Source organism: Neolamprologus multifasciatus, chromosome 22 (assembly GCF_963576455.1).
Source record: "Neolamprologus multifasciatus chromosome 22, fNeoMul1.2, whole genome shotgun sequence".
Taxonomy (NCBI): Eukaryota; Metazoa; Chordata; class Actinopteri; order Cichliformes; family Cichlidae; genus Neolamprologus; species Neolamprologus multifasciatus.
In genome coordinates this window covers 19,842,998-19,981,982 of record NC_140459.1, presented here as the reverse complement: position 1 = coordinate 19,981,982, position 138,985 = coordinate 19,842,998, and the positions used below count along the sequence as shown (strand labels likewise).

General features: G+C 39.5%; 9 protein-coding genes across 10 annotated transcripts; 3 read left to right on the top strand and 6 right to left on the bottom strand.

The window, feature by feature from the left end:
- Positions 1–5,449: 5,449 nt before the first annotated feature.
- On the bottom strand, positions 5,450–9,664 carry LOC146493402 (galactose-specific lectin nattectin-like). 2 transcript variants are annotated; one of them, XM_085148706.1, is made up of 2 exons: positions 9,494–9,664; positions 5,450–6,402 (listed from the first exon to the last, which is right to left on the bottom strand). In XM_085148706.1, exons 1-2 carry the CDS (start codon positions 9,579–9,581, stop codon positions 5,972–5,974), a joined length of 519 nt encoding a protein of 172 aa, XP_085004832.1. In that variant the 5' UTR covers positions 9,582–9,664; the 3' UTR covers positions 5,450–5,971. The 2 variants fall into 2 exon arrangements, with proteins under 2 accessions (XP_085004832.1, XP_085004831.1); XM_085148705.1 differs by lacking the exon at positions 9,494–9,664 and adding an exon at positions 6,786–6,945.
- Positions 9,665–16,155: 6,491 nt separating this feature from the next.
- LOC146493401 (galactose-specific lectin nattectin-like) lies at positions 16,156–17,644 on the bottom strand. Its single transcript, XM_085148704.1, has 2 exons — positions 17,469–17,644; positions 16,156–17,109 (listed from the first exon to the last, which is right to left on the bottom strand). The coding sequence occupies exons 1-2, from the start codon at positions 17,554–17,556 to the stop codon at positions 16,679–16,681; spliced, it is 519 nt and encodes a 172-aa protein (XP_085004830.1). The 5' UTR covers positions 17,557–17,644; the 3' UTR covers positions 16,156–16,678.
- A 7,375-nt stretch (positions 17,645–25,019) lies between these two features.
- Positions 25,020–25,901, bottom strand: LOC146493400 (lactose-binding lectin l-2-like). Its single transcript, XM_085149480.1, is given in 2 exon segments — positions 25,020–25,425; positions 25,427–25,901. Coding segments are annotated over 2 exon segments (459 nt in total). The 5' UTR covers positions 25,480–25,901.
- A 19,049-nt stretch (positions 25,902–44,950) lies between these two features.
- Positions 44,951–45,968, bottom strand: LOC146493399 (lactose-binding lectin l-2-like). Its single transcript, XM_085149123.1, has 2 exons — positions 45,881–45,968; positions 44,951–45,542 (listed from the first exon to the last, which is right to left on the bottom strand). The coding sequence occupies exons 1-2, from the start codon at positions 45,966–45,968 to the stop codon at positions 45,109–45,111; spliced, it is 522 nt and encodes a 173-aa protein (XP_085005249.1). The 3' UTR covers positions 44,951–45,108.
- Positions 45,969–49,347: 3,379 nt separating this feature from the next.
- Positions 49,348–50,192, top strand: LOC146493398 (lactose-binding lectin l-2-like). Its single transcript, XM_085149466.1, has 2 exons — positions 49,348–49,393; positions 49,759–50,192. The coding sequence occupies exons 1-2, from the start codon at positions 49,348–49,350 to the stop codon at positions 50,190–50,192; spliced, it is 480 nt and encodes a 159-aa protein (XP_085005592.1).
- A 2,726-nt stretch (positions 50,193–52,918) lies between these two features.
- Positions 52,919–54,505, top strand: LOC146493397 (C-type lectin mannose-binding isoform-like). Its single transcript, XM_085148435.1, has 2 exons — positions 52,919–53,269; positions 53,608–54,505. Exons 1-2 carry the CDS (start codon positions 53,182–53,184, stop codon positions 54,048–54,050), a joined length of 531 nt encoding a protein of 176 aa, XP_085004561.1. The 5' UTR covers positions 52,919–53,181; the 3' UTR covers positions 54,051–54,505.
- A 2,068-nt stretch (positions 54,506–56,573) lies between these two features.
- On the bottom strand, positions 56,574–104,679 carry rapgef5a (Rap guanine nucleotide exchange factor (GEF) 5a). Its single transcript, XM_085148434.1, has 26 exons — positions 104,380–104,679; positions 93,751–93,801; positions 91,480–91,586; positions 90,773–90,894; positions 88,170–88,347; positions 82,850–82,931; positions 82,665–82,713; positions 82,456–82,529; positions 78,890–79,069; positions 73,175–73,320; positions 72,120–72,220; positions 69,003–69,081; positions 68,756–68,900; positions 65,802–65,893; positions 65,636–65,666; positions 65,306–65,384; positions 64,934–65,083; positions 64,639–64,736; positions 63,888–64,010; positions 63,234–63,412; positions 63,026–63,116; positions 62,895–62,945; positions 62,691–62,778; positions 62,543–62,607; positions 60,636–60,690; positions 56,574–60,095 (listed from the first exon to the last, which is right to left on the bottom strand). The coding sequence occupies exons 1-26, from the start codon at positions 104,521–104,523 to the stop codon at positions 59,977–59,979; spliced, it is 2,679 nt and encodes an 892-aa protein (XP_085004560.1). The 5' UTR covers positions 104,524–104,679; the 3' UTR covers positions 56,574–59,976.
- A 22,878-nt stretch (positions 104,680–127,557) lies between these two features.
- Positions 127,558–129,272, top strand: LOC146493395 (interleukin-6-like). The gene is made up of 3 exons (XM_085149465.1): positions 127,558–127,948; positions 128,090–128,408; positions 128,710–129,272. Exons 1-3 carry the CDS (start codon positions 127,695–127,697, stop codon positions 128,935–128,937), a joined length of 801 nt encoding a protein of 266 aa, XP_085005591.1. The 5' UTR covers positions 127,558–127,694; the 3' UTR covers positions 128,938–129,272.
- Positions 129,273–129,622: 350 nt separating this feature from the next.
- tomm7 (translocase of outer mitochondrial membrane 7 homolog (yeast)) lies at positions 129,623–137,989 on the bottom strand. Its single transcript, XM_085148163.1, has 3 exons — positions 137,816–137,989; positions 131,696–131,744; positions 129,623–129,998 (listed from the first exon to the last, which is right to left on the bottom strand). The coding sequence occupies exons 1-3, from the start codon at positions 137,916–137,918 to the stop codon at positions 129,983–129,985; spliced, it is 168 nt and encodes a 55-aa protein (XP_085004289.1). The 5' UTR covers positions 137,919–137,989; the 3' UTR covers positions 129,623–129,982.
- Between the last annotated feature and the right edge of the window lie 996 nt (positions 137,990–138,985).

Here is a 138,985-nt window from a genome sequence, read left to right as displayed (position 1 = left end):
TTCAAGGTCCTGTACCCATCCGTCGGTAAACTGTACCCGGGCTTGTGTATGTGTATGTACTCACTCCAAGAACCGTATAATTATAAATATGAGCGTGGTGAAAGTTGGGCAGCACGCTAATGTCTTTTGTCCACTCTGTGTGCTCGTACGGGTCTAACCCTTTAACTCCTTTGATTTTTTCCTCGTATCTTTTCTTTGACTTTTCATCAAGTCTGTCTTTGTACGGTCCGGCATTATTCTCCTTCGTTTTGTACATTCCTGTTTTGGGGGGCAAAGAAATAGCAAGAAGGTATTGAAACCGGCGAATGAACGTTTTGCGGTGTTGCAAATGCTTGCATTTGATGCGGTACTTTGATTGTTTTGCCACGGGTTCCCGGCATGCAATGCGCGAAAGTCACGTGGTCTATCAATCTCTATCCGGTTGTTAAGTGATGACGTGACGAATCCTACTTCCGGGCCTAAAGTAGTCTGCGTTTAATATGGCTTTTGTGTTGTTGACGTGTTTAATGTTTTGTATTTTCTTCTATTTAATCTCAAAAAGCTCCTAAAACAGTCAGCGATCACTGTTGACCTCCCTCGGCTTTTATTACCGCTAATCATTTATTTAAGCTCAGTTTTTAAAACCTTAGGATGTAACTACAGCCCAGCCCATGCAGCAGTATATGAATGACTAACCTCGTATTGTGGATGGATTATCTCAGTTGTTCTCCTGGCTGAAGTTTGGTACTTTTACAGCATGCTGCCATGCGATTACATTTGTTCCTGACCACCGAGAACACTCACGTTAACTTTTATTGAGTGGAAAAAAAGTTCGCTTGTTTATATTATGCTAACATAGCTGTGTCGCTAGCGGTCACGTAGCACATCATTATATACCAGCTAGCCAAACTTCAGTAACCCTACAAACGTCACTGCTGTTTAGTTTTCTGTCTTCATTTATGTTGGAAGTGATAACAGAGCTGTACGTTTTCATTTGTTTCCAAAACCCCGCAGTCAGGACATGCTATATTGTATTTAGATAGAAGCTAGTGAGCTAACTTCCTGCTAACTTCTAACTCCGTTAAATGTTATAAATTCCGTTTTCATGGATGCCTGGATGTTAAACTCAATTGTTACACCTGGTAGAGCAGAACACTGATCATTTTATTAAAGATGAAAGACTTTAGACAGTTTTTCAACTCTCAGTAATGCCATAGTGATCGTTTGATATATGGACCTGCAGCAGAGTTTAGGCCCAGACACAGCTAGTGACATCAGACTTAATGACCGGATAGAAAAGCATCAACACACCATCAACAACCTTTTTTTTCCTGATAAAAACAAGATGATAACTTCAATAAAACCTAATGCACGAGGAAGAAATCTATGACGAAATGTACTGACACTTTAAATAAAAACCAGTAATCTCCTTGTGCAGTAAGGTTTGTAATATTTGGTATGGACTTCAGTCTTCAGGAAAGGTTCTCCAGATTTCCTGAAGAGCATTCAAAGCTTCTTTTTTTTTTTCATTAACTTTTTAACTTTGCAGATGGCTGTAGACACTCACTGTTGTACCTCTTTCTTGGCCTCCTCATGGGTATACTCCCGTCTTGTTTTATTTTTAGAATGAATAAATTAATGAATGAATTAAATAAATCTTAATAAATAAATCTTAATAAGATTTGAGTTAATTTTGGTAATGATAAAGGTAGAAGTGGCTTTTCTCCATTTGCCTCCTTTTGATATACTCAGCTTCAATAATTGTGTACTGATGAAATTGGGGTAACTGATGTTGCGGGCATGTGCTTGCATTTTGTCACATGCCTTGTAACCCCAGAAATACACAGTGGGGGCACTGGTCATGAATTTTCATTATAACTTTTCATTCCTTTTAAATCAGAGCCGTTTTAATAATTTATTTATGTGCCAACAACAGTCTTTGCGATGAGTAAATAACCCCTTGCCAGATGCCAATTGTTGATTCCAGATTCATGAAAATCAAGGCTGGTGACATTTTGTGACTTTTGCACAAACACATAAAGACAGATAACATAAACAGTGCAGGTTAAATGTACATTTCAGTTTCTAAGGGCAGCTTATCCGTGTTGCACAAACAGAAGGTAAATTGACAGAACATTGCTGATCATTCCACTTCTTTAAGTCTGACAAGTTAGTGTGAACACAGTGTTCATTTGTTCCACTATTGTTTGGCTCACTTCATTGCCATCAGACGGAGCCTCAGAAGGAACACCCAGAGCCAGACTGAACACATGTCAATAACTAATGTTATTGACACTATTATTAGAAAATATAAGCGGACACTTTAGAAGTCACTGCAACGTCCTCAAATTTCAGAACATATTTATATATATATATTTCGGTTAAAGTTTGTTTTAAATCTGCACCAAGGATTTGTGTCATGAAATTACCTCTTCGTCTTCTTTCTGCCGCAGCAACAAACGTCTGATTAGGCTATTAATGACATCCACGCTGGCAACACCACTGTGTGAGTGCACTGCAGCATCATGACATCAACAACACTAGACATGAAACCTCTTTTCATTCTATCCTGTACTGTAGTCAATGAGGAGACTCAGAAGGAGCACCCAGAGTCAGACCAAACAAGAAGAAGAGCAAGATCATGTTTGAGCTTTAAGTCTCAAAGTGTGATGAGGAGCTGCTGAAGCTTCTTTGTACAGGATGTTCAGATTTCTGCAGAGAGTGAATGTTTGTTGGTCCATCCATGCCAAGGACAGGATTTTCAGCTGAATTCAAGAAGATATAAGCAGACGTATCACAAACTCATTTCACCGACACCATAAAGCATCATCACTCTAAATATAAAATCATATCTTTTACCCTTGATGCACATCCTAACATTGACCATGAACACCACACCCTGCAGTGGAGCAGCCCAGCACAGTTCATTAGTATAAACTAGTTTAGCCTGAACAAAACTGCCTGTTATAGTATTTTCATGCAACCTCTGAATAACAAAAAATTTCATATGTTTCTTCAGTTTGTTTTTCAAGGCATTTCAGAAGAACATAGTTCAGCAGCACAGATAAGCGAGCCGTCAGATGTCTTTATTTTCTTGTTACTCTATTAGTGGACTCAACACTCAGCTGCAGTACATGATACTGATTCCCAGTAACACACATTCATCTGCCTATCAGATTTAACTGCTTATTAATCGAAGGAACCAGAATACAGTTCAGGATCCTTCCAGCCCACTTTAACTCCTGGTTATGGTTAAAGACTCTCTTTCCACCTCCAGAGTCTCTGATATTGGGCGTAAATACCTCTCAGCCCCACATACCGCAAAGAATGACGGCCCTTTGGTGGCCCACACATGGGCCAGTTGCAGACACACTGGTGGTACTTTGCTGGTCCATGTGTGGATTACCAATGGCAAACCTGGTTTGGGCCACCAAAGGGCCGTCATTCTTTGCGGTATGTGGGCCATGTGTAAGTTGTCTGCAGCCACGGGCCAGTTGCAGACACACTGCTGGTCCTGTACTGGCCCAGAAAAGTTTCAGCTCTGGCCCCAGATGTCAGCCTAATGTGTACCTTAATCAAGCCATGTAATAACAACATGTGCATAATAGTGCAAAAGTAACATGACGAAACTCTGTTCAGACGGTGAATGGACTGATTCTTATATAGCATTTTTCAACTCTCCGAGATTACTAAAAGTGCTCTACATGCCGCATTCACCCAATCAGACACTTTCTCTTAACTTAGTGCTTGCTAACTACATTCATACACATTAACACTCACACTCTTGACATGCAGACTGGAGAAGCCAGGGATCGAACCACTAACCTTCCGATCAACAGGTGATCTGCTCTACCACCTGAGCTACAGCCACCCACTGGCAAAGATAAGTAAACCCTCACTAGATTTGGGATAAAGTGTACACTCACAAACCTGTCAAACCTGAATTTGAAACATTGGCTACCATAGCAATATAGTATTGCAACATGGCATTTGGATCTTCTAACTAAAATTGAAAAATAGGAACATAAATAGTGCATCATCAAACTAAACCACAATCGAGCCAGATGTGGCATACCATGACATAGACAGTGCCATCTATGCCAGGCCTGGCCCATATCTGGATGACATATGTCTTGTCATGCCAGAAGTCAGTCAGCAGTGCCGGCTTGATACCAGATCCGGGCCATACCTGCTTGCTATGTGGGAAGAGAAAAGGAGAAACTACTGAGCTGTTCCAGTAAACAAAGACTGAATAAACCCCCCTCCTCCTCTCCTCTCCAAAAAGATTCCTTCCTTCCTTTCAGTGAACCCACTTCTACACTTCTCAAAATAAACAAATTAAACAAAATAAAATTTATGGTAGCACTGAAGAATCCCATGTATAAGTAATTTCACTGTCACAATCATCAGTTCCTAAAGATTTTCTGCTAATCTGTCAATTTAGGAAGCATGAATCTTGTGAATCCATTTCACATGACTTTGGCGCAAATGAAATTGACAACTGGAAAAAGATCATCGAGGAGTGATTTTACAAATCGTTGCTCTCTTCTTGTCCCTTCTTACTGATGTTCTCTAGTTTTGCTTTTATTTTTGGAGTCTTTATCACTACTGGCAGCTACAGTGGCTAACAGTGGCTAAAAGCCCATTTAGGTTGCAAAAGAAGACCAGTTGCTGTACACATACCGTAAGTTTGCATACCGTAGGTAAGTGGTCCTCTTTGTATGTTTCCTGAAGAACAGTCAAACCTCTTCTTTGGATGTTAGCTTTACAGGCTGTGGCTGTAGACACTCACTGCTGTACCTCTCTCCTCACCTCCTCAGTGATATACTTCTCTGTGTGTGTGTGTTTTGGGATAAAGCCAAACAACAGATCCTAACTAGACTTGATTTTTTCCATTTGTTTCTTTTTGTAATACTTAGTGTTTGTCAACTACTACAGATGAAATGTGGTAACTGATGTCGCAGACGTGTCTCGTAACCCCAGAGATACACAGTGGAGGCACTGATCATGAATTTTCATTTATAGCTTTTCATTCCTTTTACTTTAGAGCAGTTTTAACCATTTATTTGTGCACCAAGAACAGTCTTTGCTTTCATAAATTTTCACATTGAAACGATGAGTAAATATTGCCTTTGAGTGCAGCTGCCAGTGGTTCTTTCCACATTTATGAAAATCAACGTCCGTGGAATTTTGTGACTTTTGCAAAAACACACTAAAGACAAATAGCATCAACAGTGCAGGGAAAATGTAAATTTTAGTTTCTGAGTGCAGTTTATCCATACTGCACGAACAGAAGGTAAAATGACAGAACACGGGCAGTCATTCCACTCCTTTGCATCAGTTATTTGGTTGTCCTGCATCCCAGCTGACAAAATCTACTGCACAACCATCAGACCACATCCATCTGCCTTCTTTATGGAGGTCAGTAAGGTTTTGAGGAAAAAATAAAAAAAATTTTATAACACAATCCTTAAAGGGTGGTTAAAGGATTTTATTTCTTCATCTCAGAGTTGAAGTGATTGACTGTTCATGAAAATGGACTGGTTCTTACAGAGTGCTTTTCTACTCTGAGACTTCAAAGCGCTTTACACTTGTTCATTCACCCAATCACACAAGCACTTTTTCCTAAGTTGTTACTAACTAACATTCACACAGCATTCACAGTCTGATGGATACATCAGAGAGCAACATGGGGTTAGTATCTTGCCCATGAATATTTGACATGTAGACTGGAGCAGACTAGAATTGAACCACCAACCTTCCAGTTAGTAGGTGACCTGAGCTACAGCTAACAAAACATTTGTCATGTTTCTACAAATATGGAAAATCTATTGTTAAAATCAATTCTGGGAAGATCAGTGAGGAGGTGTATTTTCTGCATTCATCCCTATCTAAAGTACTAAATACGTGCTGATGAAACATGCAAGCGCACGTCTGTGACACCAGATACGTGCTTGAATGTTTTGTCATGGGCCCTGTAACCCCAGAGTTTCTAAGGGCAGGTTATCTGCGTTGCACAAACAGAAGCTAAATTGGAAGAACATTGGTTATCATTCCACATCTTTGCTTCAAAGTTAGTTTGAACACAGTGTTCAACTGCTCCAGCGTTGTCTGGTTGCCCAGCACTCCAGTAGGTGAAACTCACAGCGCAACCATCAGACCACATCCATCTGCCTTCTTTATGGAGGTCACTCAGTCCAATCCAGGTCCATTGCTCAGCATGGTCAAAGTTCTTAATTAATAATTTAACAAACTCCTCTTCCTCCCTGCTGTGGATAGAAACCAGGTTGGCTCGCTGTGACACACAGTAGAGCTCTGCATCAGCCCAGCTCATCTGTGTGGCCACATATTTGTAGCAGCGGCCATTGAAACTGAACCAGAACAGGGGACAGCTTCCTTGCCGTAGTTCAACTCTGTGGTCATCTGAAGAAGACACAGCAGTCAGAACAACAATAAATGAAATTAAAAACAAACAATAACTGTTTTTGTCAGTGTGACTGACATTTTTCTTTGATCTAACCTCTGAAGAATATCAGAAAAGCATGTCTGCACAGCTGACATGGTGAAAGTTAAAATATGCAGTGAAGTAAGCTGCTCTTATTATGTTTACAGGCAGGACTTTATCATAATTATACAGTATAGTAGAACCCATCTGACATGCAGAAAAAAATCTATGTGTTTGACTAAAATGTAATTAAGATAATAAACACACACACACACACACACACACACACACACACACACGCACACACACACAAAGCTGAAATAAAGGAGGGGAGGGAAGATTTAGAATATGGGATGGTTACCAAGTTGTAGCTTCACTTCACTTCCATCAGAATGAGACTCAGAAGGAGCACCCAGAGCCAGACTGAACAAGAAGAGGAGCAAGTTCATGTTGGAGCTTTAAGTCTCAACCTTTGATGAAGAGCTGCTGAAGCTTCTTTGTACGGGATTCCTGCACAGAGTTGGAGCTGCTTTCTTTTATTGCTTTCTGAGAGGGTGTTTTCACACTAAACACAAACCAGAAAAAAAAGATCAAATTCCAAAATCAGGAACAAATGTTGTTTGTTTTTTTTGCTGTGTGATTTGTATGTATTGCACCATAAAGGCGTTATCAGCAGAATGACTAATCAAACAGGACAGGTCAGAGCTCTAACAGGTAAAAACTCCTGAGTTGCTCCATTACACAAAGACAGAATGAACTCCACACAATCAAGAGGATCCTCTCTTAGTACTGGACCCAGAGATATGTGACTGCTGTGGCAGGCCTGATTGGAGTAAATGACAAAATAGATAAACTATTAACACCTTTGGTTTAGTAGATTTACTTCACTTCACCCCTGTGTCTATTACAATTGTAAAGCATCCAAAATAAAACCCCTGCAGTAACCAGACTAATCTAAAAGCAGATCATTACCACTGCTGTGTCAGCTACACTGTCCTGCAGATATTTGGCACTCGTGAGAGGTTTGTGTGATCGTCTTAAAGCTTTGTTCATCTGAGCTTCCACCATATCCCTTTACTGAAGTTTCCTGCTCCTTCTGCTTATCAGGGATGTAAATCCTTAGGTGACGACCAAGCAGAAAACAAGGTCATAATTCTCTCTGTGGTAGGTATAGCCCCCCCCCCGTGAGAGGGGCCAACATGTAAGAGTTTGCTGAATGTTCTTTGTCTGTGTCTCTGTATATAAGATGTAGGGGCGGTGGCCACAATTCAGAGATGGTCCTGGTTAGGGATGGGTATCGAAAACCGGTTCTTGTTGAGAACCGGTTCCCACTGTTTCAATTCCTTGGAATCGTTTGCCATTTTTGCAAACGATTCCCTTATCGATTCCAGTCGCCCCGAATGACGTCACCACGTTGCGGAGCGTCATTTACCTGGCAGGAAACATGGCGGCTCAAACGCTAAAAAGTTTGGTTATACTTTACGAGAACGGATGACAACAGGGCAACTTGCAATACTTGCACAGTAGATATTTCATTTAAGGGAGGAAACACTACGAGTATGCAAAAGCATTTGCTCACAAAACGCGCGATAACCTTAAATGAATGTCGTGTTTTTAATTCCGCTCCGGACTCGTGAATCTCAACCCAGCAGCAGCGGTAACGTTTGCACGTCCTCTCCCGTTAATGCGGCAGGTAAATAATCAACTAACGGTGCATATTATGTTAGCGCGATCTGCCTTATTACAAAACCTGCCATTACTGTGCATTTAGGTGACCATGATGAGACAGACAGAGTCTGGCTGGCGCTCGCTGGCAGTTCTCGCTGCAGTCTACCGGTAGCGTCTCCTTTCAGGCCAGGATAGACGAATGTCACCGAGCTGTGACTAAGTTTGTGGTCAAAGGCTTGCACCCATTTGCCACAGCAGATGCCCCGATTTTAGGTAAGTGAATGTGTTTAATTGTAGGCAGGAACATTACTGGATATTCTTGTGTAATTGCTACAGAAGAATATTTATTTTATTATTTTACATTCACAATTTTTTTTCCTGGGGACCCTGTGACACCCCATTGAAGAGCGTTAGGTTGGATCTGTTAAGATCTCACTGTTGGGTTTGTAAGGCCATGTTACTCCTAAATTTCTATCTTGTTCAAAGAGAAGATATAAAACAAAGATCTAAGCTAATTGACCTTAGTGTTCTCCTTTTTTTAAAAAAAAATAATCGATAAGAGAATCGATAAAGAATCGAATCGTTAAACAGAATCGAAAATGGAATCGGAATCGTGAAAATCTTATCAATACCCATCCCTAGTCCTGGTGTTTCACTGGGATGCTCTCTCCACATTGCAATGTGTTCATTAAACCCACTTCAAATCAAGCTCACTGGGTCTGTTTCAGGTTATTGTTAAATTTTCCACAACAATTTGGCATTGTCGGGCAGGATTCTTCCGGTGGGTTTTGCTGAATCACGGGCACGCGGTGACTGGCCATCCTGAGGTAAAATTGCCTCAGTCCCACCGTTGTTTTCAAAAAGGGGGAACCGTGGGGTGTGCTTCAGCGACTCACACATGCAGGAATTTTTAAAAGAACCAAGAGAGGCACTGCAAAGGATCTGCAACGGTGAGCTGTTTTGATTTGTACATTTTAGCCTGAAGAACAAGCTTCGAGGACGATCAATCTCTCCCTGAAGACAAAATGCAGTTCGAGAGCCACGGCGTCGACTTCAAGAGTCAACAAGATGAACAGACAGCACCACTGCCCTAAACCTTAAAGGGTTCAGCAGCATGTACAAATGCAATCGTCGATGGAAGCATGTGCTCCCAATCACAAGCTGAGTGGTTCACCAGTGACATCACTGTGTATGAATGGACTTGAGAAGACTGTCTGAGTTTCATATTTGCCATACTGGGAGTTGAAATGGCAAAGGAAGAGAATGAAAAGAGTGAAAGACATAAGGCAAAGCTGAAGAAGAACAGCCCACTGGGCCCCTGACACGCCACAACCGTGAACTGCTGCAGATGTGGGAGAGAGACAGAAGCTGTGAGAGCTGCCAGGGGTATGGGATGGTTACCAAGTTTTAGCTTCACTTCACTTCCATCAGAATGAGACTCAGAAGGAGCACCCAGAGCCAGACTGAACAAGAAGAGGAGCAAGATCATGTTGGAGCTTTAAGTCTCAACCTTTGATGAAGAGCTGCTGAAGCTTCTTTGTACGGGATTCCTGCACAGAGGTGGAGCTGCTTTCTTTTATTGCTTTCTGAGAGGGTGTTTTCACACTAAACACAAACCAGAAAAAAAAGATCAAATTCCAAAATCAGGAACAAATGTTGTTTGTTTTTTTTGCTGTGTGATTTGTATGTATTGCACCATAAAGGCGTTATCAGCAGAATGACTAATCAAACAGGACAGGTCAGAGCTCTAACAGGTAAAAACTCCTGAGTTGCTCCATTACACAAAGACAGAATGAACTCCACACAATCAAGAGGATCCTCTCTTAGTACTGGACCCAGAGATATGTGACTGCTGTGGCAGGCCTGATTGGAGTAAATGACAAAATAGATAAACTATTAACACCTTTGGTTTAGTAGATTTACTTCACTTCACCCCTGTGTCTATTACAATTGTAAAGCATCCAAAATAAAACCCCCTGCAGTAACCAGTCTAATCTAAAAGCAGATCATTACCACTGCTGTGTCAGCTACACTGTCCTGCAGATATTTGGCACTCGTGAGAGGTTTGTGTGATCGTCTTAAAGCTTTGTTCATCTGAGCTTCCACCATATCCCTTTACTGAAGTTTCCTGCTCCTTCTGCTTATCAGGGATGTAAATCCTTAGGTGACGACCAAGCAGAAAACAAGGTCATAATTCTCTCTGTGGTAGGTATAGCCCCCCCCCGTGAGAGGGGCCAACATGTAAGAGTTTGCTGAATGTTCTTTGTCTGTGTCTCTGTATATAAGATGTAGGGGCGGTGGCCACAGTTCAGAGATGGTCCTGGTTAGGGATGGGTATCGAAAACCGGTTCTTGTTGAGAACCGGTTCCCACTGTTTCAATTCCTTGGAATCGTTTGCCATTTTTGCAAACGATTCCCTTATCGATTCCAGTCGCCCCGAATGACGTCACCACGTTGCGGAGCGTCATTTACCTGGCAGGAAACATGGCGGCTCAAACGCTAAAAAGTTTGGTTATACTTTACGAGAACGGATGACAACAGGGCAACTTGCAATACTTGCACAGTAGATATTTCATTTAAGGGAGGAAACACTACGAGTATGCAAAAGCATTTGCTCACAAAACGCGCGATAACCTTAAATGAATGTCGTGTTTTTAATTCCGCTCCGGACTCGTGAATCTCAACCCAGCAGCAGCGGTAACGTTTGCACGTCCTCTCCCGTTAATGCGGCAGGTAAATAATCAACTAACGGTGCATATTATGTTAGCGCGATCTGCCTTATTACAAAACCTGCCATTACTGTGCATTTAGGTGACCATGATGAGACAGACAGAGTCTGGCTGGCGCTCGCTGGCAGTTCTCGCTGCAGTCTACCGGTAGCGTCTCCTTTCAGGCCAGGATAGACGAATGTCACCGAGCTGTGACTAAGTTTGTGGTCAAAGGCTTGCACCCATTTGCCACAGCAGATGCCCCGATTTTAGGTAAGTGAATGTGTTTAATTGTAGGCAGGAACATTACTGGATATTCTTGTGTAATTGCTACAGAAGAATATTTATTTTATTATTTTACATTCACAATTTTTTTTCCTGGGGACCCTGTGACACCCCATTGAAGAGCGTTAGGTTGGATCTGTTAAGATCTCACTGTTGGGTTTGTAAGGCCATGTTACTCCTAAATTTCTATCTTGTTCAAAGAGAAGATATAAAACAAAGATCTAAGCTAATTGACCTTAGTGTTCTCCTTTTTTTAAAAAAAAATAATCGATAAGAGAATCGATAAAGAATCGAATCGTTAAACAGAATCGAAAATGGAATCGGAATCGTGAAAATCTTATCAATACCCATCCCTAGTCCTGGTGTTTCACTGGGATGCTCTCTCCACATTGCAATGTGTTCATTAAACCCACTTCAAATCAAGCTCACTGGGTCTGTTTCAGGTTATTGTTAAATTTTCCACAACAATTTGGCATTGTCGGGCAGGATTCTTCCGGTGGGTTTTGCTGAATCACGGGCACGCGGTGACTGGCCATCCTGAGGTAAAATTGCCTCAGTCCCACCGTTGTTTTCAAAAAGGGGGAACCGTGGGGTGTGCTTCAGCGACTCACACATGCAGGAATTTTTAAAAGAACCAAGAGAGGCACTGCAAAGGATCTGCAACGGTGAGCTGTTTTGATTTGTACATTTTAGCCTGAAGAACAAGCTTCGAGGACGATCAATCTCTCCCTGAAGACAAAATGCAGTTCGAGAGCCACGGCGTCGACTTCAAGAGTCAACAAGATGAACAGACAGCACCACTGCCCTAAACCTTAAAGGGTTCAGCAGCATGTACAAATGCAATCGTCGATGGAAGCATGTGCTCCCAATCACAAGCTGAGTGGTTCACCAGTGACATCACTGTGTATGAATGGACTTGAGAAGACTGTCTGAGTTTCATATTTGCCATACTGGGAGTTGAAATGGCAAAGGAAGAGAATGAAAAGAGTGAAAGACATAAGGCAAAGCTGAAGAAGAACAGCCCACTGGGCCCCTGACACGCCACAACCGTGAACTGCTGCAGATGTGGGAGAGAGACAGAAGCTGTGAGAGCTGCCAGGGGTATGGGATGGTTACCAAGTTTTAGCTTCACTTCACTTCCATCAGAATGAGACTCAGAAGGAGCACCCAGAGCCAGACTGAACAAGAAGAGGAGCAAGATCATGTTGGAGCTTTAAGTCTCAACCTTTGATGAAGAGCTGCTGAAGCTTCTTTGTACGGGATTCCTGCACAGAGTTGGAGCTGCTTTCTTTTATTGCTTTCTGAGAGGGTGTTTTCACACTAAACACAAACCAGAAAAAAAAAGATCAAATTCCAAAATCAGGAACAAATGTTGTTTTTTTTTTTTTGCTGTGTGATTTGTATGTATTGCACCATAAAGGCGTTATCAGCAGAATGACTAATCAAACAGGACAGGTCAGAGCTCTAACAGGTAAAAACTCCTGAGTTGCTCCATTACACAAAGACAGAATGAACTCCACACAATCAAGAGGATCCTCTCTTAGTACTGGACCCAGAGATATGTGACTGCTGTGGCAGGCCTGATTGGAGTAAATGACAAAATAGATAAACTATTAACACCTTTGGTTTAGTAGATTTACTTCACTTCACCCTTGTGTCTATTACAATTGTAAAGCATCCAAAATAAAACCCCTGCAGTAACCAGACTAATCTAAAAGCAGATCATTACCACTGCTGTGTCAGCTACACTGTCCTGCAGATATTTGGCACTCGTGAGAGGTTTGTGTGATCGTCTTAAAGCTTTGTTCATCTGAGCTTCCACCATATCTCTTTACTGAAGTTTCCTGGTAACATTTCTAACAGTGGACACTGACAACTGTAAGTGCACATCTATCTTTTTACAACCTTCAAGTGGTTTGTATATAGAAACTACTGTATAGAGAGTTATTTAGTTACTCTAAGTAGGCCTTCCATAATTGATCCAATTTTATGCAGGTTTCCTGTTATGAAAAAGGGGAGTGGAGAGCTCACGTTTTAACATCTAATCTAAATGTTTCATTTTGTCAAGAAGGACTTTTATGATACAATAAATTACAGTACAGCAAAGTTCAGGTACTTGTGCCAGTAGTATTTGATGACATGCACAGCAGACTCCATTCCTACAATCAAACATGAACAAAGAGAAAAGGTGAGAGAGGCTGGCAGCTCGGGAGTGCAGAAGGAGAGCATGACCTACAGTAGCTTCAAGTGTTAAAGGATCATTTAATTCCATATTAACGAGTTCATGAAGTTTTGAGATTTAAAAACAAAAAAATAAACATGCTTTTACAAACACCACAGTCACTGGGGTTAATAGAGAATTACATTTTTTTTACTATCCATCCATCCATCTTTTTCTGCTTATCTGGGGCCAGGCATGGGGAAGCCTAAGAAGAGAACCCCAGACCTCCCTCTCCCCAGCCACCTCCTCCAGCTTGTCCGGGGGAACACCATGGCATTCCCAGGCCAGCCAAGAGATATAATCTCTCCAGCGTGTCCTGGGTCTGCCCCAGGGCTTCCTCCTGGTTGCACATGCCTGGAACACCTCACCCAGGAGGCATCCTTGTCAGATGCCCGAACCACCTCAACTGGCGGCTCTACTCGGAGCCCCTCTCGGATGGCTTAACTTCTCACTCTATTTCTAAGGGAGAGGCCAGCCACCCTTAAGACGAATCTTTTTTCGGCCACTTGTATCCAAAATCTTGTTCTTTCGGTCACTACCTTAAACCTTAAAGGGTTCAGCAGCATGTACAAATGCAATCGTCGATGGAAGCATGTGCTCCCAATCACAAGCTGAGAGGTTCACCAGTGACATCACTGTGTATGAATGGACTTGAGAAGACTGTCTGAGTTTCATATTTGCCATACTGGGAGTTGAAATGGCAAAGGAAGAAACTGAAAAGAGTGAAAGACATAAGGCAAAGCTGAAGAAGAACAGCCCACTGGGCTCCTGACACGCCACAACCGTGAACTGCTGCAGATGTGGGAGAGAGACAGAAGCTGTGAGAAGTGGGAAGAGAGCATGGAGGAAAAATGAAGTCTGTTGTTGTTAATGTGAAAATTGGGTTGGAAAACTGTGGCCGTCTGTCTTGTGGAGGTTGAGAAAGAGTCGCAACAAAGGTAAAAATAAAACGCACACAAACACACATAAACAGAGAAATGTGAAGGAAATGTAGCTTTAAGGACATGCCCTGCTGAATATGCAGCTCCACTGCACACACATCCATTAAACCTGCCTACTAACACACACACACATGCAGTGAAGATCAGCTTGTTATCTCTCATCAGTGTTAAAACAGTGTAAATTTAACAGACACTTGTTATCAAATGTTGAGTGTCTCTAGGTTGCAGGACAACAGTTTAACTTTTGTGAAAGGAGAAAAGAAAGAGAGCTTTGGTATGACCAACCAGTGATCAGACAATAAATTTGGTTGTTAACATAGTGAATTGTGAGATGCTTTCTGCTTGATTGGTGCAGCATAAGTAATTTACTGTATGAAGGAAATTCTCTTTTGTGATAATATTTTGAACATGCATTTCTGTTGTCCTGTCAGCTTAGTGGGTTATCAGCTGATATGCAAATTAGTTGATTGTTAATAGATCAGGGAAAGATGACTGGATTATAAAACAAGTGAACAAGATGTAGCAGAGGGTTGAAATGAGTTTCCTGTTTCTGATGTATGGGTGAAGTCTGCACCCAGATAAACACCTCTGATTACATAAAAACAAACTTGTTTTGTGAAATACATGATGACATGTTACACGTTTACTCTTGGAGAGAAAAAAACAAAGGGTGAAAAGCTAAATGAAATGATTGGGTCTGTGAAAATGAAAAATGAGTGTAAAAAGCACAGACCTGGGGTAGATATTCACATTCCAGTGATGAAACACTGCCATGAAGTTTTTAGGAAGCATTTAATGGTAAACATTAGTGTTGCATGAACAGTGCAGCTGCTAATAAAAAAGGGGGAAAATTTCTCTGTGTATTTAGCAGGTGGATCTATGTTGGTTGGCCCCAGACTTTCCAGAATTGTGTGATATTCTGGAGCACTTGTGGGCAACCAGTAAATGAACAGAAGCAGTGATTGCAGCACTGCATGGCAGGCTCTAATCCCTACAGCACGTTGTCTCAACAGAAAGCAAAACTTTTCCTGTGATTTCTGGCAGATTTGGGGTTTTTTGTTTTAGTACCAGGCTGATTCTGCCTTTTCGGTTAGGGTTGTTTTCTTTTTGTAAGAGAAACACAGGTTTATTTTTTCATATATATTTAGACATGTCCTGAAGAACAGTCAAACCTCTTCTTTGGATGTTAGCTTTACAGGCTGTGGCTGTAGACACTTACTGCTGTACCTCTCTCCTCACCTCCTCAGTGATATACTTCTCTGTGTGTGTGTGTGTGTGTGTGTGTTTTGGGATAAAGCCAAACAACAGATCCTAACTAGACTTGATTTTTTCCATTTGTTTCCTTTTATAATACTTAGTGTTTGTCAACTACTACAGATGAAATGTGGTAACTGATGTCGCAGACGTGTCTCGTAACCCCAGAGATACACAGCGGAGGCACTGATCATGAATTTTCATTTATAGCTTTTCATTCCTTTTACTTTAGAGCAGTTTTAACCATTTATTTAACCAAAAACAGTCTTTGCTTTCATAAATTTTGACATTGAAACGATGAGTAAATATTGCCTTTGAGTGCAGCTGCCAGTGGTTCTTTCCACATTTATGAAAATCGACATCCGTGGAATTTTGTGAATTTTGCAAAAACACACTAAAGACAAATAGCATCAACAGTGCAGGGAAAATGTAAATTTTAGTTTCTGAGTGCAGTTTATCCATACTGCACGAACAGAAGGTAAAATGACAGAACACGGGCAGTCATTCCACTTCTTTGTGTCAGTTATTTGGTTGTCCTGCATCCCAGCTGACAAAATCTACTGCACAACCATCAGACCACATCCATCTGCCTTCTTTATGGAGGTCAGTAAGGTTTTGAGGAATTTTTTTTTTTTTTTTTTTTATAACACAATCTTTAAAGGGTGGTTAAAAGATTTTATTTCTTCATCTCAGAGTTGAAGTGATTGACTGTTCATGAAAATGGACTGGTTCTTACAGAGTGCTTTTCTACTCTGAGACTTCAAAGCGCTTTACACTTGTTCATTCACCCAATCACACAAGCACTTTTTCCTAAGTTGTTACTAACTAACATTCACACAGCATTCACAGTCTGATGGATACATCAGAGAGCAACATGGGGTTAGTATCTTGCCCAAGAATATTTGACATGTAGACTGGAGCAGACTAGAATTGAACCACCAACCTTCCAGTTAGTAGGTGACCTGAGCTACAGCTAACAAAACATTTGTCATGTTTCTACAAATATGGAAAATCTATTATTAAAATCAATTCTGGGAAGATCAGTGAGGAGGTGTATTTTCTGCATTCATCCCAATCTAAAGTACTAAATGCGTGCTGATGAAACATGCAAGCGCATGTCTGTGACACCAGATACGTGCTTGAATGTTTTGTCATGGGCCCTGTAACCCCAGAGTTTCTAAGGGCAGGTTATCTGCGTTGCACAAACAGAAGCTAAATTGGAAGAACATTGGTTATCATTCCACATCTTTGCTTCAAAGTTAGTTTGAACACAGTGTTCAACTGTTCCAGCGTTGTCTGGTTGTCCAGCACTCCAGTAGGTGAAACTCACAGCGCAACCATCAGACCACATCCATCTGCCTTCTTTATGGAGGTCACTCAGTCCAATCCAGGTCCATCGCTCAGCAATGTCAAAGTTCTTAATTAATAATTTAACAAACTCCTCTTCCTCCCTGCTGTGGATAGAAACCAGGTTGGCTCGCTGTGACACACAGTAGAGCTCTGCATCAGCCCAGCTCATCTGTGTGGCCACATATTTGTAGCAGCGGCCATTGAAACTGAACCAGAACAGGGGACAGCTTCCTTGCCGTAGTTCAACTCTGTGGTCATCTGAAGAAGACACAGCAGTCAGAACAACAATAAATGAAATTAAAAACAAACAATAACTGTTTTTGTCAGTGTGACTGACATTTTTCTTTGATCTAACCTCTGAAGAATATCAGAAAAGCATGTCTGCACAGCTGACATGGTGAAAGTTAAAATATGCAGTGAAGTAAGCTGCTCTTATTATGTTTACAGGCAGGACTTTATCATAATTATACAGTATAGTAGAACCCATCTGACATGCAGAAAAAAATCTATGTGTTTGACTAAAATGTAATTAAGATAATAAACACACACACACACACACACACACATAAAGCTGAAATAAAGGAGGGGAGGGAAGATTTAGAATATGGGATGGTTACCAAGTTGTAGCTTCACTTCACTTCCATCAGAATGAGACTCAGAAGGAGCACCCAGAGCCAGACTGAACAAGAAGAGGAGCAAGATCATGTTGGAGCTTTAAGTCTCAACCTTTGATGAAGAGCTGCTGAAGCTTCTTTGTACGGGATTCCTGCACAGAGTTGGAGCTGCTTTCTTTTATTGCTTTCTGAGAGGGTGTTTTCACACTAAACACAAACCAGAAAAAAAAAAGATCAAATTCCAAAAACAGGAACAAATGTTGTTTATTTTTTTTTGCTGTGTGATTTGTATGTATTGCACCATAAAGGCGTTATCAGCAGAATGACTAATCAAACAGGACAGGTCATAGCTCTAACAGGTAAAAACTCCTGAGTTGCTCCATTACACAAAGACAGAATGAACTCCACACAATCAAGAGGATCCTCTCTTAGTACTGGACCCAGAGATATGTGACTGCTGTGGCAGGCCTGATTGGAGTAAATGACAAAATAGATAAACTATTAACACCTTTGGTTTAGTAGATTTACTTCACTTCACCCTTGTGTCTATTACAATTGTAAAGCATCCAAAATAAAACCCCTGCAGTAACCAGACTAATCTAAAAGCAGATCATTACCACTGCTGTGTCAGCTACACTGTCCTGCAGATATTTGGCACTCGTGAGAGGTTTGTACGATCGTCTTAAAGCTTTGTTCATCTGAGCTTCCACCATATCTCTTTACTGAAGTTTCCTGGTAACATTTCTAACAGTGGAAACTGAGAACTGTAAGTGCACATCTATCTTTTTACAACCTTCAAGTGGTTTGTAGAAACTACTGTATAGAGAGTTATTTAGTTACTCTAAGTAGGCCTTCCATAATTGATCCAATTTTATGCAGGTTTCCTGTTATGAAAAAGGGGAGTGGAGAGCTCACGTTTTAACATCTATTCAATTCAATTCAATTCAATTTTATTTATATAGCGCCAAATCACAACAAAAGTCGCCTCAAGGCGCTTACATCTAATCTAAATGTTTCATTTTGCCAAGAAGGACTTTTATGATACAATAAATTACAGTACAGCAAAGATCTATGTTGGTTGGCCCCAGACTTTCCAGAATTGTGTGATATTCTGGAGCACTTGTTGGCAACCAGTAAATATGATGTGGGGAACATGAACAGAAGCAGTGACTGCAGCACTGCATGGCAGGCTCTAATCCCTACAGCATGTTGTGTCACCAGAAAGCAAAACTTTTCCTGTGATTTCTGTCAGATTTGGGGTTTTTGTTTTAGTACCAGGCTGATTCTGCCAGTTGGGTTAGGGTTGTTTTCTTTTTGTAAGAGAAACACAGGTTTATTTTTTCATATATATTTGAAACATGTCCTGAAGAACCGAACTGAAGCCTAATATGTTTTGGGTTTTTTTGCAACAGTGCACTTAGGAAAAAACCTGCCAGGTATCATCCCTCTGGGAGTGATATTTTGTGTGTTGGTGATTTAAAAGCAGGCCTGCAAGATTGGGAGTAAAAGTGCTATAAAATACTTTACTGAGAGCAAATACAAGGTGAGCTTCTCCAGATTACAATGGCTTAGGAGAAGTACATCTACTTAGGACGCTGACCATATTAGATGGTAAGTCCTGTGTTTAGAAGGATTGTAGCGATTCAATCCATTTCAAAAGCAATAAGAATTGTTTTTATTTTTGGAATGACGTAATATTGCTGTCAGTATATGCTCAAATTAGTGCGTGGTTTTCCACTGTCAGCAATGATTGGTACAAATGCATGTCATTGGTATTAATGCATATGAATGGAATGTGACTGGCTTGATGTGACTGACTTAAATTGAGAAGACAGTAACTATTTTAGGATTAGTCACTTCTAATGCCTAATCCACCCCAAACAATGAAAAAAATGTGGATGCATGTGTTTTTGTTTGCTTGTTTTGCAGGAGCAGGAGGACGGCAGAGACTGGAAGTCCACACGAGTGTGGGCGGGCCTTGCCGACTTGACCCTTTAGCTGCCACTTTTCTGTGTTACTGATTTTGTGTGGAGGAAACTGTGTTTTACTGGCTGCTTGTTGGTTATAGTAACACAGTACAGTTTGAAAATGTGTATTCAATGTACATTGAATACACATTTTAACACATACTGTGTTAAAATCAGTATCACTCCTTTCACAGAAAAGGAGGGCTGACCACATGATTTACAGCAGCACCTCTGGAATCTGTTGATCCAGACCTGACCTCCGGACGCTCCGCTGCTAATGTTTTTTTTTTTTCTGAGGGTCTTTGTGGAGGATTCGGCATCACACAGGCAGACATGAGTGAAATGAAGCAGGTTGTGTAGTGATTACAGAACATCTTAGTGTTGGGCTCATTATCATATCACTGTTGAGCTCATAGTGTGAAAACAAGTGAGTGACATTACTTGAGAAAAGTCACTGGTTACAGTAGTTTTGATTAAACAGATGGGATGATCCATGATTTGGGGAAATTGTGACAACAGTAGTGTTTTTAATGATTTGGGGAAATAAACTGCACATGGCACACTTGTGTCTGTGGTGTTGGATGCCTTATTACTCCTATGACCCTACAGTTGTTTGCAAGTGTGAAGTTTGTATTTACTCACTGATTTTGGTTTCTAGGTAATTGTGGTGTGGATGCAGGTTCCAGGCGGAGCCAAGAGTTAGACCCACTTAACATGACATTAATACTAATTTTATTCTCTAACACAGGGCTAGAGGACAACAGCACTCTACCCTTTTCCGGTTGAGGACCATGGCCTAAGATTTGGAGGTGCTGATTCTCATTTCCACTGGTTCACACTTGGCTGCAAACCGTTCCAGTGCGAGTTGGAAGCCATCACCTGATGAATCCAACAAAAGCGCATCATCCATGAAAAGCAGAGATGAGAGTCTGAGACCCAAGTGAAAGTGTCGGCCACTTGGCTGTGCCCAGAAATTCTGTCCATAAAAATTATGAACAGAATCGATGCCAGGGCTGCCCTAACCCTAATCCTTATTTTTAAGTTACACATTATTATAAATTCAACATGATGTCACAAAGTTTGCAGATATCTTAAGACCAGTTTTATTAATATACTCTGGATTGCAATCAGAAATAAATCTTCTTTTATTAATTTTATTAAAGGACAAAACACACCAATGCCATTTACTGAGAAAGTTTCACAGACAGGTAGAGATGGCAGTTGCTTCCTATATGTAGAGGGAAGGTCTTTATTTTGTCACTAGCTGTGACGATAGTTTAAATGTAATGCAAAAGATGGCGTTAGCTGAACAACAAGCACTAAAATGATAAAGCACTGAAAAAATGTAATGTTGTCCTGAAGTACAAAGAAGATTTTTTTTTCATAACAGTGTCATGTAAATACTTTCTGTTACCTCTTACCTGTGTGTAAAAGTTCCTTTTGGTCTTAAAATTACTGCAGTGATTTACAAGAAATGTCCAGTATTTATATTGGTTTATATTGTTGTTTTTTTTGTTGTTTAATCCACAACAACAAGTGGTTCACAGCAGATAGTTTACTGCATTTTAAATTTTTGCAATCCATATGTTATTAGTAAAATTCCTGGTAAGAAATCTACGTAACAAATTTCACAAATCGTTTGTTTATTATTTATTGTTTATTCATTTATTCATTGTCAGTCTTAAGAAAGCCGGGGAGGGCATTCAGATGGTCCCTGCCAGCTCATGCAGTTTCCCATAAATTTGACCTGGTTGTTAATAATCTCTTGCTTCCACACTTTTAAAAACTTCATAGTCTGTGGGGTCTGGGAGAGCTGTTTGCATTGTTGCTCAATAAGACCAGGCTGAATGTTAATAAAATGTTAATTCCCTCCTACCTCTCAACACATGGAGTTTTTGCACCTATAACTAACTACCTAGTGCAGCTAATGTTAAATTTTCTATTAATGGTAAAATCTTTATTCTTGTACTGCTAATAACATGTCCTTTGTCAGACTGGCAATCTGTCCAGGGTGTACCCTGCATCTCGCCCTATGGTAGCTCACACAGGCCAGTTTACTTAATTTGATAAAATAGCAGCCACATTAAACACCGATAATGTTCAAGCATGTAGCCAGTCATACATACATGTAGTTTGGAAGTGTGAGAGTAGTAGTAGTGAATGGTAAATACACTGATTCTTATATAGCGCTTTTCTACTCTCCCAGAGTACTTAAAGCACTCTATACAACATGCACATAGTGCTTTCTAACTACATTCACACACATTCATATTCCGATGGATGCATCAGAGAGCAACTCGGGGTTAGTGTCTTGCCCACGGATACTTGACATACTGGAGGAGCCAGAGATTGAACCACCAACCTTCCGATCACTGGATGACTTGCTCTACCGTCTGAGCTACAGCCAGTGGAATCATAAAATCAGATATAGCTACCTAACATTAACTGGTTGGCCAACCATAAATACTAAAGCACCAGATTTCATGATGTACACATGCTAATACAAGTCACTCTCTAGTGTCTGCAAACAGCTGAACAGATGTGCTTGTAGTGATTATTTATTGTCTTCTATTGTTCAGCTGTTCCTGGAGATAATTTGTCTCGGTTTATGAGTCATGTTGACACAGTCAGCAGAAGAACAGGTCAGTGCTGTGCTGCTGTTCTCAAATGTTAAACTAGAAGTGTACTTGAACTTCATGAGTCAGCCTCACTCCTTTGACTCACTTTCAAAGTCAAAGAGTGTTAGCTGAGAACTGTAGATCCCTAAATTGACACCCAGTGTCTTGTTTTTGTTGTATAAACTTCAGAGTGGTTGTCGTAGTTTTCATAATATGAAACTGGATAAAGCTTTTGCTTTTGCACAGCTACAAATAAGATAAACAGGTCAGCAAAGAACTTCATGTCACTTGAAGTTCTACCTAACTTAACAGTCATGTGTCACATGAATCTTAGAATAGATTTTTTTAGTAATGTGTTTTTATTTCAGTTTACTACAAATAAATAACAAGCCTTTTGCTTACATGTTAGCAGTCTGTTAAGAGTTAGAAGAATAGTCTACAAAAACACACACACACATAAAAAAATATCCAAAACTTTAACGATGGCTCATAAAGCAAAATATGCTTGTGTTGATTTCCTCCATTACAGCGTTTAAGAGCAGGTTGATCGTCGTCACACTCACTTAATCTACTGCTGCCCTCAACTGGCTACAAAACATGGTTACATCTTAATTGTTAAATCCCTGAAGAATTCACTGAGGTGTGTGTTTTCATGTCTCAGTCATGTACAAGTTAATATTTAAAATGACTAATAGAGGGCCTTTGTATGACAATTGATATGATATTTGCAAACAGTTAGTTTTGCTAACTTGTGACCTGTGTGTAGCTGCATTTTAGCTGACATTTAAATCACTATTTACCTGAATGTTAAATAATAAATTAAAAATTCTACTTCAAAAGCATAAGGAGTAAATATTTGAAATGCCAGCCATCCAGGACCTCTACAGACACCATTGTATGAAGAAAGGCACAATTACTGTTCACACTGTACATGTATTTATTCTACTCTTTCTTATTGATATATACTTCCTTATTTTTATAGTTTACTTTATAAATGCTACCTTAAGTGCAAGTTTGAGAGGGCTCTGAGCCTAAATATTTCATTGCCAGTAATGATGTGCCATTGTTACCTGTATATGACAAAATAAAACTTTAAGACTTTATCAATTACTCTTTGCACTTTTTTGACAATCAAGGTACTAACATTTATAAAAGGATATCCCCCCAAAAAAGTTTCAGTTTTATTTTACACCTAAACACAAACAGATTTAAACATATATTATCAAATTGTTTCATATTTTAAAAGTCAAACATTCAAGTTTACATCTGGTTACATTAATCTCAGATGTCTAGAATCATTATTTAGTTGAATGAAGTGATTGTGTGCCCTGTATTGGAGAGACTTCAGTGGAAAGAAAAAATGTCAAAAAGGTGTTTGGTGTATCTTATGGACAGAGGAACGAGGACACAGACTTGGTGGTGTAAATAGGAAGTAACAGAAACAGTTCACAGAAACATAAAAATGTACACTGGGAGCTAATGTGGAGGACCATGGATGTGAGCATGTCACAGGTGAACAGATTATTGAATATGCAGGTATCTTTGTTTCTAGCACTATGTTGGTTCCACAAATAAAAGGAAAATATCAGAACACATGGCATCATTTCATTTCTTCTCAATATTGTTACCCTTAACAACATCTGAATTAGCCCTGGTCATGGCTGTGGTTAAATAAGCACCAGAGTGCCGAGCAGACACTGAAGTTGTATCAGAACCAGAACCTTCACCAAGCTGTATCTCACTTCCTGTCTCTCACATAGACAAAGCAGCTAGAGCCAGACTAAACAGAAGATGAACAAGATCATGCTTTCTGTCACTGACAGGACTAATCTGCACTTCCCAGGTGGGGTCAGGATCTTAAAGATGAACGCACAGCCTTTCAATCACCCATGAGTATCACATAAATTGTAACATGTGCAGGTAGATTTTTTTTTTTTTTTTAAATTTCAACATATAAATTATTCCAAGATAATATGTAACTACTATTATTATTAGATATATGACTAGTACAGAGTATCTAACGTGTTATTTGTCATGCACACATGCTTAAAACAACTCATCATAATGCATCTTAAAGTATTGATAAGTCACCTGTTAATCAATCATCTGACATCAGCAGTATCACACTGACTTTTTTTCTGCTGCCCTCAAGTGGCCACAAAGTAAATAACAGGTAGTTACATTCCAGCTGTGAAAATTCAAACCACAAACATCTTTTCCTCTCAGGAGTGCTCTTCTACATGGCTGAACCCTAAAAAAAACGTACGCAGCACACTTGTAGTAGTATTCTGCTGTCACAGCAAAAGTAAATCACATTACAGAGATGCTGCTGTATTTGAAGCTTTGAAGTAGAAAGTACTTTGAGAGCTCAACTGAGTAGAAAGGTGCTTAAAAAAGTACCAGTCCAGTCCATTAAAGTCTCATTGAGCTGATTGTGCAGACAAAGATGTGTGTTTGGATTCTGACCACTCTGTCATGCACTGGTTACTTTGATCAGATTTTGACAGCAGGGTGTGTTAGAGACACTGGCTCTAATGTCCTCTGTGCACTGATTTGCTGTTCTGTCTTACTCGGGCCCATTTAAACAGCCCAGGAAGTCCTCGAGCTCCTTATTTGAAAGAATTCTTCTTGCATTTAAATAAGAAAGAAACCAAGATAATAATCATGAAATAAAAGAGATGGTAACTGGCTATTGCTGTGCAATACTTTCATTTTATTGATTTAAAGTTATCCAGAAAAACAACCAAACAAACAAATGCATGATGAAAACACCTGTTTAATATAGTATTACAGAGTCCTTAAATTTCATTACTCCAGCCTTGCACTTCTGTACTTTTAATATGTTTATTCAACAAACATATTCATTAGGATATATCAATATTAACATTGCTAAATTTTATTGTGGAGGGATGCTACATGGCAACATAACATCAGGTTAACTGTCTAATGTTGAATTAGTGTCTTAGTTTCTAAACACGAGCATTGCGTTTTACACAAACAGAGGGATAACCACGAGAGCATGGGTCGTCATTCCACTTCTTAACAGGACCAAAGTTGTTTTGCACACAGTGTTCGTTTTTTCCCAGGTTGTTTGGCTCGCCTGCAAGCCAGTTAGAAAAGTGCACCACAGAGCCATCAGACCACATCCATCTGCCCTCTCTGTGAACATCACTGAGTCCAATCCAGGTGGGTGCCTGAGTAAGGTCAGAGTTCCCGAACAGGGATCTGACAAAACTCTCTTCATCACTGCTGTGGATGGACACCAGGTTGGCTCCCTGTGACAAACAGTGGAATTCTACATTAACCCCGCTCACTGGTGTAGCTACATACTTATAGCAACGGTTGTTGAAGTACCACCAGAATGGGGGACAGTTACTTAAATCGCTGGTTTTCTGAAGAAGACAGGAACAAGAATAGGAACAAGATCATGAATTTTATCAGTGATAGAAACTAAACTGATCTGTACTGCCGAGATCCTAAATTTGAGACCAGATGGCAGGTTTCCTTCTTTTCTATGCCTCTGAAAGTGTTTCTGAACAGTGAACATGACGGAATCAGTCAAATGCGTTTGTCAAAAACTTTCACTTTTACCCCTTTTTGAATTGTGTTTTTTCCACTAGCACAATTCAAACTGACCAGCCCTTCTGACAAAAACTAAATAGTTAGTTACAACTCTGAATAATTCAGATTTGTGTTTACATCTCTGTGTCACTAAAAGTGACTATTGTATTGCTTTTATATGACAGTTCATATATATAGGCCTTACTAAATTAAGGGCTCACAGAGCTTAGTGCTAAACTACACTGCTGAAGCTTCTTCCTACAGGATGTTCAGGTCTCTGCAGAGATTTGGGGCTGGTTTCTTTTATAGCTGCCTGAGAGGTTGTTTTCACTGATCACTGAGATATCATTAGTCATTGTCTAGATAAAGGCCAGAGAACATCATAGGAGGCCAAATAAATTTGCTTGATGCTCAATAAAAGTCAGACAATTATATTTTTATTATATTATAAAAATATAATTTCTTATCAGAAAAACATCGAACATGTATACCAGTAAGGGGAAATAAAAGTATCTGAGCTTTTCCAGTACATGAGGCAAAAAACTCTCTACACTGTTTTTTTATAACAGCACAGAAATAAACTGATTATAGCAGGCCAGCTTAGTGTCAATTAAAAAAAACTGAAAAGAAACGTAGCAGAGATGACTGTTCATGGTTGACTTGGAGGTCACCAAGTGCAAACTCTGAGATAGCAAACCCCCATCGAGGCATCTCACTCTATGGGCAGGATTTACTTTAAGGTAGTAATATTGTATTCAAATATATTCATTTTGTTTAATTTGTTGTTTTTAAACATGCTATAGGAGGTTTGTGCTGCAGTAAGAATCTGCCAAAATTCAATTTTAGTGAAAGAGAAAAACACTTTCTATGGAACAACTGATAAATAAAATATCAAACATGAATTGTGACTTTTGTGTTTCACCATTTAAATAGATTTAGGCAATAAAGGCCTATGAGACGCTAAATAGAGCATCTGAATGGTTTCCCTTCATTTCAGAATTTAACAGCAAATAAAACTTGTGACCATCATTTCTCTGACCTGCTTCTTTTCTGCCCTCAGCAACAAATATTTAAGCCTTCTGGCTTGTACATGTTAAAGTGTAATAATATGTTTTTATCTGTTTGTATAAACACATCATAGTCAATCAGAAAGGCGCATTGTGTGTGTTTGGATAAAAATAAACTGCAACTGGCAATTAAAAGGAGGAAGCATTTCTTTAGTGATGACAATTAGTGAACTCATTTCATGGTTAACAATAAAAAAGACAACATAGCCTCTGTATGAGTGTCTATATCAAAAACTGATATAGACACTATATAGCTAATTATAGGCCAATCTCCAACCTTCCTTTCATATCAAAAATCCTTGAAAGAGTAGTTGTCAAACAGCTAACAGATCATCTGCAGAGGAATGGTTTATTTGAAGAGTTTCAGTCAGGTTTCAGAGTTCATCACAGCACAGAAACAGCTTTATTGAAGGTTACAAATGATCTTCTTATGGCCTCTGACAGTGGACTCATCTCTGTGCTTGTCCTTCTTGACCTTAGTGCAGCATTCGATACTGTTGACCATAATATTCTATTAGAGCGATTAGAACATGCTGTAGGTATTACAGGTATTGCACTGCAGTGGTTTGTATCATATCTATCTAATAGACTCCAATTTGTGCATGTAAATGGAGAGTCCTCTTCACACACTGAGGTTAATTATGGAGTTCCACAGGGTTCGGTGCTAGGACCAATTCTGTTTACATTATACATGCTTCCCCTAGGCAGCATCATTAGAAGACATAGCATACATTTTCACTGCTATGCAGATGACACCCAGCTCTATCTGTCCATGAAGCCAGATAACACACACCAATTAGTTAAACTGCAGGAATGTCTTAAAGACATAAAGACTTGGATGGCCACTAACTTTCTGCTTCTTAACTCAGATAAAACTGAGGTCATTGTACTCGGCGCTGAAAAGCTTAGAAATATGGTATCTAACCAGATTCTTACTCTGGATGGCATTACCTTGGCCTCCAGTAACACTGTGAGGAACCTTGGAGTCATTTTTGACCAGGATATGTCCTTCAACGCACATATTAAACAAATATGTAAGACTGCGTTCTTCCATTTGCGCAACATCTCTAAAATTAGAAATATCCTGTCTCAGAGTGACGCTGAAAAACTAGTTCATGCATTTATTACTTCCAGGCTAGACTACTGCAATTCATTATTATCAGGATGTCCAAAAAACTCACTGAAAAGCCTTCAGTTAATCCAAAATGCTGCAGCAAGAGTACTGACAGGGACTAGAAGGAGAGAGCATATTTCTCCTGTTTTGGCTTCCCTTCATTGGCTTCCTGTTAAATCCAGAATTGAATTCAAAATCCTGCTCCTCACATACAAGGTCTTAAATAATCAGGCCCCATCTTATCTTAATGACCTTGTAGTACCATATCACCCTATTAGAGCACTTCGCTCCCGCTCTGCAGGCCTACTTGTTGTTCCTAGAGTATTTAAAAGTAGAATGGGAGGGAGAGCCTTCAGTTTTCAGGCCCCTCTTCTGTGGAACCAGCTTCCAGTTTGGATTCAGGAGACAGACACTATCTCTACTTTTAAGATTAGGCTTAAAACCTTCCTTTTTGCTAAAGCATATAGTTAGGGCTGGACCAGGTGACCCTGAATCCTCCCTTAGTTATGCTGCAATAGATGTAGGCTGCCGGGGGATTCCCATGATGCATTGAGTTTTTCCTTTCCAGTCACCTTTCTCACTCACTATGTATTAACAGACCTCTCTGTATTGAATCGTATCTGTTATTAATCTCTGTCTCTCTTCCACAGCATGTCTTTATCCTGTCTTCCTTCTCTCACCCCAACCGGTCGCAGCAGATGGCCGCCCCTCCCTGAGCCTGGTTCTGCCGGAGGTTTCTTCCTGTTAAAAGGGAGTTTTTCCTTCCCACTGTCGCCAAAGTGCTTGCTCATAGGGGGTCATATGATTGTTGGGCTTTTCTCTGTATCTATGAAGCGCCTTGAGGCGACATTTGTTGTGATTTGGCGCTATATAAATAAAATTGAATTGAATTGAATTGAATTGAATCAAAAACTGAGGAGTTACACACAAGTTTTGAAGTTCAATTCCACAGTTCCTGAACAGGAAACTTTTGAGAAACTTCAAGGCCTGTTTGTTCTCAGGTCATTAATCACAGTGCACATATCGACTGCTAAACAGATCACATCACATGTGCACTTGAGATTTTGAGACACACTGTCAGCCTCACGATCCATAAATATAAATTCCTTTCAAATATTAGTAGAAATGTTCGACTCCTCTGTAGTCCTATGCTATTTCTAATAAAACAGGCATGTTTTATAGATAGACATACAAAAGCTGGCCACTATGTGTTTTTGTAAGAGAACATAAAATAATCTAAATAATGTTTATTAAGCACTTTTCCAGGTCAGTGCTAAAAAGTAATTCACAAGGGCAGCAAACCCAACCATCACTCATGTCATAAAATCATCAAGTTTAAAGGAAGACAGATAAAATGTTGTCAATGGCAATAAAACAGATAAAAACAAATGAGTGTATAAAAAAGTGATGAGGACATTAAAAGGGAAACTCAGGAAAGGTTCTCCCATAAAACTACATCTTGAAAGTAGATACTGAGTGTGGTGATTGTGTGTCTTTGGGCAGATCCCAAATGGAGAAATGCCAATAAAGCTCTTGTAACACAGACTGGGATCCTGTGCAAAGAGACTAAAACAACTACATTTAGAAAAACTTAGAAACACTAATTTTATCTTGTTCTTTTGTTTTATTGTTCTTCGTTTTGTCATTTTTCCATAATAATAATGGATTGCATTTATATAGCGCTTTACAACTCCATTATTCATTCACTCTCAAATTCACACACTGGTGGAGACAATCTATAGTTGTAGCCACAGCTGCCCTGTGCAAGAAGCAAGGCTGCCATATTGCACCATCAGCCCTGGCCATCACCAGTAGGCAGTAGGTGAAGTGTCTTGCCCAAGGACACAACGACCGAGAGTGTCCAAGCCGGGGCTCGAAACGGCAACCTTCCGAGTTACAAGACAAACTCCCAACTCTTGAGCCACGATCGCCCTCAATGTGTTTGTTATGTGTTTTATCCTATTGTAAAGTGTCCTTGGGTGTCTTGAAAGGCGCTTTATAAATAACATTTATCATTATTATTATCATTATTATTAAAAAACAGCTTGTACTGTGTAAGAGCCAAAGTGAATATCTATGTTTTGTTTATTTGTTATGGTGACATAAGTGTTCAGATTTTCCTACACCTCAGGTGGTTGCATGGGGGTGTGGTCGCATGTTATTTACCTGACACTGGCGTGTATGACAGGGAGGCTGGGTGAATGGGTTTCTTTTGCAAACTTTTCAAGCAAACAAAAACCAACTCAACTGGCAGCAGCTTTATGTGTTGATGGAAGTCACAACATACTGTGTTTTTTTAAATTACGTTTTGTCAAATTACAGATTGACTTAAAAGAGCTCCTTTGATGTTACCTTTAATTGTTTTATTGTATTCTGTAAAATGCTTTGAATTGCCTTTGTGTGGGAAATGCTATATAAAAATGAGTTATTGTGTGCAATGACTGAAGTGTGACCTTTGTGTCTGCATCTGAATATCAGTTCAAGAACAACTGTAGTTTTTATTACTGCAAGCAATTATGACACTTGTCTTGATTACATAGAATTGTCTCAGGTAGTGCTTACAAAACCTTTTACAACCACCTCTCTACGATCTCCTGTGAGACTTCAAGAAGCTTCGACAAAAAAGATTTTGTTACTGCAAACTCAAGATAGGAATGTAGCCAGTGGTGTATGTTGAAGGGTGTGTGTAAGACATGCATTCAGCCTCTGTAATGGAACTTGCACCATATACATTAAAATCCAGCACTTCTAAAGAGTACATCACAATTTTTGTGATGTTTTAAAGGGACTGATCAACTCGAAACAATGAAGAGAAACTAGAAGGGAGGATTTTGTTTTATAAACCACTGAGCCTCCAGAAAGAGCAAATAAAACTGGGATAAAACTAACACAGCATTTCATAGAAAGAACATTATACCCACAGTCAAACATGGTGTTGGTAGTCTGAGACTGCTTTGCTGAACAACCTGCCATAATTGATGGAACCACTTTAACCTGTGGGCCTGCAGGATGTTATGCCTTTGGTCTTTTCAGATTGTATGCTTTAAGCACATTGAATACATGTATAATATAATGCTTCAATAATAATTGTATTAAATATTATAATAATTTACACCTAAAATACTAAAGGAATAGAATTAGATTATTTTTTTGTAATATCCTATAACGAATCAAGAAAAGAAAACAGAGTGTAAAATTTTTCTTCCTTAATATTTTCAAATAAGATAATGTAGGTCTCTTCCTGTTGCCCCACACATTGTTTTACTTATTATGTCAGTTGCTATAGTATAAGCAATTAAGACATTAAATAAGATAAGATAAGAAAAGATAAAACTTTATTGATCATAAATTTGTGCATTGCCAGCACTCAGGTACAGATAGCAGAAGAACACAAAGAGTATACCAGAATATAAAGTCAAGAAATACAAAATAAATAAGACAATATAATGTATTCAACGGTAGCTGAGGTTCTATGTACACACATACCCAGAGTGTGTTATGGATATAGATTTGTGGAAATATGCAAGTAATAAATCTCAACTATTCTACTACTACTATTACTATGTAAGAAATAGCTATCTATAAGTATCAACAAGCATAGACATGTACATGCACACACAGATGTACAAACACACATACACCATACTTACTAAAATACATACACACACACACACACACACACATATATATATATATATATATATATATATATATATATATATATATATATATATATATATGCAGATATACATGCACATATAAGGTGCATTATGCATGAAGTGGTAACCGTAAATAAACAAATTATTTACTCTCTCTTATTTGACTCTCTTTCATTGACTTGCATTTGAAGAAACAAGGGAAAGTTCAAGTTCATTTCAAGAAGCCAAACCAAACACTGAAAGAAGATTATATTTGAGTTCTTTAGGCTCTATAGCTTTCAGAAAGGCTGCTTGCATTGCTACTCTGATATCATTGGCCAAATGCACTTGTTGTGTCCCTGAATCTACCACCTGCATTCAGTATCAGAAATATAAGCATTCTGTGACATGTGATAAAACTAGAGATGGCACGATACCACTTTTTTATGTCCGATACCGATACCGATATCATAAATTTGGATATCTGCCGAGACAGATATGAATCCGATATAGTGTGTTTTTTAATAAATAAAACTTTTTTTAATATCTTGCTGCATTTTGTATAAGTTTATACTCAAGTTTAAATAAATAACAACACTAAAGCTATTCTGTTATACCTGTATGTAAAAAAATACACTGCGCCCAAAATATTTCATAGTTCAGCAATACTAATCTAATAAACTTAAACCTACTCCATCCTTCCTATTCTGGTATTTTAAAGAGTACTTAGCAGAAATATTAAGCAACCTAACTAATAGGGTTGCAAACTCCCAGCAAAAAAAAAATAGGGAACCACCCCCACCCCCCACCTCATGATGCTTAATCAATGTAATCAAATTTAATTTGATGCAGGGAGGAAAATGCACAGAAATAAATTATTTTTCAAGAATAATTAAATAGATTCAACATCTTTCTTCAACAAAATTGCAGACTGCACAGATGGTACCTTCCCAAAGGAAAAAGTACTATAGCTTACTAGGGTATGTTAGACTTAACAGTTACTATATACAGTAATGGACTTATATATATTTTACATCAGATTAAAACTTTGGGTCAGATAATTATTTATTAAAAGCTCGACATTTTAAATGAGAATAAAAAAGAAAAGTATGTCTTTGTGCCCCCTTTTCCCTGTTCATGCCCTATCGGCCCCCCTGGCTAAACTTTGCTAGATCCGCCCCTGCACAGTTACCAGCCGTCAGCTACGTAGAAAAAGATCCTGGTGTAGAAAGTAATATTAAATAAATTCTAACAACAGCTTATCAAGCTTAATAGTGCTGCTGTTGTTCAGCCGCTGGTTTCCTCTTTCTGGTGCAAAGTGGGCCAAAAACAAACAAGAGAGACGGACTAGCGACAGAAAAGCCGATCAGCTGATCATTGATCAGTTTCACGTTTGAAGTAGGAGCAGGAGAGAGAGAGAGAGAGAGGCAGTCGCTCCATATATCGGTTGTTAAGCTTAACGCTGGAATGCTTTACAAACATTCAGAGATGAACTTACACACTTGCTTTACTTCTCTCTGGGAAAACTTCCTTGTAGATGAAATGCTGGTTTGGTAGCACACAGCCGCTCTATCATGTGAGCACACTGCTCCAACGTGCTAAGGTTATGAGCCGGGTTACGCTGTGTAGCAAGTTTTGTGAGGTGCTTTTTTGATATTTAATGGATCGGATTACATTTTTTATTTCTTGCCGATATCCGATCCAGGAATTTGGGTCAGTATCGGACCGATACCGATAGTAATATCGGATCGGTCCATCTCTAAATAAAACTATAAGCAAATTTATTTTCTGTAATATTTTAACAGAATAAAATGTTCCTTTTGAATCAAGAAGTGACAAAGTAAAATCTGATTGGATGGGAGGGAAGTTATTGCTCTTTTTTGACATTTTAGATTGTATTAGATTGTATTTGGGTCAGCTGTTCAACTTCTCATTAAGATAAATAACCAGCCAATCATATGGCGGCACCTGTGTATATTTAGGCATGTAGACATTGTCAAGATGACTTATTAATTTAAACCCAGCATCAGAACGGGAAGTAATAAGAATCATAATCATCATCTTACACTGTAATCTTTTTATTTACAGGTTTTTAACTATGTTGCTTTAAGAACAATACTTTTATAACAGTGACAAAACACTGTTGCAACCATGTAGGCTTCTAGGCTCCTTTTAGTTTCCTTTCCATTACAGAATTTGACATCAAAAGGAGGAGATGGGCGTCATCACATCAACCAGCTCTTTTTTGGTTCCTTATCCTGGAAGCAGGTTCATCAAACTCAGCCCTGTCCTTAGTGACCACAACGCAGCCACAACTAGACATATGTTCTACACAGCAAATTCAAAAGTGTTAAATGTTTTGGTGTTAGTAGTCTTAGAGTTAATTTTACTCTAAGTAGAGTCACATTCTTTTAATGTAACTCTGAGGTGTAAAATGATAGTAGTTAAAATTGAGTGTTAAAAATGAGTGTTTCTATTTCAAATCTGGAGGTGTTACAATGGAAACATTAACTCTTGACCTCTTAACTCTGAACTCCTACAGGCGCTATGACACCAATAGAGTAAATTCACAGACTCCGCCCCCAGCACGGCTCCAATCGAAGCTGAAGTGAAGCCGTTTCAGAACATTTTGCTCTACATATTTGAGTTGTTTGCCATGCTTGGTAAGTCATGTTTTCAAAGATTGTTTCAATTATTATTATTAGCTTTTACTTCTGTGGCTCTTTGGAGTTGAGACAAAGCTGTGTGGAAGGCATTAGCCATGTTGCTCGGTGATAGCATAATATTCTGTTTTAGCTAGCTGAAAGGTATTGTTTGCGGGCAAATACCACAGCCTTGAAAAAAAGCTTGCATGTGAATTTTCAGTCAAATTTCTTGGTCAAATACACTTAAAACAATGTCTAGAATGTGAAATGTTGATATAATGGTGCTACTTGAAGCCTGAAAACGATCTCCCATAAAAAACGAGCAAACAGCAGTAGCAGATGTCCCGAGTCCCGACTGAGTTCTACGTTAGCATTTAGATCCCTCCAGAGTTTTGTGCACACGGTTTAGGTAAAAATGAAAAAGGTTGAGGTTTTACATTTAGTTCAGTATTACCTGTTGTCTGTGTCCTTGTCTTTTGGGAAAATACTTTACACAAGTAATGGCTCAAAAAGGATTCCTTTTTTTTTTTACTGTGCTGCAATTGATTTGTGCCATTAATTAGTGTCAACTAATTTTTATTCAATCTCCACATAGGATATGCTTGTGAAGATGGAATATGGGGGAGAGCAGAAGTGCGTTGAAGTTCCACAAAGTGATGACTGAAGGACATGCATATTGTATTTTGTATTTATTGAAATAAGTGATGAGAATGCTGTTATTTGCATTTACCAGCTCACCTATGTCAGACCTTTTGATAAACGAAATTCTAATGAAAGTGAGAACATGTACACTGTTACATCTTTCAGAAAATGTTTTGAAATTGTGGTGCACAGTTCAGAATAAATGTTTTTCAAAAACCATTGCGTCTTTTAGTAAATGTTTATTTCCAAAATAAATTTCTAGAAGTTCAGAACAGTAAAATTCCTGCTTTTTAGAATTAATTAGAAGATAACTCTTATGTAGTTAAACTAAAATACTCTTTGAGAGTTAATATATAAACTCTTAACACCAAGTGTTAAATTATCAACTCCAGAGAGATTTGGTGTTTAACACTAAATCAGAGTTAACATACCAACTCTCCAAAAAGAGTTAAATTAACACTCTCTGGTGTGGACCCATATAGACACTTTAAAAGTGTTGAAATCAAATCTGACAGTGTTAATTTGGACATGCTGGATTTGCTGTGTACCATTGAGCTAGTTCATAGCTCAGATTTTGTTATGATGCGGAAAAATAATAGGTGACCTCTGGAGCTGCCAATAAGTAGATTTTTCTCAATAGCATTATCATCATCATATGGCTTAAAATGTTGATTTTGACTGTTTACCCTTTCTGCGTGTTTAACGTTCCTGGAAGTGAGACAATAAAAGTTCTCTGGTATTGTAAAGGTTTAATTATCATAACTACAAATTGTAGTAGTACTGATCAGTAGTTATTAATAGCACTTATCAGGATATTATATTGCTGCACCCCGTGTCAAAACAACCACTGATCACTCCCTTACACAAACACACAAAGATCCACTTGTTGACAGAGTTCATTTTATTGGAATCAGCTCAACTGAAATATCTTCATACTCTTCCTTTTTTAGTTAACCAAGATCAGCCTCGGTCATCTTTGTACAGATGTAGGTTAGAACAGGTGTAATTTTTTACACATACAAATTTGTTTGCATGTTACATGACAGGCTATGTACACTCAGAGTTACTGTTAATTTCATTAACTTCAACACACCTAGTTACTTTGAATATGTAAGTAATCGCAAAATGTGTAACCATTCTAATTGATCATGATCTGTTACTAGTTCTTTAATATGTAAGAATCTCAGTTACTGAGAACAGCGAGTTGCACAGACAAAGGGAAAACTTTCAGGACATCGATTGTCAATCCACTTCATACCAAAGTTTTTATGAACAGTGTTCATTTCCTCCCATGTTGTCTGGCTGATTTGAAGTCCAATAGGTGAAATCCACTGGACTACCATCAGACCACATCCAGCCTCTTTCTTTATGGAGATCTGTGAGTCCAATCCAGGTGTATCCTTCAGTGGGGTCAAAGTTGCTGATCAGGACTTTCACAAACTGATGTTCCTCCAAACACACAGTGGAGCTCTGCATCAGCCCAGGCCATGCTTGCAGAAACATATTTGTAGCAGCGGCCATTGAAGCTGTACCAGAATGTGGGACAGTTTCCACATAGTAGTTTAGCTCCATGGTCAGCTGAAGGAAACACAGAAAGAAGACGAGGAACAAGATTATGATTTTTTTTTTTAAATCCAGAACAAACTAAATGTTAATGAGATACTTACCATAGGCACCTTCAAAAATATTAGAATGACAAAAACCATAATGTCCTTTGATGAATTGTGAAATTCATGTTTAAAAAGCATGCTCATAATATTGGGTATTAAATACAAGGTGGGCCATTTATATGGATACACCGTAATGACATGGGAATGGTTGGTGATATTAAAGTCCTGTTTGTGGCACATTAGTATATGTGAGGGGGCAAACTCCTCAAGATGGGTGGTGACCATGGTGGCCATGTACACAGCAAATCCAGCATGTCCAAATTAACACTGTCAGATTTGATTTCAACACTTTTAAAGTGTCTATATGGGTCCACACCAGAGAGTGTTAATTTAACTCTTTTTGGAGAGTTGGTACGTTAACTCTGATTTAGTGTTAAACACCAAATCTCTCTGGAGTTGATAATTTAACACTTGGTGTTAAGAGTTTATATATTAACTCTCAAAGAGTATTTTAGTTTAACTACGTAAGAGTTATCTTCTAATTAATTCTAAAAAGTGGGAATTTTACTGTTCTGAACTTCTAGAAATTTCTTTTGGAAATAAACATTTACTAAAAAGACGCACTGGTTTTTGAAAAACATTTATTCTGAACTGTGCACCACAATTTCAAAACATTTTCTGAAAGATGTAACAGTGTACATGTTCTCACTTTCATTAGAATTTCGTTTATCAAAAGGTCTGACATAGGTGAGCTGGTAAATGCAAATAACAGCATTCTCATCACTTATTTCAATAAATACAAAATACAATATGCACGTCCTTCATTCATCACTTTGTGGAACTTCAACGCACTTCTGCTCTCCCCCATATTCCATCTTCACAAGCATATCCTATGTGGAGATTGAATAAAAATTAGTTGACACTAATTAATGGCACAAATCAATTGGAGCACAGTAAAAAAAAAAAAAAAAAGGAATCCTTTTTGAGCCATTACTTGTGTAAAGTATTTTCCCAAAAGACAAGGACACAGACAACAGGTAATACTGAACTAAATGTAAAACCTCAACCTTTTTCATTTTTACCTAAACCGTGTGCACAAAACTCTGGAGGAATCTAAGTGCTAACGTAGAACTCAGTCGGGACGTCTGCTACTGCTGTTTGCTCGTTTTTTATGGGAGATCGTTTTCAGGCTTCAAGTAGCACCATTATATCAACATTTCACATTCTAGACATTGTTTTAAGTGTATTTGACCAAGAAATTTGACTGAAAATTCACATGCAAGCTTTTTTTCAAGGCTGTGGTATTTGCCCGCAAACAATACCTTTCAGCTAGCTAAAACAGAATATTATGCTATCAGCGAGCAACATGGCTAATGCCTTTCACACAGCTTTGTCTCAACTCCAAAGAGCCACAGAAGTAAAAGCTAATAACAATAATTGAAACAATCTTTGAAAACATGACTTACCAAGCATGGCAAACAACTCAAATATGTAGAGAAAAATGTTCTGAAACGGCTTCACTTCAGCTTCGATTGGAGCCGTGCTGGGGGCGGAGTCTGTGAATTTACTCTATTAGTGTCATAGCCCCTGTAGGAGTTCAGAGTTAAGAGGTCAAGAGTTAATGTTTCCATTGTAACACCTCCAGATTTGAAATAGAAACACTCATTTTTAACACTCGATTTTAACTACTATCATTTTACACCTCAGAGTTACATTAAAAGAATGTGACTCTACTTAGAGTAAAATTAACTCTAAGACTACTAACACCAAAACATTTAACACTTTTGAATTTGCTGTGTAGAAGTCGGCCATCTTGGATACAACTTTTGTTTTTTCAATAGGAAGAGGGCCATGTGACACATCAAACTTATTGGTAATGTCACAAGAAAAACAATGGTGTGCTTGGTTTCAACGTAACTTTATTCTTTCATGAGTTATTTACAAGTTTCTCTTTGTTCACAGCCATTGGCATGTCGAAGAGGTTAACACGTGAGGAGCGGATCCAAATTGTGTTGATATCTGGTGAACGCAGCAGATTTCAATGCAAGACACCCTACGAGACCACCCATCTCCCATGCTACAGTTAGCAAACTGCTTGCTAAGTTTCGTGAAACTGGTTCAGTGTTGGATTTGCCAAAATGTGGACGCAAGCAAACTGTCACTAATGAAGAAACATCAGTGGCTGTCCTAGCTTCATTCAGCAAGAGCCCACAGCGTAGCACTCGCTGCATATCACTGGAGAGTGGCATTAGTCGAACATCTTGACATTTCCTTCAAGGTCAACTTTTGGAAGCATGGGTGTTAACAATGAAGGTCAAGGTCAAATGCTCAGCCAACCTAGGCACTCATGTCCCCCAAGGTCTATTTGTTGTGACCTTGGCCATGAATCACCTGAATTAAGTCAGCTTGAGCTGTTACTCAATTCAATTCAATTCAATTTTATTTATATAGCGCCAAATCACAACAAATGTCGCCTCAAGGCGCTTCATAGATACAGAGAAAAGCCCAACAATCATATGACCCCCTATGAGCAAGCACTTTGGCGACAGTGGGAAGGAAAAACTCCCTTTTAACAGGAAGAAACCTCCGGCAGAACCAGGCTCAGGGAGGGGCGGCCATCTGCTGCGACCGGTTGGGGTGAGAGAAGGAAGACAGGATAAAAGACAGGCTGTGGAAGAGAGACAGAGATTAATAACAGGTATGATTCAATACAGAGAGGTCTATTAACACATAGTGAGTGAGAAAGGTGACTGGAAAGGAAAAACTCAATGTATCATGGGAATCCCCCGGCAGCCTACATCTATTGCAGCATAACTAAGGGAGGATTCAGGGTCACCTGGTCCAGCCCTAACTATATGCTTTAGCAAAAAGGAAAGTTTTAAGCCTAATCTTAAAAGTAGAGATAGTGTCTGTCTCCCGAATCCAAACTGGAAGCTGGTTCCACAGAAGAGGGGCCTGAAAACTGAAGGCTCTCCCTCCCATTCTACTTTTAAATACTCTAGGAACAACAAGTAGGCCTGCAGAGCGGGAGCGAAGTGCTCTAATAGGGTGATATGGTACTACAAGGTCATTAAGATAAGATGGGGCCTGATTATTTAAGACCTTGTATGTGAGGAGCAGGATTTTGAATTCAATTCTGGATTTAACAGGAAGCCAATGAAGGGAAGCCCAAACAGGAGAAATATGCTCTCTCTTTCTAGTCCCTGTCAGTACTCTTGCTGCAGCATTTTGGATTAACTGAAGGCTTTTCAGTGAGTTTTTTGGACATCCTGATAATAATGAATTGCAGTAGTCCAGCCTGGAAGTAATAAATGCATGAACTAGTTTTTCAGCGTCACTCTGAGACAGAATATTTCTAATTTTAGAGATGTTGCGCAAATGGAAGAACGCAGTCTTACATATTTGTTTAATATGTGCGTTGAAGGACATATCCTGGTCAAAAATGACTCCAAGGTTCCTCACAGTGTTACTGGAGGCCAAGGTAATGCCATCCAGAGTAAGAATCTGGTTAGATACCATATTTCTAAGCTTTTCAGCGCCGAGTACAATGACCTCAGTTTTATCTGAGTTAAGAAGCAGAAAGTTAGTGGCCATCCAAGTCTTTATGTCTTTAAGACATTCCTGCAGTTTAACTAATTGGTGTGTGTTATCTGGCTTCATGGACAGATAGAGCTGGGTGTCATCTGCATAGCAGTGAAAATGTATGCTATGTCTTCTAATGATGCTGCCTAGGGGAAGCATGTATAATGTAAACAGAATTGGTCCTAGCACCGAACCCTGTGGAACTCCATAATTAACCTCAGTGTGTGAAGAGGACTCTCCATTTACATGCACAAATTGGAGTCTATTAGATAGATATGATACAAACCACTGCAGTGCAGTACCTGTAATACCTACAGCATGTTCTAATCGCTCTAATAGGATATTATGGTCAACAGTATCGAATGCTGCACTAAGGTCAAGAAGGACAAGCACAGAGATGAGTCCACTGTCAGAGGCCATAAGAAGATCATTTGTAACCTTCACTAAAGCTGTTTCTGTGCTGTGATGAGCTCTGAAACCTGACTGAAACTCTTCAAATAAACCATTTCTCTGCAGATGATCTGTTAGCTGTTTGACAACTACTCTTTCAAGGATTTTTGATATGAAAGGAAGGTTGGAGATTGGCCTATAATTAGCTAAGACTGCTGGGTCTAGAGATGGCTTTTTGAGTAAAGGTTTAACTGCAGCCACCTTGAAGGCCTGTGGTACATAGCCGATTATTAGAGATAGGTTGATCATATATAAGATCGAAGAATTAATCAATGGCAGGACTTCTTTGAGCAGTTTTGTAGGAATGGGGTCTAAAAGACACGTTGATGGTTTGGAGGAAGTAATTATTGAAGTTAACTCAGAAAGATCGATTGGAGAAAAAGAGTCTAACTTAACATCAATGGTACTAAGAGTAGCTGTAGATAATATTACATCTGTGGGATGATTATTGGTAATTTTTTCTCTAATGATAAAAATTTTATTTGTGAAGAAGTTCATGAAGTCATCACTAGTTAACGTTAAAGGGATGGTTGGCTCAAAAGAGCTCTGACTTTTTGTCAGCCTGGCTACAGTGCTGAAGAGAAACCTGGGGTTGTTCTTATTTTCTTCAATCAGTGATGAGTAGTAAGCTGTTCTGGCTTTGCGGAGGGCTTTCTTATAAAGCAACAAACTATTTCTCCAGGCTAAATGATGATCCTCTAAATTTGTGACACGCCATTTCCTCTCCAGATTACGAGTCATCTGCTTTAGGGTACGTGTTTGAGAATTATACCACGGGGTCAGGTACTTCTGATTAGAGACCTTAGATTTCACTGGAGCTACAGTATCCAGAGTCGTACGTAGTGAGGAGGTGAAATTATTAACAAGATAATCGACCTCTGTTGGGGTAGCGTTCAGATAGCTGCTCTGCTCTGTGTTGGTACAGGGCATTGATGATGATAACAGTGGGTGGATTATATTCTTAAACTTAGTTACAGCGCTTTCAGAAAGACATCTACTTTGATAAAGTCCACTCTCCACTGCTGCGTAATCAATTATTGTAAATGTAAATGTTATCAAGAAATGATCAGACAGGAGAGGGTTTTCAGGAAACACTGTTAAATGTTCAGTTTCTATGCCATATGTTAAAACAAGATCTAGAGTGTGATTAAAGTGGTGGGTGGGTTCTTTTACATTTTGAGAGAAACCAATTGAGTCTAACAACAGATTAAATGCCATGTTGAGGCTGTCATTTTTAGCATCAACATGGATGTTAAAATCACCCACAATAATTATTTTATCTGAGCTCAGAACTAAATCAGATATAAAGTCTGAGAAATCAGACAGAAACTCTGTGTAAGGCCCAGGTGGACGATAGATGATAGCAAGTAAGACTGGTTTCTGAGTTTCACAGCTGGGGTGGACAATGTTAAGCATCAGGCTTTCAAATGAATTAAAAGTCTGTCTTGGTCTTTCATTAATTAATAGACTGGTGTGAAAAATTGCTGCCACACCGCCCCCTCGACCTGTGCTTCGAGATTTCTGGTAGTTAGAATGACTCGGGGGTGTTGATTCATTTAAACTAACATAATCATCCTGCTGCAACCAGGTTTCTGTAAGGCAGAGTAAATCAATTTGTTGATCAATTATTAAGTCATGTACTAACAGAGACTTGGAGGAGAGAGACCTAATATTTAATAATCCACATTTCACTGTTTTACTCTTTGGTTCAGATGTGGATACTGTATTGTTCTTTCTTTGTAAATGTTTAAGTTGTTTGTTGCTGGTTTTTAGTTTGTTTTTTGTCTTTTTGGAAGCTGACACAGTCTCTATGGAGATGGGTTTTTGGGGGGGTAGCAGGAGGAGAGAAGCTGCAGAGAGGCGTGTAAGACTGCAACTCTGCTTCCTGGTCCCAACTCTGGATAGTCATATTTTGAGGGGTTTAATAAATTTGTCGATATTTCTAGAAATGAGAGCTGCTCCATCCAAAGTGGGATGGATGCCATCTCTCCTAACAAGACCAGGTTTCCTCCAGAAGGTTTGCCAATTATCTATGAAGCCCACATCGTTTCTGGGACACCACTCAGACAGCCAGCAATTTAAGGAGAACATGCGGCTAAACATGTCACTCCTGGTCTGATTGGGGAGGGGACCAGAGAAAACTACAGAGTCCGACATTGTTTTGGCAAAGTTGCACACCGATTCAATATTGATTGACTTTGACTACTCCCTCGCATTGGGGGTAGAACAAAGAGAGAGAGAGAGAGAGAGAGGGAGAGAGAGAGAGAAGCTGGGTACCCTGCCGGTCTTTTAAAGGATTAACACAGAGAGACAGAGCTCAAGCTAAAGAGTAAAACTAGAAAAACATGGCATGGATGACACAGACTGAAAATCATAACTAAACATGATACAGAGTCAGTGGAAAACAGACAGAGAAGCACTGAATAGAATAAACACATTCTATTCAGTTCATAAAGGGACCAAAAACTCAAAGCTATATGTGAGAGAAGCTACATGTCATTGCAAAACTCTCTAGTTAACAAAACTCTATTTTTTGTGCAGTTTTACATTGTTGTACATGGTTTACTGCAACATAAAGTATTATTTATTTGTAAGATCACATTTGCGTTTAAAGTCTTTTATACAAAATCCATTCAGGACACATGATTTTTTTATTAAAAACCATAAACAACTCAAATACATCACACAGCAATATTATTTTGCTATTTACTGATACTTGTTGAGCTCTGGCCGTTTCAGCAGAACTTCGTGGTTTATCAGAGATGGTTTGATTGTATTATAAAAAAAAACACACACACACATCAGCAAATGTCAGGAAGATGATATAGAAGTTTACAATCCTTTCCAGTAAATGAATACGAAACAATGTGTTATGTAACAAAGAACATGAGAATATGAATGCCCTGATTGTGGCAGACCTGTTTAGAGACAATAAAAATCAAGGCTGTCATCAGTTGTTGTTAGTTAGTTGTAAGATTAATACATATGAAGTTGTAATGTTTTTTTTTCTTCCTTTTGTGACTTTTTTTTAAGTTAGGATATTTAAAGCTTTCTTCTAATCTGAATGTTCATTTATGTTCAATTAAAGTAAAGAATACACTGTAAAAACAATTGATAGAATCTAACCAGTAAATCTGTAACAATTTGCAATGATTTTGTTTAGGTAAATTTTATTACATAGTTTTAGTAAATAGTCCCTTATATTAAAGGCTATGAAATACTAAAACAAATAAGGTGAAGTCCACCCAATACTTCTCAGTACATTACATAACTAATTACTGATAGAAATTGAATCTTTCTAACTTATGTTTGTGAGTAATAATTGTTAATCTACTTAATAATACTGACTGATTTAATTCGTTAACCCTCACTTATTCACGGAAGTTTAGTTTTATCCCAGAACATAGTTTCAGAAACAAGAGGTGATGATTATGTCAATACTTTTAATCAATAATCCATGAGAAGCAAAACTTCCAGCTTACTTAGTTTTTCCAAGTTAAGAAAACTCAAATAAATTGAGTTTATCAGCGTTTTTGCATAAAAAGTTCTTTAGTTAAATATATCTGTATGCCGAACGTTCAGTTTGCTAACTGGTGACTTGTCTGTAGCAGCATTTTAGCTTGGGTTGAAATCAATAATTAGCTAAATGTTAAACAGTAAATTAAAATTACATCAAAAGCATGTAGTCTCACCCTGAAGAGTAAATACAATTTATATCCTGTGCTCTAAACACATTCTTACTACAAACTGGGAAGTATAAATGAAAACAAAGAGTAAGTGTGTCTTTAGAAGTGAGTGATTTCATGCACAGATGATAACTGTGTGCTCCTTTTTATTTTTATGTGCAGCTCTTTATCACAACTCTACAGCAGATCTAACAGAACTCAACTGGAACATTTGGCTCTGAAAAAGTACATTTTAATGCAAACGTTAGAAACATGTGCACTTGGAGTGTTCAGACTTCAAACATCAACATAAATACAAATCCATTATTTATAAAAAGCCAGGTTGGGCCATGAAGCATACACCCGACCCATCCTTCAAATCTGGGGGAAAGGGGGATGCATTTGTTGGCCGCATTTGGAGCAGCCTTCAAATTTGGACAGCCTTTGTCACGTCGCTGTGACGTAATCAGCCTTCAAATGTGGCCTCCAAAGAATGCAGCCCCTGAACTGAGACACAGCCACAGACTAGACAAGGAACAGAGGAAGCATGGGAACCAAAACCTAAGAGCTAGAAGTCACATCCCAAGATAAACTGGGGAGCTCAAAATACAAAACTGAAACCAAAACACTGGTAGTAATAAACCAAGATAAAACTTAAAGATAATAGTAGTAACATTGGGTCACTGACCCAGGACTGTGACAAAAGCAACATCTCTTATTTAGATGTGCTGAACTCTTTCTTTGGTGCTTTCAGGTTAGAGTCACTGTACAAGTAATTTATTGTTAGTTTGACTGTATTTTATTTTAATAAGGCTTTATCAGCAAAACAATTAAAAAACAAGTTTAATATAGATGTTGGGTGTTTCTTTCCTCATTATATTAACATTAGCTGTGAGATTAACACAATGAGTAAATATTCCCTGTGATCCACCATCTGAGCTACCAGTGGATGATTCTGTATTCATGAAAATCAAGGTGAGTGAAATTTAATGACTTTTGCACAGACACACAAAAGACAGGTTACAGTGTGCATTCACATCTTTATTGTAGCATTGTACTAGCAGGAACAGAAGGTTCGGTGCTTCTAAGGACAGGTAATGCGTGTTGCACAAACATATGGTAAATTGGTAGCACACGAGTAGTCATTCCATTTCTTATCTGATACTACATTGGTGTGAACACAGTGTTCATTTCCTCCCTGATTATTAGGTTGTGTTGGACTCCAGTAGACAAAATGCAGTGGACAACCATCGGACCACATCCAGGTGTCTTCTTTATGCTTGTCACTGAGTCCAATCCAGGTGAGTCCCTCTGCGTGGTCAAAGTTCTCGATCAGGTTTTTCACAAAACTCTGTTCCTCTGTATTGCGAATGGACACCAGGTTGGCTTCCTGTGACAAACAGTAGACCTCTGCATCGGCCCAGGTCATGCGGGTGGCGACATATTTGTAGCAGCGGTTGTTGAAGCTCCACCAGAACATGGGACAGTCTCCACGTTGCAGTTTAAATTTCCGTTCACCTGAAAGGAAAACAGAGTTCAGGGCTGGATGAAACTGTTAAGATGTTGAAGAGATTTTTTTTCTCAGAGTCACAGAAACAGAGGTGAAAATGCTCTGCTGGTATTGAAACGAGTAACTGCTTTATTTTATGTGCTGCTGAGAAGCACGGCTGCACAGTTGAAATAATGCCACTGGTCAAATGCATTCAGCAAAAGCTTTTCCCTCATTCACAGTTACAAAGAAGAGGAGCATAAGGTAAACAAATATCCACATAAAATGATCTTTTGCTAACATAATAACCACAAATAAAGGTAAAAGTAAATAAGGGAAAATAAGAGCCAGAAAATGGGACGGTTACCAGGTTGTTGCTTCACTTCATTGTCATCAGAAGGAGACTCGGAAGGATCACCCAGAGCCAGACCAAACAAGAAGAGGAGCAAGATCATGTTGAAGCTTTAAGTCTCACAGTATGATGAGGAGCTGCTGAAGCTTCTTTATGTAGGATGGTTTCTTTTATAGCTACCTGAGTGGGTGTTTTTACTGCTGGTGTGATATCATTGGTCAGATGGACCAAAACTCTCCATTAACATTAAATATAAGCCTGAAAAAATCCAATTCCAAAGAAATTCATAATTGTTTAACTGTTGAACAGTCATTTCCTCTTGACACGTTCAGGAGAACGTGACTCTATATTTTATGTAGATATATATTTATTGCATGGTAAAAAGCCTTATCAAGGCAATGAACAATTAAACAGGTCAGAGCTACGAAAGGAAAAGTAAAACAGATGAGTTAATCTAACATAAAGAGAACAAAGTCCTTCCACACAGAAGGATCCTCGCTTTCATTTTGGCAGGACAAATAAGTAAATAAACTATTAAGACATTAAAATGTGTTTATTAGTAAATGTGTTTGTTTTTTGTTGGCTTGCATATTTTTCATTCTTTTATGTTTATAGTTTGAGCACCCTAGATTATTATGATTTATTTCTTTTCTTTTAAAATTAACTTCTTTGTAACTCGACTGAGGAAAATTTGTTCTCTTTTCTGCTTGCTGTCCTCGGCTTTAGGGCTTCTCCACTACTAATTATTACATTGTCAAACTCAGTTTTGTCCTTATCATGTGATCTGGCCGTTTATCCTATCCATTTTCTCTCACTGTGCTTTAATTAAATATCAACATTATTTTGTCATTATGCTTTTCAGTCCAAAGTAGGCAGGTAATGCACTCTCTCTCTCTCTCACACACACACACACACACACACACACACACACACACACACACACACACACACACACACACACACACACACACACACACAGACAGACAGCTGAGAAAACAGGTAAAACTGATCAGCGAGACAGAAGAAAGTAAAACTAAATAAAACTAAAATATATGTCTCAGGGGTTCTAAAGGGAGACGGATTACTTTGTGGTTGCTAGTTTCATTTACAAGAGATACTAAACAAATGCTTTCATATAGCGCACATGAGCACACTGGCTGCGACTGTCTCACTTGGTCACATGGCAATAATGAAAAATAATCCCAGAACTTAAAACTTGCTGAACTCTGGCACTTTCACGTTTTAGTGTTTTCTCTGTCTGAGCAATTTTCGCTTTATCATGTCATTAAAACATCTTATCAACAAGATGATAATGAAAATGGTACCAGGAAATCAAACTCTGTGAGCGTTTCTGTAAACAAAGATTAAAAAAAACCCAAAAAAACCCTTTCAACTGTTTTTTATAACAGTGCACACACAACACAATGAACTGTGGCAGGCCTGCTTGGGGTCATTAAAATCCAAGACTATATTCACAGGTGTAAAATTTATAGACTTTATGTTGGGATTTTCTTCTTCTTTATTGTTCTTTGTCAGAGCAATTGTCCCTTTATCATGTCATTAAAACATCTTATCAACATAATGATAATCAATATGATACCAGGAAATCAAACTTTTTGAGCGTTTCTGTAAACAAAGATTTAAAAATACCCTCTCAAGTCTATGCTCACTGTTATAAAGAAGAAAATAAAAAGGTGTAAATTTATATACTTTATGTTGGGATTTTCTTATTCTTTTGTGTTGTATCATTTGGGATATTTACAGTCATAACTGGACTGGCCATCGGGCATACCGGGCATTTGCCCTGTGGGCTGATGGATATTTTTTGTTTTTATGGGCCGATGTTTTTTGTTTGTTTGTTTGTTTGTTTGTTTGTTTGTAATGGTATAAACAATGAAAGGATGCTGGCGTAAAAATAACTCCATTGTTTGGTGGTGGCTATATGGCGGAGCTTCCACAGAAGCCAGCAGGTGGATGAGGGAAAGGGGAGGCAGGAGGAGGAGAGACCCAAGGTGGCCGCCGGTCCGAGTGTCAGGTGGACTGAACTTCAGGTAAGAAGTTATGACCTACAGTAATTCACATTAGCTCAAGGACAGTACATAGAGAGTGTCATGGAATTGAGCAGCTGCAATCAGGTGTAAAGTTTGGTGGAGGGAGGATTATGGTGTGGGGTTGTTTTTTAGGAGCTAAGTTTGGCCCCTTAGTTCCAGTGAAAGGAACTTTTAATGCTTCAGCATACCAAGATATTTTAGACAATTTCATGTTTCCAACTTTGTGTGAAGCGTTTGGGAACAGCCTCTTCTTGTTCCAATATGACTTTGCACCACTGCACAAAGAAAGGCCCATAAATGCACTGATGAGCAAATTTGTTGAAGAATTTATTTGGCCTGCACAAACTCCTGACCTCAATCAGACAGAATACCTTTGGGATGAATTAGAGACTGTGAGTCTGGCTTTTATTATATTAAACCCTTTAGCTTAAGAATGGGATGTCATATGTCTAAGACAAGTATATACTTTGGGGTATTTAGTGCATGAATCAATCAATAATGGAAGGTCTTCTTAGAGTCACTAAAGACCTCTGTCTATCCAAACCACTGGGAGGTTTATAAAGGACAAAAATGCACTTCTAAACATCACATCTCACAGTCAGAAATGCAATTAAAAAACTTCTATTATATTTTAGGGCAGGAAGGGAAATACACTGTAAAAATCCCAAATGATACAACATAAAAGAATCAGAAAATCCCAACATAAAGGTTTTTTTTATAACAGTGAGCGTAGACTTTAGAGGGTTTTTTTAATCGTTGTTTACAGAAACACAGAGTTTGATTTCCTGGTATAATTTTTATTATCTTCTTGTTGATAAGATGTTTTAATGACATGATAAAGCGACAATTACTCAGACAAAGAAAACACTAAAACATGAAAGTGCCAGAGTTCAGCAAGTTTTAACTTGTGCAATTATATTTTATTAGTTTTATGTTCTTTGTCTCACTGATCAGTTTTACCTGTTTTCTCAACTGTGTGTGTGTGTGTGTGTGTGTGTGTGTGTGTGTGTGTGTGTGTGTGTGTGTGTGTGTGTGTGTGTGTGTGTGTGTGTCTTACCAGCCTACTTTGGATTCTGGTTCCTTCTGTCTGCTGAGTTTTGTATGTTTTTATAAATCATATCTGATATTTAAAGCACAGTGAGAAAAAATGGATAGGATAAACGGCCGGATCACATGATAAGGGCAAAACTGAGTTTGACAATGTAATAATTAGTAGTGGAGAAGCCCTAAAACCGAGGACAGCAAGCAGAAAAGAGAACAAATTTTCCTCAGTCGAGTTACAAAGAAGTTAATTTTAAAAGAAAATAAATAAATCGTAATAATCTAGGGTGCTCAAACTATAAACATAAAAGAATGAAAAATATACAAGCCAACAAAAAACAAACACGTTTTAATGTCCTAATAGTTTATTTAATTATTTGTCCTGCCAAAATGAAAGAGATGATCCTTCTGTGTGGAGGGACTTTGTTCTCTTTATGTTAGATTAACTCATCTGTTTTACTTTTCCTTTCGTAGCTCTGACCTGTTTAATTGTTCAGAGCCTTGATAAGGCTTTTTACCATGCAATAAATATATATCTACATAAAATAAAGAGTCACAAAGAGTTATGCTCCTCTTCTTTGTAACTGTGAATGAGGGAAAAGCTTTTGCTGAATGCATTTGACCAGTGGCATTATTTCAACTGTGCAGCCGTGCTTCTCTGCTGCGCAGTTACTACAGTTAATAAAGCAGTTACTCAATAGCAGCAGAGCATTTTCACCTCTGTTTCTGTGACTCTGAGAAAAAAAATCTCTTCAACATCTTAACAGTTTCATCCAGCCCTGAACTCTGTTTTCCTTTCAGGTGAACGGAAATTTAAACTGCACCGTGGAGACTGTCCCATGTTCTGGTGGAGCTTCAACGACCGCTGCTACAAATATGTCGCCACCCGCATGACCTGGGCCGATGCAGAGGTCTACTGTTTGTCACAGGGAGCCAACCTGGTGTCCATCCGCAATACAGAGGAACAGAGTTTTGTGAAAAACCTGATCGAGAACTTTGACCATGCAGAGGGACTCACCTGGATTGGACTCAGTGACAACCATAAAGAAGACACCTGGATGTGGTCCGATGGTTGTCCACTGCGTTTTGTCTACTGGAGTCGAGCACAACCAGATAATATGGAAGGAAATGAACACTGTGTTCACACCAATGTAGTATCAGATAAGAAATGGAATGACTACTCGTGTGCTACCAATTTACCATATGTTTGTGCAACACGCATTACCTGTCCTTAGAAGCACTGAACCTTCTGTTCCTGCTAGTAATATGCTACAATAAAGATGTGAATGCACACTGTAACCTGTCTTTTGTGTGTCTGTGCAAAAGTCATTAAATTTCACTCACCTTGATTTTCATGAATACAGAATCATCCACTGGTAGCTCAGATGGTGGATCACAGGGAATATTTACTCATTGTGTTAATCTCACAGCTAATGCTAATATAATGAAGCAGGAGGAAAAAAACATTGAACATCGATGCTAAATTTTCTTTGTCATTGTTTTGGTGATAAAGTCATTTTAAAATAGAATACAATCAAACTAACAATAAAGTATTTATGCGGTGACTCTAACCAGAAAGAATCAAAGAGTTCAGTCTAAATAAGGGATGTGGCTTCTGTCACGGCTGTCCTAAATGAAGGCTGCTCCATATGCAGCCTTTATTTCCCCAGATTTGAAGGATAGGTCGGGTGTATCCTTCGTGGCCCACCATATCCCAGAATTCATAGCGTGGCCCAGCCAATTCCAGTTTCAAACAATGGCGGCTGCTACTTAGTTGTAATATTATATTACTCTTATTACTCTTTCCAAAATGTTATCAATTAAATTAATAACTAATGTAATAATAATAAGTAATAACTAATTGGAGGCCAATTACTGAATTTCCCTTTTGTGTTTTACATTTAAAACAGGAGTATTACACACACAATAAATGCATTTAAAGTACATAATTCGCTCAGAACCAGAGCAGATTTGATTCCATGTTATTTTCTATCTCATGTTTTCACGATTTGTTTACTTTAATTTTCACCTGAGTGAGACAGTTATAGAAAAAAAGATGTATTGAGTGTAACTGAAGGTATAATTATAGGTGTTACGTGTACAAGATGGAAACACCAGCGAAACACGTCTCTCTGCTCACTCTGTTCAAAGCAGAGCAGTTGTGCTTTTGTTACATGCTGAAGCCTATTTATAAATAATGGATTTGTATTAATGTTGATGTTTGAAGTCTGAACACACCAAGTGCACATGTTTCTAACGTTTGCATTAAAATGCACTTTCTCAGAGCCAGATGTTCCAGTTGAGTTCTGTTAGATCTGCTGTAGAGTTGTGATAAAGAGCTGCACATAAAAATAAAAAGGAGCACACAGTTATCATCTGTGCATGAAATTACTCACTTCTAAAGACACACTTACTCTTTGTTGACACTCCCCAGTTTGAAGTAAGAATGTGTTTAGAGCACAGGATGATCAGATTGAGAGGATATAAATTGTATTTACTCTTTAGGGTGAGACTACATGCTTTTGATGTAGAAATTTTAATTTACTGTTTAACATTTAGGTAATTATTGATTTAAATCCAAGCTAAAATGCTGCTACAGACAAGTCACCAGTTAACCGTTCGGCATACAGATATATCCATTCTGGGGGCTGTTGGTGTTTCAAAGCAGAGAAAACAACAAAACCCCTTTGAACGCACCCATATTGGCAAGGTTCGAGTTAAAACATATATATATATATATATATATATATATATATATATATATATATATATATATATATATATATATATATATATATATGCATTGTACATCTATAATTATACCTTCAGTTACACTCAATACATCTTTTTTTCTATGACTGTCTCACTCAGGTGAAAACCCACCATATATAGACAGCATTTCACCATAAAGGCACTGTTCTCAGTCTCTCCTCAGCACAGCAATGTTAAGCAAATATGCAAGTAAAGTCAATTTATTTATTGTTTTTCAAGATACAAATCACAAAGTGCTTCACCTGATATAAAATCAACACAACATAAGTATGCATAGTATACTATGGTAATACTACGGTACATGTGGCCTTAAAGTATACAACAATAAAAATGTAAAAAAAACCAAAAAAAAACTTCACAGTTCAATATGCTGTGAACTTAATGAGTTTAAAGAATAAACTGTGGCATGTGTGAAAGCTTGTGCAAATTTTTACATAAAATCTCAGAATTCTGTAAGTTCCTTAATGTGCCATTTGACAACTATTTAAGACTTGTAGCTAATAAATCTCATGGCCTCTGCCAGCTAGAATTACATCTTTTGCTTTTGCTTTCTGTGGAGTTATGTGTGCAAGTCCAAATACTATTCATCCTTATCTGATGAAATAAGATAATTTCATCAGATAAGTCGAGGTGGTTATCTGTAAATACCAGGACTTTGTTCTTGGTCTATTTTTATGTTTTGTTTTTTAGTTTGTGATAGAATGCTTTAATTGTATCATGAAAGTTCTAGTAACTTTAGCATTTATTTTTGATGGTCAGGGTGAGCAGCTAGGGAAATGTCCGGGATATGAAAATGTGTGTGTGTGTGTGTGTGTGTGTGTGTGTGTGTGTGTGTGTGTGTGTGTGTGTGTGTGTGTGTGTGTGTGTGTTGCCCTCACCGTTGTCAGTGTCTGCATTTGGGTCCTCATGTTGTAATTCTTCATAGAGACTGAAAAGCATAATGACATAATAGTGCTGACATTTAAACCAAAGTGAGAAAAAGCACATTTATTAATAGATATGTCTTAATAGTTTGTTATTTTCTTATTTACTTTAAATTGTCCTGCCAAAATGAAAGAGATGATCCTTCTGTGTGGAGGGACTTTGTTCTCTTTATGTTAGATTAACTCATCTGTTTTACGTTTCCTTTCGTAGCTCTGACTTGTTTAATTGTTCATTGCCTTGATAAGGCTTTTTACCATGCAATAAATATATATCTACATAAAATATAGAGTCACATTCTCCTGAATGTGTCAAGAGGAAATGACTGTTCAACAGTTAAACAATTATGAATTTCTTTGGAATTGGATTTTTTCAGGCTTATATTTAATGTTAATGGAGAGTTTTGGTCCATCTGACCAATGATATCACACCAGCAGTAAAAACACCCACTCAGGCAGCTATAAAAGAAACCATCCTACATAAAGAAGCTTCAGCAGCTCCTCATCATACTGTGAGACTTAAAGCTTCAACATGATCTTGCTCCTCTTCTTGTTTGGTCTGGCTCTGGGTGCTCCTTCCGAGTCTCCTTCTGATGACAATGAAGTGAAGCAACAACCTGGTAACCGTCCCATTTTCTGGCTCTTATTTTCCCTTATTTACTTTTACCTTTATTTGTGGTTATTATGTTAGCAAAAGATCATTTTATGTGGATATTTGTTTACCTTATGCTCCTCTTCTTTGTAACTGTGAATGAGGGAAAAGCTTTTGCTGAATGCATTTGACCAGTGGCATTATTTCAACTGTGCAGCCGTGCTTCTCAGCAGCACATAAAATAAAGCAGTTACTCGTTTCAATACCAGCAGAGCATTTTCACCTCTGTTTCTGTGACTCTGAGAAAAAAAATCTCTTCAACATCTTAACAGTTTCATCCAGCCCTGAACTCTGTTTTCCTTTCAGGTGAACGGAAATTTAAACTGCAACGTGGAGACTGTCCCATGTTCTGGTGGAGCTTCAACGACCGCTGCTACAAATATGTCTCCACCCGCATGACCTGGGCCGATGCAGAGGTCTACTGTTTGTCACAGGGAGCCAACCTGGTGTCCATCCGCAATACAGAGGAACAGAGTTTTGTGAAAAACCTGATCGAGAACTTTGACCACGCAGAGGGACTCACCTGGATTGGACTCAGTGACAAGCATAAAGAAGGCACCTGGATGTGGTCCGATGGTTGTCCACTGCATTTTGTCTACTGGAGTCGAGCACAACCAGATAATGAGGGAGGAAATGAACACTGTGTTCACACCAATGTAGTATCAGATAAGAAATGGAATGACTACACGTGTGCTACCAATTTACCATATGTTTGTGCAACACGCATTACCTGTCCTCAGAAGCACTGAACCTTCTGTTCCTGCTAGTACAATGCTACAATAAAGATGTGAATGCACACTGTAACCTGTCTTTTGTGTATCTGTGCAAAAGTCATTAAATTTCACTCACCTTGATTTTCATGAATACAGAATCATCCACTGGTAGCTCAGATGGTGGATCAAAGGGAATATTTACTGTGAATATTGTGTTAATCTCACAGCCAGTGTTGGGGACTAACGGAATACATGTACCGTCGTTACACATTTAAAATACAAAATATGAGTAACTGTATTCCGCTACAGTTACTGTTTATATGGGTTGGTATTCAGAATACAGTTACTTTGTTGAAACAAATGGATTACATAGCGGTGTTTTCGTGTTTCATATGTTAGGCTATGCCCTCTCTATTTTTGGTAATTGCACGCTGGTGTAAAACGAGACAAAACACACATTAAGAGGCAGTAATACCTGTGTCTCTATCTAACGGTCCACGTCATCCCTATTTGCGGCCCATATAATGACGTAAAGAAGTGTTTTAAAAAATTATTCAAAAAATTATTTAATAAGAAGGCAACAGGCAGAGTGCTACAGGCATCGCCCTAAAGAATGTAGCCTCATGGGCAGTGTAGTCCGTGCTGCAGGGAGAATGGACTGCCATACCTGTTATGTGTCTGTGAGTGAGGGAGGGAGAAAAAGGAGAGTTGAAAAGTACAAGTTGTCGCCGACCAGAAGCGGGAGCTGGAAGCATGTAAATATAATAATAACCACTGCAGCCAAAAAGAGTGTCTGACGAGCCCAGTTGTAAGTAAGCTATTAAGACTCGACTGTACACTGTGTTTGTGTTTTTCTCCCAAACAATAAGTTCTGTTGGAGCAGCCGTTCAACTCCTCTCTCTGTCTCTCGCAAGCAAAGTTGACCCAGACAACAAAGTAAAGCTAGTTTTCAGCTACGAGCCCAACACAGAACCCACCGTATTAGCCAGAAGTCCCTTTACTACGGTTCGGAGCCGCGGACCTGTTTTATATACGTGCAGAATAGTTTTTTTTTTACAAGATCGCTGCAAAAAGTGCAGCCTTACCTAATGTCCACCCTACTGTTACTCATTTTATATTAAGATTTAAAAATCTAGTTGGTATTGGTATGGCGAGTAGCCTTCAGTAATAGTAATAAATCACACAGCAATAGTACATTCATGTCGTTGTAAAAAGCATGATAATATATTATATTATCATGCTTTACATAAGCCCAGGAGTACTTATACATAAGCCCAGGAGTTAGATAACATCAGAATGTCAGGATGTTTAATATGAAATGTCTTAATGGGTTCAGGAGGACTCACAATATTGAACAATATTTAACATGCAATGTAAATCACAATATAAATGTAAATAAATGTAATGCAAATCGTGCATCTGATATTTATTCCTAACAATAAGAACAGTGAGAGGAGGCAGCGAGAGGGCCGAGGTGGCTTTCAGCTGGAGCAGAGAGGAGAAAGCTGCACACACCTGCACATGATCTAATGGAAGGAGCTACATGTGTAAACAAAAAATAAACAAATAAACAAAAGTAAACATCTGATCATGGATCATGACATCATAACAACATGAATCTTTACTGAGCAGTCTTAATGTGCATTACCCAGTTTATACAGTCATAATTAGTAAATTGTATCAGACATATCTTTTTCTTTTAAATTCCTAACGACGATGTGCGAGTTGCACATACAAAAGAAAGGTTTTTTTGGACACTCGAGGTCATTCCATATTACATCTGGGCCAAAGTTTATGTGTGCACAGGTCTCCTTTCCTTGACCCCATAATTCAAAGCTGACTTGAGATCCATCAGACCAAATCCATCTGCCTTCTTTGTGAATGTCACTGAGTCCAATCCAAGTGAAGATATTTTCACCACTTAAGGTCTTACACAAGGTTTAGATAAAAATTATGTTCCTCCAGACTGGATGGACACAAGGTTGGTTCCCTCTGACACACAGTGCAGCTCTGCATCAGCCCAGGTCATAGTTACAGCATTGTGCATGTAGCAGCTGTAGATGTACCAGGAGTTGGGGACAGTTACCACAAAATAAATGTACTTCTTGTTCATATGAAGTCGATACAGCACCCAGAACCAGCAAGAAGACAAGGTCATCGTGTTAGGGCTTTAATCCGTCACTTTTGATAAAGTGTGTTGCTGGAATTTAAAAGGTGGATGTTACCAAGAATCCTACAGAGAAATGTGACTGGATGCTTTCTTTTATGGACTCCATAGAGGGTGAGTGCAATGTTAGTCAAATATCACTGGCCAAAAGCAAATAAAAAACCCAAACAAAAACAAAACTTCATTTGGGCGTAACTGTACAGGATTTGAATATAAGCCAGAAAAGACCTTCCCTTCTCCATTTTCAGTCAGATTTTGACATAATCAAACATACTTCAGAGATTACACTGAACCGAGTCTGATATGACTGTCGTCACATCAGCCACCACATTCACTCGTCCACATCTACATAGTATCCAAACATTGGCCAACAAAAAGACAAACACCTGGAGATATGTCACATAAAACCTATAATTTATTCATTTTCAGTAAAATCTTCACATAGTAAAACGCAGCTTTAGAAAAGACGTGACTTCAGCCGTCTGAAGGTCGAGGGGAGACAAAGGGAGACGTATTGCTTTGTGGTTGACTTTCTTTTTTTTCCCCATTTACAACAGATAAATAACATACCAAACATAGGCATATATTTACACATCAACAATATTACAATAGTACAAAGCCTTCAACATGTCCTTTCTTGCATTGTGAACATTGTGGTTTTGTTTTGTTTTTTTCGTCATGCAAACAGGTTTTAAACAACACTGTTCTAAAAAAAAAAAGAAGTAACTTTAGACACTCATAACAGTGGCCGAGTAACACTACATAGAGTCTCTGTTGGTCTCCTCCCTATTACAGTTTTTACTGCTAACAAAAAAAAGCAACAACAACAAAAAAAATCTGATCTCTGATCTGGTCCTCTGCTGCCCTCATGTGGCCACAGAACGTGACAGCAAGTCCTTTTACTTTCCCTCTTTTGCAGTTTCAAAACACAAACATCTTCTGCACTGTTAAAGTTCCTGACATGGCACAAAAAACAGAGACATTTTTTTCCACCTATGAAATACATAAATAAACAATATATTACAATAAATAACTTCTGCTCTCTGAACACAACGAGCAGAGGTGTGTGTGCATGTGCGCTTTGTTTACAGGTTAATAGTAAAAATGACTACCACGAGGCCTTCATGTGACACTGAATTTAAACAGATCATGGCTCTCATTTATCACCTCTAGCCAGGCAAAGAATCACCAGCTTGCTTTCCCCCCAACCAAAAAAGGAATCTTTAAAAATTTGAAGAGAAAAAAATAAAGCCAAACAAATTAAAGTAATAAGAAGGTTAAATTTGTTTAGTGCAGCAACGTGCAGCAAATGATGGCAAACATCAGATGGATACAGATGAATGCTCAATCCGACTTTTAACAAATTCTGAACAGTTTTCTTTCTTTAAAGCACGACTGGACTCGAGGATTTTACACGACTCCAATACTCTTGAGATAAATACAAAGCAATGAAATGCAGACTAAAGCTGTGTCTGCAAAACATTCAGTGACAACAAAAGGGTTAGAGTGTATATTTCAAAGAATCTTTAAGTGAGAAGCAGCTTATAACACAAGAACTATGTTTAAAGTGACTCTTCACCTTCACATCCTTGAGTTCTTTCTTGTAAAGAACCAACGATGCTTTTGGCACTAAAACAGTGTCAAGAATTTTAAGAAAGTTCTGATCTAGAGGGGAAAAAACAGCTCTTTGCTGTGAAAGTGTTTAAATGATGATGGTGGACACTTGTGGCAACATTTCTATTGTATTGCACTTCATCCTAATGTCTTACCTTAGAAGAATCAAAAACAATGCAACACACGTGTGGCAATGTGGAAGAAAACTTCTGGATGTTTCCTCCCACTCAGCAGAAATGTATTGCTGACATAACAGGCAAGGCATGAACAGATATCGGGCACAAAATAATGAAAATACTAGTATGTTTTTTTCCTTAATCTCTATTTCTCATCATCTGTCATTACTCCTCTGTGATTCATCCAGTAGTCAATTTCTTTCGCAGAGTGATAGTTTGTGTAACAAGACGACAGATTCTACACAATGGAAATATTAAATAAGGGTTTTTCACGTCTTATGGCTTCATCAACAAGACAACAACATAACATGGGAACTAATTGGATTCAAAGTAGATTTCTTTAAGAGAACCACAATTAAAAGGTTGAACAATCTATAGAAGAACCTAAATTAAATATCCCATCCATGCACGTGTTATTATAGAGGAATTCTCTGTAATTGTGCTTCCATTATTCATTCTCTCCCTCTGTTATCTTTCAAAGAGTTTACATGAGACCACTTCTGCATGAAGTGATATTTTTAGTCAGTAGGAATTAATCGAAATCTCCTCTTAACTCTTATTGAACCCTTAATGATGACCTCTGACACCTCAGCATATATCAACAAAGATGTGGTTTTATGACCATTGGACTAGTTTCTGGGTTTTTCTAAAGGTAGGCAGAGACCGTCCTCACTAACATCTGAGGCACACTCAGTCATTTTGTTCTATAAGTGGACCTGAAATACGACAGAAACCACTCAGGTTAGAAAAAGCGCTTCAAGGGGTAAAGAATTAAACCACAATTCTGTGGCACAAAGCTATTATTTATGTCTTGAGTTGGAATACTTTGACTTTGTCTGTCTAACACAATAAAACACAACAACAAACATAAAAAAGAGAACATAGCTCTGTGCTGGGGCCTTGTTTCAACAGAAGCCCGATACAATCTCACACACACAACCTGAACTCAGTCATGATGAAGTCAAACAGCATCTCAGTGAGAACTAAGACGTCAGATTTTCCTTATTCCAGGAAATAAAACTCTGTGACAAAAAGACACGGATTCCCAAACAGACCAAGAGCCTCACAGAACAATCTGTGCTGCAAGACTCCACGTGAGTTTTGGCACTGAAAAATGTGTAGGTCCATATACACAATGCAGTGTTATCAGTAACTGTTCACACAAAAACACCATAGAGAAGAGTGCGCGAAGGGTGTCGGCATTAAAAGTCAAACAGGAGTTGGACAAAAAAAAAACTTCAGCTTGTCCAGTGTTTCCTTCACTGTTAACGATGCACCTTGACTCACAGACTGTACAGATCAAAGAGAAAGTCTGAGTGAGTATCGCTGTGTAAAGTGTGCTGCCTCATCACAGTAACAAGAAAAAAGCTGCACACCATCAACTAAATAACTACAGCATGTGCAGACTTAATGTATCACAAGTCAAAGATGTTCCATGTAGATAAAATCAGACTAGAGCACCCACAGTAGAGATTGTGGCCACAGGTCCTTCACTCCTCTACAGGTGATTTTGTGTTTGTAGCTGAGCTGAAATGTAACAAGGAGGCTATCGACTCCTTACTGACCCCTCAGGGGGCACGATGACGTGACGGCAAAAAAAATAAAGTTTAAAAATTCCACCTGCTGAACAGGCTAATAAATAACAAAAGATCGATCACAAGAACAAAACGATGACATACTCAGTCCAATAGATACTGTACAAACTAATTACAGCCTCCTCTGCTCTCTGTCTCCGTTTGGCAAATCTCCACTTCGCTGCGCAGATTCGGTTCTTGTAGAAAGTTCACAGGTCGTGCGCAGTTTATGAATCCTTTCTTGGGATGTGTTTGGCTTTTACCAGAGCACACCTTGTTGTCCGTTTGGCACCACTGCTGGTAGCATAATTTGTTGTCGGCGTGTGACATTGTTGTGTACAGAGCGTCCTCTACGTCACACAGCAGCATTTCCACCATTGTGTCTCTGTGAGTGTGTGTGTGTGTGTGTGCGTGCGTGCGTGCGTCTCTGTTTAAGCGCGGGGCTCCAGTTTGTGTGAAAGTTCAAAAAGCGTCTGCTGATTGTCGATAATGTGCAGGTAGTGAACGCTCGCCCTCACCTCCGCACTGTCGACCCCAATTACCTCGTTGCCTAAAAGACAAACGCACACACATCAATGGATTCAACACAACATACACACACAGTTACTACAAACAGACTGTATTACAGCCTTGGAAAGAAATAAAAGACTGTCTGGAAATGGTTGCTTGGAAACTGGAAGAAACTGACTCAGGTAAAAATACAGTACACTAACTCAGCTGCAGATGGCGACAGATTCTTCTCAAAGATTTGAAAACAGCATAAACAACAGCTTCGAGCAGAAAAAACAACTATCTTTTAATATTTTTTTTACTTTTTGATGTCATGGCATTAAAGATAGACACAAACTTCTAATGTGTAGTACATACATATAAGTGACAGCTCCTATGTGGATTATAAACTACTGGAAGTATATGATTTGTTTACACTGTGAAAAATATATACCATATACTTAATAAGCACCTAAACTTCAGCAACCTGCATGTTTGATATGTTTTACATTGGATGTCCTTCCTAACTACACTATAGAGTGATCAGAAGCGAGACTTTGAACCTAAAGATTCAGCTCAGTAAAAAAATGACATAACCCACCTGGCTGGTCACTTTGGCAGTGGCGAATCATTCTCACTGTGTCTGCAATCATATGCTGTTGGTTTAAGAGAACACATGTTGCGTTAGGGCAGACGTTCCCAAAGTGTGGGGCCCGCCCCCTAGGGGGGGCGCAGAGCCATTGCAGGGGGGGCGCGGCATGAAAAGGGAAAAAACAAAAAACAAAAACAACGCAAAGCAGGAGATGAAGCATCGCTGAATATGTTTCCAAACCAACTTCATTCTAAGCCAAAGACTAGAAAATATGGTGAAGCATATCTTCCCTTTGATTTCACCTGCACAAGTGCCGAGGTAGGTCTCCCTGCAGGATTGGTTTTCCCTTTGTCGGGAGCAGCGCTGGGCTGTTTAAATCACGGACAAACAGTATCCCACATTCTTGATTTGTAGTTCACAAACACTTGTTGTAATGACTAACTACTCCTGACATGTTGGAGATGTTAGCTCTTTATACAGTAAAGTTACAGTGGGATACAAATAATATCAGGCTGATCCTGCCACGATTTGTTCCCCCGGTTCAAATCACGGACAAACAGCATCCAACAGTTGTTTATGTTTTTGAACCCATTTTGCAGAGGGATTTTTTGAAAAATGTATTGATAGCAATGTTGAATATTATTACACAGGAAAAAAAAACAACTACATGTAAAATAATTACACCGTGATGCCTCTGCCTTTCTAAATGGAGGGACAGTAACTGCGTGTATATGTAAGCGTGTAAAACCTGCAGATAGTCAGATTAACAGTATTTCGTCTCTATCTGCCATTCTGCAATTCATCTCATGTAAACAATAACGTGGCGCACAGCGTGACGTGAAAAAGGCACATACCTTTGACGTTGCATGACGAACTCTATATTCCTCGTCCACACATAAACGCAAAAAAGGAGTTTTAAAAAATCTCCATTCTCGGTGATTCGAAACGCCGTTTACGTGTGGACGAAACAGCTGCGTTTTCAAAAATACCCGTGTAGGTGCCGACGTAGCATAAAAGACTTTATTAGTTTATTTTCTTGCTACCTGCAGATTACTTGTATTTGCTTAATTGTTTACTAAATGTTTGAGGTGTGAAATAAACCGCAATGGAGCAAAATATGGGTGTGTGTGGTTGGAGGATGTGTTCTTGCGTGCGTGCGCGCGCGCGCGAGGGGGGGCGCGAACATTTTTCTTGTAAAACAAGGGGGGCCCAGCAAAAAAAGTTTGGGAACCACTGCGTTAGGGTGACATTAAACTGTAAAGATCACATTTGTTCTGGTGGACTGTAAACATCAATAGTTTTTCTTTTGTCCAAAACATCCATCTTTTTACAAACCAAACACATTTAACAGGCCAGCGTTTTACTTTTGGTGATGGTGGTTTCACCACTCAGCATGTACTCTGGAAATACAAAGCATCTACTGTCATCAGTCAACTTGACAACAAATAGTAGATGGTGCCTTCATCAGATGTATGATGTATTCACCACAGATGCAACTTGGTATTGTTATAATATATTGCAGAATACTGACAAAACAAAAACTACAAAGCACAACAGTCCCTGCTTTTTTAAGGACCCTGAGCACAAAGTGAATTTCCCATTTGTTTTCTCCACTGACATTTCAGAAAATGTCGTCTGAGCTCTTAGTAAGTCTGCTTTGAATGATTACAACATTATAGCTCATAATCAAAACCCCATGAAAAATATAAATGTGATTTTTACTTCCAAAATCTCACTGTTGCACTCTTTCATTGTCACAATACAAATATCCAAGTATCGTGACCTTGTTATCGCCTACACTGCAAAGCTTAAGTCTGCAGAATAAATCTAGAGAAGCTGAAAGGAAAAAATACTTAAATGTCACATGGAAATGGTTTGAGGCACTGAAAGACATTAAAGAAATGACTCAAACTCACCAACTTCTCAAAGTTGACCAAGTTGTCATGGAAGGTCTTATTTCCCTCGTGGATAAAAGTGATATCTAAAAGCAGGAGACAGGCTTATTAGGGATTCATTCAGTGTTTCTGTGTATGTGTGCGTGTGTGTAGGATTTAGAGTAGATACCTTTTAAGAGAAGAGGCATGAAAGGGATCTTAGGAGGTTTCATCCTCTTGAAGGCTTCTCTGTAGGCTTTGTGGTTTAGAGATGGATCCTGGAAAAAGAGATGGAGGAAAACAGAAAGCAGAGTAAAGAGAAGGAGGAAGCATTTAAAGGAATAGCACATTTTCATCTCTGCGTGTTTCTCTATCTCTGTCCACCAGGTCTCACCGTGATGAGTTCCAGCTCTGAGAAGAGCTTCTTGAACTTCCCCGGACATTTCTGAAAAGGAAAGCGTTTGCTCAGAGCTGGACTTGAAAATAGGCATCGTAATGAACAGACTCAGTTCTGTTAAGACTTACCTCCCACGTTTGGTTGAGTCGACTGACAGCAGCTGTGTTAAGACCCATGATGATGGCAAATGCAGAGTTCAGATTTCTCTGGGCTTTACAGCTGTGTGCAACACAGGCAGAAGCAGAAAAATGTTATTTAAAAAGGAGATAAAACACGATGTGCTTAAAAAATACTCTTCATTTTGTTTACATGACCACGTGTGTGTTCTGTTCTTACTGAGCTGCAATCTTGATAAACTTCTTGAGAAGTTGTACTCGCTTGTTGAGCGATACACACATGAGCACCTCGGACATGACCCACTGCTGAACCTCGTTACAGCGCTGCAGCAGGACTGAGAGCGCCGCCGTTTGGCCAGTGCCAGGAGCGCGGCTCAGAGTGTAGTACACCAGCTCCTGCTGCATGTTGACGGAAAGAAAGAGTGTGAGTGAAAAACATCAAGAAACACACATCCTTGGGTGTGTTCTCCCTCTATAAACGAGGCTACCTCGCCATCACTTGTTTCAGTCTAATCTTGCTGTTGCTTAATTTTTTTGAATTTAAAATCAAAAACTGAAACAAAAACAATTCAAGTATACGATATAAAACCAGGAAAGAAAAAGAAAGTGCTCAAATGTACTTTAGTACCAAATGGGAAAGCACGCCAAGATGGAGCCTGTGTCTCTTCATCTGTGCTATGTTTAAAGTTTTCACAAGAACAACACATCTAAAAAGCCACTCAGCTGCTGGCTGAGCTGTGCTCATGATCCAGGAAGTCTCGCTGAGCATTTGCTTATACTCTGATGCGTAAACTTCAGCAGCATCTGTCATACATATGAATTTATTTAAAACTCTGTGCATACACCACATACATTTATCTGTATGAGTGGATACCTCATGAATGGATTTGAAGAGACTCCAGTCCAGGTGTGTGAGGGCAGCTGCCACATCCCAGGTGTTGATGCCCAGGAGTCGAACTGGCCTCCTGCTTAGCTCAGCACTGTCTGTTAAAGGAGGCTGCACATACAAACCCGTAGAGAAATTTAAATTATTGCACAAAAAGACAAGGCATGCAAAATAAAATCCTATCAGGAGCATTTGTCAATTTGCATCTGCATCAGTTAGTATGTGGCATTATGGCCACATCTGTTCTGGGACCTTTTCATTTATCAGCTGTTATAAACGCCGATAACGATAGTTCTGCAAATAGCTAATATCGCCCCACCAACAAATCAGTCAGGCTCTAGCCGCTAAGACATTCAGACATAGATCTCACTCTGTGATGATGATGCCCCTTTACAAAGGTGCCCTGAAGCGGCACTTTCCAGTCCAGCTGTCACTGTCGGGCAACCACACAATAATTGTGGCTCACACGTTTTCCTCTCCTACTGAGTCAGAGTTAATAACAATCACCAGGCCTGAGCCTCTCCAGTTTGCTGCTGCATGACTCATTGCAACACTGAAAATATGTCTGCTGGGGAAGTGAAATACTCATTTTCATGCCTGATTTGCCAAGAAGGTGATACAGAGGCTAAATAACTAACTTTGTTTGCTGTGTTTTGCTTTGGACCTGCAAGCTGCAACTTGAGCTTCTTTTAGAGACTGAATGTTACAGAAAGACAAAAAAATGCAGCCATTTACATACCAAGATCTCAGTAAGATCCCTGCGACAGGCCACAAGCTTTCCTTGTGGGGTCAGAGACTCAGAGTACACACAGTCACTGGGCTGTAACACCCTCCGCTCTTCAGAGACAAACACAGACAGAAGGAGAGAAATGAACGAGAGCCAAAAAATGTATCAGTGATTCCCAGCTAGGAGGACTTGTACAGCTATGTTTGAGGAGCAGGTCAGGCAGCAGGAGTAAATCCCTCATATTGCTTATATTAGAAAACTATCTTGACTATATGTTCTACTTGAATTTTGCTTGAATCACATTTACCTCCAGTGTGCAACACCACGGCGAGCACCATGTCCTCTTCTGCTCTGTCCATCTTCAGAGCCACAATCCGCAGAAGCTCATGGGCCTCCAGCGAGGGATGCGTGTGGACACTCAGGTAGGAGTCGGCACTCACGTACACACAGCAAATAACTGAAAAACACACAAACATGGCGAGAGTAAATGTCTAAAATAAATGAATACTGAAATGCTGGAGAAAGAAAACTTCAGTTAGTTTTTGCCAAAAAAATATAACTGAAAACAGCATTTAAGCAATTTGCATGTCCAAACTCAAATTACACTCCACACCTGTAATTATGCGTAACTGTGTAGAGTTTGGGGCAGTGATTGTGTATGTCTGTGTCTGTCACTCACCCTCTCTGGAATCGGTCTGTGGACTGCGTAGCTGCAAACAGTTTTCCTTCAGACTCATATGCTGATACGTTTGTTTGCTCTGCGAGAAGAGCGGAGGACAAATGGAGATTTGAAATGCTTTATCTAGTCTGTGCTGGATGTTATTAGGCACTGATAGCACCTATATTATCTCCATCAGCACCTTGTGTTATTTAACAATGCAAAAATACAGATCCTCCATTTTGATTTAGCTTGTTGTGGATAAGTCAGAGTAAGTACAGTGGCCAATGTGAGTCCATCTTTTTCTAAATATGTGACAGATTCTCTCTCATATCCATTTGTGTGTTATACCTTTTGGTTTGGAGGGCAGTCATCCACCGTGCTGCAAGAAACAAATAAAGAAAGCAGTGAAGGAGTGAAGGAGGTTACGGGTAGTCAAAATATTTTAAAAAGAAGCACCGTCATAGGCAGACAGATGAGTTTACACATCATCACATGCTTCTTTAACGTCTCTTACTGCCTGCGACGCAGAAGTTTCTGAAACTCCTTCAGGTCTTTCTCCAATGTGGGGAACTCGTACAGATCTTCTAAAACACACCTGTACAGAGTCTGACAGACAGAGAAAGAAAATATTATTAAAATCCATGATCACATGATTCATGCTACTTCTTGACTAATGGCCTCAATGCAACATAACAACCAGGATCACGCTGTGTAATAAACAGCTGTGTATGTGCCATAGTTATCTGAACTTAGCTGTACGTCAGAACACACTGATAAAATATCTTATAGATATATAACTATATATATTTTTGACCACTGATTTAATTCTGTTACTACTTTATGTTTATGTTATAAAAATACATTAAAAGATACAGTTATGAATCTGTGAGCAGTGAGGATTATTATTAACTATTATTATTATTATAATTGTTGTTGTGATTATTATTATTATTATTATTATCATTTGGTGTGTGTCGTCTGCACTGCCACTGTTCTCTGTCCACATTTGTATGTAGGCAGGTGTGTGTGTAGCTGTTTTCTGTGGCCAAGTTACACGGAACTTCAGGCCTGGTGGGTGTGGGCCTGCTTGAGGACTGGCCACACCTGAAGTCCTTGCCACACACCTGCTGATGATCTGGGCTTGTCGGGGGAGCTATTTAGGAGAGCGATGGAGCTTCCACCGGCGCGGGATTATTGCGTTAGACTTCACGTCAGTCTTGTAGTTTAGTTGGAAAATCAGTGCGTGTATTCCTGCTTGGATTAAGTGTTTTAACGGCTGCCTCTATTGTTTTCCTCAGGAGGAGTGTGGGACGAGAGACAGCAGTGAGCACGGGGAGTGCAGAGACACAGGAGCAGAGAGCACTAAACTGGGACTTTTCGGGAAGAAGACACGACACAGGAGTAAAGGGAGAGCACGGGGATTTACTGCTTTTTTGCACTGTAAATAAACGCACCGCTTGCAGTGAAGAGTCCTGCGTTCTGGGTCCTCCTTTCCCCACATCCCTACAGTTTGCCCTGGCAAACCATGACAGAATCCCCATAACCAAAGTTAACTTAATCAGATTGTCTTGATTCATTTAGTCAAACCCCAAACTGCTTTATTGTTTTATGAAAATACATGCTGTCTAATAAATATGGAAGCATCAGTTCAACATTTTACATTTATCTGTTACTTATTGTACTTTTAAACACTTTTTAAACCCAGATACTAAAGAGAAAAAGAAAATCTATAACCCATTCTGTGTCTGATACCTCAGCCTGTATTATCTGCTGATATTAATATCCATTACATATGTTTTTTTCACCTCTTCTAAATAACTTAGCTCTTTATAACACATTTGTCTGGATGCACATCAGAACTAAAAATATCAATTGTATAAATATCAATTTTACTTTGACTATGTTGCCACACCAAAATCTTTGAACTCTGGTGTATTAGGTCTCATTGCCACATGTGTATAAAAATCAAAACCATAACCAGGCAACCTGCCTTTACAAATATTTTTTTAAAACAAATGTTTCACTCTAAAGAGCTCAATGAATCTGGGGTACTGTGATAGGATGTCACTGTCATAACAGGTCAGCTCATGAAGTTCCCTCTCTCCTAGATACTCCACAATCAGCTCTAAGTGGTATTATAACAAACTGGAGGTGATTGGGAACGACAGCAACTCAATTACAGAACGGGGTCACCGAGTTCTGAAGCGCATAGTGTGTAAAAATTGCCAACGCTCTGCTGACTCAGTAACTGCAGAGCTCTAAATCTCCTCTGGTGTTAACATCAACACAAAAATTGTGCACTGGGAGCTTCATGGCATGGGTTTCCATAGTTGAACTGTAGGTGTAATGTGTAGGTGGCGCAGCACAGACACCAATGCTGGCCACATTCCTAAACACATACATTCTGTTTAACTCCTTTACTTCCAGTGTGATAGTTCCTCCATCACGTGTGGTCAAGTGTGGTACTTAAACCTATGCCTGGACATGCCACAGAATAAGTGACGCGACTGAATTAGCTCTCAGAACTTGCACGGATCCACACAAACGCACACGCATCTCCAGACGCCTCCTTATCGTTGTCATTGACCCACTGTAGCCTCCGGTCCCTATTCCCCTCTCGTTCCTCTGTTACTAGGCAACTATCACCTGGGTTACACACTCCATTTGAGATTATACCCATGCCAACCCTACCACTTTGGTTTCCATGGCAACCCGGCACCGAGCAATGGAGCCGTCAGGTTACGGAGGGACAAGTGATGTGCGAGTATATGTGTGTGCGTGTGGGTGTACACGTTTGATTGTGTTGTGTGTGTTTGTCTGTTTCCCCTTCGGTGTCAGAGACATCCTGAGTCGATGCAGCGAACCATGTGAAAATAACAAGAACGCAGACAGACACAAGCAGCATTTGTGAAGAAAAATGTGAGTTATGGGAGGTTATGTGACACTTAGGATTCTGTGTGTGCTTTCAATCACTACCATGCCCTGTGTGGATACCCATCCATATGTGATACAAATTGAAGAAGCTTCCAGATTATAATGTGGAATAAAGCATAATAATTGTACAATAATTGTCACTGTTATTTTGGATTCTTCTGTGAAGTCATACAAAACACATCTCACGATACATTCAGAAACTCCTGCATTTTATTATTTGCCAGAAGGATGAGATGAATCTAGTAAAGAAGGATTTGCTTGTGGGAGAAGGCAGGAACGCCGATCACTTTACAGCAAGCGCACACATGTGCACAAACACACATACACAAAGCTCCTTATCCTTTCTAAAAAGCACTTGATGTCCAGTCATGCAGAACTTAAGGAAGGACAACTTCATTTAGAAGACAGAGAGACAAATGAAGATGAATGAGCCTTTTGATGTTCTTCAGCAATACATTTAAGAGAAGACAACACTGGATCACACTCAACATGTCTTTAAAACTATATAATCAGAAATAGTGAAGAAGGCCATACCTTCATGAAGCTCCTGACGTGCTCCTCTTCCTTTAGGAAATCCTTATAGAGTCTGCTCCAGTGGGAAACAAGCTGCAGTACTTTACGTTTCCTGAAGAGGGCATCTTTGCCCTCCTCCTGGCCCCTGCAGCGTGCGCTGCTATAGGTGACTGTGGTCAAGGAACAACAAAGGGGAATATGGAGTCTGAAACGTGTGTGTTAATATGACTGTGTTTGAATCAATGCATGGTTTTCCTTGTAAGGATATTGTCCCAGCAGGGCCTGACAGAGGTCATGAGTGGACATGAACACCAGATACGTTAACAGGAAATCATCCAGCAGCATTTCTGAAAAACAGAAAAAAACATTGTTTAAAATCTAAAATCTTTACTTGAAAAGTGATCCAAGATATGTTTTCTCCTTGAGCTTGAACTCAATGCCCTATTTTCTTCTTTTACTTGCCCTTCGACTAGACTTAAAGCAGCAATAATCACATGTTATATGAACAGTGTCTCTTTATAGTGAGGAATCCAAAGATAATTATAACCCATTTCCACAGTTCCAAGCAAAGCATTTTTAACAGTACACATTTAATAATAATACTACTACTACTAATAATAATAATGATACAGATGAATACATAGCAAACTACAACTCCAAACATTCACACTCTTCTCTTTCCCCTCACATGGAGATCTCCCCCTTCCTGAGCCTGGTTCTGCCAGAGGTTTCTTCCTCTTAAAAGGAAGTTTTTCTTTCCCACCTACACAAAGTGCTCGATCATAGTCAGCTGTTTGACTGCTTAGAGTTTTCTCGAGAATACTGCAGTGTCTTTATCTTACAGTATAAACTGCCTTGAGACAACCATTTGATGCATAATTAAACTTGGATTGACATTAATTTAAATATTCTGGAGTTTAAAGTTACTTTCTTATGTCACCAACCACTCCCACACAGTCCTGACGAAGCAGATTATACTTTCTTTATAATTTTACCCAAAGCTGCTTTTTACTAAATATTGAGCTATTTTTCTTTGTCAAGAGAATTTTTGATGTCTCACCAGGTTTTTTGGGTACACAAGGGAAAATTTAAACAAACCTATGACAATGAGCAAGTCAGGCTTTTCTTCCTCTTGGCTCATTTTCCAAACAACTTCAAAAAAGAAAAAAAAAAAACCTACTCAAATTTATCAGAGTGGAGCGAGCTAATGTGCAAGACAGATGCCAAGAGTGTGTGTGAGACTCAGCAGGTGATCAATGGGTAAGAACCAAATATAAACAGCCCTCGTGGCAGATGGGTAATGAGCCATTGTTGGTGCTGTGAAGAAGTTGCTCTGTGTGTGTGTGTGTGTGTGTGTGTGTGTGTGTGTGTGTGTGTGTGTGTGGTGTCAACTCTTTCCCTGGGAAAATGTGTGACCCACATATGACTCTGTCAGGCAGAGAGCAAAGAAATCAATTATAGAAGACCGAGCATAGGCTGAGGCATTAATATTTTATCAACGGTCTTTGCTTTAAAAATAAAAACACAACTCTTGAGAAATATTTTAAGCAGGTCTGACAGTACTTATCACTTTTTCAGAACCCCGTTCACTCACTTTCCTCACACTTCCTATTCAATCAGAGGAAGTGGAGCCCTTTCTTGACCATTTATCAGTTCTTTTCCTGTTTCCCACCCTCTGTCTCTCCATCCTAAAGTATCCCCATCTACCCCCTCCTCCACTCCACGCACCCCCATTTTTCATTTTCTCCTTCTTAGCGATTACATTTCGCCCTGCTACTTCTCTCCTCCTACATTCACCCTCTCCCAGCTCTCTGTGATGATAAATATCCATTTTCATCTTCAACATATGCCCTCTGCGTTTACCCGCTGGCACACACAAAGTCAAACACATGCGCTCAGACGCTGCAACACACATGCACACAGACACACACATAGCACCCTGATGAATAACTCACTGAGTTCTGACCTTGGGCACTTTATCTCTTGTGAGAGAGAAAGGGGTGGAAACAAGAAGAGAGAGAAACTGTGTGTGTGCTGAACTAATCGCACTAATCTGCTGCTGTGTTTTTGTTGCGTCTGTGTTCTCTTTGTGCGTGCACGGTGCACGGTGAGGGGTGTTTGGGGTAATCGCTGCGGAAGCGTGTTTGAGCCTGTTCAACATGCTGCACCGTTAAGCCACCTAAAACGGCATACTGATGCATTCACTCACACACACACACATACACATATGTGCTTATTCAGGAAACACCAACCATAAAGCAAAGGTAGACATAGACACACACACAGATGGGGAGAAGATGAAGATAAATTTTGCATTCCCACTTCCTCCTTTCCCTGTGCTGTCATAAAAAAAGCAAGTGTTTTCTCATTTTCACTAAATAAATATCAGACAGAGCTCCTCCACAAAGACCATCTCAGTCCTCTCTTGCTCTCCTTCTCTCTCTCCCACATTTATCTCTCCGTCTTTCTTCGTTTGCTTCCTGCAATTCAGTGAGATGGCTCCCTGTGGACTGTTGGGTACTGGTGGTGCTGAGGGGGCTGATGCATAAAGGAGCCTTGTCTAGAATAGATGCTAACAGACAAGTGCAGGGTTTTATAAAATGAATGCCGGGACCCAGACCTCCCTCTGTGATTAAAGCATTATTATAGTGGACCTGGGATCTGTGATGGCTCTGAAATGTAATTAGAAGGAAAGAAGTCAAGACCCATTGATATTTAAGAATGCCAATTTTTCACCACGGTTTTAGTACTTTCTAAATTCAAATATGATAAAAGATGAACTAATTACATCAAGGATTGCTATGATTTCCTGAGTAAAAGATTACTGCGCTATAAAACAATCCATAATGTAATAAGCTAGACTTAAGGTTTGTGTAAATGTGACATGACAGTTAACACTGAAATCGGCACAACTGCCTAAAGCACCCCGTGGCAATCATTTCACAAACCCATTAGAGCATTTAACCTCCTGAATGCTCCTCATATTTGTGGCCACTGACATGGCTGAATGAATGCACATACACGCACACCTGGATATGGTTTGAGGGCTGACTCATGCAGCCACACACAGGCTCAAACACAGCAGGGAAATGCTCATACCTCACAGGTCTGACCCAACTTCAGGGAAATTAAGAGACAGAGAGATCGGGGCTGGGTTGTGTTGTAACTTGTGCAGCTGGGAAACAAAGTCCTTGGCAAGAGGTGTGGGGCCTCATTTAACACAAGTAAACAAGTAAATTGTCTTTACTTAGTAAAGACAATTGTAAGTCTTTACTAAGACTTACAATTAAACTCTACACCTTTACATTTATGCCATGATGCCTCTGACTACAGCTTCAAGGACAATCAAATGTGTGTTTGCGTGTTTACATGTGTCCAAACTCACCGCTCTCCTTGTTCTCTGGTGCCCCTCTTTGGTCATCCAATCGTAGGTCACTTAGCAGATGCTCCAAAATCTTAAGCGGCGTTCCGGACACCACCACATACCTGTAAGATGAAGAGTTGCAGTAATCTTCCTCACTATAGCAAGAGGACCAAGTACCACTTGTGTTCCTCCACCCTGCCACCCTGCCTTCGTCCATATTCTCCTCCGCGTCGTCGTCATCAATGTAGCGAAAATGGGGAACATTAAATGCAAACATCTCTGACTTGCTTCCATCATCATCATGACTGCTATCCTCCTCTTCATCGTCATCGTCTTCATCACTATCTTCATCTAAATCCTCCTCTGCCTCTGCAAGCGTGACTAGCTCAGAGGTCATCTTCATATCTAAACTGATCCCAGTTCAGCCCTTTAAGGGTCGCTCATTCTGGATGCAAACTGCTCTGCTGTCTGCTCCTGTCAGCCGAGAGCTCCAGAGATTGAAACCCTCTCTCTGACAGCTCCTACAGTAACTCTGACAGAGAACCAACGTCTACCGAAAACACTGAAAACTGCTTACACACACATACACATACACCCACTTAACCTGCCTGTCACTGACACTCCCTGCATTGTGCCTTAGGTCAAAGACTGTGGTATGTTGTGCTATGTGTATTCAAGTCAAAGAAATCAACTTCGAAGAACTGCACTTGGAAAGGAACACAGATGTGTAATTATACGTACAGTATAAGATCCTAAAACACACTGATATATGGAAGGAAGTAAACCAGTCTTATGTGATCTATTTTCCTCTTCCAGCTGAAAACAAAAAGCCATTCTCTCCTTCCTGCACTCTGCCAGAAGCCAAAGCATACATTATCCTAGACAAACACACACACGCCCACACAATTTTGACAGCCCTACTGATATTCTGCTTGCATATGCAAAAGTGTGTGTCTGCAACTTGATATCCCAAAGAAAAAAAACTAAAAACCCAAAAGAGGCAGGAGGACTATGATTATGTTTTCATTGCCATTGTTAGTCTGGAGGGCCCTCATTATGCAGGAGGAGGGACCAACCTCTTGTCGCAATCCTCCTCTCTGGACCCGCCCCCGGACGATGTTGGTGAGGGCCTGTCCGATGGCGATGTCACTGATGATGTCACTCTCCGCAACACCAATACGTCCCGACCTCTCTCCTTTAGACAAACCCTTCCTACCGCCTCCTAAAAGAGAAAATGTGAGAAAAATATAACACACAGTCAGGCAAGGACAAACAGCTGGAAGGCGATTAAAGGAGTAGATGCAAGATTTCAAACAGAGCAGAACAATACGACGCATCCCATGTGACTTTCTTACGTACTCTGTAGTGGATTTGAAAACTCTTTGTGGTTTTTGCCAACTTTGTTTATTTACCATCTGCTTTTACCAAACATTTAAGCAAATCAACTGCCTCCTTTAGCTTATAACTGTGGTCTCTACGTGGTGTTCAATAAATAATGTAAAATTAAAGTGAAGGATGCATTTAAAACAGCAATTATATAAAATATGGTTTGTGTGATTCTATTAAAGAAAGCAGCTAGCATGCAATTCTAGTTTTTGTAAACTTCTCAGATATTGCCCTTATTATGCGTTTCTCCAACACGTAAGCAAACTCACACCTCAGTTTTAATCCACACTTTTAGACACTGCCTGTGTTGACAGCTTCAAAGGGAAGGATTGCATTTCCTCTGCCTTGAAAGATTTCAAGAATTATATTACAATGAGGACATCTATGAATGTCAGCTTTAAATGATCTCCAGCTCCTTAAATGTGCAGCAACTTGATCCATGACTCTGATACACGCACACAAACACACAAACACACAGACACACGCTCCTGCTATGATGGTGCAGTGTAACAGTAACAGAGCTCCAGGTGAACAAAGGAGCACAATAAGAAAGAGCCTGAGGAGAAGAGAGAAAAGCAGAGGAGAGAGAGAAAGATCAAAGGAGCAGGAGAGCAGAGATAGATAAAGAAGCGACGTCTCACCTCCAGATGCTCGCTGCAGTCTCTGTCCCAGCCAGAAGGACTGAGCAGCAGTCACAACTGACACAGAGAGTCATTGCAAGGCTGTTTTTTCTCTTTAGCTGGCCATAAAATTAACAATTTAGATGGAACATTTCCACTGACTGATAAAAAGAAACCAAACCTCTGAAAACTACACTAACCAGATCTTTAAAAAATGTGCTACGCTTCATAAAAGTGTGAACAACGCACTAGATAGTAACTGCTTTTGCAACGATCTGTGTCTAAAGTGAAAATATAGAGATTTCTGCTGAAGCTGATTGAGATCACAAACACACACATACCTGTTAGAAAAAAAAACTGAGACAAGTTTGCAGAGAGCAGAGAGCAACACACACACACACCTCTGTTATTGTACGATGAAAGGATCAGTCTGATCCCAAGAGACAGCAGGTGGGATCTGACTTGTGTCAGACAAAACAATATGCCCAAAGTGGTGTGTGTGTGTGTAGAGGTGTGTGTGTGTGCAGACATGTTTCAGTGATTCATATTCTATGGGAGTGTGACACAGATGTGCAGCAGCAGCCATCACATCCAGTGTGCTGTAGCGTGTCTAATTCTTTTTCTAAAGGAATGATAATTGCTGGTTGATGGTACCTTTACACCCCCTCCAACATGTTAGAATAGTAGACTCTATCAGGCTGATCACCTGAACAGTTATTCAACCATCACACTTCCATGTTTAGAGCTCGTACAGCGATAAGCCAACAAGAAAATAAATATTTCATTGCACTGGGGTTTGTTTGTTTTTTGCTTAGTTCTTCTACGTTATATAACATTAGGTGTTACCTTAAGACCTTCCAAAACACAGCAAAGTAATAACTTTGATATAATTATTCTATACAGAAGAAACTTGAGCACCACCCCCTAACTCTTGTCAGGCCCAAAACATTCATACCAAAATAGCAAGGAACGCAACTGTGAAATCCCCTAGGGCTAAACTTTATCTAAATTGGGAGATAAACACAAACACTAAACTGAGCTGAATTCACAGACCTGAAAAGCAGACAAAAACACCATCCACCTGTAGAGAACAGGGACATTCATAAAAGGACATAGTCCTAATGACATGATGTTTAATTTCCTCTATAACATGCTAAAAATAATCATACGGAAGGGTTTACAACACAGAAATGCAAACAGGATATTAGCAAAGCAGTGACAGCTCATCTGACAAACCATCATTAATCACATTATGGCCTGGCACAGACACCGCGCCCAGCGACCCTGATCTGGTGCCGAGATAACAAGTTTGGTGGCCTAAGGGTCTAAAGGGGACACGGCACTGAACAGAGACTGGGATCGGCTTTATCACGAGTGTCCCTTCTCTATCTCTGTTGACTCTTCCTGTCACTCTACACCATCAGATATATAATAAAGTGCTCTAGAAATACACTTAAAAAAAGACACCCATTATGTAACCAATTACAACTACCGGTACTGTAAAAACAAAGGAGAAGAAAATGTTCTGCCTTCCTGATTCAGTAGCAAGCTGTTGATCTTTCCGACAACACTTACATTCTTTACACAGATGCCAAGAAAAACAACTCTGAGCCAAGAATGGAGGAAGGCAGTGAGACAACACAAACACACTCAAGATCAAAAATCTTTCAGAAAATGCAGCAAAGTAAAACTTGCAGCAGTAACACTATGACAATTAGTAACAACACCTCACATACGTTTGTACGTCGTAAGAATAAAGTGCAAACAGCAAAATGAGAGAAAAGGCATTTAATGTAGCCATGGAAAAGACTCAGAGGCATGAAAAAGTAAAACTATCCAAAAGGGCACTTGTGGAGAGGAGGGGTCAGAAAGTTATGCAATAGAAAAAGACAGTGAGAACAAAAAAGAAACGATAGATGAAAGGCAAGAGCCTGGGAAGTAAAGTGAGGGAGACAGAGGAGTGTGGGAGAAAGCAGCATTTACAAAAGACAAAAAACAGAAACATATTAATCAAGCTGCCATGCGTTTTAGCAAAACATCTGATATGAAAGGAAAAAAAGGGGATTTCAGGCAGTTACACATCAATAGCAAAGAGAGAGCTTTCCAAATAAATAATGGATCTGTTTTAATGCCTCCTTACTTTACTGTCTCCCAATAACACCAACATATCAACCTCTAATGTATAGACTAAAAAAACTGTAGGTAAAAACTGTGGGTATGACATTTCTGAAATGTCTCAAAGGCATAAAAAAAGAGTTTCTGACATTTCTTTAGACAGTCACTTGTTCTCTGCTAACAGGTGTATCGGACCGTTTCTTCCTGTTCTTGTTGCTCCTTCCTCAAACCATTTGTACTTCCAGCTCTCCTTGCATTCACCCAATTTTTCCTGTCCCGACGCTCCCTCGCCCCCTGTCTGTCTCCAAATTGTGCAGACTTCATGCTCGAAAGGTTTGAGAAGTCGAAACAGAAAAAAGAAAGCTCAGAAACCTGGGGACACGCTGCACTCATCACAGGGTCAAAGAGTTCAATCCGAGTGTGAAAAATGAAGGATATATTTATTATATATATATTCAGCTTTGTACAGGATTTGAAAGTCTCTTTTACCCTCACTGTTTCTATCAGTTAGTCACACACAGACATACAGCATGACGTAACATTGTCAGGAAAGGTGGATGCCCATGCAAAGCCTAAAGGAAGCACTCTCTGTTCCTTTCCTGTTCCTACTAATGTATGTGTGTGTGTCAACACTGACCAAGCCGTATCTTTGTTATGATAGCTCTGTGCCTGATTCCTGGAAATAATGGATAAGAGTATAACACACAATGCTTTTAAGTCAGCAGCACACAGATGGTATGTGCAACCACACATAGTGGGACACACATAAAGCATTAATCCCAAAACCTGCCCAGTGTGTAGTGCATGGTGTAAGAACCCTTTGTGTAGGTGGACCTCTCGAAACTTCTAATGCTGATTATATGTGGAAGAGTAACAAAAATGCAAGTCAGAAATGACTATTGAGAAATGGAAAAACCCAAAGGAATGCTATGACACAGGAGTTAAATCACTATGGAAACAGCCCACACTGGTTTGTCAGAGCTTATCTGTCACACAAAAAAAAAAGAAAATCACCATGACAACTCAGTAAAAGGAGAATGGTTTCTGTTGTATATCGAGCTGGTCGTCTAGCTTTGGTTTCTGCTAAATTCTGCAGCCTGAGCTGAACGATGAGCTGAAACAATAACACCTATGAATAAAAGGCCAACTGAGTTAAATCAGGGCTGCAAAGCATCTTTGTTTCAAAAGATGTTTTTAATAATGTATTATGTTGTGTGGCTCAAAACTGACACACGTATTGGTCACATGCAGTTTAAACTGCTTGCACTGTAGTGCTATACAGCAACACCTGGGGATGTCACACCACACTTTTATGCTATACATCAAATAAGAAATGTGGCCAGTAATGCACCTTACACTACTTGTGTTCTGGTATATGAACAAGTGCACTTTTCTTTTCAACAAGATTTTGTCGATAAGGCACCTTAAATGTAAATTATACTTTGTAGAGAAAAAATGCTTTCAGTGCTGATGCGTCATTTATGTAAAGAAATCTACACACAGCCAGGCTGCTTTGAATTTCTGTTTGACATCCTGGAATAACCAAACAGTGTTCTGTTTACTCTGACAAAGTAAAAAAGGGGCACGACTGCAAGATCAATAAACTACATTAACTTAAAGCTATACTTGCTCAGATTTATGTTACATGAGATAAATCCTTCAAGAGTCTAAATACAGATATAATAATATTTATACCTAAAGGTTTAGAGCATAATGATTAGATTGGAGTCTAGTTGATCTCTCTCTTGCATCCCTCCTCTAATATATAAGATGATAAAATACTGTATATTTTTATTGTGTACATTTTCATGAAATGAAACTAGATTTATGCACACTTTAGAAAATCCCTAAGGCTGGGCTTTAGTCAGACTCACACAGACACACAACCACGGTGATGCAGGGTGAAATGTGACTGCATTTCCTTCGTTTCCGGCCCTCAGGTGTACTGTAGAGCAGGATCATACAGTACAACGCTTCACTAACACCCCGCTCATTATCAGCCCACTCTGACTCAGCCTGCCACAGGGCAAGCAGCACATGAACATATACATGCAAGCGCCCACGAATGATTATAAGCTCTAGCCAGCAAACTGACACACACACACACATCTACACGCACACACACAGTGCTTGACAGCGTGTAAAAAGAGTATGAGATCACGATGCGCTAAGCCATTATTAACACCCACATTAGATGAGCTACAGAACTGGTGTATGTTTAAAGTAAAGTGATCTGAATGAAGTCGAGCTCTGGGCGTCTTCAGTGATAACTTTAGTTGGCATGTGCATGTCAGTGCAGAATTGTGCCCTCGTGTACTGAGAAAAGGTCTAAAAAGGCCAGGCGTGCTGGAAAATACATGCATGCATGCGTGCCTATCCCTTAGCTGGACAGAACCACCAATAATGATGGTGCTGAGGAGGATTTACTCGCATGATCCCTGACCTGAATCCATGAGTAACTCTGACCTGAGGTGTGTGTGTGCCTGCTTAAAAATGATGACAGTAATGACAACATTAACCGCATGACGTCCATTACTCTCCACTCACACTAAGCGTGCAGCCACAACTCTGTCTGCAGATTACATGGTAAGAGTTCACAAGACAATGTCAGCAGTCCTGACGATACTATAAGATGTACTATAATATCAAACTATAGCACTCTCTACTCACCGCCTGGTTCCTGTCAGGTAGACGGTAGTTGTGGTTCTGCAGCAGCCGACAGCCGTCTTTGGCCAGCCTCTGCACGGCCTCCAGCCCCAGCCGGCTGGTTAGCTCCTCGCGGCCGCACACGGTGCCCATCCCTCCGCCGCCGCTGCTGCTGCTGTCCCGCAAAGCACACACACCTCCCAGCTGCAACGCAGGAGGCATGAAGACATATCTCAGCCCGCAGTCCCAAGACATTGTAGAAACACTCAGAGTATGTTTGAGGAATGGAGGTCAACAAAGTTTGGTCATAATCCAGAAACACACAAGGAGAAGTTTTCTGTTGCCCCTATATATCCATGTGAGTAGGATAAGAAAATGTGGTAATCCTAGCTCTCTCTATCTAATCTTGTTCTCCCTGTTATTATTACTTGTCTCTTTATTCGTTTCTATCTATTACAGTCACTAATTCCTTTTTATCTACTGAACTTCTCTTTGTCTCAGTCTGACTGCTCTGTGTCAGAGGATCTGGTGGAGAAGGAATGAGAGTGTGTGATTAGTAGTATAAGTGGGCGGGAGTGGGTGTCTGTGTGAGAATAGTGTGCTAGGGTGCAAGTGTGGTGTCTGTCTCCTCCCCTCTATAGTCAGTACGGAAATCTGCTACTGTCCTGGTAGTCTAGCTGAGGCAGATGAAATAAGAAAGTGGATAAAAAGGAATGTATAACATCGTGGCCTTAGAAAAGGAAAACGAAACAGGAACATATTTCCCTGAAATAGCTCAAGGATTCTGAAGAAACCAGTGCTTTTGTCCCTAGATATACCTGACAATAGAAAACATTACTGTGTGAGTGTGCTCCCCAGGGTGCTAGTATGATGGTTATCACCAGTGGCTGGTAGCCTGGTCTGTTTATTTTCCTTGGAAGAGAGATAGAAAGGGGAGGGGGGGGGGGGTGTTTCATTTGGCTGGGGGTGGGTGGGTATCCTTTCCTGTGGGCTCAACTATCCCACGGTGCCATGTTCCAATAGAGGGTAACACACACCCCTGCAGAACATCGCTCATTTTTGTTTACTAGGAAAACACCCCCCTTCCCCCAATGGCACCACTTATCTGGCAGAATAGCCACGTACACATAGACATTATATCACAACCCCTGTGCCATGTCCCTTACTACTTCCTGCAAACCTGCTTTCAGCTTCCTGTCAACGACACACCAAGATAAAACGCTGACAAATGTGTGTACTTGAATTGTCCGCCTGTTTCTTTGATTTGCTTTAATTTTTCTATGATCTTCAAGTGTTTGAGCTAAATTAGAAAGGACCATATTTTAGAGCCTTTTGAGTTTAACAAAATATCTGCATAGGTTAAAAAAAACTGTACGCCAAAGGAAATGAAAGTTGAAATTCACTTTGTTATCCTATAGGTTTTGCAGTTGTAGTTGTTTATTAACATGCAAGACCTATGTTACCACTACAGTCTGCAGCAGCTCCTAAACAGCTCCTGCAGGATCAATGTAATGTCCGGATCAGATTCACTATTTGCTGTATCCACCTGGGTTGAATAGCAGTTTCCACAGCATTCACGACTGTACCAACATAGTGAGGAGTCCTACATTACTTACTTGTAAATGTACATTAGTGCCTATATTCATTTGCAAATGACTCTAATTCATTTAAATTATGCACTTCATTTGTTGCTAGTAATTAAAGCAAAACTAGTTTAATGCGTTTGTAGTCAGTGAGAGGCAGAATGAGGAATGAGAGTGGAGAAGACGATTCCTCGTTAAGAACAGCTCTACTTCGAAGCGGCTGGATTCACAATGTGTTTGGGCTCATTTGGATATTTTCTCTTTTTCCTCGGCCAACAAAACAAATATGAAAATTTGAGTTTGTCTCATAAATAGCTTACTATGTTAGCCAGAACTCACTTCCAAGCTGCCAAAATCCAGGTAACACGACATATTCAAACAAAATAACACTGTGCAGTTAGACTTTGGATTGATATTTAAGAGGGATCAAGAGAGTAAAAAGAACGTGTCACTGTTAATTAGCTTTTCAGTATATGTGAAATATAAAAATCTACAGAGGAGCGATAACTGAGCAACAACAGCACAACACAAACACATACCAACAACATCCAGTGAACTGAACAGGTTATAATAGAATTGCTGCAGTCAGAAGCAAAATATAAATATGTTTAAACATATATGTTTTACTCTTTAAAGAATACTTTATCTGCTTTAGACCTCTACATTTTTTCAAATTGATCATCATTTACACTGAAAATAATAGAGACATCTAACACATTACAAGGCATCACAACAAGCTGAAGTGTGACGAGCCAAAAACCAAAAAGTGGAAGTAAAATGTGAAGTGATCCGTTGGCTCTGTGTATGAAATGGTTTATGTACATCTAGGAGGGATGGCTCAATGCAAAGTGCCTTTTTCCTATGATGAAGCATTTCTGTCTTGACTGCAGTAGTCTCCTCCAGGAGGTCTCTATGCATGGAGCACTAAATGATTATCTGACTACCAATATTACAAGCCTAATATGCTACGACCTTTGCAGTCACCCCAGATCATCCCACCTAGGAGAGGCTTAGGACCAAGGTGTCAGGCTAACGTATTTTTAGCATTTGATAGACATAAATTTCATTATTAGAGGGTGAACAGCTTACCATGCACTTTCACATGCCCTTAAATTGTTGTGACCACACAAACTAGTTGTATCAAACTGTACTATCCACAAACTACACTTGCATCCTCCAGGCAGACTTGACAACAACTACTTCTTTGTGATCCATGTGCATGTCTTCAAGCACGTATGCCTAGCCTTAGACAGTGCTCTAAACCACCATCATCAAAATACCAACTAGGGAATAACCTTCAGAAGAATGCTGTTACTTCCTTTGGCGGAAGAAACACCAATGCTAAAAAGCACTGAAGCTTTTCTAGTGTTGCATGATGACCCAGCACCTCACTACAACGCTATATGGATATTCCTTTAATCTGTCACCCATCCGTACACATTACTATATGTGTGTAATAGTGTTTAAAAGCTGTTCTTCCTCCTGTTTTCCTGCTCTTTCTTCATTTCTCCGGTGTTCTTTCTCCAAATGAATAATTAATAGAGAGAAAGTTCTGGCTCTACATAGTTGGGACCAAACAGATCTCCCTCTGCACTTTGCTCCGACCCTGTTTTCTACATTCAACCCCATGTATACCCCCTACATAAATTCAACCTGCAACCTGCTACAAGACAAAGATAGATCGAGCAAAACAATTATCATTTTTATCTCTTCATGTTGGAGAGGATCTACAAAGTCTGTCTGTGGATCAGACTTTGTATTGCTACATTAAGGAGCTACTAGAATGTGTTTATTGTGCCCTATTTAGACACTGAAATAGCTTCTTAAAGGTAATGCAACAAGAACGCAAACTGATTCGGCTGTAGGCCTACTTCAGGCAAGTGCAAACTGTCGAAGCAGCAGATTCCTTTTTTAAATGAAATGAACTTTGAAAAATTAATTGAAGAACAAGACTATGGTTAAAAGAAAACAAGGGGGGTTAGAGACGGTTTTTACTGTGTGTGTTACCGGACTGCTCTCCTCGCTGGGCGTTCGAGGCTCCTGGTGGCTCGTCTCTGCTGTCTCAGAGTCCTGCTCTGATACTGTAACCAATCAAACAGCAGCACATTAACACGTTTCTTCTTACAACATGACATTGTCCTTTTCATTCTGTCTTCTCACTGTGGAAACATTGAAAAGGTAACATACATACATACGCATCAACTAAATGTACTTACAAGCTTTACGTGTCTTTCGCGCAAGAGCAGCCGCCAACTCACTTTGCACCTATAAGAAAGAAGACTGAAGATGTTAGACCACAAAAACATACACAAACACATCTGGTGAACTATAACATAATCCAGTTTTCATCTAATGTTTATCTCATTAGGTGATGATGCTGTATTGACCCTGCCACACTGACCGTAGAAGTGAGTCTCTCAAGAGCTTTCATCTGAAGAATCTCACTGCAGATGTCCCTGTTGCCTTCAGAGTCTTCCTCTGACCTTGGAGAGACAGAAACACCTTTACTGGTAACTAACTGGTTCGTAAAATTTTAATAAAACACCCCACAATGACAAAAGTTTCTTTTTAAAGTCCTCACTACACTGCCCCCTGGTTTAATAAGAAAGAACTACAGCCAGATCCAAATTGGTTCTATTCGTCTGAATAGCAGCGATGTTGGTACATCACCACTTTCCTATTTAATAAATTAAATAAGCTGACTTTGTTGTGGTGGAACCTTATTAAATTATAATTTTACAGTGACTTCATTAAGGTGGCACAACAAGTTCTCAAACACCAACCGATGAGAAATCTCATTGTAAAATATCGTGAAAGTGCACAAGACTTTTTCGTGACTTTGTTTTACCTGTATTCAAAGTTGCCAATTACAATTAAATAGAAGTTTTGACATAATTGTTCTATAAAGCTGATTATGAATGCTAAATTTTTTTAATGAAAATTAAATGAAAACATGACTGCTAAGGTGAAATCACAGGGAAAATCTTATTCCCTAAAGTTGTACCGGCCCATCTGAGTTATCATCCTGTGTTTATAGTTCCTCAGGGCCTGCATGGGTTTGTATTAGGAACTTCTCATCGGCCCTTTCTCTTTTTCATGTGGTTTATGCAAAACAGCTCGTAGACACACCCTTCTGTTGAAGTTAAAGTGGCCTAGTTTGTGTGTGTGTAGGTACTGGCAGTGAGTACATCGGATCACAGTTTTTTTTTTTCTAAAAGTGCTCTGTGAATATATTTAAGTTTAATTTCATTTGTGTGTGTGTGTGTGTGTGTGTGTGTGTGTGTGTGTGTGTGTGTGTGTGTGTGTGTGTGTGCTTTGGGTAAACAGGCAGTTGTTTGGGGGTAAACTCTGCAGTATAACTCAGTAATAATACAAGATTGCACTGAGTTTGCCTTCAGTGGCGACACACTGCACCCGAGGGCTTCTCATCTAATATGTTCTCTTACAAAACCACTGTTTGGATTGGTCTCCCACATACTGCCTCACCCCCACATGACACACACATATATTCTCCCTGCCTCTAGCACACACACTCACGCACGTACACACACATGCCCCAATTTGCATACAATTTGGATTTTATCAACAGGTGCCGTAGGCACTTGTAATAGTTGTAGAGGAAAGAAGATGAAGCCTGTGTGGCTGTGTGTGTGTGCATTTGTGTTTGTGTCTACACTGTAATCTGATAAGAGAACGGTAGACACAGAAGCAGGAGAGATGGTGATAACGCATAGCCTTCAGCCTGACACTTCAGCTTTGGCACAGACAGAGAGACAGAGGCAGGCAGGACATCAGATGCCTGGAAGGAGTGAAATCCTTTCCTTGTAGCTTAATTGGTCAGAATTACTGGTTTCTGTTAACAAACTCAGTGGAACAATAGGAGCAAATTATTCATTTTTGTTTGTTTCATACTTTACATTTTTATTACCCATCAAATCTAGAAGCCCATTACAAAACAAAGTCTATTCTGAGCCATGATAAATGCTAAATTTATTCCAAACGGTGTCCTTAATTCTGTTTGTTGTTCATTTGGTAATTTGGTGACTCACCATGAGCCTGAATGCACCAGAGCTGAAAAAGAGGTGCAGTAGGAGGTGTGTCACCGGTCATTAAACAACACAAAGCAGAAACTGATACGAGATTATGATGATGGGTCACCTCCTTGTTCAAATTGTATCAGAGTACACGGCAGAGCAGTCATGTTTTTTGCCAAACACATCTTTGACACAGAGTTCTTCAGTCAGAATAATACAACTACATAACGTAGACACTGCGCACACACATGTAGCCATGATCTGAATTTTTCCAGTCTAACAACGAAATAAAGGCTTTTTAACGGACTACGACAGACTGAGTGTAAATCATAAGGAGGACGTGTTCTCTGGAATAACCTCCTCTCTAGCTAAAACCCTTCGCTATTCTGCTAGACTGGCTTTTTTGGCTTTACTCGCCTCCCTTTTAAAATAGAGAGGGCTATAGATCGTCTAGTGTAGCACCACAGGACTATGCAAAGCAAGCAAGTACGTTTTCCCCTCTCAGGCGAACGGTGGCATATTTTAGCTCCTGGCAAGTCTGCCTTTCCTGCACAATGCAGAGAACAGCGTTTTTCCACAGACGGGGAAACCAGCAAAATAATTGTTATTAACAACCACCTCATGCATCACACAGTAAAGTGTGTATATGGACTATGGGTTACAGTATATGAAATACACAGTGTCATGCAGGATAAGAAAGGGATCCAGTGTCTAATAAATTGTTATTTTTGAAACATTTCCTCCTTTTGTCACTTTTAGTGTTGCTTGTGATCTCAACGTATTAACTTTTTAAGCAGTTGACACAATATTGTGTAAATTGTTAAACTACTGTAGTGTAGATTGAGTTGTACTGCACTCCATAATATTCAAAATGTAATGTTTAGTTTAAATCCTTAAATGTAAATGTAGTAGAGCTTATTATACTGAGTTACGTCACACTGGGAAGATGCTCATATGCATGTCGCTGTGTCATGAGATTTGGCAGCTGTATGCAGTTGATATTCAGTCCATGAGATATATTGATGTTGGCATCTAGAGTACCCAAGACATTTCTATATAAGCAAGATTTACTCTTTATGTAATGGGAGGTAAAGCGTTTGGAAAAAGAATGATGCCAATCTCAATTTGTTTATTGCTGTTGTCAAAAAAAGCTCATTAAATGAAAACTTCACTGACTTAATCAAAGAAAGATTCTTGTATGACAATATTGGATTCGCTCATGTTTAAACTTGCAATCTGCCTGAAACCATGACATTCCTGACAATTTATAACAGCGAAAACTAACAATGAACTGACAAATCTCAGTGATGAAAATGTGCCTGAGAGCGTGTCATGTTGCTGAGACGCAGAGGTCCTTGGAGACAGAGTGACAGTCTTGGCGTTAACTGAATAATATTGAATGAAAGTAGTAAACCTCTTCTACACATGATGCACCAGAGCAAGCCCATTTAATTAGAGACGTGTCCTTCTTTTGCTTTACTGAAGCAGCAATCACTCAATGGTCAGCTCAGGCTGTGCAGCCAGTATCGTTTTAATTGTTCTCTTGTTAGATTAAACGGTAAGACACATGACGCAACGGTTCATGGGAGGCAGTCACACCAGACTGCAATTTAAATTTTGCTGGAGCATCTTTTTTAAATATGCATTATGTAATGTTAGGTGATGTTTTATTACAGTTACAAAGAGAATCAATATCAACTGAGTCATATATTTAACAATTCATCAGCTCACTTTGAAGCAACTAGTAGAGTAACGTCAGCTATTTTCGACAACAGCTACAAATATTCTCTAAGAGGGGCAGAGGATGTAAGAAAGAGAGAAAGACAGAGAGAAATAGCCTGCAGAGAAATGACACGACAGTCAAAGACAGACACAAAGCAACAGAGTCAAACTAGCAGTGCGAGAATCCTGAATGGAAAATCTCATTTTTAACTGGTCTATAAAAACAAAATTGCTTCATTTTATTCAGATTTATTCAGATTTCCAAAAGAAAATCTACAATCTATTTGAGCCAATATGGCACTACATCCATATTGATTCTTAGGATATTTACAGTCTTTTAAATATAAATGAGTGATTCAGCATGTTAAATATGCAATAAATTCCATATTTCTTTTTCTTTCTCAAATCAAATTTATAAACTCTTCCAGCACCTGGTAGGAGTCTGAGTGCACATGTCGTGCATTATTATGTTTAGAAAATAACCGTACCTACAATGCAATAGATGACAGTCACATTCAAATATGACATTCAATTCCCCCCGACTGTCTTTTTGTCTCTCTAGTGTCTCTAAATGCACCTTTTGATGTTGTTACTCAGAATTTCCTTGGCACGTTCCCTTGTTCCTTCGCACAAACACACACTGGTCCCTGCTTTTGTCTGACTGACACATCGAATTCGGTAGCAGCCTCGACAGGAACCCCACACACGGAGCAACAAAGCAGGGAACTCTGGATGACACCACTCTGCATGTTTGTTTCTGTATGCGTAAGCGTGCATCAGAGCTCATCTCGCATATTTGAGCGATCGCATCATGCATCAGTTTGTGTGCAAAGGCGAAGGCTCATTTTTTTTCTAGGGCTGCGGAGGTGTGTGCGCCAGCAGCAGGATGCGTCTCTCACATAAGCAGATTGAGGATTTGAAACAGTGAATAGAGATTAAGTTCCTTGTTGGGATTTGAGGAAAATCTTGGACAGCGTGTGTATTTGAGTTGCAAGGTCAGATATGTACTTGCAAGGATTGCAACATTTCCGCCAAATCAAACACAGTCACATGTCTCTTTGCACAGTACATCAAATAGACAAATGGCCTCAATCCCGAATATAAATCGGAAGCCTGTCACTTCAGCTTTGATATTTTATTAGTGCAACAAGCTTCCACTTCAGGTCAGTGGAGCTGTGGTATCTGTCACTAAGATGCTAGCAACAGATCCTTTAAGTCCGGTAAGTTGTGAGGTGGGGGTCCCCATGGATCGGACATGTTTGTCCCATATGGTTACCGAGCAGAACATTGCCCAAAGCTTCGCATTGCCTCCGTTGCCAGGATGCACACGTACCCGGCCATCCACATGATTCATCAAACCAGGCCACTTTCTTTCGTTGCCTAGTTCTGATGTTCACACGCCCATTGTTGGCACTTTCAAACTGAGGACAGGATCAGGACAGGCATCCACCTTTCCATCAGAACTAACACTAAATCTGTTTGCAGTTTGACCTACAGTAACGCATCTGTTGAATTGGACCACACAACTCAGTCTTTGCTCCCCACATGCATCTGTGACCCTTGGCCAGCTGTGGCCATATCGCTGGTTTACCGCTGTTCCTTCCTTGGACCACTGCAGATTCGCCACGACAATTTTGGGCCTCATCAAACTCACTCAATTCCTTACGCTTTCCCATTTTTTCTGCTTTTCTAGGAGATCAACATTGAGAACAAAATGTTCCCTTGTTTCCTAATATAGTCCACCCACTAACATGTATCATGATGAATGTTATTCCTGATCAGTGTATTTATTCATGAATTTTTGTATCTTTTATTCAAAATTTTATCTGCAAGAAAATATTTGAGGCCAATACTTAAAACACTATTTATGAATTATAAGTGATTCAGATTTATAACATAAGCTTTCCAATACATAGTGTGCATTTCTAAAAATCCATACATGATCAGATTTTACTGGACACTTACGGACTATTGGCTCCACCTCCTGAGCGGAATTGGACATATGGAGCTAGTTGTAGGAGGAGCTTAACAGCCTCTGGCCACTCCCCCTCATTGTAACGAAATTCACAGGAGGGAGAGTCACACTCCTCAAAGCTGAACTGGTAGTAAGAGTTGGAGTCTGAAAACACCACCCGCTGGTCCACTGAAGAGACAACAAATAGAAACACAAACACTGTGATGAAAGAGAAGCAATGGCACCTTTTAAAGCACATATGCTGGCAGCATGCTTAAAGGGGGCTTCTTTTGTATCAGAACCATGTTGTCTCATTAAGCGTGTAATATATAATTTATAGTTCAAGTGTATAAATATGATCAAAGATTGTTTTGCCTAAATCACAATCACAAGCTAACAATCAGTCAGGTACGCACGCAAGCATTTCTCAACAGAAGTTGCCATGTGGCATGTTGCTGTTCTGTTTATTGATTATTATTTAGTGCAATCTTTGTTGAGATAAACATTATACACTCAGTGGCCACTTTATCAGATACACGTTTTAAACTACTGAATTTAAAACAGCCTCAAATTGAGGAAGTAAGTTGATTTAAGTGACTTTCAACGAGACACGGTTGTTGGTGCCAGAAAGGCTGAAATGAGTATTTCAGAAACTATCGATCTACTGGAATTCTCCCACACAACCATCTTTGGAGTTTACACAAAACGGCCATGAAAGAGAAAATATTTAATGAGTGGCAGTTCTCTGGGTGAAAATACGAGGTCAGTGGAAAAAGACAAGAGTGCTTTAAGCTGATAGGAAGACAACACTCAAAAAACCACTCAATAACACAAAGTATGCAAAAAGAATCTCTGAAGACAACATATCAAAACTTGAGTTGCACATGGGCCACAGCAGCAGAAAACCACACCGAGTGCCAAGGAAAGAAACTGAGGCCTGAGTCACACAAACTCGCCAAAACTGGACAATAGAAGATTGAAAATTTGTGCTACAACATTGGAAAAAAAACATGACTCCATCCAGGCTTGTGTCAACAGATCAAGCTGCTGGTGGAGGTTTTGGAGCATTTGAAGCTTGGGTTTCTTAGTTCCAACTGAGCATCGTTGAAACACCAGAGTCTACTCACATTTTGTTTCTGATCATGTCCACCAGATCTCAGTCCATTAGAGCACCTTTGGGATGTGGTGGAACGGGAAATTTGGATTGTGTATGTGCAACCGACAAATGTGCAGCAACTGTGATGCTGTTATGTCAACTTGGACCAAAATCTCTGAGAAATGTTTCCGGCACCTTGATGAATATGTGCCATGAGGAATTAAGGCAGTTCTGTAGGCAAATAGGTGTCCTGGTAATAGTAGGTGATCCCTAATAATGTGGCCAGCAAGTGTATATATTATAATATCTACAGCGGTAAAGCCTTCTAGAAGAAAGCATCAAACAAACAAAAAAGGCTGTCACACTCTTAAAACAACCACCAGAAAGAAAATTATTTAAGCCACGCTGATTTGATTTTTATGTTTAACAGCTATTTAAACAACAACTGTGCCCACTGTAAATCTTTTCTGTGTGGGTGAAATCCACACGGAGTGAAGTCTAGACAAGTACTGATGTGAGTCAACGCCTTCATGTGAGTTGTTACCTCCGCCAAAGAGGAGGAGGTGTGATTGGTCTGGTTTGTCTGTTTGTTTGTTAGCATGATTGCTCATAAAGTTATGTATAGATTTGCATGAAAATGTAACCAGAGATGTGGCTCGAGGCAGTTTAGTCAATCCACATCTGAATCAAAGAATTCCTGGCAGGATTATTTACGACTGTGAGTTAAGATAAAATTGAACATTTTATGCCATATCACCACAGATCCATAAAATATTTGAAGAAATTTGGAGACATCATTTTGATTTTCAAGTCAATATCACAAACTCATTCAATTCCAGATATCTTGGATTCAGGGACTCAATTCACACATGGTGTAGGTGGAATTTTAGCAGAGGTGCACAGTGTGTGAATTTTTCCTCATATCGAACTAGTACTGGCAAAAACGAATGAGCACTTCTAAGTTGTAATTAACGAGCAGAGACACAGCAGACAGAGTTGAAGTCCTTTTATGAGTAACTGTGGATTAGCCAGACTGATGAACTGCACCTGAACACAACTGTTCATCCTCTGAAGAAACATTTACTGCCTTTAACAGCTGAATTTACAAAGATGAAGAATGCAAACAAATGTTTATATTACCCTGTTACTAGTCCACTTACACCCAGGCACAGCCTTAGATTAACAGACTCGTAGATGTGTCAGTGCTTAGCAGGGTGTTGTTAACAGGGAGATCTTTTGGGGAGAATAATTATTGAGATTATTCGGGTTATTGGGGGCTTCAGTGTAATTTAATTGTTGGAAGTTTTATCTCGGAGAGCTAATTCTAATATCTTCATTTGACAAGATCTTAATTTAAAATCAGGTTGAAGCAGAAAATGAAGCTTTTTATATTACTTTGTTTTGTTTGGAACTGGTATCTCTAAAGATGTGTAGATTGTTGTTGAAGGTGACTGTGAATGTTAAAATGCAGTACACTCCACAGGCATGGTCGGTGTTTGTGCGTGTATGTGTTTTTACCAGACAGCAGGACTCCCAGCTCCAGCAGCACCTGCCAGACACGCACAGCGGTAGTCCGACAGCGCACATACACACATTGCTCACACAGCCACTGCACCAGCTCCACTCCCACATAGCTACGCCTGTTAAAATACACAAATGAAGATTTTCAGCACACAAATATGGCTACACAGTGTTAGCATGCATAATACATACACACACACACACACACACACACACACACACACACACACACACTCATACGCTATTCTTCCCTTGGCACACAGTTTGTCATTCTTATTTAGTCAATACCCATTGATTATTCATTAGTTCTCTGTAAGCCTTTTCCTCCAAAACACTGAACTATTCCCATCTGCGTTCCCTCAAATAAACCCCTCGTCTTTGTGTGCGTCTAAGTGCGTTTGTCTGACTGTACGTGCAATGATTGTTAAGAGTATCTATTTATTATTTCCCCAAGATGTTTGGATGGATTTTACATACATTTCAGTGTAACGTTACGTGCCCCATTGTAGTACATGTATTCCCAGACTACCTTGTGCTTCACTGAAAAACATCTACATCCTGCTTTATTCGTCACAGAGCAAAAACAAGTTGAGCGACCAATAAGGATGGAGCACAAGAGTGACTGTGAGTCAGTATATATGCTTCACTGGACTCATCGATTCAGGTCTGCACACAGACACGCAAATAGACAGAGACAAGTGTACCGTATGATTCTGGCCAGGTGTATCTTGTCCTTTGCTGGGTACGGTCCATGTGACAAGAAAGCATTCCTCACAGCCCGACCAGCACATGGAAAACTCTGGGAACAAGACTGACATACAAACAATAACATAAAAATAGCGTTATAATTTTAAAACCTGCGAACTTAAAAACTAAAAAAGGACTAAATGCCAAAAATCTCAGTATTGGTTTAAACATAAATTTTTAAGTATAACAAGCTAATGTGGCTACATGTAGCTGTCATTGACCGGCTCACAAGGACAGCTCGATTTCTTTCCCCCTCAGGAACTGAACATTGACCGTCTACACGCTCAGCAATAATCCTGCTATTGATGCTACCGTAAATAAGACCGTATTTCAATTAAGCTGGTTACATGGGCTGTTTGTTCTGTTCTATTCATACTCCCTTTTACATGCAGCAGAGTGAGGCTCACTTAGAAGCTGATGAGGCTCCACTCACATTATGTTACAACATTAGAGACTCTCTTTATGTCCCTATCCCATCTTTTTTATGTAGTGCAGCTTTGTGGCTGCTGTGTACACAGGTTTTTCATAATAGATTAGTCACTAGGCAGTACACATGGAGCCTGAAGAGTCCTATATATATATAATGCATATAATGGCATTATAAAAAGATGAGAAGCACATGAACACCGTGAGAGGATTTCTTCACTTTGACTCAAAGAGAATTTTTATAGGTTTTGATGGTTAAAAAATCAGGCTCACAAAGGCTCCATCAAAGTTACAGGTCATTCTTGTGCGTGAAGTGTAGCACACTGTCATATCCAAGACAGCTGAATTTAGTTAACCACTAAATGAAGGTTCAGGAGTATTATGAGTCCATGGTCAACAGTAACCACGGCCAAATAAAGAATGGAAATATGTAAATGCATCAGCATGCCGTAGCATTGACCATATTACCATATTATAGGCAACAACCGTGCCACTCTCCATAACAATGTGGAAAAGCAACATTTCAACAAGTTGTTACATCATTTGGTGTTTCAGTAATTTTTTTTCTTTATCATTTTATGCAAAACTTGTTAACATCAAGCTCTGCCATCAATAGTTTGAACTAAATATTGTTCAGTACATCAGGAGCAAGAATTTGATGAAACGGAAAGTAGTGTGCATGAAAGTAATACTGTGAAACTGAGGACCCATTAGGTGACCACTGTGTGAAAGTTTGATTACATTCTAACTAATACTACAGAAGTAGTTCATTTGTCCTTTGACCAGACGAGGTAAAAAGTATTGGAAAAGGAACATTTAAAGTGGTTTGAAGTCTGAGTTAATTTCCTAATTTGAACATTTACTACCGTGATAGTAGATTTGTGGAAAAAACAAACAAACAAAAAACAAAAACACAACAGGACCCCTTTAACTTTAAGGTACTAGCTTGTGGTTGTTCATCAAACTATAAAGGAAGAATTTGAAATTTCTAAACCTGAAGCAGAATTTCTGATCATTATTGGGGGCGGGCAAGGTAATGTCATCAAAGCCTGCGAAACGAATAGCCTCAGTTCATCCATACTCACGAGGCCCAAAGTTGTAAGGTGGAGATCAGTGTTAACTGTCTGACTAATCATCATCATCTAAATCCGCCAGGTTTATTGATTAGTCTAGCTTTCAGTTACCAGATTCAGTTAGTTTTCACCTCCTGTTTGTTAAACAAACTTCATAGCAAGATTTAAAATGGCAAAGACTGCAGCTTCTTCTTTCAAAGATCTCCTTGCATAGGTGTTCATGGGAAGGTTTTCAGTGTTGTAATGCTTTAGGCACTACATCAGATGTTGTGTATGGAGACTTCATTAAGTATATAATGGCATACAGCCAATAAAAAATACAAAGTACTGAGGGGCAAAACAACGAAGCAGGTACAAACATTTTTTGGCACAAGTAACAGATTTGCTTTTGAATACACCGCAGCTCCTCCTCAAATGTTGATTTCTTTGCTTTACTTTTTCTTTCTTTGGCTCTTTTTTCCCCAGTGTTGAAAGGAAAACTTCTCCTGTGTGATATTTAATCTTTGAGGTCTTCAGAGTGCTGTACACACACATATTTGAATTTCAAATTAACGCTGTGTGTGTATGTGTGTGTGCACGCGTCTGTGTAGTTGGTGAAATTAGCCTGGAAAAACCCTCAGGTAATATCCCCACTGATGTAATTTGTGTTGGGATTAAACAAACACACTTTTGCTTGACAGCAAAACTAAAAGTATGACATCACTTTCATGTGTACGAGTGTTTCCTTACCTTATGTACAGCAGGTCCAGTGCTTGGTCCGGGGATAGTGTCAGGTGATTGCTGTTGAAACACAAAACACACGCCATCAGAGCCAAAACACACAAAATGACACACACAGAGTAAATACACTAAACAAACATGAGTGAGGTGAGTGAGGCCAGTTTTACCATTCCCAAAAGACTAGGTTTTGTTTAAGCTTACTTTCCAGTCGATTGGGTGCTTTCATGCTAACACCTGTTACTGCAATAAACCTAATAAACCTCAAGAACATGGCTATTAATTTATATAATAAAAATATCACAATCTGCTTATTTAAACAGAAGCGTTTTCTCTCTGACATTAAACCTGGAAAACTATATCAGTTCAAATCCTGAGCAATATAATTCCAACTGCCAGCTCACTTATCACATCGTAACAATGACACTACAATAAATCCTTTCTTCTTACCACCATCATGACACCATTTTACAGCATTTGCCTTAGGTGTATCCACTGCACCTCTACTTCCCCAATCAGAAAATAAGCTGTTAATCTTTATGGATTATTATGGCGCCAGGGAAGGAAGATAACAGTGTTGACACACTAACCCTAAAATAGATTAAAATTGATAGTAATTGTTAGATCAAGTAGACCGCAAACGAACTTCATAGAGACCACAGTTTCTATTCCACTCTAGTGTGTACAGTATGATGTCATTTCCTAACTCCTTGTCTTGCTTCCTAAGAGCCCCATTTGAGTGGGACTTAACAGTTAATGACTCCTTATGGCTTAAAAATCCAAACATAATAAGAAAGTACAACAACTGGTAATTTTTTATGATCCTTTTCAAAGAATAAAGACCCTTTTGTATATGAGGTACGGATGTTAATTTAATAAATTTATTAAACCACCTGTAATAAGCTATGAAAAAAAACCCAAACTAAAATGTTTTATACCCATACTGGACATCTTTGAGAAGTCAGGAATTAATAGAGCATAACATTCAACCACTAGAACTCGTTTAAATAATTAAAAAAACTGTAATTTACCACCTTAATCCAAAAAAATGATTTACTATATGCTTTACATTTTACTGTATAACAGTAAACTCCCATTTGTAGTACAACCTGACTAAACCAACTATGAAAACATTTGCTCTAATGCAGTCTTTACTGCAGATATGTAGCCAGTACTTAATATTAGTTTTGCAAAAACACCTCGCTACAATGATTGTACAAAAACGTGTTACTTTATCCATAACCTGTTACTATTCACCTCCCCCAGTCTTTGACAAAGCTTGTTCAACACTTGAGAGAACAAAAAACCTTTGTTAACAGTGACCAGCAGAAAATAAATAAAGTCAAAATGAAAAATCTCTGCAAATATTTCTCATTCAAGCACAGATACAAAGGACAGGATGACCATTTACATAAACATTAACCCCACTTTATAATGCCACACCTAAATCATCACTGGTGTAGCCCGGGGGTTTTCGAAGTTAACTCTTCAGTTATAGAAAAATCACCTCTCTCTAAACAAGGTGTGGTAAGAGATTTTAGCTTAAACAAGCTTCTACCTGCCAGGTGAAGTGGCTGTCTTATTCATTTTTATCTAAAATAACTCAACTCAGACAGAAGAAATTAGGTATTTGCCACTTCATATAGAGGTGTTACTAATAATGTGAATGATGCCTTCATTATACTCAAGTCCCACTAAGTCATGACTTTGTCATAGTGAGTCAACTTCCACGTGTAAAAGCAGCTCGAGGTGACTGTTGCTCTGAAGGGGCACTATGTACAGTACTGTGTAGTCTTCAGTTACCCTCATTTCTTTACATTTTGCTAGATAAAAATACATGACAAAAATAGATGCAGTGATTTATCAAAACATGTGCATACAGAGAAATACAGTACACTACAGTTCTAACAAGCTTGGAAAATCAATATTTGGTATGGCCACCTTTATCCTTCAATACAGCCTGAACTCTTTTGGACAAGATTTCTTGTCATTTCTTTAAGGAGTCTTCAGGGATAGCTCAGTAGAAAGACATTCAAAGCTGCTCTTTGGATTTTTTCTGCCCTTTGTTCTGTTCTCTGTCAACATGATCCCACACTGCTTCAGCAGTGTTGAGGTTCAGGCTCCAGAGAGGCCAATCCACAACTGATTTTGATTTCTGTGTTGCACTGTGTGCTTTTCTATCCAGGTATGCAAAACCTTACGGCACTTTTCTGCTTTCATACCTCAAACTATTTTGACAAGATCCCCATCACCACTGGCTAAAACACAGCTCTAAACTATGGCAGAGCTCCCTTTTTACAGATGGCTGTAGACACAAACTCTCTCCTGACCACCTCCATACACACTTAAGATGATTTGAACCAGAAACTTCAAATTCATCACCCTATATGACCTGTTGCCATCTGTTAAATCTAGTTCTTGTGTAACAGGACAAAATGAAAGCAGAAATACAGGAGAGCATTAAAGCAAAACCTGCTGTCTGTGTTGGATTTTTGAAAGCTTATTTTCCAGTACACAAAGGTCCTGTAAGTGGTCACTATATTACCATGTCATGCAAAAATACCCAGCTTAAACAGTTTTGATGAGAATAATTCATATGGCTAGTTATTGCATTTCTTCCATCAGGAAATTGCATGGTGGATTAAAATCTGACTGCACTCTTCTGCATTCACTTCCCGCAGTTTCACTCAACTGTGGTACCCCTCTCCTAATCTCCACTGTTAGTAAAACTGAATAGAGACACATCCCATATAAATATTACAGTTGCTGCCAGACACAATTTATAAAGATTTGCTTTCAAATTTAACAATAACAAATTTTCTTCTAGTGATTTAAATAAATAGGACAATTTAGCATCATTATCAGTTGATCTGGGGTAAGAAAATATCACATACTAGTATTTGCTTGTAAAATGCTTTGGTAGTACTCTCGAGATAAAACAGAAACTGCAGGGTTGTATTAGAATGACAATCACGTAAAAAGAGACAGATAAGAACCTCCTGCAACATGAGTGCAACTGGTCTGGGAGCTCAGTCAGTGAAGCAGGATCACTGACAGAGTTGTGGGTTTGACTCTCAGCAGATACCTCTGCAGTGAACTGAGCAACTGCAGGCAGTCGTTGCTGCCCTTAGCTTCTCGCTGGCTGGCGATACCAAACCACCAGATGAAAGCAGAGCGATTCAGAGACATTACCTGATCAAATGAAAAGCACCTAACTGTGGCAGACAGATCTAGATGAAGAAATACAAATGTGATGATGTGCAAGACGAGGAAGAAAAGAGGAAGGCTGAACAATTGACATCAGTCTCTGAAAGTATGAGAGTATGACAGATGGAGAGAAAAAGAGATGAGGCAGTGAGAGACGGAGAGATTGTTTTAATTATAATCATGAACGAGTGGTAGAGGGAGCAAGACAGAGAGGGAGAGAAATGCTTGGCTGTGGCTTTGAGTTGCAAGAAAATGAAATAGAGTGGTGATTAGTGAGATGTGGAGCTGTGTGTGTGTGAGATCCTCATTTGAGCGATGATACTGTCTGCGATGTCACAGGCTCGCACACACATACAGACACACTCAGGGCTACAGTGTATGACTGCACTTATTTTTAATGCAAGTTGCAAAACACTTGCTTACTTTTCATTATAGAAATAGATTCACTCTGAGATATATGCTTCTTTGCTTATTTAATGAGAGTCTGATGGGAAGATCGATACCACTCCTACTCATGGCATTAAGTTTAAAACTAAAGCCAGAAGCTGGTTGGATTACCTAAGACCAAAAACGATAACAGGGGAAATACATAGTTTGCATCTCTCTAAAGGTGACAGGGTTCAGAAAATTAATTATAACCTAAGGGGTTGAAAAAGAACCAACAAAAAAATGAAGGAAGTCAGCTATAGCGTGCCGCTCGTACAGTTCAGCTGCACAATTTGACAGCAGAAACATAAACACTTAACCCCGATCCAAAAATGGTTTTGGTATCTAGAAATCAGACAAACCCTATGAGGAAGCACTTCGCAAGAGCGGGAAGGAAAAACGTCCTTTTAACAGGAAGAAAACTCCAGCAGAACCAGGCTTTAAGAAGGGGCAGCAATCTGCTGCGACCCGTTGGGAGTGATGTGTCGTATAAACACATAGTGATGAAAAGAAGTGAGTGTAGAAAAAAAACATTTGATGCATCATAGGAAGCCCCCAGCAGCCGAGACCTATTGGAGCATAACTACGGGTGGATTCAGGGTCAACTGATTCAGCCCTAACTATAAGCTTTATTAAAAAGGAAACTTGGCAAAATTTGCATCCCATTTACCCTAAGAGTGAGTTTTTACTTCATCTTGCTAACCGAGTTAGCTGCCTGGCATGTGTGGAGGTCTCAGTTGTATCATGAAATATTTTTCGAGTTTAGGCCACACATTACACGTTAGAAGTGGTAGATGGCAAACCACTTTAAAGGTCTGCACATTAATCAGTTTGTCCATTTTTTATCTCCCCTTATGCAGATATACTGATCTCTGGTCCAAAGGCAGTTTTTCCCCTTCAGAATAAAATGTGAGGTTTGAGTATTCGTTTGATCTGCTCTGGCATTATTTTCACTAAAACGTTGTTGTTTGCTCTGAAATATGTCAGGTTATTGTGGACATATTCCTTTATATTAGTAAGCAACAGAGCTTTTCCTGTATTTGTGCGCTGTTTGGACTGGGAATTAAGTAGAGCACACCAGCCAGCCAAGCGCACAGACAAAATAAATTGTTTCTGTGTCTCTGTAGCTATCTTGTTCTGACTTTCTTTTGTTCTGGTCCTTGTATCTTCTCTCTCCATCTCTGTTTCTCCTCATCTGGTGAATACAGATCTCTCACGAAGTCTTTGTTTCTTCTACCATCATCTCTTCTCACAAACATACTCCAGACACATACCAGCATCAGAGGTGTTTCATTCATACTGTATCACACAAAAAGAAAACTGCCTGCTATGTTCTTGTCTCTTTGTCTGTGCTTCAATTTGTATTTCAAACAAGCACACACACATACAATATGTTGCCATGTTGTATCCTATAACAGAGAAGAGAAGAGAAGAGAAGAGAAGAGAAGAGAAGAGAAGAGAGGAGAAGAGAAGAGAGGAGAAGAGAAGAGAGGAGAAGAGAAGAGAAGAGAGGAGAAGAGAAGATGAATGAAAGTTATAAAGACAGAGCACATGCTGACACGCTTATCTGTGTGATGACTTCAAAGTGTGTATACAGCAAGAGAGAGGAGAGAGAGCGAGGTCATTATCTGCAAGAAATGGATTACTCAGATTAGATTGCTGAGCACAGTGAAGAGCTGTAGCACAGTATGCTTGGCAAACCCTCCTCTCTCTCACACACACACACACACTAAGCTCCTGTCGACTCCTCAACGCATCTGTCATACAAGCAAGTCAAAATAAAGACATCAAAGAAGCTATAGCTCAATAGACACATACAAATACCCAAGCACACAAAGGTACAGTTAATCTGTTAAGAAACCTATCCAACAGCCCACGCCCATCTGCAGGCACATGACCTTTGGCTTAAACGCATTCAGTTAGTCTGTATTTGTTTCTGTCATCTAAGAACAGAAAATAAAACAGTCTTCAGTTAGTTGCCTGATCAAAAATCTCCAATTTCTTCTTATTTTGAAGGTTTCCTGTGAGTATTTACACTCTTATAACTTAGGTTTTCCCTGTATCTGTGCATAATCTCTGAGATGTTTCTACACTTTTAATGGATTTAGAAAGGCGTCACATTGGCGTGAGGTTTAAAGAACTGACTGCTCAGACACAAGAGCGAGTTGAAGCGCAGATCTGCCCGAGGGCATCCCTAATTCTTAAATACAAGAAACGTGGATACACCAGAACCCTTTCACGGTCAAACTGAGCAATCGGGGGAGAAGGGCTTTCGTAAGAGAGATGACCAATACCCTGATGGTCACTCTGGCTGAGCTCCAGAGATCATGTGTGGATAGAGGAGAAACGTCCAGAAGGGCAGCAATCACTGCTGCACTCCATCAATCAGTCTGAGCTTTATGGCAGAGCAGCCTCTCCACAGTGGAACATGTAGAAAAAACCTGCATGGAGTCTGCATAAAAATACCTAAAGGACTGTCAGACATTTTCTCTTTAAAATACACAGTTATATCAAAATCTATTTCACCTTGCAGTAAAAGTGTTTTGAACATAGATTTATGGAGGAAAATTTAATTCACTCAGTTTTTAGCATGAGGCTGCAAAGTCTGGAACTCAATACTAGCTGGATGTTATCGAAACCATTACCAGACCATCTGGTGATGTAGACTGCTGTTTTCTAACATTTTTAAAAATTAAAGCTATTACTTAGCTGAATTAAGAAAGTATTGTGTGACATTTAAATCCCAAAATAATTTTGGAAATTAACAGAGCTGCAGGGCTGCAATTTTTTGTACTTTGTTTTGTCAACATAATCATTATTTGAGGTAAATACCCAACCGTACGCTTGCGTAACATCACATATGTTCATTGCACCTAATAATTCTATGTCAAATGCTCCAAAAGTGGTAACAAAAATCATAAACGTTGGATATAACATTATCCACATGCTTCTCAGTTCGTGGCCATTAAGAGCCTCTCTACTCCTCGGATGTCTTTCATCTTACTTACATTAAGGTAGGATGCCTTATGGAAGGGAAATATGGCTGGAAGACATAAAACACAACACAAGCCACTATTTTTGTGCATATTAAAGCAGAAATGAGATCATCCTCTGAGAAATATCACCAGCTTTCCTCTAAGACAGTGATCATAAAGTCAGATAGCTCGCATTAAGAGTGCTTAAGGTTTCATAATCTCATCTTACCGCCTAAAGCAGAATGCTGTATATTTGACTTCAGAGTTTGCAGAAGAAAATGTTGAATGTTTAAGTTCAAGTTTGAATCAACACAAAGGCTTAACTTTTCAAATTGTTGTTATAGCAATTGTATTATAAAACACACCTCTATAAGTACCATTTAGATATGAAAACTTGGTATCGTGTGGGGGCAGCAGTATAATTTCCAGCATGTAGTCTATCGTAAACTCATTAGCAGCGAGGCTAAAAACTGCAACCACAAAACCACAGAACAAAGCAAAAAAACACATGAGTGCACAAGATTATTTCTCTAAAATATGCCACTCCACATTTGTTTTTTTCAAAACACCTCCTCCATCTTTAACTCTTTCCTCATAAACAACATCTAACAACCTCCCAAATTTGGTTTGATGACCATTAGAATATTTTACGGGTTTTTCCGAGCATAGCTACAAATTGGCAGAGGCTAAGCTCACTAACTCCTCATGCACACTCAGTCATTTTGTTCTGTAAGTTTCCGTGAAATACGACAGAAACCGCTCAGTTCAGAAAAGAGCTTCAACGGTTACTCCTAGTAGTCCTTCAAAGGGGGTAAAGAGTCAGCATGCATAATTCCTTGGCTGTCTTTAAGAATGCAAACACATGGACATGCAAGAATCAGGCAATACAAAGCACCCCTGCTAATGTAACGCAAAGTCTCTGCACCTCTTCAATTATGGCAGAAAATTCTATATTACCGTACAAAATTACTGACATCAATACACAGAATCAAGGGAAACTAACAGTTGACAGTTTTTCTTATTACTGTTGGCAGCATTGCCTTTTAGGTATGTTCAACACGCGCAGAGGGCGAGCCGGGGGGAGTCCCAGCACCCCACATGCCACTTTCGGTAAACACAATCACGGAAGAGGCTGTTGTTAAAAGGATATGAAGCACTTAATTGGGATTATTTTGGTTTCAAACCAGGAGAAACGTTAAGCCAAAGGATGTGAATGTAGCTTCAGATAACGGATGCCGCTGCCTGCAGACTCTACATGAACAAGTCAGCAGAGACAATACATGCTATTAAATGATCAGGGTGCAGAACCACACATGCAGTTGTTGGTCTAGTTCCATGATTTTTGCCTGAAACACTACAGAAGGCTTGATTCTGTGAAAGGCAGAAATCATTGCAGCTTTCATTATATTTTACTAAAGAACACAGATTATTACATTTGATAAACAAACTCAACATGACCAAGACAAAAATTAAATGGCAATCGACTTGCCAAGTTGCAATTAGCCACTCGCCAAACTCTATTTAAAAACTGCAATGCACTGTGGTTACTGACTTTTCAACTGCCCTTAAAGTGTTAGCAAATCTCCCTGCACCTGTCACATCGCAGCCAATAAAGGAGTAATAATTGAATACCAGAGCAAGTCACAACAGAGTACAATGCAGGACAGGATTTTTCAAGGTGAGGCTGCTGCAGGCTGCAACATTAGGCGACAGATGCCTCCGTACAGGACAACAAGCTCAATTCACTTTATGAGCTGTCACCAAACATTAAAGAATCAGATAATGTGAAAAAAAAACCACTCACGTAGGATACTGAGGACTTATGAATGCCTTCAGATACATGTATTAGAAAATAAAATATCTCAAGACATGTGCATCTTGTGGGAGGGTACCAGAAAACTCTCCAGTGTTATTGACCAATCACCAATTAACAAGCTTTTGTTGAATCCAGATGAGCAGTTGCATTCTCTGCAAAGCAATCTTAAAACTCTCAGTTAAGCTAGCTTTTTAAAACTTTAAAAATCTCAGATAAAACCACAACTCTTATATATAAAATATATATCCACGGGCTACACCAAAGCACTGAAATATATGGGCTGTGACTCCGAGAGACTAAGTCAGCAAAGTAGCCGATGCGTTCCCAGGAAGGAGATTGTTTACTTAAGCATGATTTTTGTTGGGCAAACAGTCAGAACTAAAGAAAAAGCATATATTTATGTCAACGAAGATAGCAAGGGTTTTTTTTTTTTACTGTATGTGGTCAGATCATTCTTATTCCTATGTATCACCCACCTCTGAGCCACAAAATATGTTGTTGCATCTTTAGACAAGTGCCTCAGGTGCTGGTGCAATGCAATGCAAAACAATCCCAGGAACCTCCCATCCAACAACTTTTTGATTTTTTTTTTGTGCACATAAAAATAAAGTGTATTGTGGGTATGCCAGGTGAAGCAGAGGCGACTGAAAAGAGCCTGGTGAGGACCAGTCTGTGCAAAACACCCATACCTTTACACTACTTACCTACGCTTCATCACACTCACCCGCACAAACATAGAATGCTCACACCAAGATATCAGAAGAGAATGAAAGATTCTTCATCTACTCAAACCTGCCATTATGTTTGCCTTCATGGGTACTGCACAAAAAGCATGGTTAATTCACAAAAGGAGGTAAATCCACCCTCTAATGCAGCTGTTCTCTGGTGGTTTTATAATAACATTCTTGAGTGGACTCACTTCAGTTGTCGTGTACAGCTGCTGATTTATTTTGACTGGAAAACGGGATCATACAAACAGGTAACAGGAGACTGAGTGGCCCCAATCAGTGGGTCATTCAAACATCAGTTAAAATGATCAGATGGAACATGACAAAGTGTTTATCTCTTTGGTCCTATGTGGCTTTAAACTACAAATGTTGCATATTTTTAACACGTCTGTCTCCAGTGGGACTGGAAGGAGTGGCACACAAGTCTCTGATCTCTAAGGAGGAGACTTGGAGACATATTTTTTTTCCTTTTTCCCCTCCTGGGTGCCACTGATGATGAAGATGAGCAGAACTGACACTTTGAGCAGCCATTTGGCTTGTCAGGTGTGTTAGTGTCACAGTTGGGCACGTCAAGTCACAGTTACTGCTTAGCTGGCCAATCATGGAAAAAAAGCAATTCAAAGATACATCAGATGGAAATTCTGATTTGATATACAAATATTAGGATAGCTTATTTGTCAAAGAACAGACCTGACTCAATCAGATGTTTAATCGTTTGAAACTAGTTTGATAACCAATACATCGTTAAAGTTATTTACATAAACAAAAATGCAAGTAGCTGCTAGTCCAGACTTCTTTTTATGTCCTCCCATGAATGCTTTCTCTGTCTGATGCTGTTATCTCTGATTTCTGGGTGAGCAGACACACAGTTAAACAGAAAAAATCATATGAATACATCACAGTGGACTCAGAACTTGTGATGGTCATTTCGTCATAATTATTTTTTTTATTTCTCTACTGAAAAAAAAAATACACTTAGCAGAACATTACTGTGCAATCAAAATAACTGTGTTATGTAGCAGTGAACCCACGCACATTCCTTTATACACACACACACACACACACACACACACACACACACACACACACACATATATATATATATATATATATATATATACACATATATAAAACGTGTCTAATTCTTAGTGTATGTAAGTAGGTGTATCTAGTCAATATGGTGGAGGTGGTGTTGCCTTGACTACCAGAGTGTGAAGGTATGGTGTCCAACAGCAGTTCTGGTTATTATGGATGTAGCGTGCATACGCACGCGCGCGCGCACACGTACACACACTGGGTGCCTCTGCGACAGCGCTGTTCACAACAAAATACAAACACCTGAGTCGTGACAGGCTTACGAAACGGCTTCAGAGCCTTCACGGAGAGATGTCGGGACTGTTAAAAAAAAAAAAGAAAAACGTCCACCTTTCACCAGACATCAAACACGGAAGGACGGACAGTCAGACAGCGGTCGGTTTGAAGTACTCACGCTTTTCTTCCGCAGGTGAAGCCCGTGCTTCAGTAGTCCCGGCAGATCCCGGATTTTGTGTTTCAGCTGAGCTTGGTCTCTTGCGCTCCTGTTCCACCGCAAGCCCGCAAGTAAGCCGTCCTCTGCGGGCTCCGAGTCCTCCATGGTTCCTCTACTTCTCCTCTCTGTCCTCGAGCCGCCTCTGTGCTTGCCTGCGCTCCCGGTGCCTACTATATCCTCAAAAGGTGCACCGCCGCCCGCGCCTGTTCGCCATTTCCCCCCGCCTCGCGCTCCCACTCAGCGACCTGCATCTGCAGCCGAACCGCGCGCAGACTTAACGACCTACTCAATGTATTCCGCAGCACGCGACGCCGCTGCTCCACCCAATGGCTCGAGCGTCCTACTCTTCGGTAGGCTGCTGCCAGGTTCGTGTGTGTGTGTCTGTGTTGTCCGCGGGAGGGGGTGTCACAGGTGCAAGCGAACATTGCATCACTTTCACCTCTCATCCTCCACCAGCCTGTCTACACCGGGGGAAATATTCACAGGGACTGGTGGAGCTGGCACCATAGTGTCCCTGCTTATTTCTTTTAGAAGTTGAAAACTTGAAAGCTAATGACAGCAGTGTTTGGGGGAAGGGAGGGGGGAGAAGAAGAAGCAGACGGCACCCGGTAGGGCTACGTCACCACTTTACCTGGCTCAAATTTCCATAGGTAAACAAAGAGCCGCCACAGAGCGAACCTGTGTGGGTGTGCCTTTCGAAGTAGCTGACATTCAAGAGAGCATTTTCCTCATTTTAATCCATATTTTATTGACCTAACGTTTCAGGTTAACCTGTGTGCAACAGGAGTTGCACACCAGTGTACCCCTCTGTGCGAGAGGGGTACACCATGTAGCTTTGTTGTAAGTTTTTGCGTCATGATGTCTCTTATGTGGTTCGCCCTACCATAAAAGTTCATAATAGCAATTTTTAGACTGAAAAACAAGATGGTGTTTGTGTATCACCGTTAATTACAGCATGCAACAGATTAATAATGTCACTTATTATTTTTGAAAAATACATGGCAAGCATTATAAATTCTCTTGTGAACAATCAAAAACTATTCGTCAGAAAGTGCCACACAAAAAACATTACTAAATCAAATGGAAAGTTAGCTGTTGTAAACTCAATCTTTGATCCAATTGAGCCCAGGATTAATTTATCCAGCTCAGACAGGTTCCAGCATATATGGCACAAATCTGGGTGCCACAGCGATTGCATGGCCCTGACTGTAAAGCATAGAGATAGAGTCTTTTATATGACGCTAAATAATGGTAAAGATGTCAATTTATAGATGGACATGTGATAATAGCACCCATAGTCTCCAGAAGTCTGATAGGAGAGGAACGGTGCAGTATAAGAGTGATTTAAACAAACCAATAGAATTACAGGAGAAACATCCAATAGAAAATCTTCAAGGCATTTTTAAGTTAGATACAGAGACACTAAACAAAGAGAAGCTGAATAAATAGTGGTAGAACATTTTAAAACTGGTCTCCTCCAAGCCAAGGAGAATTAAGTATGTTATCAACAATAAAAGTAAACTAAAGTTTTATTCTTTTAAAAGAATAAAAGATTTTTTCTGAGTTCCAGCTGCGGAGCTTGTGTTTCTGTTGGACTAAATCTAAGCAGTTAGTTTTTCATTTGGCTTTGAAGTGATATTGCATAAGTGGTGTGTATATTTCTGTTAAATGAACAAAAAAAAAGAGTTTGATAGAAAATTTCAAGAAGAAAGCACTAAAGAAATGCCCAAAAACTTCCATTCACCAGCCACTTTATTAGGTACATCCGTCAGTACCTCGTTGATGAAAATCTATAAAAAAAAAAGAAATCAATGAATAAATCGATCACGTTTCAGCAACTCAGTGCATTTAGTCATATAGATCTGGTCAAGGTGACCTGCTGAAGTTCAAACTGAACATCAGAATGGGGAAGAAAGGTGATTTAAGTGACTTTGAATGTGGCATGGTTGTTAGTGCTAGACCGCCTGTTCTGAGTGTTCAGAAACTGCTGATCTGCTGGGATTTTCCCACATAGCTAACTCTAGTGTTTATGAAAGAAAGAAGAAAAGAAAAAATAGCCAGTGAGCAGCAAAAGATGTCTTTCTGATACCAGGGGTCAACAGAGAATAGCCAGACTGCTTTGAGCTGATAAGGCAACAATAACTCATATAATCTCTTGTTACAACCAAGGTATGCAAAAGAGCATCTCTGAACGCACAACATGTTGAACCTTGAAGCAGATGGGCTACAGCACCAGAGGAGCACAGCAGGTGCCAATCCTGTCAGCTAAAAACAGGAAGCCGAGACTACAATTCACAGGAGCTCACATAAACCGGACAGTAGAAGACTGGAAAAACATTGTCAATCGGATCAGATTTCTGCTGTGAGATTCAGATTGTGGGATCAGATTTTGGTGTAAACATCATGGAGGCATGGATCAGTCCTGCTTTGTGTCAATGGTTCATGCTGGTGATAGTGGTGTAATGGTGTGGGGGATATTTTCTTGCGCCCATCTGGCACAGTGTTCACTGAGTACGGTTACTGACCATGTCCACCTCTTTATAACCACAGCGTACCCATCTTTTGAAGTGATGCCACAAAGTTCAGATCATCTTGAACATGACAATGAATTCATTGTACTCAAATGGCATCCGACATCACCAGATCTCAATCCAGTAGAGTGCCCTTGAGATCTGGTGACCGTGGAAAATTCCCATTATGGATGTGCAGAGACTGTTTTACTGTTGAGGTCTTAATAAACAAACATTGTGAGCTGTAGCGACACTCACCCCATATTATCCCGATGAGTTACTGCTTGTTATTACATAGTTTTACCAGGAGAGAGCACCAATGAGTTATACGTTCAAATGTGAACATGATAATCGCTGTTCTTTACAATTTGTTTGTTAGTTTTTTGTGTGTCATTTGGCTCCAAAAACAAAGAGCATGAGCCAGTAGACCTATATCAACCGGATGTCATTGTAACAATAATGGGCTCAACAATCCACCAGTCAAAAGGGTGAACACTACACTGAGTCTATGACCTAACCCAGGAGGTTGCAACATTAGCTGCTGCTCTGAGGGTCACAGACTCTTACCAAAATCCAGATTAAAGAAATATCCGGCCTGCTTCTGGATTAAACAGGATTTTGACACATTTCCGGAACTGCTGGAACAGTACGATTTCAGATCCAAGGAATGAATAAAAGATCTCTCGCTCTGTTTGTTTCTATAACATTTTATTATGCTTATTTATTTTCTTTTATACATACATAAATACACACACATTCACCTTACGTGATCTACAATCATGAAAAGATCGACAGTTTGAGACTGGGAGGAGACACAAACCCAAACTTGGGGGATAGTTGCATCAGGAAGGACATCCGGCATAAAACCTGTGCCAAATCAGTCATGCGGATCCATCCACTGTGGTGACCCCTTGGGAAATAAGTAAGCAGGTGACAGTACCTTCTAGTACTGTAATAGACTATGAATTGTAAGCCGTATTAATCTCTGAAGAAAATATGTTTGGCTCTGTGGCATGCACATGAGAGACAAAGCCTGGGGGCTCGGCCTGCACAGGAGCGCTGTGGCCTAAGCAACAAGGCTGTAATACTCTCTGTAATGTATTCAATACATTTTAAAATTCATTGGCATTATATGGGGCAATAAAGCTTTTCTTATTCATAATTCCAGCAGTAAAATATTGTTTGTTGTCCACATGCATCATAATAAGAAGGATGTGTTTTTGCTACTTGCACTACACACCATGCATTTCTTTCTGGATATTCTTTGTGGGTTTATGAGTCATGGGGGAAAGAGTAAATTCACTATATGTATTTAAAAAGTGCAGCCTTCTCGGGAAGTTGTTTAATGTTCAATGACCTGATTAAAAAATTCAACTGAACATGACATGAAAGAGAATGAATTTATTAATACAGCAGATAGGAGAGGATCTGAGCCCGATGCTCCACACGACATAAAGCCAAGCAGAGTTCAGCTCGAGTGCTGCGGCTGCAGTTGCACAACTCAGATGTCGAGGCTGCTTCTTGATAGAACGTGTAATCTGGGATAATTGGCCCCTTTCTGGGACTCAGATTATACCACCACCATGGCTGTTAGAGGTAATGGGACAGTGTATAATGTTTGGCAGCTGAATAGCACACACAGAGAAAAAAGAAAAAAAGACATCAAAACTATTTTTATTTTTGATCAAAAGCCCGCTGGAGCATTTCAGTCCTTCACATGTCAAACCTACAGACGCACAGTCATGACATGCTGTATATCAACTGTCTCCATCACTCGTACTTGCAGATGATGGACTGTAAACTCTACACAGACCTTTCCACTTTTGCATGTTGGTCACAATTTCTTTTAATTTATGACTGCATGTCAGTTAAAACCAATAGACCCGAGTGCAGGTGTTTAACAGTAGGAATAGCAAGGAACACTGTATTGTGTGATTAGTACACTAATAACGACAATAGGTCTGTGGTCTGCTAGAAATAATCAAGACATGTATATGATATCCACCATGCTACTGTGATAATGTCAGGGCCAAAGGAAGGAAAAGAACACGTTATTTCTACGTAGCACTTAAAACCCATTGAGTCGGCCCCTGGCTCCTCTGGTCCACATGTCCTAGACAAAATACCGAATCCTAAATTTCCCCCTCACCATTCATCCATCAGAGCGTTAGTGTGTCTGTGAATGTTAGAAAGTGCTTTAGGGCATAGAATAAAGAGCTGCATGAATGCGTGTGTGAATGGGCGAATGTGTATCGTAGCAGAAAGCACTTTGAGTGCTCAGATAGAGTACACTTACCATCACATTTCTTTTACAGGGTATCCTAATTGATACATGAAAACGAACATCGTCTTTTTAAATGAAATTTGCCATTATAAAGTAATGAGAATAATACATGGCAAAAAAAACCTAATGTGAATTAATGTCAGACTTTATGGACAGTCAGTTCTGGCAGAAAATGTTCATGTATGAGCTCACCATCAGAAGTTTAATTCAGAAGTTTAATGCGACTCAGTCTGCTGTGCCTGCAATAATTTTAGCATCAAGCGTTACCTTTGACCTGAGGAAAACTGAGGAACAGGATGGAGTCGCTATATCAGGTTTTCACACAGGCTTGATAAAACACGTCTGCTGCATGAGAACTCTGTGGAGAGGCTGCCGTCTGTAGATAAACATACAGCTCGAAAATGGAAAGCAGCTTCGACATCTGTTAGTAAAATCCCCTTCTCCGTGGACAAAGAACGCTGATTCGAAATGAAGAAGAAACGCCTCATCAGGGGCCTTGTGAGCGCCACAATGAGCCAAAAGTTGAGAAGCCGAGCTAAACAGAATTACTGAAAACCCATCAGTCATGTTTAGATCATTGTTCAGATAGCTGCCTTCTGACATTTTGTGGACACTGAAACAGAGGCTCTGAAACTACAGTTTCCGAGAACATGATATTACAGTTGATAGGAAGAAATTGCCTGCGCTCAATCAAATCAAAACCTTCCACAAAAAAAAAAAAAAAAAAATCCTGCAGAGTGGCATCCCACAGTGTACGTTTCACAGTGACAGCATGCTAATCAGCGTGCTCTCCTCTAAAAGTAAAAAAAAAACAAAACAAAAACAACAACAAAAAAGGAAATAAGGAAAACACTCTGTGCTTGCTCAATGTGCTGAGGAAGCAAAAAGAAGAAAAGAGGACTTTGGGATTTCTCGTGGTAAGACTGATGAAATATGCTTCTCTGTCGTCCTCGGGGACACCACCGGGACCAGCCACTGATGCATGCACACGGTCATATATGCACACGCAGCGAAATCAAATACAAATGATTATATAGTGTTAGAAAAACACACACAGTAGTGTATATACTGTACTACACAGCACATGATAATGTGATGATGCAGTAGGGGGAGAATGGATTATAGGGGGAGGGGAAGGTAAGTAAAGGAGGAGATGGGGAAAAGAAAGAGGGGGCGAGAGCAGGGAGAGATAGTAAACCAATTACTCCAAGACCGGAGAAAACCTTTCATTCCAACTCTGTCACCACACACAAAAATATACAACTTCTATCTCTTACTCCACCTTCCATGCATACAAATGCAGTGTCTACACACACACACACTGGATAGACAGCTCTCTTTATCACTCACTCACACACATATTCAGAGCTCTCTTCAAACAAATGCACTCTTGATTAAATATTGAAGAGGGCCTGTGGCGAACTGAGCAGAGATACAATTTCTGCTGTCTCTCGTGGAGCTCTCCGTCCAGGGAAGAAGAAAAAGTCAAAGGAAGAACAGAGCGGCCTGAGGAAAAGGCACAAAGGGAAGAGGAGTGGAGAGAGGAAAGGATGAGAGGTGGGAAAAGGGAGAAGAACCAACAAGGTTGCGATTACAAAAAAAATGACAGGATAGGAGAAGATGGAGGATGGAGCAGAATCACAAAGGAAAGAAGAGTGAGGGGAGAACTGTTATATTGAGCTAAACACAAAATGACAGACAAGGTCATGTATACAAGAACAGAAGCAAAGCTCAGACCCTGAAAGAATGGTTCTTTCATTCTGGTTACTGCACTGACCTTTACAGCATGACAGATGTAACAGGAATTCTGACTCTGCTGCCTAACTGAGTGAAACAGCTCAAAGACTGTGAGACAGATTTCCCCTGAAGTTTGGGTAGAGCCTCATAAAACAGCCGTTAACTTACGGTGGCATTTCCCAGAGTTTACCATATAAGTTTACTGAATTTAAAGTGTGATGTGCAGTAGAGCAAGATGGTAATAGCTGAAGATATAAGGAAAAGAAGAAGCAAATCATAATGGTATTTTTAAGTAGTAGTGAGTAAATTCAGGTGTTTGTTTTTTTTTTGGTTAACAACAAAAGATAAAAAAATATATATTTTAAGTCATTTTAAGCAGTATTTTAAAGGAAAACACAAAGATGTTTCTCCATATCGTAACAACAATGTAATTTTACAAGAATGGGTCGTGTCACTGAGCAACCTAACATCCTCATCCTACATTGTGATTGGGCATTTTTTTGATGCTAGGAAACACGTATGTGAATTGTCAATGTTTGAACTGTCCAACTTAATTAATTACAATAAAACAAATCACATTAAAATTAAATGCATTCTTTTGGAATAGAATTTTAATCAATGTAAAAGTTAATTCAATCCAGGTGCTCTGAAACTGTGTTTGATCCCCATGGAAGATTCTTCGACTTTCACTTTGCAGAAGGAGAAGAAGAAGAAAAAGAACAACAACAACAACTGACCACAGATCCCAGATCTCCTTTTAGTTAGTCGGCCCCATCTCTATAATTTAAATATCAAAGTACTACGTAGTTAATATCTAGAGAGGCAAGATTACCCTACTTAGTAATACAGGAAGATCTCCTAAAGGTAATGTACACTAGAATGGTTTTATGCATAGGAAACACTTACATGAACATTTTAGTGAAGCAGAAAGCAGAAATTAAACACATAACACATGTATAACAGATTCACATATACATAAATTCAAGCTTGGTCATATATTGCTGCAGTATTAGCGTGGGCAAATAACAAAACAAACAGTCCATTGCATACCTTTAGCCTCAGGAAAGTCAGCTTTCAAGAGAGAGCTGATCAGAGCGTGAATCCTTAGAGCTACACATGATTGCCATCTAGCAGCAGCCCCAGTGTACTGCAGTAAACAGTTCAGTCTTACAGGCTCAGCCATCGTGTACTGTACTGTATAAACCCTGACCCTGACCAGGACTCACATATCGTGCCCAGAATGTTTTATCTGAGAGGTATGCATGTAATAATGTCTAGCTTTTAAGAGCAGGACACTTCAGGCTGCATTTCTACACTGCAGTCCAAGCGTGAAAATGTAAACCAACAAAAAAATGTATTTATTAAAAATGACCATTTATAGCTATGTTATAAATCATGACAAGACCAAATTGTTTGTTCTTTTCATGATTTGCATTAGATAATAATTACAACCACTGAATGACAGTTACATCTGCTATCTTAATTTCCACATTTGGCCAGCTGTTATGAACTTGTCTGTATAAATAATTCATCTCCTTAGAGCCCTGGGTCAAACTTTGGAGGGTTTGATGAGTTTCCTTTATACTGTTTCCACCTACTGAGTTTAGAACAATGTTGGCGTGGAATGATTGCACAGCATGCATCTTTAGTGACTTTAAGGAATAAAAACTGTTTGGATTTTCTCAAATCTACACAAAGAACAAAAATGGTGAAAAGGTGCAGTGATTTGTTGAAATGTGCAATCAGATGTAAATTCATTACATAAGGCATCAATATAGTTTGTACAATTCTAAATAGCTTAAAGGACAATATTTGGTATGACCACCTTTATTCTACAACAGTCTCGACTCTTTGAGGCAAGCTTTCTTGTCATTTCTCTGTTCTCAGTATAGATAATCCCACACTGCTTCAATAATGTTGAGATCCAGGGAGGCCAATCTATGACTGAAAGTGTTCCACTGTGTGATTTTCTAACTAGACAGTTGTAGATTCTTATTATTGTACCTCATTCTACTGTTGTAAATACTGATGATGATTTGACCCAACAATTTCCTAACTGAATTCAACACTCCACAAGCCCTGCTGTTGCTGATTTTCATTTCTTGGGCAATTTGGCATAACTCAGCCTTTACTTCCTGCTTCCCTGCTTCTTTGCTTCAAATTCAACACCTTCAAACTTGAATTTTCCAGCTGCTCACATGATGGTCAATGGACAAGACAAAGACTAATATATTTGGCCACAATGACAAGAGGAGTAAAGGTGGAGCTTTCAAACCTAAGAACACTGTACCAGATGTCAAGTGTGGTGGTGGTGGTAGTATCATGTTCTTGAGCAGTTTTGCTGAAAGTGGCACTGGTACACTGCACAAAGTGGATGGAATAATGAAGGAGGAGGACTCCAAATTCTCATAACTCAACTTCAAATCAGCAGCTAGCAAACTGAAACTTGAACACAGCTAGGTGTTGCAACAGGATAATGATCCAAAACACACCTCAAAACTGGGTTTGCAAAAGCATTGACATCAACCCTATTGAAAATGTATGGGCTACGCTTAAAACCTGGGTCTATGCCACGAAACCAAACAATCTGAATTAACTCTAAATTATGCCAATTATGCCAAGAACACTAGTCAAATATCCAGACAGAATTATGGCAGCTGATTGCATATTTTTGAGATGCAAATTCCTAAGAGACATTTATCCCTACATGTATAAAACTTCAGTCTTGTGCACCCCATTGAGTGCACGTAAACTTGACCACAACTGTATTTTGTATATATTTTTTTAAGATTCTTTCATCTCCTGAGCACTTTTGAGGGCTAGAACTAGTCCCAATACACCCATGAGATTTGTGGCATATTTACTGTGAATGAGCCACCACTCACAGGCCAGAGAAAGAATCATAGCTCTTACTTTTATGTTTATTGTAAGGCAATGCAACCATATACTGTATACTGTGAGGCAATCAAAATGAACAGGATCCGTAATGTTGGAATTTCAGTGTCGATGCAGTCTCACTATTACATTATTTGTCAAAAACAGATATTCCCCTCTGTTTAAAGATGACTGCTAGTTTGACTTTTTTACACATACAACCAATACAACCAATGCAAAAGAAAAGTGAACTGAATTTCCCTGAATGTAAGTTTCATTGATAATGAAAGGAAAAAAAAGGGGATCTTACTAATTTAGACACATTTTATTTCTATGGAACATGGATAGACTTGTCTGAACAGATACTGGATGTTATATAGTTAGTAGTTATAGTTAGTATTTCCACACTGCTGCAGTTTTTGTAATCGAGCAACTATGATGTGATCGACATGAAGGGTTTCAACTTCAATTCACAGTGTTAAAAATATTGCATATTGCAACATATTTCCAAACATAAAGATTGTTTTTAATACTTGAACAAACATTTTTTTGGAGTCATTGACTGTTTGAAATCTAGAACGAATAGACATCATCAAATGTTGTGTTCCTTCACTCGAAATGATCAGCCAGGCTTTTACTGGAGACAGCTTTAGTTGCTGCTTGTTTGTGGGCTCTATTTCCAGTTTTGTTTTGAGTTACTGAAAAGCACACTCTGTTGGGTTGAGATCAGGTGACTTGGCCATTGAAGAAAATCCAATTTCTTTGCCTTGAGAAACTCTTGGTTTTTGCTTTTTTCAGTTTTTGTTTCAGGTCATTATCAGTTTTCACTGTGAAGTGCTGTAAGATCAGTTTTGCAGCATTTGACTGAATCTGAGCAGAGTATAGCCCCGTACACTTCACAAACCATCCTGCTGCTTCACCATTCCCTGGTTCTGCACATTTTCCTCTACTATGAACCAGTAGCGGTTTTAGATACGGGCGACACGGGCAGTTGCCCGGGGCGGCATCGTAGTGGGGGGCGGCATCACGGGCATCGGCAAAAAAAAAAAAATGCTCATGCTGCCCCGACGTCAGCCAGCGCATATTGGGAATGGTACAGGCACCGATCGGTTTTCTATCGCCCATTTGCTGGGAGTAAGGGCGCCCTTCGTTTACGAGGTGCACCTGCTGCTTGCGACACAGGGAGGAGAGGGCGGGGCGGCGGAGGATTCTCTGGCTGGCTGGAGCAGCATCTAAAAACCAACTCGTAAAACATGAACACGTTTTCAAACATGAAAACACCAGACATTATAATGCAGACTTATAATTTGCACCGATGTTTTTTCGAAATTCTATACACGAAAAGTGAGCGCGAGAGCCCTCGGTGCACCTGCTCGCTGCTGAAGTCAAAGTAAACTTTTTTGTCATCTCCGCTACATACAGTCGAGTATATAGAGACGAGACGGCGAGGCTCCAGTTACAGCAGTGCAAGTAAACAAACAATAAATATAAGAAGAGTAAGAAAATAAATATACACTTTAGGACCAGGGGTAAAGGGATCAATAACAATTTAAAATTTACAGTTTGATGATTTAAAGTCTCACACACAAGCCGTCGAAAGGGGGGGCGGCTGCTTCCAAATAGAGCACATTTCATTTATAATGTTGTAAATCCAAGCCCATACAAAACTGCTCAAAGAAGTCCTGCCATTGGTTAATTCTTCGATCTTATATATGATCAACCTATCTCTAATAATTGGCTATGTACCACAGGCCTTCAAGGTGGCTGCAGTTAAACCTTTACTCAAAAAGCCATCTCTAGACCCAGCAGTCTTAGCTAATTATAGGCCAATCTCCAACCTTCCTTTCATATCAAAAATCCTTGAAAGAGTAGTTGTCAAACAGCTAACAGATCATCTGCAGAGGAATGGTTTATTTGAAGAGTTTCAGTCAGGTTTCAGAGTTCATCACAGCACAGAAACAGCTTTATTGAAGGTTACAAATGATCTTCTTATGGCCTCTGACAGTGGACTCATCTCTGTGCTTGTCCTTCTTGACCTTAGTGCAGCATTCGATACTGTTGACCATAATATCCTATTAGAGCGATTAGAACATGCTGTAGGTATTACAGGTATTGCACTGCAGTGGTTTGTATCATATCTATCTAATAGACTCCAATTTGTGCATGTAAATGGAGAGTCCTCTTCACACACTGAGGTTAATTATGGAGTTCCACAGGGTTCGGTGCTAGGACCAATTCTGTTTACATTATACATGCTTCCCCTAGGCAGCATCATTAGAAGACATAGCATACATTTTCACTGCTATGCAGATGACACCCAGCTCTATCTGTCCATGAAGCCAGATAACACACACCAATTAGTTAAACTGCAGGAATGTCTTAAAGACATAAAGACTTGGATGGCCACTAACTTTCTGCTTCTTAACTCAGATAAAACTGAGGTCATTGTACTCGGCGCTGAAAAGCTTAGAAATATGGTATCTAACCAGATTCTTACTCTGGATGGCATTACCTTGGCCTCCAGTAACACTGTGAGGAACCTTGGAGTCATTTTTGACCAGGATATGTCCTTCAACGCACATATTAAACAAATATGTAAGACTGCGTTCTTCCATTGCGCAACATCTCTAAAATTAGAAATATCCTGTCTCAGAGTGACGCTGAAAAACTAGTTCATGCATTTATTACTTCCAGGCTAGACTACTGCAATTCATTATTATCAGGATGTCCAAAAAACTCACTGAAAAGCCTTCAGTTAATCCAAAATGCTGCAGCAAGAGTACTGACAGGGACTAGAAGGAGAGAGCATATTTCTCCTGTTTTGGCTTCCCTTCATTGGCTTCCTGTTAAATCCAGAATTGAATTCAAAATCCTGCTCCTCACATACAAGGTCTTAAATAATCAGGCCCCATCTTATCTTAATGACCTTGTAGTACCATATCACCCTATTAGAGCACTTCGCTCTCGCTCTGCAGGCCTACTTGTTGTTCCTAGAGTATTTAAAAGTAGAATGGGAGGGAGAGCCTTCAGTTTTCAGGCCCCTCTTCTGTGGAACCAGCTTCCAGTTTGGATTCAGGAGACAGACACTATCTCTACTTTTAAGATTAGGCTTAAAACCTTCCTTTTTGCTAAAGCATATAGTTAGGGCTGGACCAGGTGACCCTGAATCCTCCCTTAGTTATGCTGCAATAGATGTAGGCTGCCGGGGGATTCCCATGATGCATTGAGTTTTTCCTTTCCAGTCACCTTTCTCACTCACTATGTATTAACTGACCTCTCTGTATTGAATCGTATCTGTTATTAATCTCTGTCTCTCTTCCACAGCATGTCTTTATCCTGTCTTCCTTCTCTCACCCCAACCGGTCGCAGCAGATGGCCGCCCCTCCCTGAGCCTGGTTCTGCCGGAGGTTTCTTCCTGTTAAAAGGGAGTTTTTCCTTTCCACTGTCGCCAAAGTGCTTGCTCATAGGGGGTCATATGATTGTTGGGCTTTTCTCTGTATCTATGAAGCGCCTTGAGGCGACATTTGTTGTGATTTGGCGCTATATAAATAAAATTGAATTGAATTGAAATTGAATTATGTATTCATGATTTGAATCCTGGGTTGTGTGAAATCTCAGAAATAAACCCTAGACAAAGTGAATCTGTGAACTAAGGTGTAGGTGTGTTAGATCATGTTGTGGTGATCCTCGAGTTTGGGGATTTGTGTTCATACTGGAGTGCAAAATTAAAACCAATGGAAGATGGACAAGAAAAGTTCAAAGCCATCAGGTCCTCGGTTTAGAAAAAAGAGAAAAGAAGAGGATGAGAAACGAGCAAAAGATACAGGTAAGCAGATGTGTCATTGAATAATGGCAGGTCATCCTGAAACAATCAGAATCAGAATACTTTATTAATCCCTAAGGAAATTATGTGAGTTACAGTTGCTCCAAGATGAAATGGTAAAAATAGCAACAGTAACAGACTAAACTCCAAACAATACATTATGTTACAGATTTTAATATTAATTAGTCATTGTCAATTGTTGATTTGTCCTGTTCTCATTGTATGACGAATTATGATGGCTGTTTGGCAGCCGTTTGCATACTATGCATACTCTCTCTCTCTTCATATGTGTGTGTGTGTACAACAGTTTTATGTTAATGTACAATCCTTAATATGTTGTGTGTGTGTGTGGGGGGGGGGGGGGGGGGGCGCTAGAGGGAGTGTTCGCCCAGGGCGCCAAACAGGCTAGGACCGCCACTGCTATGAACTATTACTCTAGCTCATGTTCATCTTGTTTTTTTCCCAGACCTGTGTAGGCTTATTTGTATTATTTCTGTCTAATCTGGCCTTCTTGTTCTCAAGTATTCTTCAGTGTAACCAGAGGTTTGCATGTTATTCTGAACCCTCTGTATTTCCATTTGTGATTTCTTTTTCTTTCAGACTTTGACAATGATACAGCTGCCTTCTCAACAGTTTTTTTTTTTTTGACCTGCTGTGGGGGGTTTCTTGTCAAGGAAATAATTCTGCCATCACTGACTAGTTTAGTGATCTTCAGTGGTTATTCAGGTCCCCTAGAGTTGCTGAGTTGCCCAGTGCATTTATTCTTTTTATGGATGAAGCAGATGATTGATTTTGTCGCTCCTGAAGTTTTTTGTTTCTTTGTTGGTGTTTTGTTTCTCTCTGATAGGTATTTGTTTTTCTTTTTTTCCCTCTTTTTTTTTTAGCTTACTGATGGCTCCCATGATTTACACCGGGACTTTGTTCAGCTACCATTTGGATCTTTAACACTTGGAATCAACTCCAGATCTTTATTAGCCATGAAATAAAAGGGAACAGGCCTCACCTGGTCTCTGAAAATGGTGGATTGTATATAAAAAAAATAGCTGTATCTTCATTTGATGCAGTACTTTTATTAAAGACCAAAAAGCCTGCACTTCAGTTACAGCGTAATAGTATAATTTAAAATGCACTTCAAAAGGTTATGTCCCTAACTGTAAGTGTTACGATAAGCCATGCATGTTTCTTTTCGTCATAATTAGTAATTAGCTTCAGCTTGAGTCCTCACCTCAGCATTGACTCAAAGTGGTTTCAGTAGAAGGAGCTGCAGGTTTAAGACTAGTCAAAAGAAAGCAAATCTGGCAACCACTATGAGTGTGAATGAGTAATTTTCAAGTTAAATCATTTTCAAGTTAAATCATTCCACTGCCATAGTTTTCCCAAGATCAGCTTATTTGACTCAGTTTACTTTCGCATTTACAGATTGATGCACTCGAGAGAAGGAAAGCTCATTTCCTTTTGTGTTGTCACATCCTTACTTGTTATTTTTTGTAATGAAAAAATGGGAAGTTAAAAAAAAGTGCTTGCTGCAACCAATTTCATTACTCCTTGCTTTCTTTTTATTGATCTTTTTAGATTTTAGACAAAGTGTGACAGAGACAGGAAACTTCCAAAGGATTCTTGTAGATGATGGGCAGCAAATATTCTGGATAATATTTTGTTTTTGTTTTAAGGAAAACAAAAAACATCTCATGTCATACGTCTAGTTCATGACATGTCATGAACTAGACGTATGACATGTGACTTACCGAGGTAAAGAGGAGGTACAACTGCATCATCAGTTGCATGACCCATGGGCCATTTGACCCCAGGACCGACTTTTTTTTTTTTTTTTTTTTTTTTTGTGTCCTGTTTGGATCTTTAGCCATCAGAATTGTTGTCTTAAGGCCAAGAAAGATGCCAAGCGGATTTATTTTACCAAGTGGATCATCATGGCCTTGCCATATTGGTCCATTTGATTGACCTTTATTATAATTATGAATTTATTTTATTTTCGGGTTGCTACAAACGGGACAGACATGACTGGGGGATAGGACAGGGAGAAAGAATGAAAGAAAGAGAGCGAGAGAAAGAAAACCAGAGGGGAGAAGAGACGGTGAGAAAGGGGGGAAGAAAGAAAGAAAAACAAACAAAACACCTGGATCACCTGTATGGAGAAAAAAAAACAGAAGAGAAAGCAAACAAAAAAAGAGCAACATAATAAAAACAGCACCATCACAATAAACTAACTAGCAGTAGATAACAGTAGATACTAAATATTAAACATATTGTGCAGCACGCAAGATAGACAGCGCACAATGTGCTTTGAGGCAGCAGCCAAGAAAGGTGTAGTCCTAGGGAGTGTGGGGAGCCATAGCCCCATCCCCCAGGGTATGAAGCAGGTATGCCCCAAACGAGAGGGGGTTGCAGTGGCGTGCAACCCCCTCTGGGGGTGACCGAGGACCGAAATTCAGGCCTAGAGGCCAGAGGCCTCGACAAGGACCACCAACACACCAACGTCTGAGGGCATCAGCCACCGGCAGGGAGTGTGGTGAGGAGAGATAGGCCTCCGTACTTTGGAGGGCCTGAGATGTACCCAGAGAGGTTGAGTCTAAGACCCAACCTGACATATAGACACAGACGAATAGGCGCACGCGGACACAAACGTGCATTCCCACCCCATATACACAACCAAATACTCAGCACTCACCCAACATGTAGACAGACAAAAATAGACACTGCACAGACAGTCGCACTCCCCAAACATACTCTATATCACAGGTCCAGGTACCCCCGCCCCCAGAGGGGCAAGCCGCACCTAAACCCAGGAGATGTAACCCTCTGGGGTGGAGGCAAGCGGACCACCTCCTTATCTGCAGTAGCAGGGAGGCCCCGCATCCCAGACCCCAATCTGACAGCCAGCACCTCCTCCCAGCCCCCCAGCCCTTTTTTTTTAAAATCATGAAGGTCAAACATTGAGTCAGCGTCTCAAGTTATTTAACAGTTTCACTTCCCTTTACATGAGACTTGCTCTCTGCTATTTTCTTATAATTTATGTACATATGATTCTAGTTTTAGTTTTTTTCTTCAAAGCAGACACTGTTACCTGGTTGGTTTAGTCGGTAGGTTTTATACAAAGATTGTTTCATTCATTTTAATTTAGCTCACAATGCTTACCTGTTTCTTGCTGATGTAGTTTTTCTTTCCATGTAAATCAGTACAAACCACACAGGAAGTTCCTATGTCTTTAGCTTGAACGTGACATACACTGCTTCAAAACTCATTACCTCATTTAGCATATAGAGATATATAGAGATATATGATATATCTATATATATATAGAGAGAGAGAGAGATAAGATTTAGACTGCCAAATTAAGAAAATATAAGAAATGGTTGTCTTGGAGCAGCAGGAAAAGCATGCATTAAATCATAATGTACTCCAAGGTGCTTAGTGTAGCAGATGGTAAACCCCTTTTAAAATGCAAAGTAACAAAGTACAGAACTTCCAAATGCACACACACACACACACACACACACACACACACACACACACACACACACACACACACATATCCTAAACAAATCATCTCAATACGTACTGGGCGGCTACAACACCGCAATAAGTGGCATTATAAGCTCTTGTTTAATATTTAGATGAAGGATAAAATAAAATGTAGATTTTTTTATTTCCCAAGGAGAAGACAGTCTGTGGTGTACTGTGGACCTTTGTGGTAGAAAATAAATGACTTTGGTCACAACTACAAAAAGCAGAAATGAGAGAAATAGCTTGCAAGACTTTCTTTCCAGAGAAAACCAACCAGGATAATCACACGTAAACTAAACCCGGTGAATGCATCTGAGAATTGTGGCAGTTATATTTTCCCCAAACCTTACAGATTTAACAATCTGAAATCGTGTCTTGAAATTAGGGATGCAAATGTCAAGACTGGCAATTCCCAATAACTACACCCACTACCCCACAACCACTGAGCTATTCTAAAGCTTCAGAATGTCCACTGAAAGTACCAAAATACTCTACAATCAAATGTGGAAATAAACCCATTCTTACAACATCTCCGGCCAAAAACATGTAGCGGCATGTTACATGTACTCTGTTGTTTAGGTTTGTTTGGTTTTAAGCCAGTTCAGGAGTTCTCTCATTTGATTCTCCACTGAGTAATCCCAGCAGACAGAGGGAAAGTTTCGTTCCAAATATAGTAACAGGGGAAAATTAGAAAGAATTACATATTTTGACTATAAACCTCACACTGAGCTGGTGAACTGAAGCACTCCAGACAGCTTGCTGCGGTGAATGCAAGAAATGTATCTGCATGTAATTGGTCCTTGAAAGGAGAAGATTAAGAAAGAAAGAAAGTTGTAAAAACAAACCAAACGCTGGTGGAGGAAGTTGGGATCTTTAAGTATTAAAAGAAAAGGAAATGACATATACGGCCAATTTAAATCTTTGATTTTGACACACATTCCATGTAAAGAACAAAGCTTATGTCTAGATTGGGGTTATGAGCATCATATTCCAGCCAGGTTTCAATGTACTGAACAGATTTGAAAATCTTTTGTCTTCTAAGCCAAACTCTCGAAGAACAGAGAACAAAAAAAAACACACTCCCATACAAAAAATGTAAAATTCACCAATTTTTCTGACATTAGTTTATTTGAACACAGAGAACAGTTGTAACTGTTGTTGTAAGCTTGTTGCAACAAAGAGTAAATCTTTCAATTGTATTGAACCTCAAAGAGAGAAAGTAAAGAAAGATAAATATTACAGAGGCCTCAAAGACGTCCTGTTTTTCATGTTATTATAGGGCACAGCTAAACAGCTATCCATCTGTGGGAAGAAAAAAAAAGGTAACAAAGTGTTAAAATAAACAGGATTTCAACTAAAAAATATTAGAACTACTGATAAGATGATGAGTCTCATATTTTAGGCTGATGTAACATTATGTACAGTTACTTTAAATACCACCATTATTTATATAGACTCTATTATTCTCCAATTAAACTTTCTGTTAACTTCAGTCATTATTTCCTCCAAACAATGAACGTGTCTTTTAGACCCCACTGCTACAAGGCTGTCACGGCGAGTGGGAGATTACACACAGGTGGGGGACACAGCTGGGAGTAATTAACGAGACAAGACAAGGGAGGTAAAAACTGAATACACTCACGTGAGACGCAGACCTTCACAATAAAACAGGAAACACGAAATCACTACACAAAGACACAGACTCGACACTGAGAGGCAGACAGAAAATAACACATGGAACCTGAACTATACTAAACGTGAGACACAACCGAAGAACAAATCCTTAAACATGAATAAACAGAAACATAAAATTCAAATAATAACCAACAAATCACAAAGGTAACAAAACGATCATCCAAGAATAAACCAAAACATAATAAACTCAGAATGCTGGGTCAAACCGACCCAGAACCGTGACAAAGGCTGCTCAAAGAAGTCCAACAATTAAATAATGCTTCAATCTTAAATATGATCAATCTTTCTCTGTTAATCAGCTATGTACCACAGGGCTTCAAGCTGGTAGTCGTTAAACCACTACTTAAATAGCCATTACTTGACTCAGCTGTCTTAGCTAGTTATAGGACAATCTCCAACCTTCATTTTAACGCAAAAATTCGTGATAGGATAGTTGTAAAACAGCTAACTGATCATCTGCAGAGAAATTGCTTATTTTCAAGAGCTTCAGTCAGGTTTATGAGCAAATCACTGTACAGAAACAGTTTCAGTGAAGGTCACAAATGATCTTCTCAACAGTGTTTTATATACTAATATTTTATTTTATTACCTAATATTTTATTACAGCGATTAGAGCATACTGTAGGTATTAAAGGTACAAACTGGATAATAGACTCCAGTTTGTTCTTGTAAATGGAGAGTCCTCTACACACTAAGGTTAATTATGGAGTTCCACAGGGTTCCATGCTGGGACCAATTCTGTTTACGTAATATGCTTTTCTTGGGCAGCATCATTACAAGTAATTTTCACTGCTATGCAGATGACACCCAACTCTATCTATCCATGAACCCAGATAATGCACACCAATTAGGTAAACTGCAGGAATGTCTTAAAGACATAAAGACCTCTATGACTTCTAATTTTCTGTCTCTAAATTTTGATAAAACTGAGGTTATTGTACTTGGCCATAAAATCTTGGTAATATGGTATTTAACCAGATGCTTACTCTGGATAGCATTACCTTGGCCTCGAGTAACAGTGTGAGGAATATTTGAGCCATTGTTTTTTTAAGGATATGTTCTTCAAATTGGATATTAGACAAATATGTAGGACTTCCTTTTTTCATTTCCACAATATCTCAAAATTTAGAAATATCCTGGCTCAGAGTGACACCGAAAAACTAGTTCATGCATTTATTACTTCTTGGCTGGACTACTGTAACTCAATATTATTAGGATGTCCTAAAAAAAAACTCCCTGACTCCCTTCAGCTGATCCAAAATGCTACAGAATGGTAAATGGCCTGTATTTATATAGCGCCTTACTAGTCCCTAAGGACCCCAAAGTGCTTTACATATCCAGTCATCCACCCATTCACACACTGGTGATGGCAAGCTACATTGTAGCCACAGCCACCCTGGGGCGCACTGACAGAGGCGAGGCTGCCGGACACTGGCGCCACCGGGCCCTCTGACCACCACCAGTAGGCAACGGGTGAAGTGTCTTGCCCAAGGACACAACGACCGAGACTGTCCAAGCCGGGGCTCGAACCGGCAACCTTCCGATTACAAGGGGAAATCCCAACTCTTGAGCCACGATCGCCCGATCGTGAGAAGAGTACTGACAGGGAGTAGAAAGTGAGAGCATATTTCTCCAATACTTGCGATTTCTTCAATGGCTCCTGTTACATCCAGAAATAAATTTGAAATCCTTCTCATCACATACAAGGTTCTGAATAATCAGGCCCCATATTATTTTAATGACCTTATAGTACTGTATCACCCCATTAGAGCACTTTGCTCCAGCAAAGCTCTGAAGTGAAGATGTAAGTACAGGCTCATACAGTACTGTGGAAGACAGTTGAACCATTGGTCATTTCTTTATTATTTGTGAGGAAACTGGAAAATAGTTGCAGTGATTTTTTGAAAAATGGGAATTCAGTATGTAAGGCAACAGCAGAGTTTGTACAATTCTAATGAGCTTGAAAGTCAGCATTTGGCTTGAACCCCTTTATTCTTCAACACAGACTGGACACTGAGGCAAGCTTTCTTGTAATTTCTTTAAGTGGTCTTTAGGCTTGTTGAAGGACATTCAAAGCTCTTCTTTGGATGCCTGCTGCCTTTTATTCCATTCTCAGTAAAGATGATCCCACACTACTTCAGTAATGTTAAGGTCTTGGTTCTGGGGAGGCTAATCCATGACTGACAGTGCTCCACTGTGTGTTTTCTGTTCAGTTATGCAAACTCTGATGGTACTTTTATCCATTCTTATCATCAATTTTGACAAGCTCTCCAACATTACTGTCTGATATGTACCAAACCATGACAGAGCCTCCATGTTTTACAGATGGATTGATTTCTGTCTCTGTGCTTCCCCTGTGTTCCTTGTGTCACGTCTCATCTAGTTATCATTTTATGTCTGTGCTTCTCCTGGTTTCAGTGTCAAGTCTGTCTCACGTTTCCTGCTTTATTTTGACAGTCTCGTGCTATGTTAGTGTTTTCAGTGTTGCTTCACCTAGTCTCATTGTATGTGATTTCTCCCAGCTGTGCTCTCCTCCTGTGTCTCATTTCCTAGTTCTCCCTGTGCGTATATAAACCCATGTCATCCTCTGCTTGTTGCCAGATCTTCTGCAACCGCTGCATTTCCTATGTCTCATGTTTTTAGTTTCTTTATACTTGTTTCTAGTTTCCTCCCAGTTTAGGCTTTGACAGTTTAGTCTTTGTCTTTCTTCGCTTTTGTGTTTTGATTCTGCCACAATTAAAGGCACGTTTCAGTTAAGTCCATTGCCAGTGTCTGCATTTGGGTCCACACTCTCTCTTCACTCCACAGTACTGTTTACTCGGTAAAGGAAATAAAAGTGTAATATCAATATGACGGTAAAATAAGGCTTATATTTAATTTGAAGTAGATTTATCCTGGATTGCTTTTTCTCCCGCAGAAGCTGAAATCAAAAGGTTTCCTAAAAGTTTGGATGTGAGTCTAATGTAACATTAACAACCTCTGAGTGGCCTTTTGTGAAGTCACAGCCTAATCTACTTGATGCATAGCTACAAATCTTTCCCACCACTATTATCAAAAGGTTTGGCTTTCTCGAAAAGCTGTCGTTTTTGAACATCACTGAGCAATGACATGTCTTATCAAAACACTAAATGATTTAATGGGTTTTAAACTTTCCAACCTTTATATTCTGCTGATGGAAAATATCTGTGATATTTAGGTCATCATGCTTTATCATTGCATTTTCAGGATATGCTAGTTACACACTTGTCCGTGATAACAGTAAAATCTCTCAGCAGTTCTTCCTTTCACGAGCTACTTCACTGAGGTCACTCTATTGAAATTTCTAGACTTAGCACAACTTCCTTAGAGACAGAAAGCAATTTTATTTCGCAGGATTTCTACTGTGTATTTTCACTGAAAATGGGAAATCCCCATATTATAGTAATACAAAATAAAATGTTAATGTTTTAAATAAATAAATAGAAATTTTATTAGTCTACATGTGTACATATGAAAGATGGCAAACTGCTAATATTTAAAGTCTTTCTAAAATTATTATGGCTGAAAGTATGTAAAGCAAACTGTATTAAAGGTATGAAAAAAATTGCTGTTCTGTAAATTGTTATCTGATTTATTATGACGCATGATATTATCAGATATATAGGGCACAATTATTCTATAGGGAAAATAAGGCAGAACCCCTTCTAACTTCAAATGCATGTTAGTACTCAGTTGATTGTCTGATAAATACTATGTTCAGTGACACCCCAGTTTTGGCAGACCAATTGTCAAAATGTACTTAAGTAGTTGCCAAATCATAGCTTTACCTCGGAATCTCTAACCTTTCCTTTTGTTTTCACACATCTAACACAAGAGAGTGTGTATTTTTTTTTTCAGATAACTCCCATTACATTGGTTACAACTGTACATGTATATGTTTAGACACATTTTCATGTGATGCAAATAAATGTATAATTCCTGTACAAGATAATGAATGGGGTTACATCTATTGATCATTTCATCTGCTTGTGCAGTGTATTTATGTATGTGTGTATGTATTTACGCATTGTTTATTCATTTATTTCTTTATTCATTACTTCATTTGATATATAAAGTTGCTACAAGCTAAATGCACTGGAATGCTGCTATGCAAATGTTTGGTTTTAGAAGGATTTTCCCTTCAAATTCTTGAGCTGAAAATATCATAGGGATTTTTTTACATGATGATTCTCTGTGCTTTATAACTTCTCCAATCTTTGCTTAAAAAATTACTTAAATGGCACTTTTATAAATAATAATAAATACATATAATATATATGTACTTAACATATAATACATATAATATATATACACACACACACACACATATATATATTATATATTATATTATATATATATATATAAATTCTCACAACATAATAATAGCAATCAAACACCACCAACAACAGTAATAATAATAACAGTAATTTATAAAAATTTAATAATAATAATAATGATAATAATAGGGATCAACTGGTCCTGTTGAAGACACTCATAATCTTCATCAAATCTTCATGACGCAGTTACTGTTAATTCCGTTTTGCAAATCGGGATTGGAAAATCCCATTCGTCTGAGGAATGTATAAAAACAGCGCATCTCAGATACAAGCCAATTCCTTCTGGCCCTGGCAGCCTTCAGCATCAGCGGAAACTTGACAAGTGCTTCCCAGCAGCGCACCATGCCCTCTATATTCAGTAAGTAATTTGCAGGCTGTGGTGCGCGAGTTTCCTGCATATCTTCCTCTTTTCATTCATTCATTCGTTCATTCTTGTTCTGTCTCCCCTAGCAGATGTGCACGTTTTCTCTGCGGTGATGCTGGCCGCTCTGCTTCTCTGCGCTTCCGGCGCTCCGATTGAAGACGGAAGTGTGGCAGGTGACTTCTCAGGTGAGGAGACGGAGGAGGCGGAGATGTCCACTGTCAAGCCTTTTAATATATGGAGGACACTCTTTGACTCAGCTCAAGAATACGAGAAAGCGGTAAGGGCCTGCTCATTAACTATGATTAACAGGTGTCATCAAGTCCGATTGGGGTTCTCTCGGACCCCTGGGACTCTAAAATACTTCCAGCCTATTTAAGTTGTATTTGAATTCTTTTCTATCAGTTTGAGCACCATTTCCAGACTCTGGAGAATCGCGATCAAGCTTTGGACTCCCACACCCCCGCCTCTATCCCGAAGCACTGCAATATTACCAAGTTCAGAAAGGTGAGAGCTCCTTACTCTTTTTCTATTGCTGTCACTAACAAAGGTCGGTGGATGGGTTGGGGTTAGTTCGATAACTCGGGCTGTTCTTCTCTCCTTTGTGCAGGAGGTTTGTCTCCAGACGCTGGCCAAGGGTCTGCTCATCTATTCGGTTTTACTCAAGCACGTAGAGAAGGAGTACCGCGGCAGTTTGAACTTCTCCGGCGCTCCGTCAAACATCGGCACTCTGATCGACCTGGCCGGCATGGTGAAAGGAAAGGTGGGTTTGACACGCGTCTTTAACTACGTCAAATTTGACTTTGCAGCAGTCTCTTGGGTTTTTCCTGTCAGTAATGTTAGGAAGACTGATAGAATAAAGTAGATTTACTTCAGAAAAAAAAAATCCACTACATACAGACATTAAAAGTAAAATTCACAATAAAAGGTGACTTCTCTACATTTAGCTGTCACAAAGCCCAGTAACAACATTTCTATTGTAAATGGGAGAGGAGCAGAAGTGATAGGTAGCACAAAATCTCAATTAAATACATCACCTCTCATACTACATCACTATTTCACCAGAATGCCTGTTATCTTAATACTGTCACATTTTCACTTCTGCGTCCTGTTCCTAAATAACACCTCATTCTACCATCTCTTCTGACCCACAGATGAAAAACAGCAATCAAGTCACAGCGCTGACCAGCAGTGAGGAGGAGCAGCTTCTCAAGGAGGTCAACAGCCCAGATCCTTACCACAGCAAGTTGCATGCCTACAGCATCCTGAGAGCCCTCAAAGCATTCCTGAGTGAGGGGAAAAGAGCTGTTTGTAGAATGGAAAAGAAACTGAACCAATCAGCAGATACCAGTTGTTAAAAAGATGAATAATGCTCAAATTACATTCAGTTATGAAATAATAGCTCAGGGAAAACTGGATGGTTTTGACACTCCTACTTTCTCAAGATCATTACCATGCTCCTTCAAGTGCACTGACTCCTCTGGGTACAGCAGGCCCCACAGCAACATACTGTGTATGTAGATTCACCTGCTGTGCTATTCTTATTTATCTTATTTATAATTGGTAGAGATTATTTATTAGAGAAAGATCTATTGTGCGGGAGAAATGCAGTGTAAATACAATTTGCACTGTACTTGTAATTAGCATTTCTGGTGCTGATTACTATTTATTGTTAAAGAATTTTACAGTACAGTGACTTTGTTTTTCATATGCTGAAATAAAAAAAATCATTTGCATAAAAAGCAAGGACTTATTCTTTCCCCGACATTTCACACATTTCAACGCAGCAGCGCATTCTGCATTCTGCAACTGCATGAATGTTGACACTTAGATTTAGATCAGTCAACTCAACACATTTATATACACACTTTTAAAGGTGGATGGAAAATGTTCCTGTTAATCTATGACTATGACTCATCATTACCATGTAAGACCGATATATTTGATATATCAAAACTTTATAATTGCTCAGTAAAATATTTGCTACCAGTTTCTTCTGCATGAAAGCGACTGGATTGTTTATATTAAGGAAGAAAAGAGTCATTTCTTTGAAGATTTATTTTCAGAAATGTTAAATTACAAATAAAAACTAAGAAAAAACAGGAAACAAACATCAGTGCTTTGCATTAACAAAAAATAACCCTCCAACTGATAGTCCAATCAGCGTGTATTTCAAGGGACAAACCTGTTCACACATCTCTGTACATGCACCATAGTTACAGACTACATGGAAATGGATAACATCCAATCATTACTTTACAGGTAGTGAGAAACAATGTACAAATGTCATCTGATCATTATTATTTTTAGAGGGGAAAGCAAAAGAAGTCCATTTCATCCAGTCACAGGTGGGTCACATTTGGTTTGGTTGATGGTTAGGGATTGGTCGTGTGAAGATGTTCCTCAGCCCCAGAGCAAGCTAGAGGACAACAAAGAAAATCAATATTAAAACATCCTTGGAAATATGTTACTGACATAGTGAGGAAATAATAGTGTGATGTATTAACAGCATTGCCAAATATATATATATATATATATATATATATATATATATATATATATAAAAACATGCTTACAAATGTTATCACAACTATCACTATGTAACTATGTTACATGGGCTGCTAACACACTGAAGTCATCCCCATGGGATGAAACAGTTAACCCCCTTTTCCATTAGTACCTACTTGGATCGACTTGCCATGGATCGGCCACGACTTGACTGGTTTTCCTTTATATTCAGTACTACGCAGCGTGTGTGGTTGTCATCACAGCAACGCATCAAAGCGTCCTGCGACGTAATTAATATGCAAAACAAAGGCTACATAAAAGATGGATGTCGAGGCAAGAATAAACCTACTGCTCGGTCTGTGGCTTTTTGTCATACTCAGGGAACACAGTTGTTTCCATCGAGTGACGCTACTGACCAGCCAATCGGTGGCATTACAGTCTGATGACGTCACATTTTAATATCTGTTTTATCGGTTTTCCATTAGGTCATAGTACCTGGTACCAGGTACTATGACCTAATGGAAAACCCTGTAAACCATGGCGAACTGTGCCGAGTCGATCCGAGTAGGTACTGATGGAAAAGGGGCTTTAAAGTCCTGAAAACAAACAAAAAAACACTTCTATTTACATCTCATGATTTTAAGATAATCCACTAAAATGCAAAATAGAGAATTTTGCTATCATACCACTTGCACATCATGTTTAAATGCTTTACAGAACGGTGCAAAAGTCTTGTGCCAACTCTCATTTCTTTATATTTTGCTTCCAAGCAGCCAGACTTTCTTGTAACTTTTTTAAGTGGTGTAGAGCAACAGTTCTCCAAGTTTTTTGAAAGTCTTTTAAAGTCTTCCTTGGACATAGGTTGCTTTTTTCACTTATTCTCAGTGCCATCCCTGTACCTGACCAGCATCGTCATACATGCTAAAAAAGACACTAAATGTACATGTTCATTTCTAAAATATTGAAAACAATGACCACAGCTTAACTAAAGTCATAATTTCATATTTAATTATTTGTTTGTCCTCATATTTAAACAAAATCAAATCTCTATATAAAGTAAAAACAAACACACTGATATTATTAGCAACGGGCTGTTGAGACTGGGGAGGCGGAGGAGGAGCAACAAGCAGCTCAGTTTCTGGTAAATATAGGTTACCTTTTTTCCTGTTTATCTATACTGAGATAACAGACAAGCCATACATGATGCAATAGGTTCTTTAAAAAAAAAAAGAAAGAAAAAAAACAGAAAGAAAAAAGATAAGAGATTCTTACAGGACTAAAAATAGCCTCACATCAGTACTCCAAGGCAGGTATTAAGACATCATACATCCTTTTCTCTTCAAGCTATCATTCAACTTTGTTAAATGGGCAGTTTTACTTAAAGAATGAACTGTTTTGACATATAATGTATTTTCATCCTTATGTACATGGTCTAAGTGTACATGAATAATCCCTACAATGACCCTACTTCACGAGACTGGACATAAATCTTGTTGGTCAGGAGCCCCCCCCCCAAAAAAAAAAAAAACCCAGATGTATTATTTGACTTTGGATCTAGGAGTAGGATGCTTTATTTTATTACACACATCTCAGACCGATTCGTCTTACCTTAAGAAAGTAGGTTCAGGCATCCCTGGATCTGCTCCTCGTTTGAAACCTGTAAGTCAAAACCATAAATAAGAATTAAATGGTAAATGGACTTGTTCTTATATAGCGCTTTTCTACTCTGTCTGAGCACTCAAAGCGCTCTATACAACTAATTCATTCACCCAATCACACCCATTCACACAAGCACTTTTGTCTGATCTAAGTGCTAAGTAATCTACCATTCATACACATTCACACTCCGATGGATGCATCGGAGAGCAACGCGGGGTTAGTATCTTGCCCAAGGATATTTGGCATGCAGACTGGAGCAGCCTGGGATCGAACCACCGACCTTCTGGTTAGTGGCTGACCTGCTCTGCCACCTGAGTAGCTCGAGGTGATTACGAGGTGATTCTTGTAAGGCACACTCAAATGTACAAGACACCAACTAACAGTTTTGAATTTCAGTGCAGTCCTCGTGTGCAATATTTTTCCCCACACAAAACCACATTGTACCCCTTGAACATAACTCCTTTTGTACACTTTACAATGTGTAAATAACTCATGTAAAGTGCACTATTCTACTGCTCAGCTCCATACCATTTAGGTTTATTTTCACCACGTAAGGGAGTAATGCCTTAACTTGAATGTTAATGCTCAAATGAGTGGGGCTCGATTAGTCCTGAAGCGCTGGTGCACACATGACAGAGGAAAAGAGAATATACCGAAACTTTAAAGATGAGAAAAGAATGATGTGGCTTAATACGATGATGGCAAGATCTAAACATAAATCCCCCTTATTGAAAGCATTTTTTGGGGGGGTGGTCCCTCAAATTTGGAGATATGAATTTGAGCACCGGTTTTACTCATATTGTGGTTTATAACTAGTTTCGAGCCACAGTGAGTAAAAATACTGTCCTGTTGAGAACTAATGAAGCAAATCATTTGCTACTTCAGTGCTTATAGTGCGTCAGCAGAATGCAAACAGACCCAGAAAAACATCCTGCTTTCATTAAACTAGCTTAGATCAGATCATTCCACAAGCAGCAGAAGACTACAAATTCATATCCCCTGATATCGATACTTCTGCCTTCATTTAAAGTCAAGGAAGTAGTTGAGCCTGACGCAAGACATTCTCAAAAAGAAAAAAGATAAGAGGATCCCGGAAGGTGAAAAATAGCCTCCTGTTACCACTCTCCTAATATCAAGGGTAAAACCTGATTTCTTTGGCTGTTTTGTTTAGACCCGTCAGGTGATCACTGTGTTTAAGTTTAACGGGTGTATCAGAATCTATCATGGGGCAAGAGTTGGGAGTTCGCCTTGTAATCGGAAGGTTGCCGGTTTGAGCCCCGGCTTGGACAGTCTCGGTCGTTGTGTCCTTGGGCAAGACACTTCACCCGTTGCCTACTGGTGGTGGTCAGAGGGCCCGGTGGCGCCAGTATCCGGCAGCCTCGCCTCTGCCAGTGTGCCCCAGGGTGGCTGTGGCTACAATGATGCCTGATTGTTTCCATGTGATAACCGAACACGGGGTGTCCGGTGAAATCGTCACCAACTTTACAGCTGCTGTATGCTTCAACCCCTTCAGCAGCCTCGCCTTAACCAATGTTTCTGATCCAGAGTGTCCTGATTTGAGCTAAGTGCAGGAAGGTACTCATTCATGTGTGAAACAGGGATGGGCCACGTAGCCTTCAAATTACATCACGATATTTCAAGAAAGTTTTCCGTAACAAGATTTCTGAAATGTACAAAAGAATTTTTTTTTTTTTGCTCCGCTTGCAGCTTGCAGGCAGCAGCAATCACAAGTGGAAGTAAATGATAGATATTTCCCACTGAGCTGTCACTGATGACACACTTCCTAATCTGAAGTGTGAATTTATTAAAAGAAGGTGCCGATAGCATCCGCAGCAGTAATATGGTGCAACAGTAGTGACACAGCCTTAGGGGTGATCTCCTACAACCCATCCAGAATTCGGGCTCCCACAGAATGTCTTCTGTATGCCACACAGCCAATCAATTACAGACGCTCCTGGCATCAAGAAGCCACATCTAAAGGTCAGACTAAGGTTTGCCATTGAACATCTAAATTATTCAGAGAAGGTTTAGGAGAAAGTGGTGTGGTCGTCAACTCGACCTGCTGTGTTTGGAGGAAGAAAAATGTTGCGTATGAAGCAAAGAACACCATCCCCACAGTCAGGCAGAGGTGGAAACATTATGCTTGGGGATGTTTTTCTGCCAAGGGTACAGGACAACTTCACTTCATTGATGGTCCAATGAACAAGGCCATGTACTGTAAAATCATGGAAAAGAACCACCTTCCCTCAGCCAGGACTCTGAAGATGAGTCGTGGGTGGGTCTTCCAGCATGACAATGACCCAGAACATTCTGTCAAGGCAACAAAGGAGGCATATTAAGGTCATGGAGTGGCCTAGCCAGACTCCCCCACTGTCAAGTCCTGCTTTTCCACCATGTAACTACTTCAGTTTGTTTCACAACACCACTTGCTCTTCCTGTCTTAACTAGTGATCACTCCAGCAGTGCTGTAAATGGTTTTCCATTTGGGTGGTACATCACCAGCTGCTAGTATCTCCTTTGTAGCCTCGTAGTACATATCGACTATGTTTTTGCTTCAAGTGGTGAAACACGTTGGCCTCTTTCAGTTTTCTTGTATCTTTTGCAAAGACGTTGGAGGCTGTTGAAGTAGCCCCATGTTTAGGCACCAAATTGTCATCAGAGGCTGACGCACAACTCTTGCTCTTGCGAAATATTATCTGACACAATATATGTGGTATAGCCATAGCGTGAAAACATTCATCATTTAATATATTAGTTGTTTAACTTCTATATTGGTAATATTAATTTATTTTTTATTTTTTTTAAAAAGTACTTCATGACCGACAAACTCATTGCTTGAAATATATAGAAAATGGTGGTAACCCAACAGCAGCATGTATTTAATTTAAGACTATTCTTCCTCAAGTAAGTGAGTTGCACATGCAGAAAAGGCTCAGCAGGAGGGAAATTAGAGAAAGTGTGACATCACTGTTGGTGTTTCCAATATACTGAGAGGAATCTCTTAAGGCGTATGGTCACACATGCACAAGTCTCAACTTCCCCCACATAATCCAAACCACAGCCATGCAAAAGTTTCAACTTCCCCATCAAAGCATAGGTCTTCCCCAACACTCCTTCAAACCACAGCCAGCTATTTCAGGATCACAGAAATGTCTGAAGAAAAACTGTTTTGAATCTATTACCACAGGGACGTGTTACCCGTAAGGCACACAAGGTCACCGTTTACATCATTAAAGCAGAAGGGAACTCAACTCGCATAGTCAGCAAAGTGCTGCAAACAGAATGATATGCATTTGTGGCGGAGGTGGGGGCACAACATGGGAGTCCTAGCAGGTTAGCATAAACTTAACTTTCAAAATAAGAGTGAAGGGACTGTCCACAAATTTAAAAGAATAAAAATTTTAAAAAAAATATGAGTCAGAAAATATACCAGTTAATTTACTTGGGCAGGCCACCTAATCAACTCTATGTGTAGTAAATGCCACGATAAACCATCATCCTTCCCTTTTTCTAAAAACCTCAAGTAGGGTTCCACCGCTGGCATTATGTTTGCGAGTGGGCAACAAATAAGAGCCAATATTGGCCTATACCAGATATATCAATATCAGTAAACTTGCTGTTTGGGCAATTTTGAAATCTTATTGATTTACATACAGACAAGCGATGTGTTTTGGGTCTTCTTGTAAGATAAAGAGATAACCTTTCGCCTTTAAAATTCAGACCCCGTTTTGTTGCTGACTGCTTGAGGGCTTTTTGGTTGTTTTTTTTTTTGTTTTTTTTAAAATCGCTCATATTTTCTTGGCCTGCCTTGCTTTAAAATTAAGAAGAGACATTTATATTTATATACGGTCTATGTGAATATATGTTACACGTGTTTAGAGCAGCTCATATACATCTCCATACTTACTTCACCTGCCTATCAGCACTGGTTTAAAAAACAAAACAAAACACCAAAGGCTACGTTCACACTGCAGGCGAAAGCGCATCAAATTCGACTTTTTTGACCCAATGCGACCCATATCTGATCATGGTATAATAGTTTGAACAACACAAATCTGATATTTTCAAATCCGAACTAGGTTACTTCCGTATGTGGTACTGAATCCGATACACATCTGATGTTTTAGAAAGCGACTGCTGCTTGAATGGTTGTGTCACATTACATCCGTCTTTTACGTCACTGACACAAGCCAGACGCCAATTATCAGCGCTGGAGAAGCGCCCGAACACTTCCTGACCATCCAGTGTAGATGTTAGTGAAACTGTTGGGAAGACAACATTGGAGAAACGTTATTTTATTTGTACTGTATAATCTGCAGATTCTGACAGAAATCTGCAACTATCCTTTGAAGCACCGCTCCTCACTAAAACAGCAATAGGGTTAATTATTAGGCCATATGTAAATAACAAAATAACTTTATAATTTAAAGCAAAATTGGGAAACAAAGTCCAAAACAAGTCTTTATATTTAGGGCCATCAGTCAAACAATACTATTTGGTCTGGGTCTAAACAGAGCGTGTTGTGTGTGACGTCTTCTTTTGCGCATGCGGGCTGCTTGAGGGTTCACACTAGAGGGCGTTTGCTGTCACATTTTATTTGTAGTGTGAACAACCAGACAAAAAAAAACGGATTTGATCGAAAAATCGGAATTGAGCATTAAGACCTGCAGTGTGAACGTAGCCTAACGAATGTAACCATTTTTTTCCAATGGTGAAACTACAAAAATCCTTGGCCGGTGTGACCAGCTGTTCCAGTAATTTAAAAAAAAGAAAGAAAGAAAGAAAAAAAGTTGTGCCCCTATCGTGTGTCCCAATCAGAGATAGTCAGGGGCAGGACCTCTATGATTGGGGAGAGGGGCCCGTACACGGACACGCCATCGGGGCTGAAAGCCAAAAGCTCACTGATTCTGACGTGTAGTCGGGTCCGCGCTTTGACAAAAAAGACAACCAACCAAAATTCACAGAACCAGCAGCAAAAGAAGATCCAAACTACGCTTCAAATTTGATAAATGTCGTCATTAATTCCCTCTGACCTTTGCTGTTTGGCTTCCACCACGATAAAAATCACACTTCATGCACAGCTCTCTCTCTCTCTGTGTACTTCAAGAACAGCTTCCCATCTTAAATCTCTGTTTTCGGCATTATTCATTCGCTTATTACCCACCTCGGACCAGAAAGCCTAATTTCTGCTGTTCAATACTGAAGACAGAGATATTTTTTAAAATTATGTAATATTGCAGAATATTTTAAAGGTTGTCTGCTATAAAAATCCAGGCCAGGAAAATCTTCATGTTTTTCTGTTTTATTCTCAGTTACTTTGACACAAAGGCATCTGCTTTGATGCTCACGCCTCTGATAAAGTCTCACATGTATCAGTACTGATAAATGATCAGAATTATAATATTTCTGACTATCTGAGGCAAAATAGAATCAAATCGGGACCTTGTGAATCGAATTGAATGGATTATAGAAATCATTGAAGATACCCAGCTCTAGTGAGTAGCCTAGGCCTGACAGAAGTAGATGTAGCTGTGAGTAATAAGAAAAGATGAAAAGAACTATTGATACATTTTTTTTGTTAAGTTAAGGCCTGATCCCCTAAAAGAAAAGTGCACATGTAAAACTGCGCTGTTAAGCGATGCAGTTGAAAAATTTGGGTGCGCCTAACTTTTGTGCTGGTGCGCCTGAGAAAAAAAAGTTAGGTGCACCAGTGCAACCGTGACAAAAGGTTAGTCTAGAGCCCTGCCTAAGCATTTAGCTTTGCTGATACAACAGGTTAGCCATACAAATCCATAGCATGAGTTCATGCTACATGAGTTCCTCTACAACGTACAGCAAAGCCATAGCTGATAGACTAGAGACACTTCAGTTTTTTAAAAATAAAACTGGGGCTCGCAACATTTTATTAATCATGTTATGTTTGATATGCTGTTTTAACAAGGGCCCCAATACAACACGTCAACCTCACCGAGACAGAAGAAAATACAGTTTAATGCTAAGAAGCTGAGCTAACCGATTAGCATTAGCATCATCTCGCTGCATACCCCTAACTCCTATTCGGATACTGACCGAGGTACAGCACGGTTGGAATAAAACCCCATCGGATGACAAACTGGCCGCACTGGAACAGCTGCTGCAGCCGCTGTTTGCTCTCTTTGCTCAGTTTAGCCATGTTATGATCCCGAACAGACAGTCTCGTGCTGCTTCCAAGGGCAGGGGAAAGGAAGTGACGTTGAAGAGCTAAACACTTATTCTCCAGCTGTCATAGGACGCCTCCTTGTGGATGGGCGTGTAGTGGCGGCTGGTTGGAGTTTACATGCTAAACTGCCACACTTTAACTTTAGAAACAGATAGCATGTTCTCGATGAGATGATTTTACTGATTATGCCAGTTTTCTTTAAGCGTATTTGGCTTTAATTAAAGCCAAAACTTTCGATAGTCGATAAGACCGTTTAAATAACATTAGGCCCTCCCAGAGTCAATAGTTTGGAGCAATGTTCTTCTCCACTGTGGATGTAGACAACCATAAAGATCATCAGAAAGCAAATCACATCACACACATGGTTTAAACTTATATACTGCACCTATGGAGCAGTTTTGCTAGAAAAAAATGGGAAATGGGAGCAGTTATTTATTGACAGATGCACAGATGATGAAAGTCAATATCTTGCACTAGGACCTTTATTCTTTATTCTTCAACACAGCCTAGACACTCTGAGGCAAGCTTACTTGTTCTTTAAGTAGTCTTAAGGATTCTTGAAGAACATTCAAAGCTCTTCTCTAGATGTTGGCTACCTTTTGTTCTGCTCGCTGTCAAAATGTTCCCACACTGCTTTAGTAATCCATCACTGGCAGCATTGTGTTGCGTCTTTTTCTATTCAGGTATGTTTCCACTGCACTGGCAGTGTTTTTGGGGTCATCAGTATCTACTGATTTTCAGTCCAGTTCTTGTGTCCTCAGCATGCCTTCTCCCTGCATGGCTAGAGAGCTACTGCTCAAGATCACTTTATAAATAATAAATGAGGGGTGACTCCAGACTTGTCACAGTCCTGTATGTGCATGCTTTATATAAAAACTTGAAAGGGTTTCAGGTGACTTTATTAGTGTGATGTTTAGTGATGAGCAGAAAAAACAAACACAAGAGCAGAAAAGTGAAATATAGAAACACTTTATTCCCAGAAGTTGTAGCAGTGAGTTATTTTCAGACGTAGAAAGGCCAATATAACCGGTCTTGAGTAC

What these genes read in the sequence shown, in the direction of transcription:
- LOC146493402 (XM_085148706.1), bottom strand. Translation starts at nt 9,581, where the DNA reads ATGATCTTGCTCCTCTTCTTGTTCAGTCTGGCTCTGGGTGCTCCTTCT. An exon ending in TGAAGTGAAGCTAAAACTTG is followed by an intron (nt 6,403 to 9,493) that starts GTAACCATCCCA and finishes TGTCTTCTTCAG; the next exon opens with ATGACCACAGAGTTGAACTA.
- LOC146493401 (XM_085148704.1), bottom strand. Translation starts at nt 17,556, where the DNA reads ATGATCTTGCTCCTCTTCTTGTTCAGTCTGGCTCTGGGTGCTCCTTCT. An exon ending in TGAAGTGAAGCTACAACTTG is followed by an intron (nt 17,110 to 17,468) that starts GTAACCATCCCA and finishes TGTCTTCTTCAG; the next exon opens with ATGACCACAGAGTTGAACTA.
- LOC146493399 (XM_085149123.1), bottom strand. Translation starts at nt 45,968, where the DNA reads ATGATCTTGCTCCTCTTCTTGTTTGGTCTGGCTCTGGGTGATCCTTCC. An exon ending in TGAAGTGAAGCAACAACCTG is followed by an intron (nt 45,543 to 45,880) that starts GTAACCGTCCCA and finishes TTTTCCTTTCAG; the next exon opens with GTGAACGGAAATTTAAACTG.
- LOC146493398 (XM_085149466.1), top strand. Translation starts at nt 49,348, where the DNA reads ATGAAAGAGATGATCCTTCTGTGTGGAGGGACTTTGTTCTCTTTAT. An exon ending in AGGGACTTTGTTCTCTTTAT is followed by an intron (nt 49,394 to 49,758) that starts GTTAGATTAACT and finishes TTTTCCTTTCAG; the next exon opens with GTGAACGGAAATTTAAACTG.
- LOC146493397 (XM_085148435.1), top strand. Translation starts at nt 53,182, where the DNA reads ATGATCTTGCTCCTCTTCTTGTTTGGTCTGGCTCTGGGTGCTCCTTCC. An exon ending in TGAAGTGAAGCAACAACCTG is followed by an intron (nt 53,270 to 53,607) that starts GTAACCGTCCCA and finishes TTTTCCTTTCAG; the next exon opens with GTGAACGGAAATTTAAACTG.
- rapgef5a (XM_085148434.1), bottom strand. Translation starts at nt 104,523, where the DNA reads ATGGAGGACTCGGAGCCCGCAGAGGACGGCTTACTTGCGGGCTTGCGG. An exon ending in GAGGAGGATTGCGACAAGAG is followed by an intron (nt 72,221 to 73,174) that starts GTTGGTCCCTCC and finishes TTCATCTTACAG; the next exon opens with GTATGTGGTGGTGTCCGGAA. An exon ending in AAACTTCTGCGTCGCAGGCA is followed by an intron (nt 65,667 to 65,801) that starts GTAAGAGACGTT and finishes TGTTTCTTGCAG; the next exon opens with CACGGTGGATGACTGCCCTC.
- LOC146493395 (XM_085149465.1), top strand. Translation starts at nt 127,695, where the DNA reads ATGCTGGCCGCTCTGCTTCTCTGCGCTTCCGGCGCTCCGATTGAAGAC. An exon ending in GGGACTCTAAAATACTTCCA is followed by an intron (nt 127,949 to 128,089) that starts GCCTATTTAAGT and finishes TTCAGAAAGGTG; the next exon opens with AGAGCTCCTTACTCTTTTTC. An exon ending in CAGTCTCTTGGGTTTTTCCT is followed by an intron (nt 128,409 to 128,709) that starts GTCAGTAATGTT and finishes ATAACACCTCAT; the next exon opens with TCTACCATCTCTTCTGACCC.
- tomm7 (XM_085148163.1), bottom strand. Translation starts at nt 137,918, where the DNA reads ATGGCTAAACTGAGCAAAGAGAGCAAACAGCGGCTGCAGCAGCTGTTC. An exon ending in TCCAACCGTGCTGTACCTCG is followed by an intron (nt 131,745 to 137,815) that starts GTCAGTATCCGA and finishes TTTGACTTACAG; the next exon opens with GTTTCAAACGAGGAGCAGAT.